At 49.5% G+C, this 141,605-nt stretch overlaps 2 protein-coding genes and 1 pseudogene across 5 annotated transcripts in view; 2 read left to right on the top strand and 1 right to left on the bottom strand.

The window, feature by feature from the left end:
• INMT (indolethylamine N-methyltransferase) overlaps window positions 1–4,223 on the bottom strand; it is a 4,547-nt gene extending 324 nt beyond the window's left edge. Inside the window, exons 1-3 of the mRNA XM_061414217.1 lie at window positions 3,892–4,223; window positions 2,267–2,474; window positions 1–343 (exon numbers count right to left, since the gene is read on the bottom strand). The exon at window positions 1–343 is cut by the window's left edge and continues 324 nt beyond it. Of these exons, the coding sequence (XP_061270201.1) occupies window positions 1–343; window positions 2,267–2,474; window positions 3,892–4,135 (795 nt within the window). The 5' untranslated portion in view covers window positions 4,136–4,223. The remainder of the gene's footprint in view (window positions 344–2,266; window positions 2,475–3,891) is intronic.
• A 17,657-nt stretch (window positions 4,224–21,880) lies between these two features.
• On the top strand, window positions 21,881–140,397 carry MINDY4 (MINDY lysine 48 deubiquitinase 4). 4 transcript variants are annotated; one of them, XM_061414213.1, is made up of 19 exons: window positions 21,882–22,052; window positions 27,082–27,120; window positions 28,112–28,231; window positions 34,221–34,456; window positions 37,900–38,146; window positions 42,331–42,758; window positions 77,220–77,278; window positions 83,394–83,500; window positions 86,579–86,695; window positions 87,863–87,951; window positions 97,780–97,878; window positions 99,486–99,549; window positions 100,623–100,688; window positions 107,079–107,146; window positions 117,798–117,861; window positions 121,231–121,392; window positions 127,671–127,851; window positions 128,447–128,519; window positions 139,998–140,397. In XM_061414213.1, the coding sequence occupies exons 1-19, from the start codon at window positions 21,990–21,992 to the stop codon at window positions 140,044–140,046; spliced, it is 2,331 nt and encodes a 776-aa protein (XP_061270197.1). In that variant the 5' UTR covers window positions 21,882–21,989; the 3' UTR covers window positions 140,047–140,397. The 4 variants fall into 4 exon arrangements, with proteins under 4 accessions (XP_061270200.1, XP_061270197.1, XP_061270198.1 ...); XM_061414214.1 differs by lacking the exon at window positions 27,082–27,120; XM_061414216.1 differs by lacking the exons at window positions 34,221–34,456; window positions 37,900–38,146 and having other exon boundaries at window positions 21,881–22,052.
• On the top strand, window positions 133,249–139,991 carry LOC133246727 (oxysterol-binding protein-related protein 9-like; annotated as a pseudogene).
• Window positions 140,398–141,605: the final 1,208 nt, after the last annotated feature.

The raw sequence follows: 141,605 nt of genomic DNA, 5'->3' as shown, positions 1-141,605 counted from the left end.
GCACTTTAGCATCTGGCAGCCGGCCTCCTGCAAGGCCTTCTCCACTGTCTCCTGCTCTAGCGAGAGGACAAAGAACTTCCTGGAGCCCACCATGTATTCACAGCAGCGCAGGGCCACCAAGGTGACCAGATGCCCGCCTGGCTTCAGCAGGCCAACCAGGTTCTGGATGGCTGCCCGGTAGGCGTCCACGTCACGGCAGGCGCACTCCAGGGCCAGCAGGCTCAGCACGCAGTCCGCTGCGGGCACCTGGGCAGACCCCAGAGGACGGGGCTGGTTCACATCACATGTCAGTAACCGCTTGACTGTCCTTCGGACCCAGGCCTCCTTCTCCTGCCACTTGCTCCTGTGGGGGAGGGTCAATGAGGTGACAACGACAATTAGGACAACATCCCCCATACCCTAGGGAGGGCTTCCTATGGGCCTATGGGGAAGATCATATTTCTCCCATAATATAGATGAGTAAACTGAAGCACACAGAGGTTGAGTGATTTGTTCAAGGCCACACAGCTGATAGGTGGCAGTGCATTTGACATCTGATTCCTCCTTCTCCTCTTCCTCCTCCTCCTCCTCCTTTTTTCTCTCTTTCTTTTGAATAACTCAATTTTAGCATATTGCATTATTAATTTTAAGGTGTAAAAGACATATAACAAACATTTGCCATTTCAGTCACTCTGTGCAATCCAGGGGCATTAACTGCATTCACAATGTGCGCGACTATCACTATTTCCTGCTTCCAAAACTTGTTATCCCCCATGCTGAAACTTTGCCCCCATTATGCAATATCCCCCCATTCCTCCTCCCTGCAACCCCTGACTGTAAATATCCTCCTTTAAACCAGCTCTTTCCCACAGCTGGGCCTTTGCTTTTGCCATCCCCTCTGCCTGGCTCTCTCTTTCTCCAGATCCCCTCATCCTTTTTCCCTCACATCTCCCAGGGAGCTGCTCAAAGTGCTCTTTCTTAGAGGAGAGGCTTTCTCTTGCCGTCTGCTGGGGACTGAATTGTATCCCCATCATATTCATATGCTGAAACCCTAACATGTATGTGGATGTATGTGGAGATGGAGCCTTTGGCAGGTAAATAGAGGTAAATGAGATCATGAGGGGGGCCACTCATGATGGGATTTGTGCCTTTTACAAGAAGACAGACTAGAGAGCTAGCTCACTCTCCCTCTCCTTCTTCAGAGGGCATGGCAAGAATGCATCTACAGGCCAGGAAGAGCACCCTCATCAAGTTCAAGGACTGATCCTGAGCTTCCAGCCTCCAGAATGTGAGAAATGAGCGTTTTTCAAGCCGTTGCATCTATGACATTTCGTATGACGGCTCAAGGTGAGTAAGACACCCTCCCACCTAACACAGCACCCGTACTTCTCTAGGCCCCTGCAGCTGGAGAGTCTTTTCTAGAACACTGGTTTTTCCCTGAATCCCTACCTCCATCAACTTTGGGCACGTTGTGCTTTCTACTAGAATGTGAGGTCCGTGGGGCAGAGGCTTTATTCACTGTGCTATTGCCAGTATCTGGAAGTGACCTGACTCTCAGAATGCTCTCTGTGAATGATGACAAGAATGTATGAAGCCCAGGCTTAGTTGATGCAGAGACCCTGTGCTCAGAGAACCTGAGGCCCTGTTCCATTTCAGGCTGCCCCTGTCTGTAATTGGGTCAGGCCCCCATGGCCCAAAGATGGGACAGGAATTTAAAATCTGTTCTTTGTCCTGCTCTAAGGTGGCCTCAAGGTCACTCTCCACATCTGGGCCTTGGTTTCCTGGACTCTGGTTGATGGATTCCCCCTCTGTGAACTGGGTGGGGAAGGTGCCTGGAGGGGGTGAGTGCTGTTGGTCTCTGGGACTTGGTAGAAGTGCTGAGGAGATAGATGCGGGCAATTCCAAGAAGCCCATGTCTTCCCTTAACAAGTGCCCCTCCAACACTAGGTAAAGTGGAAGCTGAACCACTAGTTTTGAGAGGAAAGAGATCTGCGTGTGCTGGAGCAATCAGGGGAGCTTCCAGGAGGAGGAGGGACTGAAAAAGATCCCACAGGATGGAAGGGATGCAAAACATGGAGGGCAAATCAGGTAACTGAAGATTAGAGCCCAGGCAACTCTGAGGCTGAAGGTGGGACTCACTCAAAGGGAGGGAAGTGCTCTGGGCCAGAGACCCAAGTGGGTTAGGAACAAGCTATAGGGAGCTGGCCAGTGATACAGGGTGGCAGGCTCAGGCTCAGGCCTGTGAGGATGGGAGACCTCTTGTGAGAAGGATGGTGACTGTGGCTACCTGTCTCCCTCGAGTTCACACATGTATTGCACGGCTGGGGACCAGTCATAGGCCCCCGGCTCCTTCTTCAGCCACTTGTCCACCTCCCGGAGGTTGAGCTCCGTGTAGTCTGACATGATGATCTCCCGGAAGACCTCGCAGGCCGAGAGCAGCTGGTAGATGGTGGGGCCTGAGCCGATGTCAATCAGGATGTCGCCTCCCATGCCTCCTGCAGGAGAAAGCGTGTTCCAGGTGTTGGGGGCAGACACCCAACTCCATGCCAGTTGTGGTGGATGGAGATGCCAGGCTGTGCCCTTTCCCCAGGGTGACTCCCAGGAGACCCGACCCTGCCTTGGGCAGTACCTGGACTGTGTGAGGATTCCAGACCCTACGCCTGGGGCTCAGAAGGGTGAGAGGGGGTTGGGGTGCAGGCTGGTACATACTGGGTCCCCCTGCTGCCTCAAGGGTTGCTATTGGAGCCCCGATAGGACAAGTCCTGCCCTTCTGGGCAGCTTTCAGATTGACTTCTTGGTAGAAGCTGTATTATTGGCAAGTCTTCTGACTCTGGGTTTAAAGCAATGGTGAGAGTGACCCCACAGCGCCCCTTCCCACCTCTTTGCTGCAAGGACAGAGCTTCTGATAAAGGATGAGAGCTGAGCCAGTGGGTTCAAAACTGGCTCAACCAATCACAGAAGGCAAGAGGATCTTGTGGTGAGTTGGGGGAAGAGCAATATAAGTACATCACCTTCCTCTCCCTGCTTCCTCCCTCCATCCTCCTCCATTGAAACCAGTCCATTTTCCAAGGCTTAATCCCAGTCCTTCCTCCAGAGTCTCCTCAGATTTCTCTGTGAGCCTTAAGCTTTCATTCATCTGTATTTCTGTGGACCTTGCTTGATCCCTTTCTTGGCATCAAATACATAGAGCAAGGTTTGTTGAATGACTGAGTAACCCCCTAGTTGTTCAGTGCACTCCCTGAGCAACTGTGCAAGGCAGCCCTGCATGAACTGATTTTGAGATTTTCTACCGCCAGTGACAGGTGGTCTGACCTGGGCTGGACACCCTGGTGTCTTGCACCTCAGCCTCCTTGTGTGCATGGAGAACTTGGGTGATAATCTCTGCTGGTCCCCCCAGCCTGACAACTCAGAGCAGAAATTTGTAAAGTGAGCTCTGTGGTTTGGCTTTGGGTATCCATGAACCCTCTTAATTTTGTGTAAAAGATCAAAAGTGTTTCCGTGTTGTGTATATACCAGATCTTTCATCAGGTTTTCAACGGGGCTCTTGAGCCCAGGCTATAAAGCCGCTTTTATGTTACTGAAGGGGAGGCAAGCAATATGTTCATATCTATTGTCTCCTATCCCTTCTAGCATGGGTCTCTGAACCCCACAGTTCAGGAGGTACCTTTCCATTTCACAGGGCAAGAAACTGAGATGGACTTTTAAAGATTCAGGCTTGGTTCCTGGGCTGCAAATGTCAGTGCTTGGGTTCCAGAGTGGCCAACCAGCGACAGTCCTCGTGGGTTCACAGCTGGGCTGGCTTTGCAGCATCCTAGGTGAGCAGTGTCCCAGAGGACGGGTCCCCTGCCACCAAGAGCCCTTCCTGTAAGGCGCAGCCCCATCGTCTCCCTGAGATGGAGACCAGACACTCACCTGGAGAGAAAGTTTCAAAGAGATTATTCAGGTTGAATTTCAAGACTTCGTTTTCCGCTATGGTGCCTGAATCGAAGGCATAGTAGGTCTTTAAGTAGTTCTGGGGTTGGAACTCTGTCTTGTAGTCCTCTCCTTTGTACAGCTCGCCCTCCATTCTGGCTGTGGACCTTTCTGCTTCTCCCCTGCTGTGGTTACCCATTTTATCTACCCTCTCTTCCCAGGCCCTTTCCATGGGGAGTTTCATAATCTCATCGGACAGACCCTCCCTCCCAGGGAGGAGCTGGAATTACACATCACAGAGTCAGGCCATATGTTAGCTTTCTGCCTGGGGTTTATCTGTTTGGTAGTCGTCAAAACACAGAAACACCAACCGGATGGTCAACAAATGCTCCTGGCAGGGGGAGCAGGGGTGGGGGGGTGGGGGGGTGAGTGGTGGGGGGTGGGGGGGTGAGTGGTGGGGGGTGGGGGGGGGTGGGGGGGTGAGTGGTGGGGGGTGGGGGGGGGTCGGTCTCAGTATTTCGCTTCTGAGAGGTGATGTTTTGAATGTAGATGATGCTGGAAGGGGTTAGATTTGGGAGAGAATGAAGCAGAGGGCCTGGGCCACAGAACAAAGAGAGAGACACAAATGGGCAAAGAGAGACAGACAAAAACAAAGGCATAGAGAGGCCCAGCATCTGGAATAGGTCAAGTATCCTCTCTTTGGTTTGCTGGGAAAATGAAACCCAGAAAGGAAAACCCTGTAGCATGGAAAACAGAATGCAGAAATGGCTAAAATTTCACTGACTGAGGTCAGTGAGTTTGCTCTTTAGAACTGTTTGTCCTGAACTTGGTTAAATATTTCCTACTATCTTCAGTCCCGTTAACTCTATTTGCTTAATCAATCCTTTATTTTTCTGGGGATAAAAGTAAACGTAACCAGGGCCACCCAAAAGGTTGAGAAGCCTCTGTTTGCACAATCATTTTAAAAGTGTTGGCATTCATAAACACAACGTGATTAAGTTTTGTGGAATTTGCTTGCATGCACTCTCACACACAAACACACACAGAAACGCACACACACATAACTACTAGTAAACGTGTAAAAGATGAATGAGGGCAGTGGGTTGTATCAAAAGGGTTGCCTGCACTTCTGAGTAGGTTTCAGATTGACTTCCTGGTAGGAGCTGGTCTGTTTCCGACAGTCTCTGGTTGTGACAACTTTCTGGTTCTGATACTGTGTTTTGAAAGATGCTACCATTATCCTATCATTGAAATGTACTCAAATCTTGCTCTATTATTTCCTACACTGCATGTGAATCTACAAAATAAAAAGTTATGTTAAAAAAAAAAAAGTGTTTCCAAAAGGATAAAAAACAGAAAAAAAAAGTGTTTCCAAATCTCTTCCCAAAATTCACCTAAGATCAGAGATTTCAGGTAGCAAACTCTAATAAGTTTTGCAAATGGACAAGTCTGGAGCCCTGGTATGAAAAGTGCTGGGTGTGTCCCTCACACTCATCCTCTGCCTTCTTTGTGACAAACTATAGAGATGTTGAGACCTACTCACTCCTTGGAGATTAGGAAGCTGAAGGTGACGAGCCTTTTCCTAAGAGGGTTCTGGCAGCAAGTGACGGGGTCTAGGAGTAGATTTAAGGCCAGCGTCCAAAGCCAAAATAAAGAATCACTCCGAATTTATTGTCTCCTCATCACACTATCGGAGAAGGCAATGGCACCCCACTCCAGCACTCTTGCCTGGAAAATCCCATGGATGGAGGAGCCTGGTAGGCTGCAGTCCATGGGGTCGTTAAGAGTCGGATGACTGAGCGACTTCACTTTCACTTTTCACTTTCATGCATTGGAGAAGGAAATGGCAACCCACTCCAGTGTTCTTGCCTGGAGAATCCCAGGGACGGGGGAGCCTGGTGGGCTGCCGTCTATGGGGTCGCACGGAGTCGGACACGACTGAAGCGACTTAGCAGCATCACACTATGCAGTCTAGCAGGGTCCCTAGCCTGTGCTGCTCAAACTAGTGTGCCCAAGAATCACCCGGGGATCCCGGTAGATGCAGATTGTGGTTTTTGAGATTCTACAGCCTTAATAATCCCAGGTAATACTGAGGCCCCCGTGATGTGAACAGCACAGCCCTGGGTCCTACTGCCCAGAATCAACATTTATGTTTCAGTATTTGGAGTTCCCACAGAATAGAACCTCTCATTTTATTTATTGCAATTACTAAACCTGTACTCTGTGCTATTTCCACTCAGTGGGAACAGGTTGGATTACGTAATAGATGATGATAGCACAGCTTCCTGTCCCGTTGGAAGAAAATACAGTTAGACTTCTCTCCAATTTGTGAGAAAAGAATTTTATACTCAAATTAAAAAAAAAAAAAAAGAATTTTATACTCAAATTCAGTTAACATAAAATCTGGGAGGATCACAGTGATTGGTGAAACTGAGTGTATCATGTTGTCCCCAGCGGTTCTTATTATCGATGTGCCTGCAGACACGTGAACTGGCAGTGGCTTGGCAGGACTGTCGTGTCACCGTGTGTGACCCCGTGCCTGCTCGGTGGTCCTGGCACGGGGTCAGCATCGCTTCTCCATGTCTCTTTAAACGTGCGAGAAATGTCCATTTTCCGTGCCGCCTAATACACAGTACACAGAAGTTCAAGTTAACTTGAGCTACCTGCTCCTCAAGTGGTTGACAGGTAAGAGGCTTACAGACATTCATCATTATAAATAAACTTGTAATCAATACCCCTATGTAGTCAGTTTTTTCTGTATTTTAGAGTCAGGCTTTGGGTTGGATTCCTAAACGTGTGATGAATGGATCCATGCTTTAAAGCTTCCCTGGTGGCTCAGATGGTAAATTGTCTGCCCGAAATGCGGGAGACCCGGGTTCGATTCCTGGGTCGGGAAGATCCCCTGGAGAAGGAAATGGCAATCCACTCCAGCACTCTTGCCTGGAAAATCCCATGGATGGAGGAGCCTGATAGGCTACAGTCCATGGGGTCGCAAAGAGTCAGACACAACTGAGCGACTTCACTTTCACTTTAAAGCTTTTAGTATAAATAAATTAGGTAAACACTTGCCAAATTATGTTTCTAAGAAAAACAATGCTTCTTACTTTTTAACTGTTTCAGGACAAATATTTATTTTTTCTTTAATAAAATGTGTTAAATTTTATTTTTTCCTTTGGGTTTGTTTCTACCTAAGCTTTGAAAATCCTTCCCTGTTCAGAGTTCTAAAGCTGTCTGATTGTGATAGCTTCTGTGATTGCTTATTTAAAAAAATATTTACCCATTATTTTGGTGTTTGGTGTGAGATGAGGTTCTGTGTGGCTGCTGACAATTCACTAGAGAAAAGTATGTTTACATACGCAAGCTCTGGACTATTTCTTCACCCCACAGGCTCATGTGGGAAAAAAGATAACGGGATGCTGAGATGGTAGCTTTCCTAATATGGAGAATGAGATTGATTTTTTTCTCATCTGGTTGACACTTAAGCAATTTGTTTTCTTGATAGTTACCTTGAAAATGTTCTCCTGTGTTAAATTAAGGGAGAAGTCCCCTTGAATGGAAATTTCTCTGAGTTATTCAGAAGTCACTATATAGAAAGATGTTTAAGATGAGGCAGATATTCTTAAAAGAGTCTGAGACAACCCTGGCATGAACAAAATGCTGTCAAACTGATGAAGGCAAACCTTAGGATAGTGGATCTCTACTGGGGTGGGGGATGGGGGTGTACTTTGCTGCCCTGGGGTCATCTGTCCATATCTGGAGATATTTGATTTTTCACAGTTGGAGATGAATTATCTGGCCTGAAATGTCAGTGTTGCTGACATGGAGACACCTTTTTTTAGAACATATCCATAAAAGATTTGATTTTGAGCAGATCACCCTAGCTCTGTGAAGACCCTTGGCTAGGCCAGAGTCAGAATGTGAGTTGGGATGGAGAGGGCGGGCTGGTGGAGGTCAGAGGGTAGAAGTTTTGCAATGTCGGTGGAGCGGGGGAGGTTGGATCCATCCCACTGGGCAGCAGGAGGCACTGGAGGCCCCGAGTTGGGGTACACCTCGTCTGTCCATCCAGGACATCCATTGTAGCACAGTGAATGGAAGCGTGGTCTCTCTTCACCCAAGCTGGGCAGACCCTGGATGCCGAAGTCCCAATGCTGGGGTTCTGGGTACACAGATGTCCACAGTTCACTTTAGAAATATCAATAGATGCTAAGCCGAGCATCTTCCACGCATCTCTCACTATTCACTCTCCATCCTTCTCCATTCTCTTGTGACCCCAGAAGACTAACTTATGTGGACTATAATAGTGGCTCCCTTGCCCTCTGGAGTTTGCTGGATACTGAAGGGAGGTAGGAAAGGGAGGTCTGGGTGTCTACTCTTCAGCATCTTTTCTTCTGGCAGTTGAGGAGGCCCTGTCTGTACAGCTCAGCCTTAGGTCAAGGGTGGACAATGGCTCCTCCTCGCTATTCCCCCTGGAGCACTTGGATGGTTGCTTTTGTGTGTTAATTTAGCTGGGCCCTGGGGCTCAGATCTGTAGTCAAACACTTTTCTGCATGTTTCTGGGAGAGTGTTTTTTGGATGAGATTAACATTTAAATTGGTGGACTTTGAGTAAAACAGACTGTGTTCCATAATGTAGGTGGGCCCCATCCAACCAGCTGAAGTCCTGAATTGAAGGACTGACCTCCCCTGAGCAAGAGTGAATTTTGCCAGCAGATGGTTCTCAGACTTGAACTGGCTATTGAATTGGCTCTTTCTGGTTCTCCAACCTGCTAGTCTGTCCTGCAGTTTTTGGACTTGTCTGCCTCCATGATACTCCAGAATTGTGTGAGCAAACTCTTTAAATCTTTCTGTATGAATATTTGCATCCATGGTGGCTCAAATGGTAACGAATCTGCCTGCAATGAGGAGACCTGTGTTCAACCCCTGGGTTGGGAAGATCCCCTGGAGAAGGGAGTGGCTACCCACTCCAATATTCTTTCCTGGAGAATTCCATGGACCAAGGAACCTAGTGGGCTACAGTCCACGGGGTCGCAAAGAGCCAACACGACTGAGCAGCTAACACACACACACACACACACACACACACCACAGCCTGTTGATTATGCTTCTCTGGAGGGCCCTGACTAACTAGACTAATTAGGTTATGAAACTGATTCTGAGAAATATTAAACAATTGTCCCAATACCTTTCAGCCAAGAGCATAACCTCTGCCCTCCTGGACAAAGAACAGGAGCCCCAGGCCTAGATCTGGAGAAGGTTCTGGCTGGAGTGTTCAGAGAGCCCATCCTGGGAGCAAAGCCTTTAAGTTCAAGGCTGACTGGGAGCTTGCGCTGCATGTTTGGTTCTGCCTGGATGACTTCCTCTGGGAAGGCAGATGGGGACAAGTGGCTGGGCTGAGAAGGAAAGGACCTGGGAAGATGGCCCAGGGCTGAGTTTAGGGAGGCCTGAAGCCGCAGTGAAGTGTGACTTCCAACAGGTTGTCTGGGGCCAGGCGTGGGGCCATCTGTCAACCTGCAGGGCTAGACTGTTCTCTGATTTCTTCCTCCCTAACCCTCCTGCTCCCCCAGGGCCAGTGGCCTCTTAACCTTCTCCCACTCTCCTCACCAGGATATTCCCCCCACTGTTCCCTGATCAAGTGTGCAGAGTGATGTTATGGCCATGAGAGCCCAGAGGCCACTGCCCAATCACCGTGTCATCGTGATGAGGATACTTATGGTTGAGAGGCAGGCAGATGCCGAGAAACATCTTATAGATGGCTTGACTGAGGCCCTTGGTGGCTGAGGGTCCTGCCAGTGAATCTCTGACAGGACCGAGACCCTACCCAGCACTCCTGACTCCCCATGTAGGGTTTTTCTAGAACCTGGTTACAGCCACACCCCGACTCCGCTACAGTACCTGTATTTGACAGAGAGGATCAGGTAGGGCTGGGCTTGGCAAACTTGGTGGCCTTCCTTGCCTCACCCCAAAGTCTTAGGAGCTGACGGAGAGTATTTGGGAACAGGCGCTGTACCTTCCCCAGAACACTTCCTGCTTTCTTGTCCAGCACTCTGCTCCAGAACCCCCTCTTGCATAAGATCTACTCGAAGAGAGGGGTAGGGCCCCACCAGCCCCCCACTTCAACCCTCACTCCCTGAAACCCCAGAGAAGACCAAGTTTCCACCTCAGCTAGCCACCCAGACACCTTCCCCCATCCTGCATCCCAGTTGGTGGAGAGATGATCAAAGGGCTGCAGAGAAGGGGGAAGGAGGGCTCCCTCTGCTCACTGGCCAGAGGTCTTGTAATGAAACTCCAGGTTAAATTTGAACCTCTCAGCCATGGACAAGAGGTCGCAGTCAAAGCCATAGTAGGGAGGGTAAGGTAGTAGATGGCCAGGTAGTCCCTCTGGGTGGGAAGTGGCTTTGGTACCAGTGGTCCCCGTGAGGCTGCCGTCCATGGGGGCCCTGGGTGTGTGCCTCCCATGCAGCTGTACAGCAGCCAGGGACACGGCTTCAGAGTCTTGACGCTGTGTGTTAAAGACAAGGAAGCCTCTGGACAATGGAATATTGGTAAATGTTTCACGTGTGTGTGTGTGCTAAGTTGCTTCAGTCGTGTCTGACTCTTTGTGACCCTATGGACTATAGTCTGCCAGGCTTCTCTGTCCACGGGATTCTCCAGGCAAGAATACTGGAGTGGGTTGCCATGCCCTGCTCCAGGGGATCTTCTCAACCCAGGGATGGAACCTGTGTCTCTTTGTCTCCAGCATTGTCAGGCAGGTTCTTTACCACTAGCACCACTTGGGAAACCCTCCTAAATGTTTCACAGTCAGCTCTAAAAAAAAGAAAAGTGCTGATATGTGGTGACTGACAGATTCCATACTGTGAATACTCCCACCATGGTTGATTTTAAGCTCCCAGTGGCTGAACAACTGGCTCACAAAATTCCCAGAAAATTAACCATTGGCTCTCATGAGCTGGTACAAGTCAGAATGAGTACACCATGGCTTCCAGACTAGGGCTGGCAGATTGAACAAGTAAAAGTATAGGATGCTTAGTTAGTTAAATTTAAGATAAACAAAATACATTTTAAAAGGATAATTGTGTTCCCCAAATTGCATAGGACATATTATCTAAGTCTTAATTGTCCCTCTGAAATTCAAATATAACTAAGTGTTCTATATTCCATCTGGCATTACTCCAGCCCCTAATGGAAAGAGGCACAACCCAGGAGTCAGGGCTGCTGCTAACACATAAGGGCCTTTGTGCAAATTAAGGAAAGGTGCTCCCATAGAGAGGCAGACAGACAGACAGACAGAAATTGTAGAAAGGTATCATCTGGGCTGATTCATTGGGAAGAAATGTTCCCTCTGTCTCTGGAAGAACTATGAAAAGAAGGTGTCCCTCTGGGCAGACCGATTAGAGAAAGTTGTCCTTTCCTTCGGGCTGACTTGGTTCTCTCCCTGAGTGCCCTTCAGTCTCCTTTTCCCTGGAGACTACACCTCTGTGTGAGGTAAAACCAGCTTAGCTGGACGCAGCAACCCGGACAAGAGTCAGGAGATGCAAATTCGGGTCTTGACTCTGCCATTTGTTGGCTGGGTGAACTTAGGTGAGTCTTTTCCCTTCCCTGGGTCTCATATTTCCTTTCGATGAAGTTGGAGAAATGGGACCTAATCTAATAATCTACAAAGAAGTTCTGGGAGCGGAAAATCATTGATGTGAAAGTGCTTTGAAAAGTAAAATGTTTGGTACAAACTGACTATGGGCTTTATTCCCCCAAATAAGAGTTGGAACATAAAAAAGAAATTAACGCACACACACACAAAAGAAAGTAGGGACATAAGCGGAAAGTTTAAAAAAAATAAAGTGTTGGAACAGCCCTTTGAAATTAGTACGATCTCTTTCTTGTACAGCCAGGGAGGGGGTCCTGAGAGGGTAAGTGGCTTGCCCAGAGACACATGGCAAACTGGTGACAGAGTTGGAGTGAGAATCGGGTTTCCTGACTCCTGGTCCAGTGTATCTTCCACTCCACTAGGGGTTCCCACAGGTTTGGAAGGGCATGGAAACCCCTCTTGGCCTTGGGTCTCTCCCAGTACAGGCTTGGTCAGCAACAGCAGTCCTGGCTCTTTCCGACATGTGTGTCTATTTGAATAGACCCCTCTCTGTACATGCCTCAGCCCCTTTCACATGTTCCTCAGTGGGATCTGCTGGGAATTGGATGAAAGCCTGCTCTTAAAGCTCATCGGCTCTGTCTCTCCCACGCCATTTCTAGATGCTCTGTCCTTAATGTGGCAGCTGCTTCTCAGACACTAACGGGGAAAGCTCAGAGGGGGTGTATACCATATGATGGCTGCAGGTACCCCTGCTCAAGCCCTGAGGAGAAAGGGGCTCCCGACTCTCCTTGGGCTCTCCCTGCTCTGTGAATTCTCTGTCTCACGTTGCACTCACCAGGCTCATCCCGGGTGAGGTTTATCCCTTGCCACCTCTCCTTAGAGGCAGTTTCTGTTTGGAATCTTCCTTGTCTTGTCCTCTAATCCACCTCTATGAGTTGCTCTGCATGAATCGTGCATGTTTAGCCCCTACCCTGCACTTTATGAGGTGCCCATTATACCAAGACCGAACTCCTTCTGTGCCTGCACTGAAGGAGAGAGAGAGAGAACACATATACAGATCTTATGCTAATGTTAATAACTAGTACCCTCATAGCTCTTATTAAGTGTCAGCCACTTTAAAAAATATTTATTTTTTATAATTATGGTAAAATACACATGACATGAAATTTATAACTGTTTCAAGTGCACATTTGAGTTGCATCAGGTATACTCACATTGTACAATCATCACCGGCATCTACATTCATAACATGCTTTTTTCAACTTCACAAACTGAAACTCGGTACTCATTAGAAGACAACTCCCCATGTAACCAAGCAGGACCCTATGGGGCCTTCCGGGCATAGATCACTCTCCCATATCCTCTGCTTAATTTCTTCTTTGAAGTACCCAGATAACAGCATCTGATGAATATCAACTCATTTCGTGAGTTGTTTTGCAGATGCTAAAACCACCACCAAATGGAAGAAATTAGCTACTTGATGACCATGAACATGTAGCCCCCAGACCTGCTGGCCCTAAAGATTGATAATATTAACTCCTGCAACACCGTCCTGTTACCGCACCATCAACCAACCTGAGAATTGTGCACAAGCTGACTTACATATTCTGGGACTCCTTCTTCACCCTCCCTCCCCTGAAACTCTTTAGGGAATTTGAGTGTTTTGAGCACCATCTGCCTTGGACTCATTTGAAAAGACCCTGATGCTGGGAAAGATTGAAGGCAGGAGGAGAAGGGGACGACAAAGGATGACATGGTTGGATGGCATCACCGACTCAATGGACATGAGTTTGGGTAAACTCCAGGAGTTGTGATGGACAGGGAAGCCTGGCAAGCTGCAGTCCATGGGGTTGCAAAGAGTCGGACACGACTGAGCAACTGAACTGAACTGACCCCTTGCTTGGTGCCCTGCAAAAAATGCTGCACTTTTCTTCACCACGTAACCTGGTTTCAGTAGATTGGCTTTACTGCTTGGTTAATGTTGGATCAGTCAACTTTCTTTACTGTAAAGTGACTATTTTCCCCTTGGCAATACAGAAATATCTTACAGACAGATACTTTGAGACTATAAAAAATATCCCATTCCTCACCAAATTTTACCCACTAGTTTTAGCACCCATTAATGATTTTTTTCTTTTTGGCTGTGCTGAGTGGCATGCAGGATCTTAGTTCCGCATGAGGGATTGAACCCATGCCCCCTGGATTGGAAGCTCAGAGTCTTAACCACTGGATGACTAGGGAAGTTCCCATTAATGATTCTTTCTTGCCTGAGTGAATTATTATTATGCTAGTTGCCGAATGGTGATTTGTTAATTCTATCATTTTTCTATTCAATACATTTATTAGTTGACATACAAATGTAAAAGGAGCTTTCCTTCTTTCTTTCTCTGCTTTGTTTCCTACTGTAAATATGGACTCATGGATTCTTCTTTTATTCCATAGGTTATGACCTATATTATTGTTATCACTTCCTTTGATGCACGGATTTGGCCAGTAGGAGTCCCTTTAAGCTGGCTGTGTGTTCTCTGACATGTCCCCATCATTCTTGGAGCACTTTCTTACTGAGTTGCTCTTGTTTGTCCCTCTCGAATTAACCTAGTGCTAACCAATATAATCAGGCACAGGAGTAAACACAAAGAACTGAGGGCTCTTGGCTGCTTCTTTTGCTTTGGTTCCTGAGACCCATCATGAGAAACACTGGGCTGGATGAAGCCCAAGCTGGAATCAAGATTGTGGGGAGAAATATCAATAATCTCAGATACGCAGATGACACCACCCTTATGGCAGAAAGTGAAGAAGAACTAAAGAGCCTCTTGATGCAAGTGAAAGAGGAGAGTGAAAACGTTGGCTTAAAATTCAACATTCAGAAAACTAAGATCATGGCATCTGGTCCCATCACTTCATGGCAAATAGATGGGGAAACAGTGGAAACAGTGACAGACTTTAGTTTTTTGGGCTCCAAAATCACTGCAGATGGTGACTGAAGCCATGAAATTAAAAGATTCTTGCTCCTTGGAAGAAAAGTTATGACCAACCTAGACAGCATAATAAAAAGCAGAGACATTACTTTGCCAACAAAGGTTCATCTAGTCAAAGCTATGGTTTTTCCAGTAGTCATGTATGGATCAGAGAAGGCAATGGCAACCCACTCCAGTACTCTTGCCTGGAAAATCCCATGGATGGAGGAGGCTGGTGGGCTGCTGTCTCTGGGGTCGCACAGAGTCGGACACGACTGAAGCGACTTAGCAGCAGCAGCAGCATGTATGGATGTGAGAGTTGGATTATAAAGAAAGCTGAGGGCCGAAGAGTTGATGCTTTTGAATTGTGGTGTTGGAGGAGACTCTTGAGAGCTCCTTGGACTGCAAGGAGATCCAACCAGTCCATCCTAAGGGAAATCAATCTTGAATATTCATTGGAAGGACTGATGCTGAAGTTGAAACTCCAATACTTTGGCCACCTGATGCAAAGAACTGACTCATTGAAAAAGACCCTGATGCTGGGAAAGATTGAAGGCGGAAGGAGAAGGGGCTGACAGAGGATGAGATAGTTGGATGGCATCACTGACTCAGTGGACATGAGTTTTGAGTAAACTCTGGGAGTTGGTGATGGACAGTGATGCCTGGTATGTTGCAGTCCATAGGGTCGTAAAGAGTCAGACATGATGGAGCCACTGAACTGAATTTACCTGAGACCCATCACGTTGCCTGCCAGCTCACAAGGTGGTCCCTGAAGCAACCACCCTGAGCCTGAGTTGACCTGGGGAGGCATGGAGAGCCACGTGCTCCAAACAGCCTCCTTTGGAGCAGAAGACTTGGGCAGAGAAACCTGGGAGAAAAGAAATCCTCCAACAACCCCCAAGTACCACCTTAAAACTGAGAAGGGATCACCCTGTCTTTAGGGAGACTGGAGTGGAAGGGAAAATCCTGATGACCATCAGCTTAGAAGCACACTGTTGAAATGTTCAGACAGCCAACCTGGAGCAAGGTGCCCAAATCAGGCCACAGGAGCCAGAGACCCAGGCCTTGCTGTGTACTAAGAGGTCAGAAAACCAGGATAGGGGAGAGCAAAGAAGCAGAAGATGGAATATTGTGCAGAGCAGGAGGTGTCCCCTGGGCAGTGTTCAAGTTAGGGCTCATACAAAAATGACCATGTGTATTGGAGTAAGTGGAGAAGGCTGGTCATGGCTATCCAGGCTGTAGTCTCTGGCCAGGTAGGCTTCCAGCTTCCAGGGGGCCTGAGGAGGTGGTGATCTCAGCACACCCATTCCCAGTTTGCAGCAGGTTGGTATGGATGATCCCCCATGGGGATCATTTGTATTATTTAGACAAGATCAGGCATGTTCAGGGTGGTATAGCCTTAATGGTTTTTATTATTTAGGTTGAAAAGATAAGCTGCTGTAACAAGAGACAGGTCCATCCCCACTTTCAAAAATAAAAACAAACAAATAAATAAATAAACAAAGCCCAAATCACACTGAAGTTTAGTTCTCTTATTTGTAAACTTCTGAATTCCAGGCCACCAGGTGACTCTGTTCCACGCAGTCATTCAGGGAAGGCTGGCATCTTATTTCTGCCAGCCCCGAGGGAAGCATGCTCAAATGGAGGTGAGCACCAGAATTACATAGAGATATGGTTTCGTACCAATTACTGGCACCAGCCTCAGAACTTCAGTAGATCCAAAGGTAAGGACTAGAAATCTGCATATCTAGCAAGTTCTCAGGTGATACTGGTGTTTTGGCGACCACAGTTTGAGAATCACTGCCCTAGGGTGCCGACTTGTGTTTATGGTCACAGCACACACCCATAGGTGCAGCTGTGCTCAGGCTTCCTGGAGAGATAAGAGTATGGAAAAGGTAGGGCCTGATCTTAAAGTGCTGGCCCTCTCACTCTCTTTCCTTGGTGAGCACTTAGTTCCATGGCCATGTCCAACCGCAAGAAAAGCTGGGAAATGTAGTCTGAATGGGAAGCCACTTGCCCACCTCCAAATATATTATTGCAAATGAAGGAAAGAATGGATTCTGGGGGCAATCAGTGGATTTTGCCACTGTGCTTTGAGAAAGATTTCCATTGGCTTACCTGGACCAGAATTTTCATGTAGAATGCTTTTTAAGGGGATATTACATTGTGATTTCCAAAGGATGACATCATCTTGTTTCAATCAGGAACTATTCACTAGTTGGCACTGGCAGCTGTGTCTGAGGGTCTGGGATCTGCACTTGATGGTGAAAGCACCAGAATATGGAGTGACTGTGGAAGACTGAGGTTTTCTCTAGAGAAGGCATCTTTTATATCTGGGCAGTGTCTAAGGAGCTTTGCTCAAAAATTTCTCAGGACTATTGCAGAGTGGGTATGCAGCAAGGTGGGTTGAGTGGGGATGCTTAGTGAGAGTTGTCTGGAGAAACAGAACTAGTAGAACATATACAAATGAAAGAAAGAAATAAGAGAGATAAGCCTGCAGGGCAGGCTGGCAGTTTGGAGACCCTGGGAGGAGTCAATGTTACAGCTTGAGACAAAGGCAGTCTGAAGACAGAATGCCATCTTCCCTGGGGGGCCTCTTTCTTTTGCTCTTAAGGCCTTCAGTGGATTCAATGAGTCCAACCCTATTAAGGAGAGTAATATGCTTTGCTGTTGTTCAGTCGCCCAGTCATGTCCGACTCTTTGCAACCCCATGGGTTGCAGCATGCCAGGCTTCCCTGTCCCTCAACATCTCCCAGAGTTTGCCCAAGTTCATGTTCATTGCGTTGGTGACGCCATCCAGCCATTTCATCCTCTGATGCCCTCTTCTGCTTCTGCCCTCAATCTTTCCCAGCACCAGGGACTTTTCCAATGAGTTGTCCGTTAGCATCTCAAAGTCAACTGATTTAAATGGTGATCTTATCTAAAAAAATACCTTCACAGACACATCTAGACTGATGTTTGACCAAATATCTGGGTACCATGGCCTAGCCAAGTCAGCAAGTGAAATTAACCATCACAGATGTGGAAGAGAATTGTACATACTTCTTGGCTAAGGTAGCCACATTCTCAAAATTTCACTGGATGCTTCTGCTTACCCCTCACTCTCCGCCTGGATGGTCCACTACACAGGCCTGCCTGAGTGGCCTTACTGCACATACTTGCACAGCTGGCTGGACCCCATCACTTCTGAGAGTGAGAGGGTCTGGGATGCTGTGAGCATGAAAGCCTGAGAGCCTCATTGGGGCTGTGGCAGCCCCATTTCATCAGGCCAGATATCTGGGGCCCGGTTCTTCCCTCCCTCTGCGGTCTCATGTTGGTAGACTTGTGGATAGAGATTAGGAGGTGGCCAGTGAGACAGGGCCATGTGGAGACTGTGTGGATAAACTTTTCCTTCATGTTGCCAAGGACAGTGGCTTGGGCTAGCTCTGACTTCTGGGAGTGGTGGTCAGGACAGTTAGGAAAGACTGAGGGTTATGTCATTAAAGGACTCTCACAATGTTCTTCCAACCCAGCTGGTTCCAACAAGCTTCACCTGGTCAGATCCTTGCTCCCACCTCCCTGAGCCTGGAAAGCAGGTCTCTGGGGAGGACATGGTCATGGGGACAATGTGTGCTTCCGTTTTCTGGAACCTTCTGATCCAGGGAAATGCCCTGCCCTGCCATGCCTGTTGCTGCTACTGCTGCTGCTAAGTCTCTTCAGTTGTGTCCGACTCTGTGCGATCCCACAGACCGTAGCCCACCAGGCTCCCCCATCCCTGGGATTCTCCAGGCAAGAACACTGGAGTGGGTTGCCATTTCCTTCTCCAATGCATGAGAGTGAAAAGTGAAAGTGAAGTCGCTCAGTCGTGTCCGACTCTTAGCGACCCCATGGACTGCAGCCTACCAGGCTCCTCCGTCCATGGGATTTTCCAGGCAAGAATACTGGAGTGGGGTGCCATTGCCCCTAAGTTGGAAGGGGATCCATTCATCAGCCCCCTCTCTGGAGTATCCTGGAGGAGGCATCACATAACCTTTAATTCTCACAAACCAGTGCAGCAGTCCTGCCTCCCTGTTCCAAGGCCCTCTCCACAGCTGCTGGACTCTGTTGTCAGAGCCCAGCAGGGCACCAGGCAGAGTCAGGGACCCCTTAAACTCCTTTGGTTAGACTCATACAGACACAGGAGCTCATGGACTCTCAGGTGTATAGAACCACCACCGCACATATGTACACATGTGCCTGCAGAACACTTTCTGTGTTATAAGACATCTGACTTGTCCCTCCAATGTAGAGTCCATTGAATTTCCCTCTGCTCCCCTTTCCTCCTCTACTTCCTTCTGCATCTCAGAGGTATAAAATTAATTAGAGGCATATTAATTATTAATATGTCTTGGTTCATGACATCCTCTCATCATTGGTCCCTGCAAGGCCATCTTTTATTAACTAACGAATTAACAGAAGTATCATGGCAAGCGCTTCTGAAACCAATAACCCTATGACTCCCAGAACACTGGCAATTACTTATACTTACCGTCATACTTATACTTAAGTATAACCTTGTGACCTTGCCTCCCACTCCCAAGGCAACTGCTGTTCTGAATAATACAGTCTTTACTCTTTACTTTTATTTTTTAAATGCAATGCTGAAGTCATGTTTCTTACAAATTTTATGATTTTTTGGCTTACTTTGTTTTAAGTTTACACAGAGATCTGTTGTATGTAATCTTTTGAGGGTTCACTTTTTCACTCACTATTCTATTGTTAAGCCCACTGAGTAGTTCACTGAATTTCTGCGTAGGCAAATAATATGACTTCTAATCACTAGTGAGGCAATGCTCGTCTTTGCTATGGCTGGTTTTAGGCTAGCAAGTGGCATGGAGAGATTGTGAGTGCATGCTCTATAGCTCTTGTTTATTTATTGGCTCCAGGAGTGGATCCCCATTTATGGAACTTGGAAAAGCATTAAAAATGATTATTATTGGTATTTATAATGATTTCTCTGGAAGAGGAAATAGCAATCACTCCAGTATTCTTGCTTGGAAAATCCCATGGACAGAGGAGCCTGGTGGGCTGCAGCCCATGGGGTTGCAAAAAGTCAGACATGACTTAGCAACTGAGTATAAATGATTGGGTGTTTATTTTCATGATATTGTTGTCACATCTCTGCATGTTCATTATAAGGAGTCATTTTTGAGGACCTCAAACACCACTCACATTCTGGCAGGAGAGCTAAACTCTCTTACAGTGCTTTGTGGGATTCTCCAACTGACAAGAGCACAATGTGAAAAAGTCAGGATGACTGGCTGGAATCAGTTGTAAGAAATGGGATATATGATGCAATCTACTCCCTCCCCCAGATTGCTGGCAGGGTACCCTTCACCCTTCCCCTACTGATTATCCCCTTTTATGTGGCATCTTAAAGTTATTTCACGAGGCTTGGTGGTAAAGAATCCACCTACCAATGCAGGAGACACAAGTTCAACCCCTTGGTCAGGAAAAGCCCCTGGAGCAGGAAATGGCAACTCACTCCAGTATTCTTGCCTGGAAAATTCCATGGACAGAGGAGCCTGGAGGGCTACAGTCTATGGGGTCACAAAGAGTCAGATAAGACTGAGTGATTGAGTATGACTTGCAAAGTTATCTCAAGGTAATTGTATCCCTAGGATCCAGCTACGTGTCTGGAAAAAGAATGTGTTCCTGGGCTTCTCTTGCTTAACCATTCCATTTCGATGTGTTTAAAGAAAAAAGTACCACAGTCGGGAAAATATAATACACACACACACACCAATATGTCTAGCCTAAAATTTACCTGTATTACTGATTGTTGTAATTGCCTCCTAACTCATCTCTCTGTTTCCCCACTGACCCCTCTACAGTTCATTCTCAACATTAAAGCCAGAGAGATCCTGTTAAAGCCTGCTAAAAACCCAATTTAGGAGTCTTTCCTGCTAGTCCAGAGGTTAGGAATCTGTCTGCCAATGCAGGGCACAGGGGTTTGCTCCCTGGTCCAGGAAGATCCTGCATGTGGCACAGCAACTAAGCCCAGGCACCACAACCATTGAGCCGGCCTGCTGCAACTACCGAAGCAACAAGGGAAGCCACTGCAATGAGAAACTCACGCACCACAAGGAAAAGTAGCCCCTGATTGCCACGATAGAGAAAGCCTGGCACAGCAACCAAGATCCGGTGCAGCCATCAATAAATAAATAATTTAAAAAAAAAAGAAAAGAAACCAAACAAACCCAATTCAGAGTAAAAGCCCAAGTCCTTCTGAAATCACAGGCTTTCATCGTGGATCCTGCTGCCCCATTCCCTCCTGGCCTCCCTGTTTCACAAGCACTCAGGCTCGATGCGGTCTCAGGACATTTACACTTGCTGCTGCTTCTACCTGGAGAGCTCTGCGCTGAGCATCTGTGTGGCTTTTATCCTTTCTTCTGTTTTTTGCTGAAATACTGTTGTTATTATTCAGTTGCTAAGTCATGTCTGTCTCTTTTGGGGACCCCAGGTATTGGAGCCCTCCAGGCTCCTCTGTCCATGGGATTTTCCAGGTGAGAATACTAGAGTGGGTTGCCATTTCTTTTTCCAGGGGATCTTCCCGATCCAGGGATTGACCCGTGTCTCCTGCATTGGCAGGCGGGTTCTTTACCACTGAGCCACCAGGGAAGCCTGTGACCTTTCAGTTCAGTTCAGTTCAGTCGCTCAGTCGTGTCCGACTCTTTGCGACCCCATGAATCGCAGCACGCCAGGCCTCCCTATTCATCACCAACTCCCGGAGTTCACCCAGACTCACGTCCATCGAGTCAGTGATGCCATCCAGCCATCTCATCCTCTGTTGTCCCCTTCTCCTTGCCCCCAATCCCTCCCAGCATCAGAGTCTTTTCCAATGAGTCAACTCTTCGCATAGTCTTAACCTCTCTGAATCTCAGTGTCTTGTTTTTAAAGCATAGGCCAATAGTAACCACCTGGACTGGAGGCTGCAGGATTAAAGATGTGATGATGTATGTAAATTCTTGCTGCTTAGTAACTGGCAGTGTCCTTATGGGAAAGCAGGCACCAAGGAGGCCAGGGACTCATCCTTTAAGTTCAGCACCAAGTCAGCAGAAAGCCCTGGGCCTCCTTTTCCCTGCAGCCCCGGCCAACTGAGGTCAGGCAGCCTGTGGGAACCCAGGAGAAGGCGGAGGTGCTGGGGTTAGATCTCTAGGGGCCACTTCATGTGGGTTTACTCCTTTAGGAATCAGGAGGCAGGCACTCTCCCCCATTCACACCTTGAGAGATGGGGACTCAGACTGATCCAGGAAACCCAGAGGGACAAGGCCAGTGCCAGGACGCACAAGTCGGGAGCCCCTGGCCCGGTCCCTGGGATGCATGGGATTTGTGCCTTCTGGTTTCTGCTTCCCGCTCTCAGAGCAAGTTTGAAGGATGCTCCTCCCCTTTCCTCTCGCCTTCCCAACCCGCTCACTCCCAGTGGAGGGGCGGAGTTCCCGGGCCCTGCTGACACCGTCACCACGGCAACGCGGCCATACTGGCCGCAACGGACCGGGGGTCTGGGTCTGCGGCGCTGCGGCCTCGTGGCTAAAGCGGAGCATGGACACCCTCTTCGTGGAGGAGGTGGCGGCCTCCCTGATCAGGGAGTTCCTCAGCAGGAAGGTACGTGGCGCCACCCTTATAGTTATGGGAAGTTGCTTGATTGTGGGGGTGGGTGAGGGGAGCAGTCTGGAGACTCTCCGGCCCTGAGATCTTTTGGGAGGGAACCCTTCCCCTGCCCGCTGCCTGCCCTAGAGATGACTGATGTGAGAGCCCCTTTCCCCGGACTTTGGGAACTACATTTCCCAGGAGCCCTTTCTGTGTCCGCTCACTTCCCGTAAGCCCGTAAGCAGGGACAGGATAGCGGCCGCCCTTAGAGGTATCTCTCCCTTCCCGGCTCGCGAACCCCGGGCCTGCGCCCCCCTCATTTTCTTACAGTTCCCGAGGCTCTGGGAGCCCAGCAGGCCGGCATGGGTGCCCAACTCTGATGTAATCAGACTTACATCCCACTAGGCAAGAACTTCCTCCCAAAGGGAACCCAGAGGGCTAAAAAAAGTTCTTGCCAGTCAAACCCTTTAGTCCTGTTCATCAGTGGGAAGGTTCAATCGAGGTCGTTTTAAGTTCTCCTGTTATCTTGTACCGGTGGCTGTATCTTCCCTGGTGGCTCAGCTGGTGAAGAATCCACCTGCAATACAGGAGACCCCCGTTCGATTCCGATTCCTGGGTCGGGAAGATACCCTGGAGAAGGGATAGGCTACCCACTCCTGTATTCTTGGGCTTCCTTGATAGCTCAGATGGTAAAGAATCCGCCTGCAATGCGGGAGACCTGGATTCGATCCCTGGGTTGGGAAGATCCCCTGGAGGAGGTCATGGCAACCCATTCCAGTATTCTTGCTTGGAGACTCCCATGGACAGAGGAGCCTGGTGGGCGGCAGTCCATGGGGTGGCAAAGAGTCCAACACGACTGAGCTACTAAACACAGCAGAGCACATTATCTTGTACCAGGAGAGTTTTCGGGGAACTCAGAAGTTGGGGCGGTCCTTGGCTGTCACCTGTCCTGACAGTGGAGGTGAAGGCGGGCTGGGGAAGAGGTTGCTGGGAGTTACACCATGTATAGTAGGAGTGTAGGGAGAGTACCCATTGCTCTTACACAAGATCTCCTGGAGAAGGAAATGGCAACCCACTCCAGGATTCTTGCCTGGGAAATCCCTTGGACAGAGGAGCCTGGCAGGCTACAGTCCATGGGGTCGCAAAGAATCTGACAAAACTTAGCGATTAAACAACAGAAGAAGAATAATAAGACCTGCCCATGGCAGATTTATCAGAGAAGGCGATGGCACCCCACTCCAGTGTTCTTGCCTAGAGAATCCCAGGGACGGGGAGCCTGGTGGGCTGCCGTCTATGGGGTCGCACAGAGTTGGACACGACTGAAGCAACTTAGCAGCAGCATGGCAGATTTATAGTGACGATTAATAATGATCTACAGGCAGGTTCCAGCCACTGTATCTGGCACATAGTAGGCATTCAACATCTCTGATGTGCCCCTGTTTTGAAAGTGTCTTTCTTTGCTTTTCGAAAATATATTTTTATTTAAAATGCAACGTGGCCTCAACTGTATCTGCTCTGTTTTTATGACTAATTGACCCACCATCACCTAGTCCTGGCTACACACAGGGTATCAATGATACACCCTGTGAGGATGACCACTGCCATCATTTAAGTCTGGGCTACCGAGCAGAACTCCCTGAATGTCTTCCCTATGCCTATCCTCTCTTGAGTACAAACGAAATCCAAAATTGTCAGCTGCTGTTCGAGGCTCCCCTGTAGCCTGACCCCAGCTTACCAGCCCAGTTTCATTTCCAGCTTCTCTCACATGCTTTCCCCTGTTCCTTCCCAAGTCCCATCTCCTTCAAGAGGTCTCAGGTACCTGTGGCTGGAATAACTGGCTCATTTGTCTGAGGTCTGCTCATGGGCCCTCATGTTATAGTTTATGCATCTGCCTGTCTCACTCACTAGACAGGTTCACATTGCTGACACTGAACTGGGCAGAGCCTTTGCAGTTATCTGGTTCACCTGGCTTCCTCTCTTTCAACTTTTCGTCGGGAGACACTAAACCCCAAGAGGAGAAAGGAGTCTGTTACCCACAGTCACTCAGAAAGGCATGGAGAGCTGGGACTGCAGCCCAGATCGGCCGCTTTCTGCTCTGGGGTGGAGACTGTGGACTCTCCTTGTGGCTTGGTGCAAAGCAGGTACCTACCTACCTAACCAAGAGAGTTCCCATCCTGATGTGAGGTACCTTCCAGGTGCCTGTTTATTTTCTCAAACCCTCATAACAGTGCTGAAACACATGTATAATTATTCCCTTTCACAAAAGACTATGATCAGACTGGGAGGTGAATAAACTTGCCTGGGGTGAGCGGATCAGATCATGCCACTCCTCTGCCCAAAACCCCCGGTATATTTCTTTTGCAATTAGAATAAATCCCAGGAAAGGCCTTGCCCAGGCCTACCAGGCTCCCTACAACCTGGCTGCCAGCTCCCCCTTGAACCTCACCTTCTACTGCTGCTTCCTTTACCCTCCATCCTACATCATGCCCAGGTATGCTGGCCTCCTCCAAGTGTGATCCCTCCACAGGGAGAATCAGGACAGTCTCCTGGCAATGGCGGCATCCACCAAGCTCGTGCCCCAGCTGCACTCTCCTGCAAGCACGTGTCCTAGCCTGCCTCCACCACCTCTTGCAAGTGGTCATGCCCTAAGCCTGTCGTTTCCATAATCCCAGTTCCAAGCATCCCATCATCCTCACTTCCAGCTCATTCCCATCAGCAGCCCAATATAAACTATTCTTCAGCCTCACTCCCATCTCCATTCCACTGTTCTTGCCAACTTTTCATGGTCCCTCAGCCCTCCTGTGGCCTCTCCCCACGTCTTACCCACACATCACCCCTCAACACCCCGCTCCCTTGTCTGTCTCTCCCTTCTTTATATTTGGCCTACTGCTTGCTTGCACTGCTCAGCTGAATGAGGCTGGGGAAAAACACACGGTTATGTTGACGGTTTCACGATCAATTCATGGTCTCTCACTCCTGTGATGTCTCAGAGATGCCTGCCTACCTGGTTATACTTCTCCAGTCTTGTTCTTAGTCACTCAATTGTTTCTGACTCTTTGCGACCCCATGGACTGTAGCCCGCCAGGCTCCTCTGTCCATGGGATTTCCCAGGCAAGAATACTGGAGTGGGTTGCCATTGCCTTCTCCAGTCTCCAATCTTAGATGGACATTTCACACATCTCTCTCCTCAAACTCCAGAGCCCCTTCCCCCTCTTAATTTCACTGAGAAAATAGAAGCATTCATGAGAAAACTCCATCATGCCGGACCACTACAGTAACTAACCCTCTTGGGCCTGAACCATCTGCCCCATCCTCCCTCCTGCTCTTAGGAATGAGTTCTCCATCCTCTGGGGAAGGCCAAGCCCCCGCTGTGTGCCTGTCCTCTCTGTGTGCTCCAGGACACTGGTGCAGTTACCATCCTCTCTCTCTATCGAATCATACATTTTTGCCTTCTCTACTGGGTTGATCCTATCAACATGTAAACATGCTTCTACACATCCCATCTTGACCCCCAAGCCCTTCCAGCTACTAGTCTATTTTTCTTCTCCCTTTTATAGCAAAACTGTATGAAAGGACTATGTATGCTCTGATTCTAATTCTGCTCCCTGTTTTCTCAAACTTTAATCAGGCTTTTGTCCCCATCAATCCATGGAGACAGCTCTTGTCAGGTTCATCAGTGACTTCTTATTTTTAGTCTTTACATTTACTGATCTAACAATCGTGTTGAACTCAGTTGGTTATGCCCTTCTTGGAAAACTCATTCTCCTTGGCTTCTGGAGGTCACCTCCCTTTTGCTTTTCCTTCTGTACCTCTCTGGTCACTCTTTCTTGGGTTCTTGGCAAGTTCCCTGTGGCTTCCGGAGCTGTGCATGTGAAAGTTGCTCAGTTGTGACCGACTCTTTGCAACCCCATGGATTGTAGCCTGCCAGGCTTCTCTGTCCATGGAACTCTCCAGGCCAGAACACTGGAGTGTGTAGCCTATCCCTTCTCCAGGGGATCTTCCCAACCCAGGGATCAAACCCAGGGCTCCCTCATTGCAGGCAGATTCTTCAGCTGAGCCACAAGGAAAGCCCAAGAATACTGGGGTGGGTAGCCTATCCCTTCTCCAGCAAATCTTCCCAACCCTGGAATTGAACTGGGGTTCCCTCATTGCAGGCAGATTCTTTACTGTCTGAGCCCCCAGGGAAGCCATGTGCGTGCCAGTGGATTTAAAGACCTAGTCTCTGACTCTCTTCTCTTCTCATTTTTTCAGCCACTTCCACCACTGTTGTGGGTTCCATTACTGTTGACATGCTGACAGTTTCCAAATGTCTGTCTCTAGCCAAGACCTCTCCTTGAACTCTTACATTCTTTCCAACTGCCTAGTTTACATTTCCACTTAGATATCCAATAAACATCTCAACTTCACACATTCAAAACTCAATTCCTGATTCTTTCTACCTCCTGCAATTTTCCCCACTTCAGTAAGTAGCATCACTAACTGTATGGTTGGCTGGGCCAAAGCCTTTAGAACTATCCCTGGCTCTTTCCTTCTTGTGCAGCTTGCATGCAGTCCATCTGTACACTTGTGGGCTTTACCATCAGAGCACATAAAGAATGTAACTACTATTTACACTTCTGCTACAACTACCCTGGTCTAAGCCACCTCCATCTTTCGTGTGAATTGTTCTATAGCTTCCTAGTCTTAATGCTTAATCCCCTGTCCCATATAGTCTGTCCTCAACCTAGAAGCCAAGCAGTCCTTTGCAAATAAATATGTTAGTTCAGAATGCTCCTTTTTCCCCAGTCCTCCAGTAGGCTTCCCATTTCACAAAAGCCAACAAGGCCTTTGCTTAGCAAGCTCTGGGCAACCTCTCTGACTTTATTTCCTGTCACTTTCCCCTAGTTTTATGGCTCTAGCTATACTGGCCTCCTTGTAGCTGCCACAGGGCCTTTGTACTTGTCATTTGGGTGAGCTCTATGAGGGTCAGGACTTTGGTCTTTTCACTCCTCTGCCTCTAGCAGACAAACTGGTGGACTAGTGGCTTGTTCCTTTCATTTCACAGATCGGAAACTGGAAAACAGGAGTGAGCACATGGATGATGGTCAGTAAATAGCTGACTAGAAACTTCCTTTTTATTCTCTTTGATTCAAGGTGGCATGCATATGTCATTTCACAAATTCTTCTTGGCCCAGCTCATGGCAGGTAGCAGTTTTTTTCTTGTTTTCCCAGCACTGAGAGCCTCTGCAAAATTCTGAACACAAAGCCTGGGGGAGCCTCTGAAGCCTGGCTCACACTGAGGTCTGGATCCATCAAGAGCAAGGGGCTCCCTTAGCGCCAGGCTGATCTGCGTGTGAGGCATCTCCCATTCTTCTGCCTTTCAGTGATCATCACTGTCTGGGGAGGTGGGCAGGCTGCAGCTGCTGTGGTTGTTTTCAAAAGAGGGAGCCAGACTCTTAAGGGGCCCCAAGGGCTGGGCCTTTTGGGAGTTCAGGGCTGGAGGATGGAAAGCAGCTGCGCTGGGACACAGCAGACATGTCCTTTGAGTCACCACGTGCTTCCTGTGAGTCTGGCTCCTGGTGTCATCTCCTCACAGTCCAGGATGGTCAGATCTCCAGCTATGTGAGTCCACTCTGTTACGCTGGACAAATCAACGCTGGCGCCCCATCTGCAAAAAGAAGGGAATGACTGTTGGCCTTTTGCTTATGTATTTCCTCCTGTTTATTTTTAAAGCTTCATATCCCGTGGCCCCAAATCTAAGCCAAACCCTGCGCTCCTGAGCCAGTGGTGGGCAGCGAGACAGTTACCTCCATTTTGCTTTCTTTTTCTCTAAAATGTGCTGACAGCTTCAGCCTGAGCTCCACCCACAGGGTGGCTGTAGGATTCGGAGTAATAATCATGAAGATGATGTCAAGTGTAAAAGTTACGTAAGAGTAAATTCTTAAGTCAGTTTTCAGTCCTCCCAATATACTGTGAGGAAGGTGGGAGAAGATGACGGTAATGAACATCAGCAGTCTTTTTGTTGATCCTCTGCGTCAGAGCTGGGAAGGTTTAGATTTAAAATGGTAAATAGTGATTTAGAGTACTTCCCTCAGGGCTTAAAGAAGACGTATGTGACCATGGACCAGGAACGCCCACGCTCCGATCTCAGCATAAACAGCAGAAACGATCTCCGAAAGGTTTTGCATCTTGAATTTCTCTACAAGGAGAACAAGGTACATACTTTCAAAGTGTGGTGGGGAGTTTTGGAACGGATTTTGGCAATGTCACAGTACTCACGAGCCCTGCCAGGTCACCAGAGACCAGTGGCTAGAGGCTTGCCGCACCTGCGGTCAGGGAGAAACAGACAAATCCCGACTGTGTGCTGGGTTTCTAGCTTCTGTCTGCCCCACCCCACTGTCAGCACGCATGCACTGTATGGGGCTCATTTTTGCACCCAGGCCTGAGCCTGTTAACAATTATTCCCTGTGCTCCTTCCCTTCCCGAGAGACTATTTTTAGTAAGACTGTACTGAAGAATATAGCATTCAGTTATGCTAAAATTTTCCATTCTTTGCCTCCTGAAAAAGGAATGGTTTTCCTTCTTCAGCTCGGAGTAATAACTTTTTTCTTAAGGCCACTGTGACATTTAATTCAGGCAGATGGGGGGTTTGGGTTCAGCTAACCCAGATGTGTTGAAGTTGAGATAGCAAATGGAACAGATACTTCCTTGGGTGGTGATGGGGGTGCTTACTTGACCCCCCTCCTCGATCCCCCCACCGTCTGTTATAAGCCTTCAGAACGCTGCATAGTTTTCTTCTGTTGTGCTTATTACGCTTATAATAGAATATTTGTGTGGGTGTTTACTTAGGATCTGCCTCCCCCACTACTCTGGACGCTTCAGGATACCGGTTGTATCCCCATACTTCACCATGATGCTTGATGATGTGGTAAATAGTGTGTATTTATGAATGAATGAATGAATGAGCAAGTGAATGAAAATATGAATGAATGAATAAAAATACCGTTCTGAATTAATTGCTCTTTCTATTAGAAGAGAGAATCTTATGATTTGACTTGTTGACCAAAAATGAGGCACCATGTGAGAGTTGTGAGTTAAGTTTTATTTGGGGCAAAGTGATGACTGCAGCCTGGGAGGCAGCGCCTCAGCGCTGAGAGACTGCGCCAAAGAGGTAGTGCCACCGCCACTGCTAAGTCACTTCAGTCGTGTCCGACTCTGTGCGACCTCGTAGACGGCCGCCCACCAGGCTCCCCCGTCCCTGGGATTCTCCAGGCAAGAACACTGGAGTGAGTTGCCATTTCCTTCTCCAATGCATGGAAGTGAAACGTGAAAGTGAAGTCACTCAGTCGTGTCCCCATGGACTGCAGCCTACCAGGCTCCTCCATCCATGGGATTTTCCAGGCAAGAGTGCTGGAGTGGGTTGCCATTGCCTTCTCCGAAAGAGGTCGTGGGGAAAGGGCAATATATAAGATTTTGGTGAAGCAGGAATTCAGTGCAATCAAGCACTTACTTTACAAGAGATTTTCTGCTAGTCACAAGGAGCTGATGTCATCATGAAGGGTTTTAATGCTTTTCTACGTATGAGGTACAAGGATTAGGATCCTGAAATCAGTTCCTAAAAATATTTCAGTATCCTGAAAATATCAGTTCCTGAAAACTGTCTTAAGACTTGTTCTACCAGTTTCCCTGGAGCACAGAGTGCCTCACTCTCCACCCTGAACTCTCTCTGGGTGTGCCAAGAGCTGCAGCAGCACAGGGGTCAATCTCCACAGAGGCAGATGGCAAATGCCCTTAGCAAGCACCAATTTATAGTTGACAGATTCAAGAACAGGCTCTCCAGCAGATGTTGCCTTGTGGGAGGGCGTAGTGTCAGAGGTGGAAAGAACCTCATGGACATGTTGTTCAGCGTTTATCACAAGTGGCAGACAGGTGAAGTCTTTCCAGAAGTCCTGGAAAGACCTTTGTGCTCTGGGTCCTGTGGTGACACGCGGGCCCCTCCATTTCCTGTACGCACTTGGTTGAAGTCCTGTAGACAGAAGACTACTGCCCAGGTAGCAGACACTCATCAGTCATCCACCGGCTCTCTTACAAGGCAGGAGAGTGGATTGTACATTTTACAAAGATTTTTTTTCCAGAGAGAGTGAGACAGTTAAGCAGAAAATTCAATTAACCATTGTGGCACAGTGAGATTTTTGTAAAGATGCACCTTTACCTAACTTCCCAGAAGCATCTTTGTCATTCAAGTTATTTTTATTTCTTCACTGTAGTATGGTCTCCCTAAGGTAGCTATTATCTTAAGATCCTTAAGATATTTTCATTCAGTTCAGTTCAGTTCAGTCACTCAGTCGTGTCCAACTCTTTGAGACCCCATGAACCGCAGCACGCCAGGCCTCCCTGTCCATCACCAACTCCTGGAGTCCACCCAAACCCATGTCCATCTAGTCGGTGATGCCAACCAACCATCTCATCCTCTGTTGTCCCCTTCTCCTCCCGCCCTCAATCTTTCCCAGCATCAGGGTCTTTTCAAATGAGTCAGCTCTTCGCATCAGGTGGCCAAAGTATTGGAGTTTCAGCTTCAACATCAGTCCTTCCAATGAATACCCAGGACTGATCTCCTTTAGAATGGACAGGTTGGATCTCCTTGCAGTCCAGGGAAGAGTCTTCTCCAACACCACAGTTCAAAAATATCAATTCTTCAGCACTCAGCATTCTTTATAGTCCAACTCTCACATCCATACATGACCACTGGAAAAACCATAGCCTTGACTAGACGGACGTTTGTTGACAAAGTGATGTCTCTGCTTCTTAATATGCTGTCTAGGTTAGTCATAACCTTGCTTCCAAGGAGTAAGTGTCTTTTAATTTCATGGTTGCAATCACCGTCTGCAGTGATTTTGGAGCCCAGAAAAATAAAGTCTGTCACTGTTTCCACTGTTTCCCCATCTATCTGCCATGAAGTGATGGGACCAGATGCCATGATCTTAGGTTTCTGGATGTTGAGCTTTAAGCCAACTTTTTCACTCTCCTCTTTCACTTTCATCAAGAGGCCCTTTAGTTCTTCTTCACTTTCTGCCATAAGGGTGGTGTCATCTGCATATCTGAGGTTATTGATATTTCTCCCGGCAATCTTGATTCCAGCTTGTGCTTCCTCCAGCCCAGCGTTTCTCATGATGTACTCTGCATATAAGTTAAATAAGCAGGGTGACAATATACAACCTTGATGTACTCCTTTTCCTATTTGGAACCAGTCTATTGTTCCATGTCCAGTTCTAACTGTTGCTTCCTGACCTGCATACCGGTTTCTCAAGAGGCAGGTCAGGTGGTCTGGTATGCCCATCTCTTTCAGAATTTTCCACAGTTTATTGTGATCCACACAGTCAAAGGCTTTGGCATAGTCAATAACACAGAAATAGATGTTTTTCTGGAACTCTCTTGCTTTTTCGATGATCCAATGGATGTTGGGAATTTGATCTCTGGTTCCTCTGCCTTTTTAAAAACCAGCTTAAACATCTGGAAGTTCACAGTTCACGTATTCCTGAAGCCTGGCTTGGAGAATTCTCAGCATTACTTTACTAGCGTGTGAGATGAGTGCAATTGTGCAGTAGTGTGAGCATTCTTTGGCATTGCCTTTCTTTGGGATTGGAATGAAAACTGACCTTTTCCAGTTCCTGTGGCCACTGCTGAGTTTTCCAAATTTGCTGACATATTGAGTGCAGCACTTTCACAGCATCATCTTTTAGGATTTGAAATAGCTCAACTGGAATTCCATCACCTCCACTAGCTTTGTTCATATTGATGCTTCCTAAGGCCCACTTGACTTCACATTCCAGGATGTCTGGCTCTAGGTGAGTGATCACACCATCGTGATTATCTGGGTCTTGACGATATTTTTGGTACAGTTCTCCTATGTATTCTTGCCACCTCTTCTTAATATCTTCTGTTTCTGTTATGTCCATACCATTTCTGTCATTTATTGAGCCCATCTTTGCATGAAATGTTCCCTTGGTATCTCTGATTTTCTTGAAGAGATCTCTAGTCTTTTCCATTCTTTATTTTCCTCTATTTCTTTGCAGTGATCACTGAGGGAGGCTGTCTTATCTCTACTTGCTCTTCTTTGGAACTCTGCATTCAAATGGATATATCTTTCCTTTTCTCCTTTGCTTTTGGCTTCTCTTCTTTTCATAGCTATTTGTAAGGCCTCCCAGACAGCCATTTTGCTTTTTTGCATTTCTTTTTCTTGGGGATGGTCTTATTTCCTGTCTCCTGTACAATGTTACGAACCTCCATCCATAGTTCATCAGGCACTCTGTCTATCAGATGTAGTCCCTTAAATCTATTTCTCACTTCCACTGTATAGTCATAAGGGACTTGATTTAGGTCATACCTGAATGGTCTAGTAGTTTTCCCCACTTTCTTCAATTTCAGTCTGAATTTGGCAATAAGGAGTTCATGATCTGAGCCACAGTCAGCTCCTGATTATTTGATTTATCCAGTAGTTATTAGCTGTTATACAATAAATTGGAGCTTATATTTTACAGGAAAATATACTCATTAATCTGTCTGTGTCATCACAATTTTCACGTTCACTCAGCTCAAAACTAGAGTGATTCTGGGAAAGCCCTGCGATTTAATGTTAATTCTAGTAATTTGTTTTCCCCCTTTAACTGTACCGTAGATAAAATGCCTATATAAAACTACGGTTTTGAAAAATGGTATCCGTAGATTTGTATAAAGGCTGTATCTTTATGAGCAAAATGATACGAAAAACCACAATGTATAATTCAGGTATTTAGGGCCCCAAATTTCTCATACTGAAAGGAAAATAAGAAGGTTGAAGTAAATTATGTAACGTCCCCAACCCCCCAACTCTCTTCCCTGTAAGTTTCGTTTAGACTTAGACAAAATAATTTGGGTCCTATTCTAAAAAATAAAACTGTCCCCTGATTTTGACTGCCTGATAATTCTGTTGAGTTTGGTCATAACCTGTGGGTCTTGGTCCCAGAGTTCTACTACATAGGTCAGGGAAATTGTAAGGGGGGAAGACTGGATACACCCAAGGGTTCCCTCTGTGCTAGGCTCTTTATCAGGCACTTTATCGCTCTGACGGCAAACTCACCACCTGCCCCATGCCTGGTTGCCTTTCCGAAGGGCCTGAATGTTACCCGGCAGGTGGGGTGCTGACTGCCACATGGTCTAGCTCCTGAGACCAGTTTGAATAGCTCTGTCTGTGTATATTACTTAGGTGAATGTCTAAAAGGAATCAGGGTTCTAATCTTGGCGATTCTAGTTTAGTAAGACTCAGCAAGGCCTGAGAATTTGTGTTTGAAAAAAACCTTCAAAGGTAATATTTAGTGCTGTCAGAGTAGGGGAGTACTGACACCACTTGTTTCCAAAATCTACTACCAAAGAGTTTCATTTTATCTTTTTTAAAGATTGGGACATAAACGGAGTCAATCCTGACTGCCTCTCTGTGCTCTTGCACTAACCTTCTGCTGTTTGTCTCTGTCGTTCCTGTGTCCAGTGTTAGATGTTGAGTACACAAGCTAAGAAGGGGCTTCCCAGGTGGCTCAGTGGTAAAGAACCCGCCTGCGGCGCAGGAGCCACAGTAGACAAGGGTTAGATCCTCCACGGGAAGATCCCCTGGAGGAGGGCATGGCAACCCACTCCAGTATTTTGCCTGGAGAATGCCATGGACAGAGGAGCCTGGCAGGCTGCAGTCCATAGGGTCATAAAGAGTCGGACAAGACTGGTGACTTAGCACACACACACACGTAGCATACACAAAGAAATCATGCAGGGCCCAAATGTTTATAAACTTGTAGAATTAGTGATCATAAAGACTGAATTGTTTTTTTGAATGAAAGGATATATGTTTTATAAATTTATTTCCAGGTGAAAAAAACCAAGAGGAAATTTGATTAGGGGTGCCTCTGTTCATATCACATTTTATTACATTTGTTCACTGAATCTCCTGTCTCATGCATTGGATACTAGTTCTTTGAAGGTATTGATTTTATTTTCATCTCTGTTGCTCCCTAACACAGAACTTGACATATAATAAGTAGTTAGTGAATGTTTGCGGAGACAATGTATGGATGAGTAAGAAGTTGATAAACTATGTCAAAGAATTGCAGTGGCTGCTTTTCCCACCCTTCCTCTAAAACTGTAAATAAATTAAGGATTTTTTTTTTCTTCCAATGATAGGCAAAGGAAAATCCTCTAAAAACAAACCTTGAACTCATTACCAGATACTTTCTGGATCACTTTGGAAATATTGGTAACAATGTTACTCAAGAAACACCGATCCCGGAACTCTCAGTACCAAAGAAAAGTAACAAATTACCATTGAGAAGCTCAGAGACCACTCTGGTAAACATATACCACCTTGCAGATGAAGATGAGAGTTGGAGAACATCATTGTCAGAAATAAGCAAAGCCAGGTATCTCTTCTCATTTATACTGTGGATTAGTTTCTTATTGCTTCTGTAACAAATAATGATAAACTCAGTGGCTGTAAATAGTGGCTGTTTCTCCAGAGAAACACGACCAGCAGGAACCAATAAGATATATAAATGTGTATAGGTATAAATATACATTGGCTCCCCAGGTGGTGCTAGTGGCAGAGAACTCGCCTGCCAATGCAGCAAACATTAAGAAATGTGTTCGATCCGTGAGTTGGGACGATCCCCTGGAGGATGGCATGACAACCATCCTCCAGTTTTCTTGCCTGGAGAATCCTATGGAGCCTGGAGAGCTACAGTCCACAGTCTAAAAGAGTCAGACACTACTGAAGTGACTTAGCACGCATGCATAAATATATGTGTGTATAAATGTTATGTATTTAAATAAAGATTTATTTTAAGTAATTGGTTCATGTGGTCGTAGTGGCTGGCAAGTCTGAAATCTATGTGGCAGACTAGTATGCTGGAAGCTCAGGCAGGTTTTCTGTGTTACAGTCTTGAGGCAGAATTACTTCTTTGGGAAACTTCTGTTTTTGTTCTTAAGGTCATCAACTGATTAAATGAAGCCCACCTATATTATCTAGAGTGATATCCTTTACTTAAGCAGCTGATTGTAGATATTAATCACATCTAAAACATATCTTCATAGCAACATCTAGACTAGTGTTTGACCAAACACTTGGGGAGCATAGCCTAAACAAGTTGACCTACAAAACTGAACCATCCTGATGTCCTAAAGAGACACCAATTTATTACCTTACAGTTGAGGTCAGAAGCTGAAAATTGGTCTCACTGGGCTAATGGCAAGGTGTCAGGAGGGTTGGTTCTTCCTAGAAACTTTGAGGGGAGAATCTGTTTCCTTCCCTTTTTTAAATTCTAAAGGCTGCCTCCATTCCTTGGCTTGTGGCCTTTTCCTCTGTCTTCAGAGCACATCATTACAACCCCTGCTTCCTTTGTCACATCTCCTACTGCGGACTCATCCTCCTGTCTCCCTCTAAGAAGGACCCCTGGGACTGCACTGGGCCCACCCAGTCAATCTATGGTAATATGCCCATCTCAGGACTCTTTTGATTTATTTTTTACTGGATATAATTGCTTTACAACATCGTGTGAGTTTCCTCTGTACAACATTGTGAGTCACTTGTGTGTAACATTTATCCCCTCCCTCTTCATCTCAAGAGTCTTAACATAATCATGTCTGCAGAGTCCCTTTCTTTGCCGTGTAAGGTAACATATTCACAGGTTCCAGGGTTTAGGGTGTGAACATCTTCAGGAGGCCGTCACTCAGCCTCCTGTGGCTGCGTTTTCAGAATCCCTGTCATGGAGCTTTGTTGTTTTTCTCTAGAGGCCATGGGAATGGACCACTTTGTGATGGAGGATACTTATGATTCAAAATGTGTAATTTAATTTCCATGATTCAGGAGGTTCAAGGGCTTCCTTTGTTTGCATTTTCTTAAAGACAGGGGTATAGAATTCTGAGAGGCCACAGAACACTGGAGAGATGAAAAAAATCTGAAAAATAAGGCCTTTTAGAACTCAGAAAAAAAATGAAGTCGCATTCTTTTTTTAAAAAAACTATTTATTTATGTGGTTACACTGTGGAAAATTCTGAGAGAGATGGGAATACCAGACCACCTGTCCTGCCTCTTGAGAAACCTATATGTGGTCAGGAAGCAACAGTTAGAACTGGACATGGAACAACAGACTGGTTCCAAATAGGAAAAGGAGTATGTCAAGGCTGTATATTGTCACCCTGCTTATTTAAGTTATATGCAGAGTACATCATGAGAAACACTGGGCTGGAGGAAGCACAAGCTGGAATCAAGATTGCCGGGAGAAATATCAATAACCTCAGATATGCAGATGACACCACCCTAATGGCAGAAAGTGAAGAAGAACTAAAGGGTCTCTTGATGAAAGTGAAAGAGGAGAGTGAAAAGTTGGCTTAAAGCTCAACATTCAGAAAACTAAGATCATGGCATCTGCCATCTATCTGCCATGACTTCATGGCAGATAGATGGGGAAACAGTGGCTGACTTTATTTTTCTGGGCTCCAAAATGACTGCAGATGGCGATTGCAGCAATGAAATTAAAAGACGCTTACTCCTTGGGAGGAAAGTTATGACCAACCTAGACAGCATATTGAAAATCAGAGACATTACTTTGCCAACAAAGGTCCGTCTAGTCAAGGCTATGGTTTTTCCAGTGGTCATGTATGGATGTGAGAGTTGGACTATAAAGAAAGCTGAGCGCTGAAGAATTGATACTTTTGAACTGTGGTGTTGGAGAAGACTCTTGAGAGTCCCTTGGACTGGAAGGAGGTCCAACCAGTCCATCCTAAAGGAGATCAGTCCTGGGTGTTCATTGGAAGGACTGATGTTGAAGCTGAAACTCCAATACTTTGGCCACCTGATGTGAAGAGCTGACTCATTTGAAAAGACCCTGATGGTGGGAAAGATTGAAGGCAGGAGAAGGGGATGACAGAGGATGAGATGGCTGGATGGCAGTACCGACTCAATGGACATGAGTTTGGGTAAACTCTGGGAGTTGGTGATGGACAGGGAGGCCTGGTGTGCTGCGGTTCATGGGGTCACAAAGAGTCGGACATGACTGAGCGACTGAACTGAACTGAACTGGATCTTATCTGTGGCATGAGAATCTTCGATCTTTGTTGCAGCATGTGGGATCTAGTTCCCCAGCCAGGGATCAAACTTGGGCCCCCTGGATTGGGAGTGCGGAATCTTAGCCACTGGGCCACCAGGGAAGTCCTGCTCTCTTACTCTCTTAAACATACACACACATACACGTGCACCATCTTTTTTTCTTATTCTTTCTCTCTCTCAATGCCAAGCAACCCAGGAAAAGAAGCTGTTTCCATGCCTAACTTTGCTGAACTTTAACTGGGAACACCAAGTTTGCCAAAGGTCTCCATCCACCACCTTCAGTAGTGTGCAGTAAATGGGCTCCACCCCTTTCAAGACTATACCATCCTCCCCCTTTATCCATGGGGGATACATTCCAAGCCCCCCAATAAATGCCCAGTACCCTGGTTAGTACTAAACCCTATATATACTATAGTTGGGGTGGGGTGGGGAACTATGGTATTGAAGGGCGACAGTTTTCCTTAATCACTGGGGTCTGGAAGAAACAAGGATGCTCTTTATGTTGACAGTTCAAAGAATCCTATCATCGGTCATCAACCCGGATTTTGTTTCTTGTTTCTGGCCTCATTTTGTAGGCCAGACCTGCCCAGATACAGAAGTCTTTTCTTTTCCTTACCTTTAATGATAAAGCTGGTTAGAAATCACCACAGATTTGTGAATGGGCTTACTGTGAGTGCCTATGGACTGTGCAATTTATTATTATTGCTAGCAATTTCCTTTGAGGACTCTGTTTTAATGGAAATATCCCTTTTTTTGCAGACACGACAGTCTTGATGGGGATGTACTTGGTCATTTTGTATCATCCAAAAGGTCCTCACACAAAAGTAGGCCCATAAAGACTGTCGCAGGTGAAAGCCCCGCTGTGGCTTCTGCTTGGGAGAAGACGGACAAGCTTCCAATGTCAGAGCCTTCCTTGGACACGAAGAGGATGGGAGAGAAGGTCAGGCCAAAGTCTGGCCTGATTGTCCGAGGCATGATGGCCGGGCCCATTGCCAGCTCCCCACAGGTGGGCCTGATGCTTGAGCTATGAGCATGATGAGCTATGAGCTATGATGCTTGAGCCTGATGCTCTGAGCATGGAAATTGAGGACAGGCATGGCTTAAGGGGTGCCTGGGTTTATTTAGGGTGCCCCACAAGACGGCTCCAGAAGGGAGGATGTATATCATGGGATGGGCAAGAACAAGGGGCCTTTTATCATTCCCTAGCTCTACTGCCAGCTTTCTGTGGGGCCATGGCCTCATCACCTTCCCTGCCCTCAGTTTACCCATCTTATCAACTAGGTGGTTACCATGGTTCTATGTTCCTTTGCCGAGTGAGAACACATCGACCTAGGTTTATCTTTGCAGTTCAGGAGTGGGGGACCCAGCCAAGTCTAGAGAACGTACTTTTTATTTTTAAAAACATGATAGTGAAAAGAGGAAAAAGAAATCCCAATCCTTATAGTTTGGTTTTGCTTTAAAAAAAATTCTAAAAATTTAACACTGATGTTTTATAGACTCCCTTAAAGAGAGGCGATGGTAGGCTCCTGTCAGGTGGGAAACTAAAGCAAAGGAGAGAATGAATGTAAAAAGAGTTTGTAAAACTTTAAAAGAGAAACAGAACAACAAAGGAAAATCAAACACCAAACTCATAGTGTACTGTCAGTCAAATCAGGGAGCCTAAGCAAACCAAAAACAGGTCATCTGTGTCCACGCTGGTCACCCCACTCTCGGGGCAGCATGTGTACATGCAAGTGAGGCTTCAGGGGCAGCGCTGTTCTTCCAGCTCATCTGGAATTAAAGGCAAAAAGCAGTGGACCCTCTCTCCGCCCCTGCCTACATCTCGTGAGATTTTTGGACAAGGTCTTTAAAGGTCTTTTGGACACGGTCTCTTGGCCATGGTCTTGTTTGTTAGACCAGGTGTCCGAGACACCTTTGAGATCTGGAATTTCATGGCTCAGAGATGATCATGCAATTGGAAAAGGGAAAAGTTTCTTCATTGTCTTTTCAGAAAACTAGGGGTATTCTTTACTATTACATCAAAGCTAGACAAGTTGTTTCTTAATGTGGAATCTGAAACCATCCCAATGAACTTTTTGTGTGTTATCAGTTTTCATTGGTTTGTTTTGCACTTTGAATGAATCTTTTACCACCGCATGGCTTAGTAACACGATGCATTGGTCACCTGAAAGTTATTGTTTTATGAAGTTATATAGATTCTCTGAATGTTGACACATTTCATTATACAAGAAACCATAAAAAAAAGTCACATTTGTTAATGTCATCACTCAACTCCTCAGAAAGTTTTTAAGTATCCAGAAGCCCTCAAGTTCATAATGGTAAACATGTTTCTCCAAATTCTGATTTTTAAGGTAACTTGTATTTGATCACTGGCAACAATATATCATTTGTTTCCCTTGAGTTCAATTTATTTTCAAGAAAATGCCTGCCAAAGACCTGTCTGAATTAACCGTAGTTCATCTGTCAGTGGTTCCATGAAACACAGTAGCAAGTTCAGCTCACAGCTCAGATGGCTGCATATAGGGCTTTGCCTAGTCACAGCCGTCATCATCTGTATCCCACACAATGTTTATATATATATCTCCTACTTTGTCACACAGACTATTAAAGAGATGTCTAACACAGGATCAAGATCGGAGGCAATTAACATTTTCTGTGCATCAGCAAGGACATTCTTAAGTGAAATTAGCATGTTTATTGTAAGTGGGGTTGAATACCTCGAGCACTGGTATAGTTGGGTGCCGCTGCCTTGATTCGTGCTGAAGGTCAGCAGGTTTTCCCACCAGTGCTTTTGGATCATCACTGCAAGCATCAACATGGTGAAAAACGCACATCATATCTTATTATTATAATGAAAATAGTTTTGAGCTCTCTGAAAGGGTTTGGGCAGGGACCCCTAAGGTTGATGGGCTATACTTTGAGAACTGGTGGACCAGATGAATGTTAGGGTCCTATCGTACCATGACTTGCTTTTTTATATATGTATTTATTTGTTTGGCAGTGCCGGGTCTTAGTTGCGGCACGAGGGATCTTCGATTTTCATTGTGGCATGAGGGATCTTTAGTTGTGGCATGTGGGATCTAGTTCCCTGACCAAGAATTGAACCTGGGTCCCCTGCATTGGGAGCGCAGAGTCTTAGCCACTGGACCACCAGGCAGGTCCTGCCTACCATGACTTTCGAATCATCAAGTCTGTGCAGTTCAGTCCCCTTCAGTACTGAGGTGTGAGGGCGAGGGCTTGGACCTGCTTTACTACTGAGAGATTGCCACAAACTCCTCCCCAAAGAAGAAGCAGTTCTCCTCTGAGGTGTTTTTTTCCCCTGGGGTATCTGAATCTTGTGAAGGGACACTAAAGTGGCATTTCCCCAGGTTTTCTGGAAGGTGTTCTGTGGGCTTTTGAGTGCTTTGGCCATACAAGAGAAAAGAGCGAGGTTTGCTAGGTATTGCATCATTTTTTACCTCTAGGTCAGCTCTGCACTTTCGAAGGATGAGTAAGAGGCTGGGTTCCCTGCCCTTGGCCGGAAGTTTGGGTCTTCTTGGGAACAATGACTAATGTTTTCTTTGCTCTGTGGCAAGGAATGCCCTGGGTGGCTTTCGGAGGAGGTTTATGGTGCCTAGTAATTTCCACTGGGTGGGAACAGGACAGAATTAGATGTTCTTTTTTTGGCACAGGCTTTACCATTTGGCTCAGGATTATTTCTGGAATTGCTGAGATCCAGAAAAAGCTCAGCAGGTGTATTTTTGTCCCCTCCCTCTACTCCTCCACCTCAGACGGGTAACAACGTGAGTTCCCATTTTACTGGTTAATGATTGATAGAGAGGACACTTCAGTTGACTGCTCTGAAGTTCCTGCATTTTGAAAGTGAGCAAGACTTGATTGCTTACTAGGTATAGGTCACTGAACTGGGAAGCTCTGGGGACACCAGAGAGGAAGGAATAACGGCCTCCATCACTTGGTCTACTGGCAGGAAAGGGTAGGGCCGTGAGTATGCGGGGACAGGGGCAAAGATACTAAGCAGTGGCGTTGTAACATTTGCTGGCTGCTTCAAGAGGTTGGCTCTGTGCTACTGCCGTACATGGGTCTGGGTCTTTCCTTTAGCCCTCACCGTGGTCTTGTGGGAAGTCAGCACTGCAGGTCCCCAATTGTTTATCCAAAACCTCTGGGCCAAATGTGCTTTGTAATTTAGATTTTTTTTTTTTAAACTTCAGAAAGGAAATACAGTGCATAAACCACGTACCACAGAATGCCCGAAGTAGGGTTTGATGTAGCATCCCATAAACAAAACATATCTGCCACAAAGCATATGAATATTCATGCTTGAAAAAAGACCACAAGGGAATTCCTACAATCCAGTGGTTAAGGTTCCTCACTTTCACTGCTGAGGGCCTGGGTTTGATCCCTGGTCAGGAAACTACGATACGCCAAGCCCCATGGTGTGGTGGGGTAAAAAAAAGACTACAAGTAACTTCATAACAACTAAAAAGAATTTGCCATAGGATTCCAACAGAAATGTTCACTTTTTAGAGGTTTTGGGGTTTAGAAATTACAGATAGCAGATTGTAGACAGATTAGATTACAGGAAGGGCAAGTGAGGAACAAAGAAGTTCAATGACTTGTCACAGGGGACATAGCTAGCAGGTGGCGATTCAGGAATTAGAATACATCTGACCCTGGATGGAGAAGGCAACGGCACCCCACTCCAGTACTCTTGCCTGGAAAATCCCATGGATGGAGGAGCCTGGTAGGCTGCAGTCCATGGGGTCGCTGAGGGTTGGAAACGACTGAGCAACTTCACTTTCACGCATTGGAGAAGGAAATGGCAGCCCACTCCAGTGTTCTTGCCTGGAGACTCCCAGGGACGGGGGAGCCTGGTGGGCTGCCGTCTATGGGGTTGCACAGAGTCGGACACGACTGAAGTGACTTAGTAGTAGTAGTAGCTGACCCTGGAGCTCTCTCTAAGGGGTGTGGGATGGGGCTGAGGCATGCTCCTGGGGTTTATGCTCGTGGGGTGCTGAGAAAGCATGAGAGAAGTGGGGCCCCTGAGAGTCTCCTCAGAGGGTAGGTAGAATTTTAAGAGAAGGACTTGAGGATGGAAAAAGTGGGAAGGGAACATCATAGTCTTGAAGTAGGTTATTTCCCACCTCCCTCCAAGGGGATCCTCACCTCTGCTTTTGTCTTTTTCCCTTTCAGGATTCCCTCCGCAAACGCTCGCTGAGGCGGTCCCAGGCCTTGAGCAGTGCTACCCAGCCTCACAAGGAAGGGAGCCCACAAGAGCCCGAGCTCTCTACTCACACCTCCACCTGTCCCACCCCTCTGGAGGGACCAGCTTCCAGCACCACCTCCACCTCTAGGAGCCCTCAGGGCCTGCTCAGCGAGCTAACCTGGGAAAAGCAGAGAACCTCGCCTGGCAGCCCGCCTCACCTACCAGGCAAAGGGCTGCTCCCCAGGGGGAGTGGTAGGTGGAGAGACCTTTCTGAAGACAGTCCAGCTGTGGACAGTGGCTCAGAGGCCATCAGAACCCCCCCGAAGTTCTCCCTGTCCAGTGGGAATGTCCCGAAGACGCAGGAGAAGCCGGAGAGAGCGTTCGAACGGCAGGGGAGCCAGCCCCCATCCCTCAGGTGAGTGTGCTATGCTCAGGTGATGGTTTTTCAGAGAACAGTCCAGTCCTGAGTGGCTCCTTGGGCTCTGAGTGCGGCTGGTGAAGTGGGGGAAGTGATGCTAGTCATTCCACCAGGGAGAAAATAGCCCAGAGCCCACACACTAGGAAGCTTTGGGGAGATTTCTTTGGCTCTTACTTCTTCTCAAGGGTCAGGCTGATATGGTACAAGAGAGGTTGGAAGCCGGAGGTATGATGGTGAATCAGCTCCCATGAGGCTCCTTAAGGGGCAGTTTTTTAAAACCCTATCCCGAGTCCTTCTCTTTTATTCTTTCACAATGAACCTTGAGGATTCCTACACTGATTGATTTTTGAATGTTAAACCAACCTTATATTTCTGGAATAAAACACACTTGGCTATCATATATTAATTTTATATATTGTTTGATTTAATTTATTAGTATTTTGTATAGGGTTTTTGTATATAAATTCATGAAGGAGACTGGCTGGCAAATTTTCTTTCTTGGAACAACAGCCTTGTCAGATTTTTTTATCTAGGGTATGCTAGAAGTAGTTCTTCTTTTTTTTTTTTTTTAATAGTCTTGAATAGTTAGTGTAAGATTGGTGTTATTTCTTCCTTAAATATTTGAGAGAATTTTCTGAGCATTGACTTAAAAGGTTTTAAATTATGAATTCAAATAAAAATTTTTAAATTAAAATTATCTTTTTTTAATGTTTTTAAAATAACATTTATTTCTTAAAAGTTAGCATGTGCATAATAGGAAACCAAAAAACACAAGAAGCAAAAAACAAAGTAATTCATAATCACAAGCAGTTTAGCATTTGTTTGTCTTTCTAGGTATCATTTGTGTATTTTCACAACTAAGCATCCGTTTTTATGTGTAATTAAACTTTTCTATTTCATTTTGTGTCAGTTTTGGCAAGTTGTATTTTTCCAAGGAATTTAACCATTTAATGTATATTTTAACTTCATGTATATAAAATTGTAATTATAAGATCATGGCATCTGGTCCCATCACTTCATGGGAAACAGATGGTGAAACAGTGGAAACAGTGTCAGACTTTATTTTTTTTGGACTCCAAAATCACTGCAGATGGTGATTGCGGCCATGAAATTAAAAGACGCTTACTCCTTGGAAGGACAGTTATGACCAACCTAGATAGCATATTCAAAAGCAAAGACATTACTTTGCCAACAAAGGTCCGTCTAGTCAAGGCTATGGTTTTTCCAATAGTCATGTATGGATGTGAGAGTTGGGCTGTGAAGAAAGCTGAGTGCCGAAGAATTGATGCTTTTGAACTGTGGTGTTGGAGAAGACTCTTGAGAGTCCCTTGGACTGCAAAGAGATCTAACCAGTCCATTCTAAAGGAAATCAGCCCTGGGATTTCTTTGGAAGGAATGATGCTCAAGCTGAAACTCCAGTACTTTGGCCACCTCATGCGAAGAGTTGACTCATTGGAAAAGACTCTGATGCTGGGAGGGATTGGGGGCAGGAGGAGAAGGGGACGACAGAGGATGAGATGGCTGAATGGCATCACTGACTTGATGGACATGAGTTTGAGTGAATTCCGGGAGTTGGTGATGGACAGGGAGGCCTGGCGTGCTGCAATTCATGGGGTCGCAAAGAGTCGGACACGACTGAGCGACTGAACTAAACTGAACTGAACTGATAATGTCTTCTTATTGTCTTCAGTCTTCAAGATTGTCTCTGTTTCCATTCCTGATACTGGTAATTTGTGTTCTGTTTCTCAGCTAGTTTTAGTAGGGGGTTGTGAATTATATGCTTTTTCTTTTAAAGAGGTAACTTTTGGCTTTGTAGGTTTCTGTTCAGTTCAGTCGCTCAGTCGTGTCTGACTCTTTGCGACCCCATGAACCACAGCACACCAGGCTTCCCTGTCCATCATCAACTCCCGGAGTCCACCCAAACCCATGTCCATTGAGTTGATGATGCCATCCAACCATCTCATCCTCAGTGTTGTAGGTTTGGTTTCTAATTTATTGATTTTCACTCTTTCATTCTGCTTTCTTTGAGTTTAGTTTGCTATTATTTTCTATTTTATTGATATGTATCTTGAATTATTGATTCTCAGCCACTTTTTCTTCTTTATCCCTTCTTCCTCCTCCTCTTCTTTTTGGCATTTCTGATTTTAATTTCTAGGGGGTTTGTTGACTGCTATTCCAGAATTATTTTCAATATTTCTTACGTATATTAACTGCTCCCATTGAGTGTTTACTTAGTGCCTGACACTATACCACTTTTCATATATTATTATATAATTCTTAAACCAGCAAGAAGGTATTCCTCAATTTACAGATGAATCCAAAACCCATCATGCCTGTAAACACCATCTTATACTCTTCAGATTATTGTGTTTTTGTTTGTATGTGTTGTATATGTTTCAAGAAAGTGCATGTGTGCTCAGTCATATCTGACTCTTTACAACCCCATGGACTGTAGCCTGCCAGGCCTCTCTGTCCATGGAATTTTTCAGGCAAGAATACTGGAGCAGGTTGCCATTTCCTACTCCAGGGGATCTTTCTAATTCAGGGATCAAACCTGTGTCTTCTGAATCTCCTGCATTGGCAGGTGAATTCTTTACCATTGAATCACATAGGAAGCCCCTGTGTATGTTTTAAGCACTAGTAATTTACTTGCAGTGTTTTAAGCACTAGTAATTTCTGCAGGACTGGTATAAGATAGGCATCCTGGTTTGTAGTACTGCTGTTTTAATCATTTGCTGTGCATCTAATATGTGCCAGACATTGGTAGTACAAGGGAAGCTAAACCGATGTAGTCTATTAAGTCCCCTTGTGACCATGGATAAGCTGGGCCTACTTTGCTTAGACATTTTTTTGGCTAGTTTATTTGATACATATACATATAGAATTATTATAACTTTCTGTTGGAGAGACTTCTATTATTATGAAATTTCTCTTCATTTCTAGTAATGCTTATTGCCTTAATGTCTATCTAGGTATAGCTACCTCAGCTTTCCTTCGATTAGTGTTTTTATGGTATATCTTTTCCATATAGTCCATAAATATATATTTTTTCATATTTAAGGGTGCCAACTAAAAGCCTTTGGGGTTTACCAGGCTTTCCCCCTTTAAAAGCTAATTATTTAAACTGAACTAAAACAAAGCAGAACAAAAACAGGTGACCCATTTTTCCCACCTTCTACCCACCTCAGCCTTCTTCTTTTGTAATATCTTTTAAAGCTACAAATTTCCAAGTAATGCTTTGTCTGTATCCCACACGTTAATACATTATATAATTATATAATTTAGTTAAATATTTTCTCATTCCTGTTGTGATTTATTCTTTTGACCCATGGGTTATTTAGACATGTATTGACTAATTAAAAGCCTTTGGGCTATTTTTCTGGTTATCTTTTTGTTGTTGATTTTTAGCTTATTTCTACATTGTTCATAATATATTCTCTATGATTTCAGTCCTTTTGATATTTGTTGAGATTTCTTTATGGTCTAGTGTATATTTAAAGTTTATCTCCTATGGGCAGCATGTATTTGGATTTTTAAATCTAGTCTGAAAATTTTTTGCTTTAGTTGAAATAATTATTGCATTTGCATTTTCCTTTTGCTTGAAGAACTTAACTTTCTTTAGTATTTCTTTAACAGGTATGTTACATTTTTTTTCAATTTTTGTTTAGTGATGTCTTTATTTTGCCTTTATTTTTGAAGGATATTTCAATGGGTATAGAATTCTAGATTGGTGGTTTATTTTTTCAGGACTTTAAATATTTCATTCCATCGTCTTACCTTTGTATTACTCTTTTGAAGGTAGTGTGTCTTGTTTTTTAACCTCTGGCTGCTTTTTCCCCCCCCTCTTTTAAGATTTTCTCATTCTTTGATTTCAACAGAGTTACTATAATGTGCCTCAGCATGGTTTTCTTTGATGATTCTGCTTGGGATATGTAGTGAAGTGAAGTGAAAGCTGCTCAGTCGTGTGTGACTCTTTGTGACTCTATGGACTACACAGTCCATAGAATTCTCCAGGCCAGGATACTGGAGTGGGTTGCCATTCCCTTCTACAGGGGATCTCCCCATCCCAGGAATCGAACCCAGGTCTCCTTCATTGCAGGTGGGTTCTTTACCAGCTGAGCCACAATGGGATATGTAGAGCTTCCTGCAACTTGGGATTGATATCTTTCATGAGTTTTGGAAATTATTATCTATTATCTTTTCAAATATTACTTTTATCCCATTTTCTCTTTTCTCTCCTGGCCCTCCAGTTACACATAGACTAGATGGGAAAGAATGTTTTCCTATATTTTCCATCTTTTTTTTTCCTTCTCTCTCTACTTTAATCTAGATATTTTCTTTTGCTCTACCTTCTGGTTCATGTTTCTTCTCTTTTGCCATGCTATTAAATACATATAATAAATTCTTTAATTATTTGTCAGTTTTATAATTTCTATTTCTTTTTAAAAAATAGCAGTCTTTTGTGAGATTCTCCATCTTTTATTTTCTTGAGCATATTATTCACAGTGATATTAAAGTCCTGTTTGGTCACTTCCATATCTGGATCACCTATAGGTTTATTGATACTGTCTGTTTTTCTTTCAGGTTTTGATCGTTTTGTCCTTTTCTTTGCATTGATGAACTGATTGAATTCCAGACATTGCATAGAAATAATTGTAGTGATTAATGTTGTCTGATTAATGTTATCTTCCTCCAAGAGAATTTAACTTTCTTTTGGTAGATATTAATCTCTCATTAGTTTTAGATTTTGTAAAATAACTTCTGTCATTTTTATTTGTCCCATAACTTTGTCCATTATCTTCTTTGTTGAACAGAAATTCTTAATTTTGACATAATTAAGAAATTTCTTGTTTGGCCTATGATTTGCATTTTTCTTTATTAAGTTCATTCTTTAGATTTCGCTGGTATTCTCTTATGTTTTTCCATTAACTTTATAATTTTAGCTTTCACATTTAGGTATTTAATCTTGTGTATTTGTTAGGCTGAAAGACTCACTTTTATTTTTCTCCATATATTCAATAGTAAGACAGTTTTCCTAGCATCACCTACTCTACAATTTGTTCTTTACCCCATAGATTTATGGAGCTGTCTTGATTCTTTTCTAAGTTCCCATAAAGATGTTGTTGTTGTTGCTAAGTTGTGTGCAACTCTTCTGTGACTCCGTGGACCGTAGCCCGCCCAGCCCCTCTGTCCATGAGATTTCCTAGGCAAGAATACTGGAGTGGGTTGCCATTTCCTTCTCCATCCATGTAGACATGGATCTGTCTTTGATCTCTCTGAGTTTCATTTTTTTTTAAAATAAAAAACACATGATCATAGCTTTTAGTACTATGGCATTGTAGTTATAGCCTATTATCTTAGTAGGGTCAGTTCCCTACTTCTCCATTCTTTTAGGATTGACAATACAGATCTTTATTCTCTGTTCACCCAACATGTCTAGCTTCTTTCTACATGAGGAAGAACTGGGTCATCCCCTTGCTGTAAAGGTCCTGCTGTCAACCCATCTCATGACTGTCTCTTTCTTGTCAATCAGATGTTCTGAACTCATAGTGGTTTTCTTTGACCAACTTCACCTCCACCCCATCACCTCTAGCCTATTTTATTGTTATTACAGCATCTGGCATTGCCTGAAATGGACTCTGGAGTCTGATGACCTGGACTGGCAAACCACCTCTGCCCTTTATAATAACTGTGGCCTTTGACGAGTTATCGGACCTTTGAAAGATAGTATGAACTTTGTCTTATAGGAAGAGGGAGGTGGCAGGTCAGCATGCTGCCACTGCCCCTCCCTCAGTACCAGGTGAAGCACAACTGCTGCTGCTACTGCTAAGTCACTTCAGTCGTGTCCGACTCTGTGCGACCCCATAGACGGAAGCCCACCAGGCTCCCCATCCCTGGGATTCTCCAGGCAAGAACACTGGAGTGGGTTGCCATTTCCTTCTCCAATGCATGAAAGTGAAAAGTGAAAGTGAAAGTGAAGTCGTGTCCGACGCTCAGCGACTCCATGGACTGCAGCCTACCAGGCTCCTCCGTCCATGGGATTTTCCAGGCAAGAGTACTGGAGTGGGGTGCCATTGCCTTCTCCGGAAGCACAACTAGGAGTGTTGAACATGTGATGTGATCACAGCGTTGATCTTTATATCAGTAAACATTTTGGGAGCTTTGTTGTTTACCTTCTACTTACTCCCTGTATGTTGAGCACCATGCTAAACACATGTGTATATTATCTCATTTGCTCTTTAGGATAATCCATTGAGGTGGATATTATTAGTTTTTTTTTCTGGTGGAGAGGGGAGTTTGTCATTAAATAGTATTCTCCTGAGTTTGGAACAAATTGCCCAATAAAACAAAGGGTATTAACTAGATTGGGGTAAAATGCATATCATCTCTGAGATTGATAATGGAAAGATAGAAGACACAGCAGACTACGAGTCATGGTGTGCCCAGCGTGGGACAGACTTCCTCACCTCATCTCAGGCCCAAGCCACGTGGTGGGAGGCGTGGCCCTGGAAGAGCAACTCCCTCCCAGAGGAGACAGGGTGCAGCTGATGCTCCTCTTTCCTTTCTTTCCCCAATTAGCCAATCAGACAAGACACACCTCCTTCCTCAGGATGGAGTGAATACACAAAGGAGGAGAGGAAAGGTCCATGGGGTAGACCAGTAGAACTTCCTCCAAACACCCAGGACACTGTGGGAGCTGAGAACAAGCATCTTCCTTCCCCAGCAATTATTATTCCATTTTCGGTGAGAAAGCCGAGGCACAGAGAATTAAAGGAGCCTGTCAAGTTTCTGGGGAGATGCAAGTCACCTCCGTTAGGCGGCTTTGTGCTATTGGCAGCTACACTGCTCAAAGCTGTAGCACGCTTGGTTTGAAACCAGGGCCAAAGTAATCCCACTTGATAAATCCCAGAGGACACTGTCTCCTGTCCTTCCCAACCCCTCTCCAGCAGTTCTGTCTGCCCATCACTTGTTTTTTTTTTATTCAATTCAGTAAACATAGGTCTAAGTTCTAGTGTGTATAAGATCCTGTGAACTCTTCAGGTAGAGAGTTGTATGCATATGTAGTTCTTGTAAAACTGACAAGGGGCAGTGAGAGGACAGCAGACCTGGCTCATAGGCATGGCACATGCTCCATCACTGAGGCCTAATGAAGCTGGAGGGAAGGTGGCTACTGGGGGCCTTTGCTGGGCCTTGCAACATCAGGTTCAGGGATGGCCATGGATGTTATACCTGGGGGCGGGGGAGTTAGCATGTGTCCTGGGAGAGGGGACAGGTGGAGGACAGGACCTGCTGAGATGTCAGGGAACATGCATATCTGTGCAGTCAGGCCCCTTCTGACCCTGGTTCCTGAGATCTGACTCAGTTGCTGAAGGAACTATTTTCTGCTTTGATTTTGTTTCTTTCCGGTGTCCTTTGACTTTAGAAGATACTTTAAAAATGTGTAAATCGTCTGGGCTCTCACAGTGGGGGTTGTGGCTGTTTGGGGCCACCTGTCATTTGTTGCTGGCTTATCAGGACTGCCTTGGTGTGTTTCTCTCACCATCAGTCAGATCTGCTGGGACTCTGGCCCTGACTGAGGTGATCCTGTAACCCTTGCCTTACTCTGCCTTTTCTACACGTTTGCGTGTCTTGCTATCACCTACACGCCTGGCCCAGAGTAGGCCCTCTATAAACCTCACGTGCAGTACTAAGAACATATCTTCCAATTCTTTATTTACAAGTCCCAGAGCTCACTGTTTGAAGCCTGCAGTTCCCCAAGTGGCACTTGGGGAAGGTTGATAGTCTGGTTGGGAGCAGCCTCACGCGTGGTGCTCACAGCACTCTCTCGGGGTACGGTGGCCGGTCATTTGTCTGAGTCTGTCAGAGTGAACCCCTGGGCCTTCTCATGGCCACTTGTACCATGCTGTGGTTGATTTTCTGCACATTAGTTCAAAGCACAACATGCCGGATGTTTGAAAATAGGAATTGTCTTCCACTTACGTTTTCCAGATGTGTGTGGGCTGTGGAAGCTGCAGCCATGTACTTTTGCCCAGTCTCCTTTGGAACCATGGGTGTAATCAGGGTCAGAAGTTAAAAAGCACTGTTGGCCTCCCTTGGGAGTTCAACCCATGGCAGTGGCCGCAGCAGCAGTATCTAGGTTCTGAAAGATAGAGATCAGAATCGAGTCTCATTGGGCTAAAGTCAAGGTGATGGCAGGGCTGTGTTCTTTTTGGAGCCTCTAGGGGAAAAGAGGGTGACAGAGATTGGATGGCATGACTGACTCAATGGACACGAGTTTGAGCAAACTCTGGGAGATAGTGAAGGAACAGGGAAGCCAGGCATGCTATGGTCCATGGGGTTGCAAAGAGTGGACTCGACTGAGTGATTGAACAAAAGGTGAGAATCTGTTTCCTTGTTTTTTCCAGATTCAGAAGGTCACCCACCTCCCTTGCTCTGTGGCCCGTTTCTCCATCTTCCCAGCCATCAGTGTTGGCTGTGTCCTTCTCAGGCTCCCATTTCTCTGGTTCTCCCTTTTCTGCCTCCTCCTTCCCCTTTGAAGGATCCCTCTGGTTCCATTGGGTTCCATCAGGAATATCCAGAATAGTCTGATCTCAAGGTCAGAGGACCAGCAACCTTATCTCCATCTGGAACCTAATTCCCTTGCCACGTAACCCAACATACCACAGGTTCCAGAACTTAAGAAATGAGCATTATTAGGGGTGGGCATTAACCTGCCTGCTACAGAGGGCAACTGTTTTTTTCTTGCAGTGTTTAAAATCTTTTTTGGTCTCCTTATGATTTTTAAAGTGCTTACTTTTAATCTCTCAGGTATCCCTTTCTACCACTCCCAGAAGAAATTGTGTTGTTTTCACCTTTTCCAGGCATTCTCCCCTGTTTGACTGTCATAAATGTCTCTCTTTTTCATGTGGGTCACCTGTGGGAAGGGAACCAGGAAAGCCCAGTCAGTCCCTGGGAGCTCCGGGATTAGGCGTGGAGAAGATGTCTGGCTCTGGGGCTGCCGTGGTGTGTCCAGTGAGCTCAGGGCAGTTGTGAATTTCCTGAACGCTGATGGATGTCACCTTGGGGACAGTGAATGTTTTCCCAGAAGGCAAGCTTAAAGAATGATGGGAATCCATGAAATTCAAGTTTAATTTCATTGAATTTTTTTTTAAAAAGATATTTTCAATTGGGTGTTTTAAAAGCAGAGGGGAATAGATGCTGCTTTAGGATCTGTCTCAATTCTTAACCTTATAGTTTGTCAGGGGTAGAAAGGTCCTTAGGATCCTAGCCCTTCATCTGGCAGTTGGGGAGCAGGGCTCAGGGAGCAGAGGGGAGATGACTCACTTGAGCTCTTGCAAGGGTCCTACAGTCTTTCTATAAGCTCTACTCTCACTGGCTATGTTTAGAGCTTTTGCTCAAAATGTGTATGACCCTTCCTGTTCTCAGTATAAGCCGCCCACACAATTGTCACCAGTCAACACATGACATTCCTATTCCTTATGCAGCGATTCCCTTGGTTTCAGAGAGACTTGACTTTAGACCCTAGTTCATGGAGTTAGTCCTCAAAAAATCCACATCAATTCACAGAAATATTCATTTATTCAGTTAACTTATTAATAACTCTTTAATGAATGCCATAGTGTGTTAGAGCCAGCTTGTCCTGGCTCACAGAGCCCATTGTTGCCATGTCTGATGTCAAGCTAGTAGCTTGAACTTGGTCATGGTAGGAGTAGTTGAACCATGTTTAGCTATGCGTGCATGCTTAGTCATGTCTGACTCTTTGTGATCCCATGGACTGTAGCCCACCAGGCTCCTCTGTCCATGGAATTTTCCCAGGCAAGAATGCTGGAGTGGGTTGCCATTTTCTTACTCCAGGGGATCTTCCCGACCCAGGGATTGAACCTGTGTCTCCTGTGTCTCCTGCATTGGCACGCAGATTCTTTACCACTGCACCACCTGAGAAGCCCCAGAAAATTGGCAAATGCTGCAAATTAGCATCCCCCTCACTCACCCTGGAGAGCTGATTAACTTCTGCCAGCACTCCACCTGTGATAGGCTCCTGTGTGCCAGACACAGTTCTATCCACTGGTGATTCCATGTGGATGAAACAGACCAAGTCTCTGCTCTTGTGAAGTGTATACTTCTGGTGGGGAGAGGCAGCCAGCATATCCACCCAACAGGCAAATATACAATGTACCTGTGTGCTGCAAGGAAAAGTATTAATAAATCAAGGAAGTGTGATGGAGAGCCCTGGCTTTGGGGCTGCTATTTTACAAGGGGTAGCTGGGGAAACCTTTTTTGAGAAAATGCATGAGAGGAGACCAGAAGGAAGACAGGGAACCAACGTTTGATCCCTGAAAGCAAATGTAAAGAGAGAGCAGCCATGCATAGGTCCTGGGGTTGCTTGTTCAGGCTGAGCAGAAGAGGCAGAGAGGAGGAGAGGGAGGGGGTGAGGGAGCAGGGGGATCTGGAGGCCTCTGAAGGTGCTGGCTTTACCTCTAGGTGATGACGGAGCCTTTGGAGGTTAGGCAGAGGCAGGGCATGTGGTGACTTGTGTTAAGTAGGATCCCTCTGGTTGCTGGTTGGGGTTGAGAATAGATTCAGGAGACAAGGCTGAAAACAGGCAGGGGCGATGCAACCGTCTTCAGGAGAGCTGATGGTGGCTTGAATCGGGTAGTGGCAGTGAAGGTGATGAGACATGAGCTAGAGGAAACACACACACACACACACACATGGATCTTCTGCTTTTTGAATTTAGTTTTATTCCAGTTCACTTTTACTAAAGACCTATATTAGTTAAGCAAAATAAATCCAAAGAGGATTTTCACTTTTAAGGCAAAGACAAAAAGTGAAAATAGTGATCAGCGCTTTGCACTGAGTCGTTGCAAAGGCAGCTTTCCCCGGGAACAGCCGCCAGAGCGGCACTACCAAGCCCGTTCCCCCGGAACCACCCTCTGCTCTGTGCCCGTGAGCCTCTGGGCTTGATCTCAGTTTGTTCTGTGCCCCTGTTAACAAGATGTGTCCTAAGGTCATTGCTTCTTGGCTTTGCCCCACTTCAGCCTAGGAAAGCTTTCATGGGAAGGCTTTACTTTTGAGTGGAAGGGGAACCTGTAAGTGGTTGAGTCAACAGGATTTGCCCATGGATTAGATGTGTGCATTAGAGAAAAAGAGAGGCAAGGATGACGCCAAAGTTTTTGGCTGAACAACCGGGAGATGGGGTTGCTGTTCCCTGAAATGAGGAAGACGGTGGAAGGAGCAGGGTTAGGTCATGGACGTTGGGGCACAGTCCATTGCCCACCTGTCGGGATATATTTTATCAAGCCAATTGTGTTTCTTTGTTAACTGGCCTCCCTGTGGCCTGTGAGTCAGGGACCTTGTGTCTGGAATCTGCAGATGTGAGCAGTCAGCTGTCCTGTGGTTCTTATTTCAGGCCCTGTTGATGCTGTTGTGATGCAACTGTGCATCAATTCTCTTCTCTTCTGGCCTCGGGGTCTAAGTGAAGCCGTGAAGAGGTTGTTTCTCACACCAGGACTGTTACTAGAGCCCAGGTAATAGGATTGCTCACGGCTATTCTCTGAGGACAGTAAAAGCAGTTGTCTTGCCTTTAAATCGAGCGCTTATTTTTCCTGTGTTTGCAGGTAGAATGTCTGCTTTGGTCAGATCTCCAGCCCTTTCTGGTCCTCTGTGCTCCTGTCTGTAAGGGAAGGGATTGGATGGACTGCTCTTTATGGTTGTCTCCATCTCTGAGGACTTCCCTGGTGGCTCAGTGGTAAAGAATCCGCTTGCCAATGCAGGAGACATGGGTTTGATCCCTGGGTTGGGAAGATCACCTGGAAAAGGAACTGGCAACCCACGCCAGTATTCTTGGACAGAGGAGCCTGGTGGGCTCTCCGTCCTGGGGTTGCAAAGAATCAGACACAACTTAGGGACAAAAACAACCACCACAGTCTCTGTCAGCCCCTCATCCTCCATTTACACATGGCCTTGGATGTGTCCAGATCAAACTTTCACTTTATCTGAGATCCAGCAATCAGTCTTTTTGGCTGACCCCTGATGTTCATCTTGTGTAGAGAATGAGCATTCAAACTGGGTTCCTGTGCCATGGGAGTCCCTCCTGGACTGTGGGCTCCTCTGAGCTCTTGTAGTAAAATGATACAGGCAGGGCTCAGCAACCCAGATTCTCCTCCAGCCCTGAGCACGGGGATCTGTTGCTGGAGGCATGATGATCTCCTGTTCCAGCTGCAGGGTTTTGACTGGGAGGCAGGCTGGGTGCTACATGGCTTAATCCTGACACCTCTGGCCCCTTTGCCTGTTACTTGTGAATGATTTCTATCTTAGGTCAAAGTCCCAAGAACAGCTATTCTCAGACTCTGCTCCCTGGACCAGGAGCACGTGCATTGCCTGGGAATGTGTTAGGAACACAGCTTGCCTGACCTGCGGAATTGGAACTTTGGGGGTGACACCCGGCAGCGTATTTTAACAAGCCTTCCAGGTGATGGGCTGCAGGCCGAGTTTGGAGAAGCAGTGTCCTGGAAGCTCAGCCTGAGATGGAGGGTCAGGCACATGTAATCTGTCGGGGGTGTGCTCTCAGGAGAAAGGCAGTGAGGGACACATGCAAGGGCAGGGGAGGATGTGGGGGGCAGGCAGGCTCCTCCCGCAGGGAGATGAGAGTATGGACTGACCCAGAGCTGCTTCCACCTTTAAGCCAGGAGAGGGCCTATTTTTCTTGTGTCAGCCATGGGCTATGGGGGGCCCATACTGGGGGGCAGTGTGCCACCTCCTGGCTGACTTTTATGGATAGGTCTCTGGCAATGGGTGCAGCTGTGAGCCGTTAGCAGCCAACGCAGACGGCAGCTGGGATGGGGGTGACCAGGCAAGGGACTCCTTGCATCTTCCGTGTCAGTCCTCATGATTCCTTCTACACTCCCCCGGCTCCCAGTGGGATAATGGAAATAGACATTTCCAAAGCTTGCTCATGGCTCTCACCTCTGGTGCATAGGATCCCCTGGTGAGGCAGGCCAAACAGGGATCATTTACAGGTGAGGAGACAGACTCCAGAGGGGCAGGCTGGAGTGAAATCTGATATAGGCCTGCAGACAGCCCCTCCCATTGAGACCCCTCAGCTCTCATTGTGAGAACACCGTGACCCATCACTGGCATCATAGCTGAACAATGCTCTGCTGTCTCAGACAGGACGTAGCTTTGAGCTTTCTTGATGTCCAGATCCGGCACTGGGGATATGAAACGATGAGATGGCTCCCTGCTCTGAAGCCCATGCTCTATGTAATCGGGTGCTAAACTGTGGTCCTTGCAGAAGAGTGGAAGATCCAGGAGCAGATGGGGGCTCTGTTGACAGGGCAGGGCAGCCTTGGGTTGAAGAGGCTGCATTTAATGCAAAAACCTCATGGTGAGCTAGTAACACTGGGTGAGGAATAGCTGTGATTAGCCTGCCTTGTTCTGCATGGGTCTCTGCAGCCTGGGCACAGCCACTGCCTGACCACAGCATCAATGTCCCTGTCTCTGTCAAAGCCAGTAGTCAGTTCCAGGCATTCAATGACTGACATTGGGTGTGCCCCGTCCGATTTTTGGGTTTTGCAGGAGAATGGACAGTAGGTGGCAGCAGACCCGCGTCAGTCTTCAGGACCCCCAGAGACTTTGGGTGGCCCTGTTGTGAGACCCTCCTCAGGCCCCTGCCGACGAGGATGACAGCGCACTTGGGTGGGAGACAGATGAATTCGATCCAGTCCCTCCGGTTCTCACCCTGCCCGGCCTCCAGATCAGGCCTGAGCCCAGGCCTGTTTGCGTCGTGAGAGGGAACAAATGTTTCCATCTGGGGCCTGGCAGAGGCTGAGCAGAGGATGTGGCATTTGCGGTTTATTGACTGTTCCCTCTATCCGAGCATCCCGAGTCTGACAACATCTGTACTGCCTGGGACGAGAATGGAGAGAATCCCATTTTCATTTGTCTCTGCACATTCTTTGGACTTTATGTGGGACTAAGGTTTGAAATTAGCTGACTCTTGAAACATACAACACACACAGTTGCTTTCCTGTGGGCCAGAAGCCCCGTGTAGACAGGCGGCCTGCCTGGGGCTCCTGTGCTGTGCAGCTTCCCCTACATGCTGACCCCGGGGACCAGTCTTCTGGGGTGGCACGGCTGCCTTTCACACCGCCATTGGTCCCTGTGCCCAGCTGGTTGTCCTTCCCACTTCTTGCCCACATTTACACTACACGTGCATTCCCCATCCACAGTGGAATGCCACTTCTGTCTCCTCCGAATGCTGGCCTCTCCCTAGTATTGCCCAGGAGAGTAAACATGAGAACTGACTCTGGCACACATTAAGGGCCACTTGGAGCCCTCCATGAGCGGGATTGACGCTCTCTCCCCTGTGCAGTAATTAAAGCTGCCACATACCTTCAGTTCTGGGGTTTCTGAGTTTCTTTGATCCAAAGCATCCCCCAGGGCAAAGAGACTTCTCCTGACTCAAATTTCCTTTGAGATCAAGAAAGTGTGGCTAAAGAGGGAAGAGAGGTTCCACCCCCCTCCTTGGAAGGAGGAATGGTCTCATTTTGTCCATCTCGACATCAGAATGGCAGCTCTGAGAGCCTCCCCTGCCCACGCCCGAGCCTTGCCAGCTCTGCTCCAGGCCCAGGTCCATGGCACATAGACGGAAAGATATTCCATGCAGGGGAAGCTGCTGCTGCTAGATGGAAAGAGGCCATTAATGCTCAGGGATAATTTGGGGGAGATGAGTGTCAGCAGAGGAGGTGTATGGAAACTCTTTATTTCCTGGATGCTTTTCCTTCCTCATTCCAAGATGCTTATCAGCTGGGCTATGAGCTAGCTTCCAGCAGACCTTGGCTACCAGACCAGAGAGAGGTCCATATAGAGATCAGCAACAGAGTCAGGATGAGAGTGAAACAAGGGAGGTATCTGAGGTGCGAAATTTAAGGAGGCACCTACTCTTAAGGTGTTTCACCTGTGGTGTAGTCACCTCCATCGACTTGAGACTGAGTGCCTCCTTAAATTTTGCATCCTAGGTACCTAATTCCAGCCTGTCCCATAGTGTGGCTGCTTCTCTTCTGCTCCTTAGTATCACAGATAATCCTCGATAGAGCACAATGATTGATCACTCATTTTTACTTCCATGAACTCTTTGAGGGTTGGAGTGGGCTGTATTTCTTTGTTGTCATTGTTTTCCTAGCTATATCCCTGGGCCTGGAAATCTATATTGAGCAAAAGAGAGCATGTGCATCATAAGGAGAATGAAAGGGAAAATCATGCTGATATTTTTGGGACAGTGTCGTGAAACTTAAACTGATCATCTTTAATAGAATTGGAACAATCCAAACTTTATCTTCAAGTTCACTTGGTGGCTTTCATTCACTCCTTTATTTCTTATTCATATATTCATGTAACTAACCATCCATCCAACCAACCAACCAACCAACTATCCAACTCACCAACACATCAACCTACCAACCTACCAGCACAGCCCATCACAACTGTGATGTCCCGTATGGAAGTCATCTTGAATGTTGCCTTCTTTAGGAAGCCTTTCTGATCTCTTCCCTTCTCCTATACCTGGATGTGAGCCCCTTCTCGTACCTTTCACAGCACATGTCACACTGGAGAGAGCTGACAGGCTCCATGTTTCTCCTGCTGGGTTGTCAGCCATCTGAATATGGAGGTGAGTTGTCTGTGCCTCCCTCAATTTTGTTCCGAATTGTTCCAAATGTATCGGATGGAGCTAAATGATAGGCTTTGCCTTGGGGAGAGGGGGAAGTGAGTGAGATCTTCCCTTCACTGAAGGGACACATAGGAGAGTGGGACTAGTGGTTTAGCAAGCAGGGAGGTCTCCTAAAAATAGGAGGCAGTATCTGTCCTGGAGCTGGATGAATGATGCCCCTTGAGGTGCTATAGGATCTTAGAGGAGGGGGCTGTACTGGGCCAGGCCTTAGAGGCAGGGCAGGGCTGGGATAGACCAGTTGGGGGCCAGCCAAGGGCCTCACTACTGTGCCTGACATACTCATCTCTTTTCCGTACCTTCCTCCAAGCCTAAGATTTTAGAGGGAGAAGTTTGCTCATGTCCTTGGGATCTCATTCCCAAAGACTAAAGTGGCTCCCTGGATCTTCCTCAGCCCCTCCTTTTTTTCCCTGGGGCCTGCATTGGATTCTACTGTATTCACGATATTTTTAGATGATGTGCATGTATGGTGGCTCATGGAGAAAGAGCCTAAACTTGGAACTTTCCAAAGGACTGGGAAAGGGCATTGATTTAGGACAAAAATAGGCATCTTTGTTCCCACCCTGAGTATAACTCTGATAGGGTTGGCTGGTACCTGGGGGCCTGGGGAAAAGAGCTGAAGTCTTTCACCTACCAAAGTCCACTCCGTCCTGCTGGAGGGGACCTTCCGTGAGCCCTCAGCTGCTTTTCCTAAATGGTGGCCGTGATTCACCTGGGCTGCTGCTTCCACCTTGAAAAGATGGTCTCTGAGGCTGAATTCTATCGGGGGCATTCGAGGCAGAGTTCTTCAAATCACAGAGATGACTCGTCGGGGTGGTTTCCTGTATAGCTGGATTCCGTGTGTGTGCCTCATTCCAGAAAGTTCTATTTTGTTTTCTCTGCTCATTCCACAAGAAGTTACTAAAGCCATGGGATTCCTTCCATTTCCTGTTGAGGCCAGTTTCGCGGCCATGGGTCCCTCAGAAGTAGGGCCGCTTCCTGATAGAGTAAACAGTCCTTGATCTCTGTCGAAATACCTGTTATTTAATTTTATTCAGTTCAACAAAGTGTTTATGGAGCACCTCTTGCTTGTTCGAATAGTGTTGGGGAGAGAGATGCTGAAGATGTGGTTCTTGCTCCAAAGAGACTGAGACATCCAAACACATAACTGTTCCACAGAATTGAAAAAAAAAGAAAGAACGTGAGAAGGGTCTGGAGCTGGAGTGTGGATTGTTTCAGGGATAATTAAGCTGTTGATATCTATCGAATACTCATTCTGTTGTAAGATTGTAAGAGCGTTCGATGTATTACCGCATTTAATTCTGACAGTACTAGGAGGGTTATCAGTCCCATTTTACCGGTGGGAATACTGAGGCACAGAATGGCTAACCAGCCTGAGTACTTGCAGGCGGTCTGGCTCTAGGCACCTCAGTCAACCTCTATCCTGAGGCTGCTGTCTGAGGAAGGGCTGACGGGGAGCCGACCTGGGCAAGGACTGAGAGGGTTGGTCTGGCAATTCAGGGAGTGGATGCATGCCAAGCTGAGAGGCCAGTGTGAGCGAGTGTGAAGAGGTGGGCGAGGTGGTATAGCTGGAACCCAGGGCATGTGTGGGGACCAGGATGAGAGGAGACTGAAAGACTGGATGGTGCTTGAGGGCCAAGCTAAAGAGCAGTAGAGAGAAACAGAAAGTCCTCTGGCGTTTTTAGTTAGGTGGTGGTGGTTTTGTCTTTTTTTTAACTAGTTAGAGCTATACTTCAGGAAGATTAGCCTGGGGGCGCTGCAGGACTGAGAAGGGTGACCGGGAGCAGAAGCCTGACATAGAAGGTGTGGTGGGCACTGACCCAACTGTACAGAGGGGCGAGGAGCAGGGGATCTGGGAGGAGAGTCCTTGGGACTTGGCATGCAGGGAGGTTGTAGGCCTGGAGGGCCCGGAAGGCCGGGCATGCAGACGGCAGGGAGAGGGGACTCGACGGGGGAGCACTGGGTCAGGAAGCGGAGGAGGAGGCTGTTCCTGGAGTGTCCAGTGGGGCTGTTGTTTCCACAGTCAGGAGTGAGGCAGAAACACAGTTCTGAGAGGTTGAGAGAAGGGTGTCTGGGACGGGCTGAGAGCTGAAGTCCTTAGAGGGGGTGGTCATGTCCAAGGGTCTAGGATAAAGGTGCCAGGGTCAGAGCCCTGCAGTGGGAGAGGCACATGTTTGGTGTGGTAAGCAAGAGGAGCGGCCAGAGTGGAGAAGGATTCCAGAGGTGAGGGAGGAGAGGGTCTGCAGGAAGCAGGAGGTGTGGGCAGCTTCGAGCCCTTGGCTGGGAATTTGGGAAGGTCACTGGGACTGGTGATGGAGTGGCTTTGGAGAGAGCACTTTCAGTAGGGACTGGGGACAGGACGTCTCCTGCAACGGGGTGAGGACACACAGGGGGACACGGGGCTTTTTCAAAGAAGTTAGAGGGGATGGGAAGGTAGGGACAGGATGGCCGTTCAAAAGGGGAGAGGGTTAGGGAGCAGAGTCTTTGTCTCCAGGACGGGAGAGATGTGAGCGCGTCTGTAAGCCAAGGGCTGGGTGCCAGCAGCAGAGGGGAGAGGCTGATGGTTCACAGAGACCCCAAAGAGGCAGGAAGCGCGTGCTGGGGCAGGCTGGGAGTGGGCAGCGGCCACAAGAGTCAGATTAATTTTCTGCCACGCTCCACGATGATAATTGATGTCCATAATGACGGGCCCGGGGCATTACAAGTTCCCAGAGTACCTTTGAAATCCTCAGTGAAAGAGCCAATTCTGCTCAGCAGTTTTTGGGTTCTTTGAAATGTATCCCAATTAAGCAAAGCTTTGTTAAGTTACTGAGGACTGCTGTTTGGGAAACATAGCATTTTATTGTATTCTGAGACTGTGCAATGGGGCTCTCCATCTGTGATATATTTGGCAACTCAGCATGGTGGATTGAAAGGGCCCAAGATTTAGAACTGGACAGACCTACCTCTTACTAACAGGGTGACCTCGAGCACAGTGTGTGTGTGTGTGTGTGTGTGTGTGTGTGTGTGTTTAAAAAAAATCGTTACAACTTCATTTCTTCATCTAAAAAATGGGATGAGGTACCTACTTTTATGTTTATGTTATTTTTATATTGTGAAGAGTCAGCGAAATAACGTATGTAAAATGTTGGGCTTACAATAATTAATAAATACCTATGTTCTTGCCTACTGTTTAGTTATCCCAAATGCCCTGTGTCTCAAATGGATGGACACATTCCTGAATAAATGGGCATTTTGTAAGAAAGGGATGGGAAGTGAGAGATTAGAGGCAGATTATGCACGATGGTGATGGTCAAAGAGGAATGTTTAGCCCTGTTGTGTGGGTCGCAGTAGAGGACGCTGCGGCTCAGAGTGTGGGCTGGGGTCCCAGACCTGGGCTTAGGGCAGTCCCTGCTCTATAGGGGGTGGCCACCCCGTGCACTGAGGGCCCAGGGGAGGTGCGTATACACCATTCTGTTTTCCAGAAGCTCTCCCGAGGCCAGGCCTGGACAGTGGGCTGGCACAGTGAACTGCCCTTGCTTGGCCCACACAGCTGTGGTCCCTGCTCTCAAGGCTGCTGCTCAGGGCCCTAGGCTTCATTAGATTCTGTAAGGGAGTGAACAGCAATAGGAAGTCCATGATGGAGGTTGGAGCTCCTGTAAGTGATGACAATGTTTCCTTTGGTCCCAGTTCACTTTGGCCTTCTCCCTTCTTATTTTGAATAAGGAGGAAAAATGGAGCAAACTCAAAAAGTCACTGATGGAAACCAAACCAAAAAGGACTCTGATGCTGGGAAAGATTAAGGGCGGGAGGAGAAGGGGGCCACAGAGGATGAGATGGTTGGATAGCATCACTGACTTGATGGGCATGAGTTTGAGCAACTCCAGGAGATAGGGAAGGACAGGGAAGCCTGGCATGCTGCAGTCCATGGGGTTGCAAAGAGTCAGATATGACTTAGCAACTGAACAACAGCAACAGCTCATCTGAGGACTGGAGGCTCTTTTGCAAGGCGGCCTCATTTTTTTACTCACCTCCTCATGGAGCAATGACACATTGAGTGTTCCTGTTCCAGAAGCTACTATGCAGAGGGCAGATGAACTTATAAGGACATTTCAACAAGTGTCTAGGAACCAGTGCCAGAAGCTGCCAAGGAAATCCATCCACACCACTCTACAACCCAGAGCCTCACCTCCCACAGTGTATTAAAAGAAAAAAAGAGAAGTTGAAAGTATCCATGTTAGACAAAACCCCAAAACAGATCTGGCCTATTAAAGACGTCATGACTAATTTATGATTCTTTTTAAAGAAAATAACTCCAAAAGGATAGACTTATCAGATGCAGGAATCTGGGAGAGCTTAAACAAAGATCCTGGTTTTAAAAAGTGTTGTCATACAAATAAACCCCATGTGGATTTTGCAGGAGACTGTTCTTGTTCTTACAAATTAAGGCTATAGTAACATCTGCAACTTGCTTTCAGACAGTCCAGCAAAAAAAAAAAAAAAAATGTGTGCGTATGCGTGTGTGTTTGGAGAGAGAGAGGGAGATGTAGAGAGGGAAAGCAAATACCGCAAAATATCAACAATTTGTCACTGTTAGTGAAGCGTATACTGATGTTATTGTATTCATTCTTTCAATTTTCCCGTAGGTTTAACATTTTTCAAAATAAAAAGGGAAAATATATAAGGAACAAATAGGAAAAATGAATGGTCAGTAGGATCTATTTTTTATCTCTCAGTAAAGATCACGAAGAATGTAATAGGGTCATTAAATGCTGGAATCTGGGTGAGGTGATAGTATAGACCCCAAGGCGAGCCCAGTTGCCACTGAGGGAACACCCTAACTCAGCCTCTTCTTGTTTTATGTGGGCACCCTCAAGTCCTTTGATCTCCAAGGAACCAGTGACTGTGACAGAAGCAAGAACTTGAATGTGTTTTGCGGATGCACAAAAAGCAGCCTTCATTGGTGTTGTCCTGGGGGGCACTGGGAAGCCCACTCTTACCTCCCTTCTCACATCCATCTTCCCCCACCCACGCTGCTGGGCCTGGATCTGCACGCCCACAGTACAAGCTGGCCGCATCTTCCCTGTCCGGACATTCTGGATGTTTTCTCGAAACTCACAATCCTTTGATTACACCCACACCATGAGGCTCAACGTGACATTTCCAACAGGAGACTGCCCGACGTGGGTCCAGCTGCTTCATCTGGTTTTTCTATTTGTCCTGGAAAAGGCTCCAGATACATTTGGTCAACGCTCTTCCTGTTGGCCGTGCTCTGGGACCATTTCTCACCCACGCAGTCCAGCAGAGGCTGCAGTCTGTAAGTCCCTGCACGTCCACCCTGCTGGGGGCCAGGTCACCCCTGCAGAAGGGTGTGGCTGCCTGGAGAAGCAGGACTCCGGAGGGTTTTGCAGGGCGTGTGTTTTCAGTCTCCTGCGTGGTATGTTATTCACGTTTAGATCCCTAGAAACCAAGGGAGCCAGAACCTTGCCAAAGGGCTTCTTCATTCCACTTCTGCAGAAGTTTCATTATCAAGGAGAAAAGAGAATGTGCTGCTTTGATTTTTTTTTCCTTCTTGCAAACTCTCACAGAATATTGTTACTGCATAAGGATCTGAGAAGGAATACTTGCTCTGTGCTAAAATCCAAAGCCTGTACTTCCTGACTTCTGTGTGAGGAGGGTCCTTTGCACCCCCTACTTTGGGGCTCATGGAAAGTTCCAGCACACATTCCCCACCTTTGAGCAGCTGTGTTTATCAGCGTCCCAGCTCCCACTGAATGCCCATACCTCCCAGGTTCTCCACCTGTGAGCCCCCCATGATGAGTTCCTGGGAATCCTCCTGGGAGGCAGGGGTGGGAACCCCAAGAGGGGTTAGCAAGGGCTGTCACACTCTTGTTGGTACCTGAGGACCCTCACCCCCCCATGTCAAGTTAAGACACTGCCTGGAGAGGCACAGGGAGGCGGCCAAGCTGGCTGAGGGACATGGCTAATTTTAGTCCAAGGTGTGCATGTCCTGATGGGGACTGGCTCACCTAGGGAAATTCCACAGCTCTCCAGTTTTGTGTGTTTGAGTGGTGTAATGCTCTAAGTTTGCAAAGCTCCCTTGGATCTAAAGCAACGTCCCTTTCTCCTTTTTCTAAGAAAGACCCATGAAACAATAAGTCTTCTGTGTTTTTGGAGTAGGTCAAAATTTCCTGGAGATTCCTTTTGTGTGTGTGTGTGATGGGACAGCGTGCGGTGGAAGAAAGAGGGGCTCCAGGAGCCAGTCTTGGCTGGGTACAGAACTCTCTGTATGAACTTGGACAAGACAAGCACAGGGTGCCTGGGGTGGAGGAGACGCTGGGCATCTATTGGTAGGATGGGTCATCTCTGGGTGGGAATTCATGGATGAGCAAAATACAAACAAAAATGCCAAAACAAACTGCCTGGAATCAGGTTCAGATCCAGACGTTGTGGGCCTGAAACTTACACAGTTTGGGTGTCTCTTGAAGATAAAGAACTTACACCTACCACATGTTTGCAAATCTGACAAAAATAGAAGACTGTGCCAACACTAGGGCCTCGTGACAGGGCCTGTGCAAGAGGATCCCTGAAGCTTAAGTCCCATTAACTTCATGGTAAATCAGACACATTACTTTGCCAACAAACGTCTGTCTAGTCAAAGCTATGGTTTTTCCAATAGTCATGTATGGATGTGAGAGTTGGACTTTAAAGAAACCTGAGCACCGAAAAACTGATGCTTTTGAACTCTGGTGTTGGAGAAGAATCTTGAAAGTCCCTTGAGAGACTCTTGCAGACTCTTGAGAGACTGCGAGGAGATCAAACCAGTCCATGCTAAAGGAAATCAGCCCTGAATATTCATTGGAAGGACTGATGCTGAAGCTGAAACTCCAATACTTTGGCCACCTGGTGCGAAGAACTGACTCATTGGAAAAGACGCTGATGCTGGGAAAGATTGAAAGCAGGAGGAGAAGGGGATGACAGAAGATGAGATGGTTGGATGGCATCACGGACTCAATGGACATGAGTTTGAGCAAGCTCCAGGAGTTGGTGACGGACAGGGAAGCCTGGTGAGCTGCAATCCATGGGGTCGCAAAGAGTCGGACATGAGTGAGCAACTGAACTGAACTGAAATCAGATACTCTTCAGGTTGTTATTATTATTTAGTTTTCTTGCTAAGTAAGAACATTAGAACAATTCTGTAAAATTTAAATATATATCCAATCTTGAAAGAAAAGTCCCAGCTTTGAAATGAACAAATTAAGCCTAAGGAAAGATTCACTGTATTGTTACCTATGGCCCCCATTTGGTCATAGACTTGTGTGCCAAGGACTGGTCTGTGTTGGAATATTTCTGACTTTCCAAAGCTCAGTGTCCTCATTTTTGAAAATAGGGCCAAAACGTCCCTTTGCTGCTTCGCTGCAGCAAAGCTGCTTGTGAGAAATAAATAAAAAACTGGATGCTTGGGGCTGGTGCACTGGGACGACCCAGAGGGATGGTATGGGGAGGGAGGAGGGAGGAGGGTTCAGGACGGGGAACACATGTATACCTGTGGCGGATTCATTTCAATATTTGGCAAAACTAATACAATATTGTAAAGTTTAAAAATAAAATTAAAAAAAATAATAAAATAAAAGTAAAAAAAAACCCAAAAAACAAAAAACTGTGCTTTCAAAGTGCTTGGTAAAGTAGAAATAAGCACCCAAATAAACACTTCTTATTGTAAGGACAAAAATTAGAACCCTTAGATTGTCACAGAAAGGACAGTGGAAGCTCAGGGCATGGGAGGATTCATCCACATCTGCTTGGAGAATGACAAGAGCTTCAGAAAAAAGGTGTTATTCAAGTGTACACCTCCTCGCCTTTTCAAAAAGTAAGTGAACCCCAGTTTCTTTATTTTCAAATTGATATGAAGTTAACCTTGGACCCAGACAGTGTTGTTTCAAACTTGCTGCTTTAGGCGCTTTTATTAATGCTTAATGCAGGGAAACGTTTTCTGAGTTCAAAATGAAAATATTTCACCCCAGAAGTTTTTTTAAGCCACCCTTTGGCTTATTTTATCAAACAGAGCTCAAGTGGGTTTAACATTTAATGGGACTCGGAAAAAGTCCCATTTTCATTGGGACAGCTCCTTCCCGGGGTGTGTTGTCCTTTATTTGGACAGTAAAGAGCAATCGTGGTTCCAAAAAGCAGCTTCTCCTAGCAGCTAAGTAAACATCTCGGCACAGCTTTCCAATCCACGATGGAGACCAGCGGCAACTCTTATGTAATGCCTTTCAGACACACTTTGGAACCTTCCCTTTTATAACTCCAAGTGTGACTTTGGACTTCCTGGGACAGGGCCAAGGCTGTAGAGGCCATCCTTTCCATCCTGGGCTGTCACGGGAGACTTGGGGAGGACGGGGCTGGGGGAATCTTTGTCTCTGACAGAATCATCCCCTTAGGTCTTCACTCCACTGTCGGGAGCCCTAATCAGACAGCCTTAGTGATCCCACCTGCTGGGTGTGCAGGCTGGGGCTCCTGGTGGGAGGGGGCGAGGCTCCTGTTGTGGGCCAGGTACTACCTCATGCCTCTCGCTCCAGCCCTGGTGATTGGGCTCTTCCAGCATCCCACAGGGTCTTCCCAGGTGGCTCAGAGGTAAAGAACCTGCCTGCCAATGCAGGAAACACGGATTTGCTCTCTGGGTTGGGAAGATCCCCTGGAGAAGGAAATGGCAATCCACTCTGGTATTCTTGCCTGGAGAATCAATCCCATGAACAAAGGAGCCTGGAGGGCTGTAGTCTATGGGGTCGCAAAAATTAAACAACAACAACAAGCGTTCCACAATGGCTGGGCTTGGCTGAGCCACATAGCCACGTGCTGGTGGACGGAGGGGAGGAGGTGAGACGAAGGGGAAGGAGGATCGTGGGCTGGCAGCATTCTGCCTGGTGAGCTGCACAGTGCGGGTGGTGAATGAGTGATTACTCAGTGATCTGGCCGCATCCCAGAGCTGTACTCCAGGGAGACCACTTGTCCTTCAAGAGGATATTTTTCTTCCCCTGGAGCCACCTCCTCTCTACCCACGTTTTCATTGCCTGTTGAGCAATGCCTGCCGCTCGGCACCAGTCACCTTGTGGAGCTGAGTTCAGCCACACCCAGGAAAGTGCAGCCTGCGAGAAGGGCAGAAAGATAGGAGTTGGGAGAGCCACAAATCCTGCTAGTGTGCATTCATTAAGGGGAGAGCGACCACCCTGACCCAGTGCATTTTGGGTCTTTAGAAAACACAGTTGGTGCCTCCAACATCCAACATGGGATAGATGAAAATGAACTGTGGTGAGAGTCTGGAACCTAAAGTTCTGTTTTTGGCTTTGCCCCCTACACAGGGGTTCTAGGTATTAGTAAAAGCTCTCCCTCCCCTTCCCACCCCTGACAGAGTGGCAGGATTAGATTAGATGGTCTGAGTTAGCGTTTCCAACCCTTACAGAGGCATGAGCCTTATCTGGGTGAGGCTTCCCTGGTAAAGAATTCAAACGATAGAGAATCTGCCTGTAATGCGGGAGACCTCGGTTCAATCCCTGGGTCTGGAATATCCCCTGGACAAGGCACTGGCTACTCCGGACACCCCCTCAGCTTCCAGAGGGAGCATCCGTTGAATACTAGCTGTATGCCAAGGCCTTGTGCCAAATTGGGAGAATAACATGAAGGAAGGTCACAGCTAGTACAGTTTTGTTTTGCGAATTGTGTGCCCTTGAGGAACCCTCCTAGTCTGATGCTTTGGTGACCCGGGGTAAATTTCTTCTCTGTTCCTGGAATGTGCCAGAATCCAGCCCAGCTCAGGGAGGGAGAATTGTCAGACTTGGTTTTGGATCTTGCTCTGGCTCTGCACGCTTCTGGCCAAGGATGTGTGTGCCAGAGCCTGTGGGGAGGGGCGCACACAGAAAGATAGTTGAACTGAGAGATCTTCACCCCCAAAGAACAATGGTTCAGGAGGTGAGAGTACGTGTGTTCTCTCCAGCTCAATGGGCCAAGCCGATGGCTTTTCCAGGAGGATGCAGGGTCATTGGGGACCCCCCTCCCAGTCCGTTCTCACCAGGCGATCCCTATCTTTGTCCCACCTTTGTCCAGCCCGGATGAGAGAGTCTTGGGTATGCAGCCCAATTCCCAATTAAAGTCATTCACTCGTTTCAGGAAGATAATTTATTTGGGCTGAATTGTTAAGGCAGATTGCTTTCACAGTATCCAAGCAGAGTGCTTTCTCACAGGAAATGTCAGACCAGGCAGTTCTAGTCAGGTTTTCCACATCCGTAAGAGAAAAGAGAGGGGAAAAAAAAAAAAGATTCCTTTCATATGTTGAAGGTCAACAGTTGGAGAACTGACAACTGCCGGGTATAAAACTGAGATGTGTACACATGATGACTTCTTGATAACCCAGCCCTTGATGAGACCTCCTGTTCTTTGATGGCTTAATTTTAAAAACGCCTGTGGATGTGGCGGCCCAGGAAGGTGGAGCTCTTCCCGAGGCTGGGACGTGGATCCCCCGGGCTGAGCACCCGGAAGGTGGAGACACTGGCGGAGCCCTCTTTCTTACTCCAGAGCACGGTTTCCTCATCTGTAAGCACAAAGGTTATGCCAGGTGACTATCCAAATGCCTTCCAAGTCTAACTCACCGTGATTCTGCACCTTGGGCCTTCTTCTGGGGGAACTTGGCTGAGCCTCTCTGGGAAGCCAGAGAGAAACGGAGAACAGGAAAATCGAAAGAAGAAATCTTTTCTTCTCCATAGAAGAAATTTTTTTTAAAGTTCTTTTTTTATATTAGCTTGCCCTCAGGGATCCCTCTCACTTAAGGCTAACCCCTTCTGAAGTTCAGTCTTTAATAAAAGCCTTTAAGGCCAGGGCTGTGCAGAGTCACTGTTGGGAGGACCGGAATACCGGAGTGGGTAGCCTTTCCCTTCTCCAGGGGATCTTCCCAGCCCAGGGATCAAAACCAGGTCTCCTGCATTGCAGGCGGATTCTTAACAAGAGGTGGTGGTTACACAGATTTGTGAATGCGTTATATGCCACTGGATTGTTCTCTTTAAAATGGCTATTTTTTTTTTTAAAGAAGAAAACAAAGAAAGTAAAAGTATGGCAAAAGCAAAGTGTAAAATATAAAAGGACAAATAACTTCAAGTATATCAATAATTATATTAAAGATGAACAAATTAAACTCGCCAGTTAAAAGACAAAGACACTCAAATCAATTTTTAAAATTAGCACCATGGTATTTCATACAATACATGTGGAGAGAAGGAGAACAACTAAGCACAGGGAAACGGGGAAATAATATATCACTTGCATGCCAACCATGTAAAAGCTAATGTAGCTAAACGCTATTGGATAAAAATCAAAATAGGATAAAAAACATTATGAGTGATAAACCTACTTGTTACAGAATAACAAAAGGAGGAATTCGACATGAAAATTTAGCCCAACATGAACCTCTGTGAAATGGTTAATAATTGTCCTGCCTCAAACATTTGTGGTGAGAACTCAAGTTAATACATCAAGTGCTGAGAATAGTATCTGGCGAAGTAATTGCTATGTGTTAGCTGCAGTCCACTAAGAGTCAGACATGACTGAATGACTTCACTTTCACTTTTCACTTTCATGCACTGGGGAAGGAAATGGCAGCCCACTCCAGTGTTCTTGCCTGGAGAATCCCAGGGACGGGGGAGCCTGGTGGGCTTCCATCTATGGGGTCGCACAGAGTCAGACACGACTGAAGCGACTTAGCAGCAGCAGCAGCAGCAGCTGAGATGACTTAAAAGTTTTCAGTTTAATTAGTATCTCCACTCCCTCAAAAAAATGCAAGGATTTTAGAAAGCTATAATTTGGATCATTTCCCCCTCCCAGTTTCCCTGTTTCTTACTGTCTAGTATTATCCCTTTGTTTTCAAAAACTTTCTCTAGATTAGTTGTTGTTGCCAGCTCTCATTTAGGTTTATCCAAATGTTCACAGATTTCTGTTCTGCCATTGCTTGCATCCTGCTCTTTCCCTCTGGGTTCAATTTTCTTCTTCTGCAGTTAGTCTCTTAGTGGTTCATTCAGTGAAGGTCTGTGATGGTTCACATTTTTAGTCTTTGTCTGAAAATGTTTTCATTTTGTCCTTACCTTTAATATTTTTAATACTAAAGATATTTTTTTGTTAAAGTAACTGCTGTGTCTAGATAATCTACCTTTCTCTAAGGTTTTTCTCATTGTCTTTAGTGTTCTGGTCGTTTCAAGATGACGTGTCTAGGTGTGCATTTTCTTACACGTGTACTGTTTGAAATTTATTATGTTTCTCTGAGGATTCATGTCTGGTATATTCTTAGCAATTATCTTTTTAATAATTTCCCCTCTCATATTCTCTTTGTCCTTTCTTTCTGGAACTCCTTTTATTTTTTTTAGCTAATTTGTTTTTTGGCTGCACCACGCAGCAAGTGGGATCTTAGGTCCCCAACCAGGGACTGAACTTGTGCCCCTGCAGTGGAGGTATAGAGTCTTAACCACTGTACCACCAGGGAAGTCCTTGGATCTGCTTTTAGATGTATATTAGGCTTAAATTTTTTCCCTGCATGTCTCTTATTTGTTCTTTCATATATTTGATCTCTGAGCTGCATTCTGAATAAATGTCATCTCATTGTTCCTAGTGAATTTATTATCTCTTCACTGTATTTAATCTCCTTTATTAAGTTTTCCAACAGTTTTCCCCCAACTTTAAAAATGTTCTAACCCATAAAAAAGTTGAAAGAATAGTACATGCAACCTACCTTCTGTAATTCTAAGATTTTTTTGGATTTGTTTTCTCTCTCCTCTACTTCCGTCGTCCACAAATACTTTTTATGGTTGATTTGAAACTAAAATTCAGATATTAAGGCTCAGTTTGCACCTCCTAAGGACAAGAATATAACCATAGCACCAGTATCACAACCAAGAAATTTCAGTAACATCCACTAATGTAAAGCCCATGATCAAATTTCTCTCAAATGGCTTCAAAATGTTCTTTGGGCTTTAGTTTTTCAACCCAGGATCCATTTAAGGTTCACTTGTATTTGGTTCCACTGTATAATCATAAGGGATTTGATTTAGGTCATACCTGAATGGTCTAGTGGTTTTCCCTACTTTCTTCAATTTAAGTCTGAATTTGGCAATAAGGAGTTCATGGTCTGAGCCACAGTCAGCTCCTGGTCTTGTTTTTGCTGACTGTATAGAGCTTCTCCATCTTTGGCTGCAAAGAATATAATCAATCTGCTTTCGGTGTTGACCATCTGGTGATGTCCAAGTCTTCTCTTGTGTTGTTGGAAGAGGGTGTTTGTTATGACCAGTGCATTTTCTTGGCAAAACTCTATTAGTCTTTGCCCTGCTTCATTCCATATTGAGGCCTGGCGTGCTGCGATTCATGGGGTCACAAAGAGTCAGACACGACTGAGCGACTGATCTGATCTGATCTGTATTTGGTTACCATGTCTCTCTGATCTCTTTCAGTCTCAAATAATTTCGCTCTCGTCTCATAGAATGACCACATTCTAGACATGTCTGTTTCATTATTGGGTTTATGTTAGACAGTTTTGGTTAAGGACAATACTTACGTGATGCTGTGTACCTCCCATTGCTTCATGTCAGGAGCACGTGATGTAAGTATTTTTGGTGATGCGATGCTAAGTTGTGTCAGCCCTCTAGGGTTTCTGCCAATCTCTCTGTTACCATAAAGGCAACCTTCCCCTTTGGAATTAATAAGGACTCTGTAACTTTTAGACCATGTGAATATTCTGTGCCTCAAAAACCTCTTAACCTGTGGTTTGAATATCCATTGATATTAGAAATGTAAAAAATGGCGATTTCCTAATTTTTGTCATTTTATCATTCATTTACTAGGTGGCATGTTTCATAGAGAAGAGCCTTCTGTTACCTGCCCCTGCCCCTCCTTCCTCCTCTATTAGCAGACTCATGGATTTAAAACAAAATATGTGTTTATATGGTATTATCCATCACCATCATTGTATGCCCCAAGTTTTTTCATTTTTCATGACTATATTTGCTTGTCAGAGCAGTGCATCCTTTTCTCATAGTGTCTGTTTCTTTTTGTACAATTTCCATTCCTTTGTAAAATGTTCTCTCTAATTACAGCCTCTAATCCCTATTCTCTCTAATTGCAGCCTCTTTTAGATTGCTGTTCTGTTATCTCAAGTCCTTGAGAGTCCTACTTGTTGTGTCCGTTGACTTTCACTTATGGTGGATCATCTCATATATTTAACAGGGTTTTTGTTTGTTTGTTTGTTTTAAGCATATTTTTAGTTGGGACTTAAAAAAAAAAATCTCTCCGTCCTGGGGAAGCTAGATTGTAGAGCTCCTACTTGCTTTGTAGAAATGTCTCTCCAGATAATTTTACATTGCTTCAGTGAGGTGTGCTGGGAAATTTTATGTAAATTTCTTATATCCTGGATTCTTGTGCAACATGTTGTGTTAGTCGCTTGTCCAACTCTTTGCAATCCCACGTTCTATCCATGGAATTCTCTAGGCAAGAACACTGGAGTGGGTTGCCATTGCCTTCACCAGGGGATCTTCCTGACCCAGGGATTGAACCAAGGTCTCCTGCATTGCAGGCAGATTCTTTACCATCTGAGCTACCAGGGAAGCAACATGAGTGGGATCAATTCACACTGGGTTCAGGGTTTTCATCAAATAGACTATATAGTAAGTGATCAATGTCTTTCCTCTCATGGGACAGCTTTCCTTTGTAATCATAACTAGTTTAGTCAAGTATCCAGTACTAAACACAGGGGAAAGAACAGCTCCTCGTCTGTTTTTATGCCAAGAGCTGGTGAACTATTCTGAGTGTTCGGTGCAAAAGCAGTTGAACATCTTAAAGAATAGCACAAGCCGGGTATATCAGTCCTCTCAGAGCCCGCCCACCTGGTCATGTTCCACAGCTGTGCTCAGGCTTTCTCCAAGGTATAGCTGAGGCATCTGATGCCCGCAGAGGTGGGTGTCTTGCCTAGGCGCACTCAGAGTTGGGGGATCAAGGGCAAAAACTCTGGTCTCTGAGTGGCTCTTTCTACCCACCCAAGACCCAGTTATCCAGGGACTGAGTCCTGGCTCTGTGTAACCCTGAATACCTGCAGGGCCCTAGCCTTTGCCCCTCCTAGGGGTGGGGTGTAGAGCCCACAGAGGGTCTTGGCTGGAAAACGGAGGCCTTGGTCCCAGCAGGCAAGTGGGTGTTTCCAGCCTGGCTCCCCTAGATTTATTAGATGCACACTTTGACACATGACTCTAGGTTATCTGTACAATCGCATTTTGAAAAAGTGTTTTGAATCCTTGATTTATCTTTTTGTCGTTGTTGCTCATAATAGTTTTCACTCAAAGGCAAGAACATGCTTTTAAACTGACCTTTTCAACTGTGTAATGCTTGGGCCACAAAGGGACACATGAAAGGAACAATAGCACATTCCCTAAGTGTGAGCATGACTGAAGTCTCCTCTGGTGAAGAGATTTATGGGAAGCGGCGCACAGCATCTGAGCCGGACTCTCGTGGCTGATGAATAGCCTCAGGGTGGAAGTCTCATGACCGGGAAGAGGCCCAGCTGTACCCTGCACAGCGGGAACATCATCCCTGCCCTCTCCCCGCGGCTCCTGCCAGTCTGCGTGCTCCTGCGGCTTCGCCCTGGGGAGCCAAGGGGACCACTTGGGAGGTGTAGGTTTTGTCTTCTGGTCCACAGGCAGCCATGGAAAGTTCTGGGCAGGGAAAGGAAGCATCAAATACAAGAAAGAGCAGAACAGCATTTGGAGCCAGTGGCCTGGGTTTGAGCCCTGGTCTGGCACCTCTAAGTTGAGTGACCTATGTGAGCCGCCTAGCTTGTGTGAGGGTCATTCTGGTATTTGGCACCCATTTTTGGAGCAGCGACTAGGTGCTGCTCAAAAATGGACACAGGACACAGGACACAGAGGCCATCGAGAGAATCCTGTAGTCCAGTGCTCCTCCTTGGTGTTTCTCTCTCTGTACGTATTAGTTTCCCATGGCTGCTCCAGCAAATCACCCAGTAATTTAGTGGCTTAAAGCAACATGAATTTATTGTCTTGCTGTTCTGGAAGACTGAAGTCTGAAATCAGTTCCACTGTGCTAAAGCCAAGGTGTTGGCAGGGCTAGCTGTTTAACAGCTAGAATCTGTTTCCTTGCCTTTTACCGCTCCTCATGGCCACCCTCATTTCTTGGCTTGTGGCCCCTTCCTCTATCTTGAAAGTGCATCATTTCAACCTCTGTTTCCATTATCATCCTACCTGTTCTCTGCTGTGTCCGATCTCTTTTTCCCTCCCTCTTATAAGGACACTTGTGAGTAGGTTGGCCCCATCTGGATAATCCAGGATGCTTTCTTCCATTTCAAGATCTTTAATCTCTTTGGCAAGTTTTTTTTTGCCATATCAGTTACCATTTTCTGTTTCCAGGGATTAGGATGTGAACATCTTTGGGGGCATTATTATATCATTATTCAGCCTACCATGCCATGTCATATTGTAATTTGTGTCTATTTATTGTACACAGCTGGGTCTCAGTGGGGCAGGGAGACAGACCTACTGGATAACTGCCACACGCTGGCTAGATGACTGAGTGAAGAAACGAATAAACGCACGCTTTGGAGTTGAGAAGAAGGTAGCATTCCAACTGGGCTGAAAAGGACGAGTGTGAGTTTGCCAAAAGATATTTGAATGGGAACGAACAGCTTGTGAAAAGGTGTAGAGGCGTGGGCTGAGAAGTTAGCATGGAGGACATGCAGGTGGAGCGGGAGGGTGCAGAGGGAGGTGGTGCTGGGGTGGTAGGTGGCCAGGTCACGGGCAGCCCCGCGCACACACTAATGGGCTTGGGTTTTGTTTTATGAGGAAACAGTATATGTCGTGTTTGCTGCCATTATCTTTGGCATTGTCAACCATGAATTGGAACTTAGCGTGGGTGCTTGGCATCTAATTCTACAAGGATTAAATCGTGTGCTGCTGCAGCTGCTGACTTATAACACCTCCCCTAAAGGAGTTCAGGAGAAAGGGTGAGGCACTCTGTGCTCTGAGAAACTGGCAGGACAGGTCTTTAGATAGTTAGATATTCTCAGGGTGGAGTTTATGAACCCAATTCTTGTCAGACTTTCTTTATAGAAAGATGCCTTTGACACTTGTGAAGAGGTAGGGCCAGCACCAAGTAGGGCATCACCCTGGGGTCAGGAAACCAGTTAGAGGGCTGTGAGAATGATCTGGGTGACAGACGAAGAGGCAGAGAGCAGAGATCGGTACCAGAGAGATGTTGGCAGTGGGATGTGCCAGAGGCATCTTTACTCCTGATATTTCCGGCTCAAAATGGTTCAGGGTGGCTCTTACAGGCCATCTAGCCCCTGCACCCAAGTCCTTGCTTTTCAGACTGGGACGCAGGCGCAGCAAGGAGAGGGCCCTTTGCCTTAGTATCCAGGTGAAATAGTGACAGAGGGGATAGAAGAAGTGGGACTTCGGTCCTTGTCTCCCCTTGCAGCGTGGGTGGTGGGGGAGAGGTGGGGTCGGCGGAGGTGTCTGAGAAAGCACAGTTCTCCATTGCTGGGGACTGTCGGGGGCCACAGCCTCTCTTTTAACCACCCACCCCCACCTCCTTCTGCTGCCCCTCCATGCCTTAGATCTTCTTTCCAAGTTAACTTGTTCTTTCACCATTCCCAAGAAGGCTTGCAGAACCCTGGTAGCATAGGAATTTTGTGGTTTCGAATTGAGGAAAGTGGGCTTGGCTGAGTGGAGGAGGACACGGAAGGCTTAGGGCTGCCTGGGAGGAAGGGGGAGGCGCTCTGTATTCCAGCACCAGAGACAGGAACCCTGGGGTCCGAAGCGATACATGCGGGGGAATTCAGTACTGTGCGTCCTCCGTGGTCTTCCACTCACGCCCCTTCATACGTCTTCAGGAGGAAGCCAATTCAATAGAACCTACTGTGGCAAGATTACAATTGTTACTTCAATCATATCTTATCCTGCAAGGATGTTGGAGGAAAATACATTTCAATGCTACGTTCAAAAGAGCTGTCATTTTTAACATAGTAAATGGAGTTTTCAAGAGGGTGATGTAATGTTGTTATTTTTTAATACATTTAAAAAAAATGATGTTACTTTAGTTCAGATGAAGCATGCTGAAGGAAAAGAAAATCTAAAGAGAGCTGAAGTACAGGTGGGCTGTTTAAAGAAAGCTCTGTGTGCACATCCGTAAATCTACTAGTCAGAATCACAGAAGGTATTCTGTCCGGTGCATTCTAGAGATTTCTGAGAAACGGCTGCTGATAGCTTCACAAGAAAGCTGGGAGAAAGGAAACCAACAAAAAAATGAGATAAGAAAATCTGTGCAGTGATCGCAGGAACCTGATTCGCGTGTGTGCGTGTGTGCCTGTGCACGTGCAAGCGTTTCCCAGCAGTGCTACAGTGGCATCAGCAAAAGAGCCTGCGTTCAGTTCTTGGCAAGTGTCAAACTACAGGGTCTCTAATCCTGCGCTGGCTGGGGTGTGCTTGTGTGTGTACACAATGGAAAAGCGCCCCAGAAGTGATCTGATCCCATCTGACATGGAACCTGTGGCTCAGCGAGGGAGAGTGCTGGTACACGGCACACACAGAGCGGCAGGGCCGGGTCTGGAGAGGAGCTCCCTCCTGGAGGCCCAGCCAGTGCTCTTCCCATTCTTCTCTGTTGTTTGCATTTCTCTGGTATTCTCCTATGGTACATTGACATTTCCCTTTATTTTTTTTTTCCTCTAGGAAAAATCAGTTGTCAGTGTCCAACAAGCTCGAGGGTGATCTGGATGTGCTGCAGCTTGGTAGGTACCCTGGGGCCTCTGTGCTTGCCCCACAGGGTCCAGCGGTCTTCATTTGGTCTGTCTGGGAGGTAGTGGGTGGTGGGGCTTTCTGCTGGCTGGGACAGGGCTCCTTTTCTCCCACCTGGCCTTGGGAAGGAGGGTCTGGCCCAGAGAGTAGAGCAGGTTTCTCTCTTTTTTGGTTGATGTCCAAATCCATCTTCCACTGCCTGTCTCACCTGGAGAAATATAGAAATCTACACTTCTAGATCTACACTGGGGGAGAGGGGGCAGAGTAGCATTTTCTGCATTTAGGGGTTCTTTTAGGGTTTCTCAGAACCTATAGAAGTCTCTAGAAGACAGTGCTTATCAAAATATTAGTATGTCTCTGCTTGAAGAAGCCCATCCTTTAAAAATTTTTACCCACATATCCTTGGGGCTTCCCTGGTGGCTCAGATGGTAAAGAATCTTCCTGCAATGCAGGAGACCTGGGTTCAATCCCTGGGTTTGGGAGATCCCCTGGAGAAGGGAAAGGCTACCCACTCCAATATTCTGGCCTGGAGAATTCCATGGGCAGAGGAGCCCGGGGAGCCATAGTCCATTGGGTCGCAAAGAGTTGTACACGACTTTGTGACTAACACACACCACCTCAGTTCAGTTCAGTTGCTCAGTCATGTCCGACTCTTTGCGACCCAATGAATTGCAGCATGCCAGGCCTCCCTGTCCATCACCAACTCCCGGAGTTCACCCAAACCCACATCCATCGAGTTGGTGACGCCATCCAGCCATCTCATCCTCCGTCGTCCCCTTTTCCTCCTGCCCCCAGTCCCTCGCAGCATCAGAGTCTTTTCCAATGAGTCAGCTCTTCTCATGAGGTGGCCAAAGTACTGAGTTTCAGCTTTAGCATCAGTCCTTCCAAAGAACACCCAGGACTGATCTCCTTTAGAATGGACTGGTTGGATCTCTTTGCAGTCCAAGGGACTCTCAAGAGTCTTCTCCAACACCACAGTTCAAAAGCATCAGTTCTTCGGCACTCAGCCTTCTTAACAGTCCAACTCTCACATCCATACATGACCTCAGGAAAAACCATAGCCTTGACTAGACGGACCTTTGTTGGCAAAGTAATGTCTCTGCTTTTGAATATGCTATCTAGGTTGGTCATAACTTTCCTTCCAAGGAGTAAGTGTCTTTTAATTGCATGGCTGCAATCACCATCTGCAGTGATTTTGGAGCCCCAAAAAATAAAGTCTGACACTGTTTCCACTGTTTCCCCATCTATTTCCCATGAAGTGATGGGACCAGATGCCATGATCTTAGGTTTCTGAATGTTGAGCTTTAAGCCAACTTTTCCACTCTCCTCTTTCACTTTCATCAAGAGCCTTTTTAGTTCCTCTTCTCTTTCTGCCATAAGGGTGGTGTCATCTGCATATCTGAGGTTATTGATATTTCTCCCGGCAATCTTGATTCCAGCTTGTGCTTCCTCCAGCCCAGCGTTTCTCATGATGTACTCTGCCTATAAGTTAAATAAGCAGGGTGACAATATACAGCCTTGACGTACTCCTTTTCCTATTTGGAACCAGTCTGTTGTTCCATGTCCAGTTCTAACTGTTGTTTCCTGACCTGCATACCGGTTTCTCAAGAGGCAGGTCAGGTGGTCTGGTATTCCCATCTCTTTCAGAATTTTCCACAGTTTATAGTGATCCAGACAGTCAAAGGCTTTGACATAGTCAACGCAGAAATAGATGTTTTTCTGGAACTCTCTTGCTTTTTCGATGATCCAGCGGATGTTGGTAACTTGATCTCTGGTTCCTCTGCCTTTTCTAAAACCAGCTTGAACATCTGGAAGTTCACGGTTCACCACCTCACTGAGGTGTAAAACACAAATCGTGAGGTGCGTCAGCTCATGCCCTTCCACCTGCGTGTGCATCTGTGTACCTCCTCTGTAGGATCTAGCCAGGAACTTGTCCATCCACTCTTTCTCTTTGAAGCCACCTTTTTCCCTCTTTCTGGAATTCTGTATCCCTCCAAGACTAATATGTTTGCAGGCCTTGGCAAAAGCCAGGAATAGAATAAAGGATGACAACCAAGGACCAGACATGAAAGGACGAGGCTTGAGTGCCATTGACCTTTGCTGTTCTCCTGGAAGCCGGCAATGTATTGATACCTTTTGGACCATTTTGGCATGCAAGAGCTGGGAGCTACTCACATCCTTTTCCTCTCCTTTTAAGCACTCCCTTTTACATGAAGGAAGAAAGCAGCTTGCCCTTTAGAAGTGACTGGCGTGAGACAGGCTGTCTGACGGTTTGCTTTGATGAAGTTGAAAGGCAGGGACTGAGCTCCGAGTGATGGAAGCAGGGGTTTGTTTATTCTACTTTGTTTTCTTCAGAGGTGACCATTCCTCACAGGGATGGCCGGTGGGATCATTGGCCCACCCAGGAAGGGGCAGATTTCACTGGGCACACGGCTCTGCAGAGTGAAGCATGGAGCCAGAAAACGCTGGCATCTGAAACCTTTCTGTAAAGCGTTCTAAGGTTTTCTAATGAAAGCCACTCCTGTCTGGATGTAAAGTGAAGCGGTTCCCGGCCCTCAGAACCCAGAGGGCTTCTGCTGGGAGGAAGGCTTTTAGCAATTCTCTCAGAACCCAGCTCTTTGAAGTGTGTGTACTTTTCCAGAGGGAGGCCAGCCTCTCTTTGCTGGTGGCTCAGCTAACGATTTAGAGAAGGACACTGAGATAAAAGATCAGAGGTCCAGAGTCCTCTCATGGAACCCAGTTACCCTGAGAGAGTGGAGGAGAAGTTTGGGGTGGGAGAATCAGAAACAAGGAATGCAGTTTGTTTAGAGGGATAGCATTCCCTTCCTCACCCCAGTTCATCTTTCTTGGGTTCACTTCTGCCCACTTTGGTTAGCTCTTACATGCCCCGGCACAAACAGGACTGTTGAACGTGGACGGAGGTGATGAAAAGTGGTCTTGCTTTCCTGGAGGGTGGGGTTGGGTAGGATGAAGGAAGAGAGGTGTTTTCTGAAAACCACACCAAAGTAAATGACCTTCAGCTCTTCACTGCTTCAGGAGGCGATTTAGCCAAGTCTGTGGTGGGTTCCACAGTGGAGTATCATTTAGACTGGGCTTTGAAGGATGGACAAGATCTTATCAAGTAGAGATGTGAAACAAATGATGTTTGAGGCCGTCTCTGGATGTGGGTGGAGGATGAGTTTTAGGGGTAAGAGCCTGGATTTTGGGAGACTGGTGGGGGGGCTCTTGGAATAGTCTAGAAAAGAGGTGACTGGGCCCCTATCCTATCTGGGGAAATCCTCTGGGTATTTCAAGACCCTGCTCAAATATTTACCATTTATGTGAAGCTTTTCTGACCCTGTAGGCAGGATTACTTGCCTCTTCCTCTCTGCTCTTAGAACCTTTGCCCTAATCTCCATTTTAGCACTGACCTCATGTTGTATGTTTAGGGCTCTGTCTCCGTCTTTAGTTAGTGAGCTCCTTGAAGGCAAGGATGATGTTTTCATCATCTCTGGACCTCTTCTGTCCCACATACCCAGTCGCACATCACGGGTCTTCAGTAAAGTGCTTGATGAGCAAATAGAAAAATAATGACACATTGCTATAAAAGTGGAGAGGGAAAATGTGGGAGGTGGGCAGCGTTATGAGGCATTCTGGGGGCAGGATAACCTGGAGGGTAGAGCAGCATGCTGTGTGGGAGAGGGTTGAGGTTTTGGCCTGGGTCCCTGGTGGAGGGCTGGGGAGATGGATTCTATAATCAAAATAGAAGCCTGGAGGGGTTCAGTGCTGAGATTCCTGAGTCTGGGGCATTGGGGCACTTCCAGCAGAAGACATCTTATAGTCAATGGGAACTACTGAGTGGGGACCTGGAAAAAGAGATAGACAGGCCTCTATTAAGTATTTCCAAGGTTATGTATATGTTTTCTTCCTCCAAAGGGTAAGTTAAATGGTATAGGATATAAAATCCCTGGCTTTTTTTCAACCAGACATTTGCACTGGGCCTTAAAAATAGCAACTGAAAACCATCAGCATTTGCAGCTGGGTTTGTCTGCTTGGCCAACATGTCACGCCAGAGTGCTTTGTTTTCCCCTGCGTGGCGATCCCGCCACATCTGCGCCTGCCTAACTGTCCTGAACCAGTTCTCTGTGCAGGCGCCAACCGCCTCCTGGCAGAGGCCGAGAGAGGCTGCCTTCTCCTGGGGGCTCCACCCAGTCAGCTTCCCATGGGTCCCAGCCTCCATCCTTAGACTTAGTTCATGGGCTTGAGCAGAGCACGTTTCAGCCCCGGTTCCCTTCGGGACATCCCAGATTAAACAGCAGCCTCCAAATAGGCTTAAATCCTGCCCTCTCTGGGCCTCCCAGAAGCAGTCTGGGCTGAGGCATTGCTGAGGCTTGGTGGAATCGCTCAGTTCCTCTCCCGCTCTGTTTCTGGGCCTCAGATGCCTAGGGTTGAATTAATCACACATCTCCATACCTTAATGAACATTCTCAGTTTTGATCTTTGCAAAGCTTCCCATTGTCTGCCCTCTTACTTTTCCTTCCTGATTTCATTTGAGCCCCACCCCACACTCCCATGACCCTCCTCACTATCAACCACTCCACCCTCTTGTATTTAGTGATTTCTTTTCGCTTGTGTGTGTTCTTGCAAAAATGTTTAGAGTTGCGTGCATGTGTTTATACTGGATGTAAATTGTGTTGTGTTATAAATTGCATTTTTTTTCTTACTTTTTCTATCCAGTGGCATGCTTTCAAGACCTGTGTATGTTACTGTGTGAACATCTGGTCTTTATTTCAGGTGTTTTTGTAAGACCATGGTCACAGGGTGGCTTTTCTCTAAGACCCTCACTAAAAAAGTTTCTCATTTAAATTCCAGACTTACTGGAAACTTTTGTTTCAGCCTAAAGGTAGAATCTGTCTCATTTTCAGTGGACTGAGCCTCTAGGAGTGGGCCTCATGCTGTGCCTGGTCCTCCTCCAGGGAAGAAAAGGAGGCTGTAGAGTAAGATGTAAGGCACGTGTCCTGGGGATGTTGACCTTTGAACAGTATCTCAGAAGATGCGCGGCAGGGACCGTGACATTTCTATGGTCCTACGCACACAGGCTTATGGCAGATAATGTTGAGGTCTATACAGTGTGGTGTGCTTTTTAAGTAATCATTTAGTCTTGGGAAAAGGGTGGGAGGAAGTCTCCAGAGGCTCTCTGGAGACCAGCCTGCTGAGCTCTGCCAGCATCACTGCCTTGGGCTGTTTTCATGTGGGTCCCGCATCTGAGGGTTCTGGTAAGTGGTGCCACAGCAGGCGTAATGGCGAGAGGGAGCCTCGCCTGCCAGGAAAGGCACAGGCTGGTGTTGCCAGCACTCACTCTGGGATCTTCTCTGGGCCTCCATCACTCCAGCTGTGAGGTTGTATTTGGAATGTGACTTGGTGTCCCTTTTGGCTGGAGATCCGTGGAGGTCTGATTGGCAGGATGGCAGAGCTGTTGGGAGCTGGCCCGGGTTTATATTCTATCTCTGTAACTTTCCACCTGGGTGACTTTAGGTCAGTGACGTAACTTGTCTCAATCTCAGTTTCCTTATCTGTAAATGGGTGTGATGATAATTACTCTCTTGAGGAGAGAGTGGTGCTTGGATGATAAACATAGGTAGTGAAAACCACAATAGTGATAATCTATTATAACTGTCATTATTCTCTCAGGAAGGGCAGCACTCTCTTTCCTACTTTTGCCCTTTTCATGTTTATCCTCGGGGGGACAGATCTGTGGGTCATGTCCGCCTCTTGGAGGAATCACATCTGGGCCAGGCTTTTCCGGGACTGAGTCAACAGCTTAGGCCTAGGCCTTTGTTTCTGAATGTCCACAAGTAGAGCCTTCTAGTGGACTGAGAGCCATGTCCCAGCTGCCAGTATCCTTGGACCAGCATGGGGTGACAAGGAGCAAGGGCTCTTGGTTTGCCTTCTCCTTTCTGATGGGGGCTTGGGAGCCCCAGAGGGTCCACAGGTGGGTGGATGGTAGAGGACCCCTCCTCTCATCCCAATCCTCTCAGCACTCATCAGTGTCCTGGGTGTTAAATGGCCTCCTAATCTGTTCTCTGTGCATCATAACAAAGAGCTCACATGGCCATGGTTTTCTTTCAGAGGATGTGGAAGATGAATTGGTAAGGGAAGAAATCATCCTGTCTCCAGTCTCATCAGTGCTCAAGCTGCAAGTAGTATCCAAGCCCATCGACCTCTCGGTGGCGAAGGTAGGTGTCAACTGCAGAGTGTGAGGTGATGTGTTTCTTGATTTGAACTGGTGTGAATTGGTGTGGTGTGACTTGAAGGCGTCTTGATTTGAGTTGGTGGGAGGAGATGATCTTCCTCTCTCTGCCTTCATTCATCTCGTTATAATCTCCCAGTCATTGTTGAAATGGAAATTTGCATGTGATGTGGAAATAAACATGAGCGGAGAGTCAGGGAAATGGGGACCTAGTGCTGGCAGCTCCCACTCCCTCTCCGAGAGTAAAGGTGAGGATACAACATCTCTTCACTGAAACATTCCAGGATCCAGCTTTTCTTTTGGCCCAGAGCTGCTTCACCATGTCTGCACCCGCTAACTCCAGAGTTGAGCTGGGAACAGAATAATCATCCTCATTGGCACGACTCTGCTCCTGCACTGGTCCCCTGAGCGTTGCTCAGGCTGGGCAGCGGTGAGGGGAGGACAGGGGAGTGTGGCTAATGTCTCAGTGCCATCTAGGGTCATGCTAGTGGGCTCCTGGAGTCGATTCCAGGAGCTGGTCCCTGGCCTTAGCAGCCTCCTCTGCGGGGATGTCCTGAGGCTCACAGGACTTGGGAAGCCGGTCCCTGGTCTTAGCAGCCTCCTCTGCGGGGATGTCCTGAGAGTCACAGGACTTGGGGAGTTGGTTCCTGGCCTTAGCAGCCCCCTCTGTAGGGATGTCCTGAAAGTCACAGGACTCTGGGTTTCTGGCCTTAGAAGCCTCCTCTGCGGGGATGTCCTGAGGCTCACAGGACTTGGGGAGCCAGTCCCTGGCCTTAGCAGCCTCCTCTGCAGGGATGTCCTGAGAGTCACAGGACTTAGGGAGTCGGTTCCTGGCCTTAGCAGCCCCCTCTGCAGGGATGTCCTGAGAGTCACAGGACTCTGGGAGCAGGTTTCTGGCCTTAGCAGCCTCCTCTGCGGGGATGTCCTGGCCTCCTCTCCATCTCCACTGCCAGAAGGCCTCACCCTTCCCTGTGGCCAGCAGTTCCTGCAAGATGGAATGAGGCTCCTGCTGTCCTCCACTGGCTTTTCAGCCAGGATTCAGGAAGAGAAAATAAAACTCCTGGGGACACAGCTGACCCTCTTCTCTTCCTACTTAGCAAGTATTTGCTGAGCACACAGGTGAAAAGTCAAAGGTTTTTCTAGAGGTTTTGTCCCTCTTCATCCCTCCCCTCTCTTTCCCTTCCTTCTTTTGAGACCACAGGGAGGGGGTCAGGCAAGGGGTCTTAAGTACTCCCACGCCTGGGAGTAAGTGCTCTGGCTGTCCTTAGCCACAGACATAGCCACAGGCTATGATTCTTTGTAGTGGGTACTATCATTTTGGGAGGGGCCCTCAGAGGCCCCTAAAGACCACCCAGTAGTAGCATCTCAAAAAACAGCAGAAAGAACTGAGACCCCCATAGAGAAAGGACAACCCAGGACACACGGCACCCACAGCAAGTGGAACCCAGGTTTCCAGGCTCGTAGCCCTGTGACCTGGCAACTGTACTATGCCTAGATGAGAGCTGTCATCCTGTGGATGAGAGAACAGACATAGGCTTCAGCCAGAAAACTCAAGTTCCTATAGTTTCTAGGCTCCCGGGAAACTCAGTCCAAATACATGGATGACTGTAGTTGGTGCAAGAAGGGGACCCAAGCCCTGATTTAGCCACCCCTCTCTCCTATGTGGTGTCAGCCCACATTTGATGACGTGGGGGAAAGTGCTCGGTCACAGAGTTTTCCCCTGTACTTAACGAAAACAAGGGCTTCCCAAGTGGCACAGCTGGTAAAGGATCTGCCTGCCAATGCAGAAGTTGTAAGAGACGTGGGTTTGATCCCTGGGTTAGGAAGATCCCTTGGAGAAGGAAATGGCAACCCACTCCAGTACTCTTGCCTGGGAAGTCCCATGGACAGAGGAATCTGGCAGGCTACGGTGTGTGGGGTCGATAAAAGTTGGACACCGTTGAGCATGCATGCACGAGAAGAAAGAACTGACCTTAGAGGGGAAAATGAGTCTGTAGGAAAGATATGACCTGGAAAGGGGCTCTGAGCATGTAGTGACAGAATCCACACGTTGGCCCCTCAGATCCTCTGGAGTGTAAAATCACGACAGAGAGAGGAGAGGCAGCCAGCATAGGGAGGGACGTCTGGGGAGAGGCTCCGCTTTGCCGTCCGAGGGCTGGTCAGTGGGGAAGTGTTGGCGCTTTCTGGGGCTCTGGAGGGTGGGGCTTGGTTTGATGGGAGAGCAATGTCAGCCAGAAGTCTGAAGAAGATAGAGCTGCGAAAAAATGGAGGGGCTGCCTTGAGAGATAGTGGGAACCCCTTCACTTGGTGGTTGGGGTGTTCAAGTTTTGGGGGGCACCGGCAGCACTCTCTGGCGATGTTGAGATTCTTACATATAGGAAGGGGTTGTACCGGTGTTGGGTTGGCAAACTTTTTCCATAGAGGGCTAGATCCTGTATTTTTGGCTCTCGATCGCAACCACACAACTCTGCCATTGTAATCTAAAAGTAAACACAGATAATATGTAAACACACGGGTATTGCTGTGTTTCAGTAAAACACTATTTACAAAGGAAGTAGAGGGTTGGATTTGGCCTGTGGGTCATAGTTTGCTAGAGGTTCTCAAACTTGGCTGTGCACTGGACTCATTTGCAACTACAGATCACAGCCTCTGACGCCCAGGTTGCACTTCAGTTGGTCCAGCATGGGGTCTGAGCATCAGGATTGTTCGGAGATCTGTAGGTAGTTATAATGTGCAGTCAAAAATCCCCAAGGTCCCATGTAAGACTAAAATTTTGTGTATCGAGGAACGTCTGAGGAACCTAAAAGGATTTTGGTTTGGATCAGCACAGGCTGGTTGGGTTTACAGATGTTCCAGAGGTAAGACCCTCAGGGTCAATTTTCTCTTTCCTCAAATATGATAAAAATGGGTTTGTAAGACAAAAAGGGAGTAGATGACCCTGCTGGAAAACAGACTACCCTGCTAGATAGAATTCAAGACCAGCTCCTGTGGGAATGCAAACACCCAGCCGTGTGTTGTTGTTTGCTTTTAAAACAACCAATAAAATTCTTTCTTCTTTTGACAGGACATAAAGACCATTCTGTTTGGTTCCAGCTTTTGCTGTTTCAGCGATGAGTGGAAACTTCAGAGTTTTTCCTTTAATGACTCAGTATCCTTAAAATATGGCATTGTGCAGAACAAGGCAGGTTGTTTTTAAGGGCCCCCCCGGGACCCTTCTCTGGGCCCAGCAGGGACATTGTCACCCAGGACAGAAACTTCACTGTGGCTGGCAAAGCAGGCCTGGGGAACATGACCCCTAATATAAGTGATGCGTGATGTGGGAATCCTCACTGCGAGGGAATGGGGTAGGGGCCCCTGTGTCTACTTGGGGTTACCAGAGAGGGTCCTTTAGCTGAGTACCTCGAGTGGTGATTTTACTGGAGAGCTGGAGAAAGGATGCTGAAAACAGGTGGCAGCTTGAACAAAGGGAGGCTTGTGAATACCTAGGAACTGCAGAAGGGGGCAGAAGTATCTGGTGTGAGAACCAGGAGAAGTGAGGAGGAGAGGACACAGGCAGGGAAACGTAAGTAGCTTGTGGCAGGATCTGAATGTGGCTTAAATACATTTCCCAAAAGGTGTATCTTCAGGGCCAGAAGATACTATAAAATCCAGCATCTCATCCAGATTCCATTTCTCAAGCCCCAAGAGCCTCCCCCTGCCCCACACTGCCCCAAGGAAGTGCTTCTGTCCCTACCTTGGGCAAGTTGGCACATTTTCTCGCACCCTGAGTTCAAGAGCACCTGTGGGCCCTGCTCTGACAGTCCTTGTACTTGTTGATAGCTGCAGGGCTGAGCTCCTCAAGGAGCCCCCTCTCTCTGAGGCACACCTACTGGGTGCCGAGGCAGGCTACGGGCCAGGGACAATGTTGCTCACACAAGTGGAGGTGGCCCAAGGGGATCGCGTTTAGCTGAGGTGGTCAGGGAAGCCTTCCTGGAGGAGGAGGGCTTTAGGATGGGTAGATAATTGACACCCTCAGCCTGTGGACATGGAAACGTGTCTCTGGATGACTGGACATCTGTGACGATGGCCTCTGGTGGGTTGTGAAGAGTTGCTTTCCTCCCATCACACACCTCACATTCACACATCACACATACATTCCTCTAGCAATGGGTGCCAGGGTCTTTGCCATCTTCTCCCTGTGACTGAGAGTTGGCACTTCACGGAAGTAGACACCATGACAGAGACCCCTGTTTGAGGGGCCTGGGCTCCCCGTGTTCTATAACCTGTGGGCGGAGGTTGGTTCTGGAGGAACAGAAGGCTGAGCCCTGGGTCAGTTCTCACAGGCACTCAAGCGTGTCCTTCCTTGCAGGGTGGTCCCTGTGGGGTCCTGGCGGCTGTCCAGGGCTGTGTCCTGCAGAAACTCCTGTTTGAAGGAGATAGCAGTGCTGACTGTGCTCGGTAAGTCAGTGCTCATTCCGGCAATATCTTCTTTTCCCAAGGCTTCTCCTCACTGTCCAGAACAAATAAGCAAGGAAACGTGTGTTTGTTCCCTGATATTTCCCGTCTTCTGGAAAGGGAAATGGAGGCTGGCTAGCAGGGCCAGCATGGGCCTGTTTAAATGACCTGCATGTGTTTGTGTCTTGTGAGCGGGCAGGCTATTTAAGTCCTGTTCCACATGAGAATCAGCAGCTGGAACAGCAGTGAAACTCAGGCCACCCTCACTGCACCCCCCCGTCACCCCCCAGCACCCCCCACCCCCCGCCAACCCAGGAATGGAGCAGCAGCTGCCTGAATCCTGTCCACACCCAGGTCACTGACCCCTGCGCTGAGCCCAGGCCTCCCCTCCCTCCCCTTGTTAGCCCATCTCTGCCAGCAGCCATCTCCCCACACATGGTCCAGCCAGCCCCACAGGACATGGCTTCCACCCTCGGCCATTCATTCTCCACCTCACACGCTGAGTTTCTGCACACAGCTCATTCTCACGCTCACTCTCTCAACAGATGTTTCTGGAACATTCTGTGCAGGCACAAGTGATATAGAGAGGAATAGATGCATTCTCTGTTTTCCAGGGTGCTCTGTGAGGTTGAGGGACAGAGAGAAAACCTTGATCCTACCCTGTGGTCGGTGCTCAGTTAGAAGGATTATTGAGGGGCTGGCCAGGGGCAGACCAGCTTGGCCAATTTGAAGAGGCAGCTCTCTTAACCTATAACTGCATTCCCAATTGTTTTGAGTAACCCTCAGAGTTACAGAACTTCTGGCACTTGTTCTTTTTTTTTTTTTTTTTTTCCAGTTGAAATCTAGCATATATACTGGAGAAGGAAGTGGCAACCCATTCCAGTATTCTTGCCTGGGAAATCCCATGGTCAGAGAAGCCTGGCAGGCTATCGTCCATGGGGTCACAAGAATTGGACATGACTTAACAACTAAACCACCACCACAACATACATACAGAAGAGTACACAACTCAAGAAAGTGCACAACTCCTGTATGTTCTGTTTAATGAATTATTGCAAAATCACACACCCATGAACACATCCCCAGATGACGAAAGAAAATATTCCCAGCATCGTGGACGCATCCTACCCAGTAGACACTTCCATTCTCTTCTCCAAAGTTGTAATTAACCAGATTTGAAAATCACAGTTTAGTTCTGCCAGTTCCTGAACGCTAATTAAAGGGACTCGCTCTCGACCTAGGCATTTTGGTAGCTTTTTTTTTTTCAAAGACAACAAGGCCCATACCCCTCATTTATTCATGTTCGGTTTACTGGGAAAGATACTAGTTCTCCAGGTACCCTGTCAAGCTTGGTACAAATGAAACATGTTTTGCCAGCCTAAAGGATGTGGCCTTAGACAGGGTCCAAGTGAAGGTATCTTTTCATGCTTGGAATTTTATAATTTGTCCAATAAGATGATTTGTCTAATTACTTTACGAAGTAATAATCAAGGTGTTTGATTTCAAGCTGAAAGATGCCATCCAGAGGCATAGCGTATCTGTCAGCAGAAGCCCAGTGACATAGCATTTCCACAGCAAGGTTGGACTTTGTCCTGTTCTTCTCCCCTCTGCCTGCTCTGGGGTCCAGTCCAGTGAAGTGGTACCCATGCTGTGGTCGGGAGAGGCCCATGTAGTGCGTGATGGTCCCGGATGATCCCGACTGGCTGGGTGGGACTGGCTGAGTGAGGGGCCTCTGGCTGCCCGCTCTCAAAGGGTACAGGGACCTTCTCCGAGCACATATGCACCCCTTGTCCCCTTTCCCTCCTTGCACAGGAGAGAAACACACAGAGAGGACTTAGTAGGCATTTGGAGGGGGTGCGGGGCCAGCATGGTAACTGTGGACTTGCCCTCATGGGACCTACACCTGAATACAAGAGCCAAGACGAGTGGGAGGTCGCGGGACAGGCCAGGTGCTCAGGGCCCACCTGGGCGTGAAGAGGGTTGGGGGGTGGTGCTTGCTGGAGACGCATGGCACTTTAATCTTACTGAGATCTGGATTGTGAGCAGGACTCCCAATGGGCTTCACACACGTCCTTGCATGAACTTGTTCCTCGCTTGGTTTCTCCTTTCCCAGCAAATCCCTCAGACTCCTCCCCGGCTCCTCACTGTGCAGAAGTTGTGACTCAGGGTGGCCTTCCCCGAGCTCCCCAGATGCTGCCTGCAGGCCCCCTACCACGAGATGCCCTTTTTATCCAAGTCATCACCTGCCCATCGCCTGCACCCCGGAACTCAAGACCCCTGAGAACAGGAGTCTTCTTGGACTTCCTGATCCATAGCTCGTTCCTGGCATCCAGCCCCAGACCTAGTCCACAGAAGAGGCCCTCAGAATTTTTACTGAATGAAGGCATGGACAAATGCATTAATTATCCAGGCTGATTGGGAGGGGAGGGGATGGTATTCCAGTAAAGAGAACAGCATGTGCAGAGGCCCCAGGGCAGGGAGAGGAGCTGAGAGTTGCCTGGGGTGACCAGGGCAGAGTTGCAGAGGGGCAGGGTGAGGCCCCGGGCTGGTGGGTGGGTAAAGGCCGGGCTGCCAGAGGGCCCTCAGGGCCCAGCAGCCTGCTCAGGTCAAACCTTGGCTTTGGCCATTGTGGGAGATGTTTTATAATTCATTTCAGCCCCATCCCCTTCAGAGCTGCTTTTGAACTTGGACTTTGGGCTTCTCAGGGGAAGTTGTGGATCATTTCCCAACAGTTAGGAAGTTGGTTCCCCGAAGGGCTGTGTGTGCGCATGGCAGACTTGGTTTCTCGTCTCCCACATTACAGCCCCACTGAGGGGCTGTGACAGCCTCTGGATCCCCAGGCATGTCCTTGGGGAGAAGTTCTGCTTTCCTTCCACACCCGAGAGGGAAGCCAGGGTTTGGGAGGCAGAAAGCCATTCCGGCTAGAGGCCCAAGACAGGCTCTGGGTGGAAAGAAACACGTACCAGCTGAGAGAGGAGTTGGGGCCAGCCTTGACTGAAGGCCCTTCAGGGCCAGCTGGTGGTGCATAGCGGGAGGAGGTCGGAAGGAGCTGCTGGCTGCTGGGGTTTATGTATGGGGTGTGCCTAGTGGGAGGGAACCCCGCTCTGGGGGATGGAGGCCTGGCCAGGCTGAAGGAGGCCTGTGCAGATTGGCCAGGAGAGCTCGGCCGGCTGGCCAGACAGGGTCCCCTCCCCCAGGAGGCATGGAGGGATTCACGCTACAGAAGAGTGATTCACCTTTTTTTGGAGCCCCACAACTGAGGTGCTCCTGGTAAGTCCCTTCCCTGTTGCCTGGGGCCCTGTACTGAGAGCTGCTCTCCCCGCAGGCCTAGCAGAGTGGGCTCCCTTCCTGCTCGCCTTGATGGCCAAGTAGACCCAAGAGTGGGTGTTCTTCATGACCAGCCTAGAGGGAGGGACAGAGACCTTGGCCTAGTGACCCAGGCTCCCTTGTCTAACCAGAGCCGCTGCAAGTGCCTGAAGGGACTCAGGAAAATGTGGCTCTATGGGGCACCAGCTCGGGGAGGTCCCAGTGGTGACAGGTTGTGGGCAAGGGACACCAGCTGCCTCTACATCTTCCTCCCGTGTCTCCTCCTCCTACTGCCATGCAGTGGGCCTGACTTTGCTGAGGCATGAACCTGCCTTGGGGCTGGAAGGCGATTGAGGATCAGAGGAGAGTCCTCCTGGGTTCAGGCTAGGACTTAGGTCAGGCAAAGGCCAGGGGAGTGCAGGGCTGGGGGCTGAGGCTGGCAGCAGAGGGATGGAAGGGTGAAAGTCAGGGTTTGCTTGCAGAAGTGAGGCCTTCCAGATCAGAGGCCATAGAAAGTTGTCCGTGCCAAGTGGGTGTCGGTGCACCCGGTCGGTGCCTGTGCTGAGGCTGGGGCAGTGCTCAGCTCTGGGCACTGAAACAGGTTAGCCTGTTTCAGGATGGGGGCTGCTAAAGAGAGTACTAGACTGGCCAGAGACCTGGATCACAGCCCGTGGGCCAGCAAGGTTTCACTTTCTCCATTTGGGAATCTCTGTCCTGCCCAAGTCTGACTTAGTAAGGAAATGCAACCTAGTCCTTCATAAATGAAGGGCTGTGCAAGTGGGTGGGACCTGGGAATCACCTACTAAGGTATATACAGGGAAACTGAGGCTCAGAGACAGAAAGATGCTGGCCCAGGTTCACACCTGGCCTCCAAGGTAGAGCCAAGCTTGGGACGTGACACCCTGTGTCACACCATGCTGTGCCCCGCAGGAGACACAGAGTACCAGGACAGCCAGAGAGGCCAGGAAGGGGCTGGCGCCAGGAGGCCAAGTGTCATGGGCTTAAAACACCCGAGGGCTGGGCCCCAGACAGACTCAGTGATGAAGGTATGGCTCTGTAGGTGCTGTAGTTCACAAAGGGCTTCTGGGCAGAACCTCCCCTTTTTTCCTAATTTGGAAAAAAAAATGCAGAAGAGTCCAGTGAACTCCTAGGGATCTGCTGCCTCATGTGAGGAAAGCGTGACATTAGACGTCCTGCAGGAACCTCTCGCAGCCCCAGCCCCTCTGGCTGCATGGATTCATTTGTATGATCTCGACATTGATTGGGTTATTGATGTTGCTGCATGAGCTGTGTGCACTGAGCTGGGTTTGAAACTTCAGTCCTCCCTTTTGACTCTGAAATCCGAGATTTCAGAAATGATCCGGCTTAAAAAAAAAAAAAAAAAAGCAGGCAAGCTCCTCTGTTCCCTCTAGGAACACCGCAGAGGCCCTCATGACACACAGGGACAGGGACAGCATCCGCAGCTGCCACGCCGGGCCCTTGGGGGTCTCTTGGACCGAGGTTGGTGGGCCTTCCTGCACTGGGTCTGCAGGTCTGGTGGGGATGCCCCCCTGCTCGCTGCCTCCCCAGCAAATGATGGGGAAACGGTTCTCTGAAAGCCGCACAAGGATGTGACTGCACCCTCCAGGGAAATCATGCTGAAGTAAAGGCTTCTTGGCAGCGGTCATGTTTTTTCTGCGGGACTGTCTGCCTTCATTAAGACTCATTCCATCAGGCCGGCAGCCGGCCTCTGCTCAATCGGGGAGGATGGAGCCGGACGGCAGGACTTGGTGTTTTTCCACTCCAGGAGGGGCCGTGCCGGCCGGCTCAGCTCGTGGGAAGCAATGGTGAGCCTCGTTCCCCTGAAGGCCTGGGACACACCATGGGCTAGGGAGCTGTCCTTCTGCCTCCACTTTCCTTCTCAACTGGGGAAGTTGAGGCCCAGAGAAGGAGGGGCGCTTGTCCAAGGCCCCTCCAGACAGTCAGTGGAGCCAGGCTCAGATTCCAGTGGAGCCAGGCTCAGATTCCAGATCCAGTGGTCCCCAGGCCTGCGCTGGCAGCATGTAACCCTGAAAGGGGGAAGAAAGACCCGCAGTTGCTTGCCAGCTTTCCTCTGATTCTTCTGTAGGCTCAGACTGGCGGGCATGTCAGAGTGGACAAGCGAGCCTGCTTTGAGTTAATGAGGGTGGGAGAACCATCTTTTTAATCTGAAAGACCTGGATAATTAAGCCAAACTGAGGACGTATTCCTCCCTGACCCCCATTGCCATCCCTAGACAAATCCTGCCCTTCTCCTGCGAGGAATTAGACTCTTTTAAAGAAACTTCCCTGGTGGCTTAGCAGTAAAGAATCTGCCTGCAATGCAAGAAACCCTGGGTTCAATCCCTGGGTTGGGAAGATCCCCTGGAGGAGGGCATGGCAACCCACTCTAGTACTCTTGCCTAGAAAATCCCATGGACAGAGAAGCCTGGTGGGCTACAGTCCATAGGGTCGCACAAGAGTCGGACAGGACTGAGTGACTGAGCAGCAGCAAAGAAACTTCTTTTGGTTTAGGAGCCCAGCCAGGTGCTGGGTTCGTGGTCGGGGTTGGAAGAAGGCAGTTCAGCCCCAGCCTTGCCAACAAGGTGAAGGCAGAGACTGAGTTCCCCCGGGGAAGGCGGAGGCCCAGTGATTCACCACAGCACCTCCCCACTTCCTCTGGTCATCTGCACCCACCACAGCCCTGGACACCCTGCGGCTGGTTACATGGCACAGGGCAAGGCTGGGAGGATGCTCGGGACATCTGGTCCGGTGTCTGCGTTTCTGGGTGGGGAGGTGAAGGCCAGCGATGGCAGGGGGCTTCCCCAAGTGAGCCAGGAATGGAACGCAGTCCCCACCACTGCACTTGCCCCCATGCTGCCATCTTTTGGAAAGCTTGTCTCAAAAGAAAGAGCCAGAGGAGGCCCAGGGAAGGATGGAGAGGCTAAATGGAAGCCAATGGAAAGAACCAAGACTTTGTGCAGAAACATGGACATTCAGGGGGTCTGTAACTAAAGCCTGTGAGACCAGGAAGATAGGCCCCTCCCAGGAGCCAGGTCTCTTGATGGCAATGCAGGCACAGGAGAGACAGGCTCAGAGGCAGAGGGATGCTGTGCCTGATGCCGGGGGCTCCAAACGGCGGATTCCACCTCCCATCCTCTCCTGCTTCCCTCACTGTCGTTTCACTTTGTCCAGTTTTTACTAACTGTGTGACCTTCAGTTCAATTCAGTTCAGTCGCTCAGTCGTGTCCGACTCTTTGCGACCCCATGAATTGCAGCACGCCAGGCCTTCCTGTCCATCACCAACTCCCGGAGTTCACCCAAACTCATGTCCATTGAGTCCGTGATGCCATCCAGCCATCTCATCCTCTGTCGTCCCCTTCTCCTCCTGCCCCCAATCCCTCCAAGCATCAGAGTCTTTTCCAATGAGTCAGCTCTTCGCATGAGGTGGCCAAAGTACTGGAGTTTCAGCTTTAGCATCATTCCTTCCAAAGAACACCCAGGACTGATCTCCTTTAGAATGGACTGGTTGGATCTCCTTGCAGTCCAAGGGACTCTGAAGAGGCTTCTCCAACACCACAGTTCAAAAGCATCAATTTTTCGGCGCTCAGCTTTCTTCACAGTCCAACCCTCACATCCATACATGATTACTGGAAAAACCAAGGCCTTGACTAGACCGACCTTTGTAGGCAATGTAATGTCTCTGCTTTTCAATATGCTATCTAGGTTGGTCATAACTTTTCTTCCAAGGAGTAACCTTAGGTAAATCATTTAGGCTCTGTGCCTCAGTTTCCCCATTGTAAAAGGGGACAATAATAGTATCTCCTTCATAGGGTGGCTTTGATGATTCATGCAGTAATACGTGTGAAGTGCTCCTAACAGCTTCTAACATGATGAGTACTTATAATATATGCTGGTTTTTAAAGTCTTACTTGTGGCCACCCTGAGAAGCTCTCAATGAAGGGTTACCTGCTTCAGCGTTAGTGTGAGTGAATGTTTGGAAGCTGACCCAGTAGCTCCGTTTGGGGGTTTTCCAGCATAGACGCTCTGGGCTGAGTATACAATCGGGGCATAACTTTGCAGCACTCTTGCCCATGTTGCAGGATTTAGGTGTGTGTGTGGTGTGTGTGTGGGATGGCCGGGGGTCCCCTGGTCACACCTGTGCTGCAGGAGGAACCTGCAGTGAGTGTGTTCAGTGAGGGTTGGAGGGAGGGCAAGGCAGAGCAGCAGTGCGGGCCAGCTCGGCTGAGGAGCAGGGGCAGGAAGGGGTGAGCGTGGGTGCTCAGGAGCTGGGACTGCTGGGACTGACTGTCACCTGGATGGGGGCAGGGCCAGAAACAGGAGCTGTGGGGATGATGGAGGCCACATCCATGGGCTCTGATTCCAAAGAGATGAACGTCCAGCCCTTTCCCCTTTGTCTGACAAGCCTGGTGTTCCCGGCCCTCCGCGGTCCTTGGCGGTCGCTCCTGAGTCCCAGAGCGATGTTTCCTCACCTTTGTTTCCATAGTTGACAGTGGCCCGCAGCCAGTGCTTCCCAAGTGTCGGGTGCTGATGGCGGGGTAACTGTTTCCAGAGGAGCAGGCAGGCTTCCTGAGGCTGCAGACACCCCAGGCACTCTGAGTCTCATTTCCCAAGTGGTTGAGCGCTCGCTTGTCTCGTTGAAAGATTGCCTGGTGTCGGTGGCTTGTCGTCACTTTCACACCAGATGTCGGGGGCTCTCCGTCCTGTCAACTCTTTGGCCACAGCCAAATGTCAAGTGGGGACACTTCCATAAAGACAACAATCAAAAGGTACTGTTTAACGAAGCATCCTCCACACTCCAGGCACTGGCCGTGGACCTGACGCACATCATCTCATGTAAATCGCCCAACACGATGCAGGAGGTACGACTGCCACGGCCAGTTTAGGAAGTGGGACATGGAGGAACCCTATGTCACGTTGCCTCCCACTTTAAAGACACGGCACCACAACAGCCTAGGTGCAGACGGCCGGCTCCATGTGCCAGGTTCTAGGTTGCGAACATGTGCTGCCCCCCATGGTGACCTGCGTCCTGGTCTCCAGGTTCTCCTTTCCTACCCTGGGGAGGAAGTACAAACAGCAGTTTCCTCCCAACAGCTCAGCCTGGAGCTTAGGGTACTTGGTAACTGAACACATGGGAACTCCCTCCGTACTCCTGGGAGCCCCGGCATCAAGCCCCTTTTGTTCCTTCAGTAGCGGAACGCTCAGACACTCAGCCTGCCTCTGTAGGAATTTAGCCCAGGATCCAGGGCTGGGCAAGAAGCACAGTTCTGTGGAGCCCTGGAGACAGAAAGAGCGTCTGTATTTGACTGCTGCTCCTTCTCCGTTATTGACTTCATGCACTAGGGGCCTCTTGTGTGTGTGTAAGTGACTTCAGTCACGTACAACTCTTTACGACGCTATAGACGGTAGCCCACCAGGCTTCTATGTCTATGGGATTCTCCAGGCAAGAATACTGGAGTGGGTTGCCATTTCCTTCTCCAAGGGATCTTCCCAACGCAGGGATCGAACCCACATCTCTCATGTCTCCTGCATTGGCAGGTGGGTTCTTTACCACCAGCACCACCAGAGATCTCTCTGCCATTGTTGACACCACTGAGTACCTGTCCTTCTTAAACCCTTTTGGTCCTAAGATAGTACTGGCCCCTCTCCGAGATCTGCCCTTCCTGCCTCCCTCCCTGCCTCTCTCATATACTGGAGTTCCACCAGGCTCCAGCCTTAGCCCCACCTCTGCCTGGTTCATCCTCTCTCTGGGAAATCATAGCCACTCAGAGTGCCCAGGACACCTCATAGGCTGGTGGTCCATAAACCTCTACTCAGCCCAAGCTGCTCTCCTGGGCTTTAGAGCGACAGCTTCACCTGGATGGGGGGGTGGGCATGGGGGTCCCTCGGGGGGAGGTCCCGCATGCATCTCCTGTCACCCCACTCCCCGCCCTGTGCCCACATTTCAGCTCCACCATACACTCACCCCAAACCCTGCAGTCATCATGAATCCTCCCTTTCCCACGTCTCCACACCCCGTGTCTAAGTAATTAGCAAGTCAGGCCACTTCCTGTCCACACTTTGGGTCTCATCCCCTATCAGCTGGAGGAGCACAGGGCACCTCTTTGCTTGCATGAGCCGCTGTCTCCGGGGCCCGGGTGTCAGGACTGGCCCAGCTGGGGTGGTCAGGGCGTGCCTCTGTGTGGGGTGGCAGCAGTTCTGGGCCCAGTCTCCCAGGCTCTGTCAGAACTCGCAGGCTTTTCTTGCACGCACCTCTGGGCCCTGCCAAGTCTCCAGAAGCCCCTTTGCTCCCGTGGGTGATTTTCTCAGCCTGCTCCTCCTCCAGCCCTGCTGGGGCCCCCTTCCTCTCGGCTCTTTTCTTGGTCCTCATCTGCGGAGGCCCCAGTCCCAGGTTCTGTCTGAGTCCTCTGGGTGGCAGAGGAAAAAGGACAGGCCCTCTGCCTCACGGCTGTGTTGTCTCTAATTTCTGCCACTACAGGCCTAAGCTCGTTTCCCTTTCTGTCCTCAGGCTGCAGCCTTCAAACGCTCGCAGGACCCATTGCCTGGCCTTGGCCATTGCAGACATTGTGTGGAGGGCTGGCGGCTGCGAGAGAGCCGTGGTCACACTGTAAGTGCTTCCCAGGGCTGTGTTGCTACTGTTCTACCTCGGGCGGGCTGGGCTGCAGGCGAGCTGGCTGTGTGCCTTCTCGTCATTGGGGAAATCGTCTTCTCATGCAGGCGGTCTGGGTTGAAGGACTGTGTCTGTGTCCTCCTAGACCCCTGCCCTGTGCTCCAGGTCAGGGGGAGCCCAGAGAGTTGCCCTGATGTGCTGGGCAGCCCTGCCCTGGGAGAGGGCCAGCCCTCCGCATGGCCCCAGTTGAGAAGGTGTCAGATTCAGGGATCCCGACCCTAGGGAGCGCTGGGGTTAGCCTGGGCCTAGACCCCTGGGCCCTGGCAGCCTGTTCCCCTCTGTATTTCTCTGATCTGAAGACCCTGGAAAACAGACTCTAGGCCTAGCCAGTCCCCAAAGTACGCTCCCATTTGCCGTGTCTCTCGGGCCTGTGTTCAGATGAGGAGACTCAGAGAAGTGAGAAGGCGGTGGTGGAGCCAGCGCAGTCTTCTCCCTGCCTGTCCTGCTAATGGAGGACCCCACCCCCATAATCCACAGAGATGGTCTGCCGGTTCCTCAGCCTGACCCTTGAGAGTGGAAGCCTCACTTCATTCCAGCTGTGTGGCTAAGCTTTAGACAAGGGGGTCAGCCCGCTAGGGCGCAGTGGTCAGGAGAGCACAGCGCTTAAGAGACTCTAAAGGCTGACTCCCAGTGCTGTTGCTTATGGGCTGTGTGACCTTGATGAATTGACTTGACTTCTCTGTGCCTAACTTGTTTACTCATCTGGGAAATAGAGGCGATAGCAATGATTGCTTAATGGAGTGATTGTGAGAATTGAATTGAGTCAGTATAAATGATATATAATAAATTGTAGTATCATTGATCAGTTTAATCATTTGTTCATATAAATCAGTGGTAAAGAGTCAGATGAAGTGCCCAGGATAAGTTCTGGCACATACTAAGCATCAGGTCAGTGTTAGGGATTATCGTCGTCACCACTGTTGTTCTCATCGAGGGCTTGTCCTTGGTACCCATGTTCCAGTTAACCTACAAACCCTGGCCCTTAGGATATGCATGGAGAAAAATTCAATTTCTCCTCACTTTACAGATTAAGAAACAAGCCCAGAGAGGGGCAGTCCAAGGCTGCCCAGCAGGCTCGTGTCATAGTGGCTCCAAACCCAAATGCCACTCCTGGTCCATGCCGCTTTTGGCTCCACGTACAGAGGCTGTGTAAACAGATGACCTCCAAAAGAGGCTGGACTTCCTCAGGTCCCTAAAAACCACGGGCAAGTGAGCATTCCTGTCTGGAAATATGCTCGTCAGTGGGTGAGAGGCAGACTTTTGGCTGCCAGGATCTGGGTTTGGTTATCCCAGGCTCTCTCCTTCAGCTGTCCTTTTTTTCCACTCTATATCAACCCCCTCGCCCCCCACTCCCGCCTGTCAGTGGAGTTCTCTGGACCAGCTTCGTGGGTGACTTCAAAGCGGCGAAAGCGGCACTTGGCTCCCTTCTTTCCTCTGGGCCACCTTTCTGTTTGTCCTCCCTGAGTGGCTGTGTGGTTTCACCCTGGCTCTAGGGCATGTCTTCTCTGCGAGCAGAGACTCACGCATCTTCTTTTCCTTTTTAGGGCTTCGGGAACACAGCACTTCAGTCCAACAGGGAAATACAAAGCAGATGGAGTCTTAGAAACAGTACGGCTTTCTGGAAAATTATCACGCGAACTTTGGCTTTGTTTGGGGACAGTCTCCTTTCATATAAGTAAATCGCTTGGGGCTGGGCAAGCCCTCCCTGTGCCCAGGCCAGCAGAATCCTCCACCTGGGGTTGAGGTGGGGGGCTTTCCAGTGGACTCCAGCCAGAACTGGCTTGATGGCTAAAAGGCTGACAGGAGCTCTGTCACACAGGTTGTACAGAATCTGAAGTCCCTACAGCACTCTTTTGGCTCAACCCAGCCTTCCCTGTGCCCTCTTATGTCATAGAATCCTCTCTGGGATTGCAGTGAGAGGATGCTGGGGGTGGGAGGGAGGGGAAGTGGAGAGCAGAGAAGAGCTTTGATGGACAAAGCCAGACTCGAGAAGACAAGGATGGGAAACTGTGCGACGTGTGGACGTGCAGAAACTGTGACACTTTCCCACACGTTAACTGCTTCACTGAGAGTTTCTCGTTTACTTTGTTTATTTCCTTTTGGACATATGTGTCCTGGGATCCTATCTGAGGATCTCACTTTGTCGAATGTTTTCTAGAAAAGTGTTTTTTTCTGACCTGCCTGAGAAAGCCCAGGAGACTCATGATCATTGCTTTGCACTGAACTCAGGACACTGCCTGCTGGGCTTAGAACTGGCTGGCGGTGGTCATCTGGTACAGGGTCACTCACCCTGTACCCACCTGGACACCCTGCCCTCAAGGTGCTTCTCAGAAATCTGAGACTAGCCCTCAGGGTTCAGCCCTACCCATCAGCCTCACATGATATGAGGACTCCTGGGCTTTTGTCCCACGGTGTCTTGAATCCTCAGATCTCTAAAGGCAGGTCCAGTGTTGCAGCAAGGTGGCAGCCCCAGAGACCCCAAATGGACCCTGCAGCCCTTAAGTCACACATAGCTGCGGGAGCCCCTCTGCACTCCTGCTCCTGAGGTCACCGCTCTCTGATTGTAGAGTCATTCCCCGTGGGGTCTGCTAGCTACGGGAGTCAGGGCCACAGAAGCTCATCCAGCATGGGGTCCATCCACCGGGCCTGGCTAGTTCACCCTGTGTGTTTGTGTTTCTCAGCTCATCCTCCACAGTTTGACCTGCTATGAGGAGCTGGTGACTTTTCTTCAGCAGAGCATCCATCAGGTACGAACCATGGTTTAGTGTGTGGGATGTGCATTGCTCAGCTTCTGCTTTCTTTGCGGAAGAGATGCTGGTGAGCTGGGGTTGTTCCCCATTCATCCCCAGCCTGGGGCGGTGGGGTGATGCCAGCTGGGAGGCCAAGGATCTGACCTCTGTCACTGAGTCCTAGAAGTCGGGCCACAGCTACAGATAAAGGGAGCTGCCACAGCGAGGGCTGCAGAAGCAGAGCAAGGATGGAGTGGGATCAGACTAAGGGAAGCTGTGATCAGACTGTGATTATGAGAGCCTTCCCTTTGAGGGCGAGCAGCTACCTCTGCAGGTAAAAACCCCTTTGTCAGTGGGTGGGGCCCCGTATCAGCTGGGGAGGTGCCTAGGACGTGGATCCCTGGGCTGGGTTGGAGGTATGAGCACTCTTGTTGGAGACCCTAATAGTAGAGGACCTTGTGTGGTGTCTTGGGAGGCAGGGCTGGGCTGGCCAGGGCCACTAGAACATCCGTCTACTGGAGGAGAGCCATACGTCTGCTCCTAACTATGAGATGGGGCAGAACCCAGCCAGCGTTCAGAGAGCCGAGGGAACTGAGAGTGTGGCTATAGCCATGGGGCTCCAGTAGTGAAGAACATTGTCTCTGGAGCCATCTCCCTGTGTTTGCATCTAGGTTACACCCCTTGGTAGCTCTGTGACTTTGGGCACCCTAATGCACCCACTGTGCCTCAGTTTCCTCCTATGGAGCGTGAGGACGGTGACGGAGCCAGCCCCAGAGCTCCGTGCGCAGAGCGCCTGGAGCACTGTGTCCTGTGCCGTATTTCCAGTGGTCGTTAGCTTTCACTGTGGGTGTTTATCACCCTGGTTGTGATCTCTTAAGGCAACCTTGAGACAGGTTAGTTATAGTCAGGTAGAAATGGGAGGGAAGCATGGCTGAGAGGAAGCAGCCTGAGGCAAGGCTAGGGATGGACGCCCTGTGAGATTCCCAACCACCAGGCCACACAGTTCTAATGTCTATGTGCTGGGGCTGCAGGAGAGAAAGGCAACGAGGCCACGCTCTTCTGGGGCACAGGCCAATCTCCTGCCATCCCCTCTGCCCTCGCTTCAGCTGTCCAGGCTGTGGGATCGGCCCTTTCAGGCTCCAGAGAAGGCATGAGAGCATTTGGTGGTGAGCGCAGAGGGCGGGAGGACTCATTGGTTATGGGACCAGGCTGAACACGCCTGCTGTCAGAACACCCTCCTCTGGCACAATTCCTGGAAGACGCTGAGGGTCCGGGCATAGCCCGGGGAGTGTTCTGGCCCTGACAGCACAGATGCCCCTTGGGTAGAAAAAGGGGGCCTGTACTGAGACCTGCACAGGGAGGGTGCCGTCCCTGAGGTGCCGAGCCACCTGCAGTCCACTCCCCCAGAGCTGATGCCTTGGGCATGACTTTCCCTGAGGAGAGGCCCAGAGCCTGGCCTGACCCGGAGTTAGGTGGGAGGGGCTCTGATGTAGGAGGGGTCCTGGCCTTGGCGTTGGGAGTCCTGGGTAGGCTGTCACTTGCTGCCTGTCCCTGGCTTTTTCTGTTTCTTCATGGGCATCACCCAGTGGGCAGTCTGTCAACACAGCGCGCTCACCTCCGGCCTGGAGCAGGGGCCCTGGGACCTTCTCTGTTTTATTCCTTGGTCACGTGTGGCCTCAGGAACGTCACCAGGTTTCAGTGGCCTCATCTGGAAAATAGAAGATGGAGCAGTTGGGGGGTAACTTTCGGCTCTTTGTTGTCCAACTGTGATTCTTAAAGAAGAACCTTAAATGCATGGGAAGGAATGTCTTCCAAATTACATACGAGGCAAGCTAAACAGGCAGAAAGGACGCCTTGTATTAAACACACCAGAGCAGTGTGAGCTTATAGCAATGCATCTGAGAGACGAGCAACTCCGGACAGCATCATGTGCCTTTAGGAAAGCCAGGACCGAGGCCACCTATATCCACACTGTCAGGTGAAGCAGAGCTGGAAGAGGGGAGCTCTGTGGAGCTACTGTGGGTCATAGTAGGGCGTGACTGCTCACATTGTCCAAAGATCTGAGGCCCTGTCATTGCCCTGATGGCCCTGGGGTGATCCTTCAGCACGAAGATCGTCTACATCCTTGTCTATAAATGGGGTCTCCCTCCTCCCTTGGCCTGTACCCCCAGGAGTTTTGATGAAGCCCAAGCCAGACAGTGAATGTGAAAGAGGTTCTGCAAGTGGGGTCCTCACAGCAGTGGGAGCTGCCTTCTTCCTGCCACACGTCTGGGCTCAGAGCAATTCTCCGTCCTCTCCTGGCATTGATCTCTGGGTGCGAGCAGTCAATATTTGGCCCTTGCTCTGGAAGGCGGTGTTTCCCGCCTGCAGTTGAATTTGTGTTTTTGCTGGAAACTGTTGAGCCATCTCAGCACTCCCCTCACCAAATTCATTTTTCATGGCCTGGGCCTAAGAGGGATTCCTCGTGCCAGGCCTGGAAATTAACACGGAGCCACGTCTGCCCAAAATAAATAGCCTCCTTACTGTGTTTTCATTACAGCTCACCCTCCTGGTGAGATGTCTGGCCACCGCCCCCTGCGAGCTGGGGGATGGTCCCGCCCCTGCCTCCTACTGGGGTTCTCAGTGGACTCAGGTCTCTCCAGAGCCCCAACAGCTCAGGGGAATGGCCCCTTCTTCCCAAGCAGTACCAGACATTTTTCCAGACCCTGCTGGTGCGTTCCAGCCCATTTGCCTGCCTGGGCTCTCCTTTCAATGCAGGCACTTTGCCCTGTGGCCGTCCATGGCTTGGCAGCTAGAATTCGATGAGATAATTTTAATAAATGTTTTTTAAAACCAAATGGGATATTTGGTGTCATTCAGTCGTGTTCCAGCAAAGGCCAGATGCTCCGGGTGGGGGTCATGTCCAGTCTCACCTAACCTGTCCACACAGACAGGCATATCCTTGGCTCGGTGAGTGCTGCTTGGAGATGTCCCCAGGACAGTGGAAAAGGCTGGCCTGAGGATAATAATAGTTCTCTACATTTGCAGAGAGAGTTAGGCTTACAACGGACATCTGTGTTCATTACTTCATTGCAGTCCTGCAAGTAGGGGGAAATAGGCCCTGGGAGTGCCGTGGCCTCCCCAGACAATTGGCAGAAGTATGTAGGCATTTCAGAAGGGGAAGCTGAGATCCAGAGAGCTTTGTCACTCCCTAAGGCAACAGGCAAGCCTGTAGTAGAGCCATGACAAGGGTAATCGTGGCCTGAATCCTCCCGGACCTCTGTCCCCCCCGCCCCACCCCCGTCCCCATGCAAGGATATTAGCATTACTCTTTGCAATTGTCAGAACATTTCCACCGACCTGGCCTCATAGGATGTGCCCTGTAACCCAAGGAAACATGCGACAGAGATACTCGTTATCCCCATTTTGCAAATGGGAAACTGAAGACGACAGAAGTGAAGTGACTAGCCTGAGGTCACAGAATTAGATGACACTGATTTAAGATTGTTGTCAATTCATTCACTCCATTTCTCCACACCCCCCCAAAACAAACAAACAAACAAACAAACTTAAAGTTACTTAGGAGATGCAGGAGACGCAAGTTTGAGCCTTGGGTCGGGAAGATCCCCTAGAACTGGAAATGGCAACCCACTCCAATATTCTTGCCTGGAAAATCTCATGGACACAGGATCCTGGTGGGCTTCAGTTCATGGGGTCGCAAAGAGTCAGACGCTACTGAGCTCACACAGAGATAAAAAGTGATGTCCTTGGTTTTTTGTTTGTTTGTTTTTTCGGTACTTCAACTGTAATAAACCTGCCCTGTCTTGCCTCTGAGTCTTTGCATATGCTTTTCCTCTCACCTGGAACAAAGTTCCCTTCTCTTCTGATTCCTCCGTGTCCCTTGGGTTTCTGTCCAGACATTGCTTCCTAAAGAAAGCTTTCCTTGACACTCCCTCCTTCCCAAAGCCTCAGGTCTGTATTGACAGCCCTTCCTATGAGTTTCCAGAGAACCTTGTATTTCCCATCAGCATAGAGCCCCTTCCCCACCCCCCTTTTTTCAAGTTGCTCGTGATTCTTTGTTTCCTGAGTTACTTCTTGTGAGGGCAGGCCTATGTCCACCTTGTTCCCAACTTCCCAAGTAGAGCTTTAGCAGGCACATCCTCTTGGCACAAAAAGTTCATCCAGTAATTGTTTTTTTTTGGAATGACTGACGAATTAAATAGGTGAAAATAAAGATTTTATGTGTATGTAATATTTAGAAAATGCTATGCTATGCTAAGTCACTTCAGTCGTGTCCGACTCCATGCGACCCCATAGACGGCAGCCCACCAGGCTCCCCGTCCCTGGGATTCTCCAGGCAAGAACACTGGAGTGGGTTGCCATTTCCTCCTCCAATGCATGAAAGTGAAAAGTGAAAGTGAAGTCACTCAGTCGTGTCTGACTCTTAGCGACCCCGTGGACTGCAGCCCGCCAGGCTCCTCCATCCAATTGAACTATAGTTGATTTACAAGGTAGTTCAAGTATATGACATAGCAATTGAATATTTTTATAGATTATACTCTATTTAAAGGTATAAAATAGTGACTGTATTTCCCTGTGTTGTACAATATATTTGTGTGATATACATGATGGTTTGTGGGCTTCCCTGGTGGCTCAGATGGAAAAGAATGTGCCTGTAATGCGGGAGACCCAGGTTTGATCCCTGGATCGGGAAGATCCCCTGAAGAAGGGCATGACTACTCCGTATTCTTGCCTGGAGAATTCCATGGACAGAGGAGCCTGGCAGGCTGCAGTCCACATGGGATTGCAGAGTCAGACCCGACCGAGTGACTAACACTTTCGCTTTCACAAGATAGTTTGTACCTCTTAATCTCCGACCCCTTTCTTGCCCTTCCCCCTTTCCCTCTCCTCACTGATATATATCTGTGAGTCTGTTTCTGTTTTATTATTTAATTCATTTATTTTTAGATCCCACATAAAAGTGATAACATATAGTATTTGTCTTCCCCTGATAAACTCTATATTTTGACGAAAAGAAAATATTATCAGAAGTCTGAACTAAAATAGTTTGAGTAGTTGAATATCATATTTGGCTCTGAGCTACCTAGCAGCCAAGGCAAAACCAAAATGGAAATACAGTAAGTTATATAATTCTCATTCTTCCAGGAAAGTAAACTTTTTTTTCAGTTTTAAGTTCAAAAAGAAACTGATCACCCATTAATAACAATGACTATTATTACAGGCAGCATCTCCAACCATAACTCACAGAAGTGGTATTGTCCCCATAGGAGGATGAGTAAGGCCTTCACACCCATTTGCAGCTGGGAGAGCGTTCCTCTAGGAAGCAAAAGTGACATAGTCCATCCTAGTCATTCATGGCCTCTGGGCCTGCCGGGCTCACTGGAGAGGTGGGCCTTGAGGACCCGCACCAGACTGACTGTTAACGCAGGTGTCAGGCCCTGTTTGAAGTACTTAATCTTAAGTACTCAGGCGATCTCACTTAATCTTCACAACAACCTCATAAGGATGGCTCCTGTTTGTATGATCCTTGTTTTACAGATGAGAAGACTGGAGACGAAAAATTAAATGTCCCTGTGGTCACATAGCTAGGAGTTGGGGTTCAGAGCCGGAATGTAAACCCAGGCAGCAGACCTCCGGCTCCAGACCAGGGTTTGAGACTAGGGGAAGGCAAGTGGGGCACTCCTGAAATTCAAAGGGGTCCCCTCAAACCTCAGTAATCAGCATAAATGACATTTTAGTGCAATAGTTAAAAACTCTTAAAATTAATCTGAAAAAAATTCATGATGAACAGCAAAAAATTTTGAAAAGACAGGCTCTGCCCTTGCACTTGCCAGGCTCACCTCACTGGCACCTCCCCACCTGACCCTCCTCCATCCTGCTCCCTGCCCAGTGCAGTTCTTAGGACCCCGTAGGAATAAGGGATTTGGAATCGGAGGGAGCCCCCTGGATTCCCAGTGGGCTGCCTGCAAGTTGTGTGACCTTGGGCCAGTTGCTCAATTTTTGAGCCCAAGTTTCCTTGCACAGCAGAGGGCAGTGAATATGGTGTTTATCATATAGGCCTGGGGTAGTTTTAGTTGTTATAATGAGCAGAAGACACTTGCATGGTAGTAGAGGCCAGCACTGTCCACGAGCTTCCAAGACTCTGAGGCCATGGGTGTTTACTCCCTTCGGGGGCACTGCGTCTGCTCCATTGTCACTCAGGCTTGTGTGTTCCTCATCCCTTTGGGAATCTGGTTTGGGAGACCTGCATGGAGTCTGCTGTGGGGCCATCTGGCAACCTCTGGGACCCAGCTTGAAGCAGCTGGCTGGCTTGGAATCAGCCTGCTCCCGGGGGTATGGTCCCCAAGGAACCCAAAGGAGGGAGGTGCAGACACTTGATGGGTTCTCACTGCTTTCTCCTCTTTCCAGTTTGAAGCAGGCCCTTACGGATGTGTCCTGCTCACCTTGTCGGCCATCCTGTCCAGATCCACAGAGCTGTGAGTATCTTCCCCACTTAGTTCCCAGAGCTGGGCTTATCTGTCTGGTCACTGCAGAGCACACAGTGGGTGCTCAGTGAACCTGGTGGAAAGGATAAATGGGGCAGTGAACTGGGGGATCAGTAGGCTAGTCGGGGAGAGAGCAGTTTCATCCTCTGTACACGTGGGCAGCACTACCTTCTCCTCCATCTCCCCACATGTACTGGGGGGTGCAGGGGACTCAGATCCAAAAGACTCCCCCTACACCCCCTCAAGAGCTCATAGCACCCCTGGGGTCCTAGCAGCACTGCAGTGGGTGAGTACTTGAGGGTGCACGAGGACTCCCCTGGATGTGTGCAGGGCTGGACAGTTGAGGCTGGGAGCTGGGAGATGACCAAGGGCACTGTGGACATGCTGTAGGCCAAAGCAGTCCCAAAGGCTTCCAGGTTCGTGTCTAGAGCCAACTCTGAGGGGTACACCAGGGCCTTAGAGGCTGGGGGAGCAGGGAGGTTGGGTCCCCGACTGGTACTCTGGGCATCTCTGTCAAACTCAGGCTCCCAGGCTGCCTGAGAGCTGGAGCTCTGCCATCACCCCCATTCCCTGGGTGCTTTCTAGGCCTCTTTTCCATAGTTGTCACCTGAGCGTTGTGTCACCAGGGAGGGTACCAGATTAACAGCACATTAATAGGTTTGTAAAGTAGAATCGATTACCCCATCTACTTTCAAGCAGAGCGCAGACCCCAGAGGACATGGAGAGCTAGGGGGATAAATTTTCACTTGACGGGGTAGCAGGGTGTGTATGTTGTTGGGGAAGATTTGAAAACAGCTCTGAGTAGGAGAGGTGGTAAGAGTAGCTATGGGGTGCCCAGACTGGCGGGGGGCCCGGCAGAAGGAGATGCTTGCTCCCTGATCCTGGGCCTGGGTGGGTCTTGTCCACCTTCCCCAGGCCTTGGGTGCTGGTGGGAGAACAGGGAGGCCAGAGCTCTGTAGCCTCGTGCTGCGGGCTGGCCTGCTGCTCACTGCTACTGACCTTATTAAATGCGTGTGTGTGCACTTTCTAATGGCATTTTTCTTCTAATCCTGCCATAATGATATGATTCATTCCTGGCTGGGCTCACGTGCACGGAGACCGTAAGCCGCTGCTCTGCGTTCTCCCCAGGCCTGGGTTTGCTAATCCCTGGGCTGACCGGTGTGTGGGGGACAATCTTGAGCTTCCTGACGGGAGGACCAGACCTTTCTGCAGTCCTCTGGGCCCGTTTCCCCCTCTGCATGGGGGTCCCCTGACTCTGAGGGTTGAGGTCTCTGTGCTTAGAGTGTCTCTGCTGTTGGTTCCACTTGCCAGCCTGGAAGCTGGGCCCCCTGTTCAAGCGCATGCTCCTTAGGGAGCTGCTCGTGCAGCCATGTCCATCTGAGGGGCTTTCGGGGCCCCCCCATCCAGACTCTGCTTCATGTTCTCCAGAGCTCCACCAGTGGGATGGCTTCTGCCACCTCCCCGCCCCATCCAACCAAGTCAGACCCCTAGGTGCCTGCCTCAGCTGTGGTACCTGTGGGGCATCTGTTTTGGGGTCGGCTGCCCCACTGCACCAGCCCAACCTCATGCCCATGGGAAGGGACTGCCAGGCCCCTCCGCCTCCACCATGCACAGACACAGAAAGGGACATACACATACTCAGACACACACATACACATGCAGACACACAGCACTGTAGGGTCCTCTTGGCCCCAGAGAGAGTATGTAAAGATGGTCTCTCCTGCTCACGGCCCCTGAGGACCTTCCGTGTGAACCGGAGGCCTGTGGTTCTGAAACCTTCCTGGGCAACTACAGCCATCCTGGCCCCTGCCTGCCAGGAGGACCTCACAGAGACCCGCTCAAGCATTGGCCCCGGCAGTGCATTGGCGGGGTTTGTCTTACTCCTGTGGCTCCCCTTTCCCTTCTCCTAAGTAAACAGCACAGAGAGCATTCTCATCAGAAGTAAGAAGGACAGCAGCCAGCATCTAGGAAGCTTCCTACCTGCCGGGTCCTTGGCTGTAACGTTTTACACGAGACGCGTTTAATCCGCACAGCAGTCCTGTTGGGTGGCAGTTGCCACCTCTGTCAGCATCTCTTTCAGATGAGAAAACGAGGCTCTGAGAGGCGAGTCGAGTGATTTGCCCGAGAGTTACACAGCTCACCTCGGGCAGCTGGGTCCCAGACAGGACTCTCTGGGTTTGTTGTTTAAGGACTTGAACTTGGGAGTAAAACAGACTTGGTTTCATGCCTGCCTCCATACAGCTTTGAGCCCGAGCTTCTTAACTCTGTAAAATGGGGCTGATAATTCCTACCTCACGGGGTTAAATGAAGAAGTGCCTGTCGTGTGCCTGGCAGGTCTCCAGAGGGTGGAAGGTCTTGGATGGCGGCTGTGATTAGTCCCGTCCCATCCTAGCTGTGCTCAGAGCCTCTCTTGTCCTGTGCTGTCCTGTCTTGCCCTCAGCCTTGGCTGGGTGCCTCGTGGTGTAGATCAGGCCATGGGGATGTCCTGCAAACGGGGGATGGGTCCTCCTTGCTGCCTGGAGACTCCTCTCTACAGAAATCCCGGTTCTGCAAACACTGCTTAAAAACCACAGGACCAGGCAAACCCAAGGGCCTCCCTGCTCTGGGGTTCAGATTTAGCTTTGCTGAATCCTTTGATACCATTTCAGGGTGATCTGGGGCATAAAGTGGGTAACCCAAAAGAGAGCGCAAGTCTCTCAAATCATATACATGGGGCATGACGCGGTAACCCAAAAGAGAGCACAAGTCTCTCAAATCATATGCTCTTCAGCCAGGAGAAGCGGAGCAGGGATGGCTGGGAAACACACCAAGTTCTTCACAAACATAGTGTGAGTCTGTGTGCGTGTGTGGCCGGATGTGTGTGGATGAGAGATGAGTGAGTCTGGAGGCCCGGGTGTGAGATGATGTGGGTGTGGGTGATTGTATCTGAGACTGGGAAGGGTAACTTGATTGTGTGTGTGAGGAAGTGTGAGTGTGACCGAGGGCACGGCCAACCCTCCTCCTAGCAAGGCTCTGAGATGCATGTCTGGGTCCCAGGGGAGGCTGTCACCCCAGAGTCATTTCCTCGTGTCCGTGGGCTGTCCCCAGTGCTGGGTGGAGCCAGGGTGAAGGTACCATGGACAGACAGATGCAGCAGGGTGCAGCCTGCCCCCTTCACCCCCAGAGGCTGAAAGAACCGCAGCAAAGCTGGCCTTTGAGTTTTGTTTACTCCAGGCTGAGTGCAAAGCCTTCAGAAGGCTTTATTATTTTTCTGCTTGATTTCAAGCCATCTATTTTCTTTCCTAAGATCTCGAGTTGCTTACAGTAAATCTCATGCAGGCTTTCATGTTCGCCTAGCCCCCCTGCTTTCCAAACTGCCCGGCCCAGAACTTTCCCCAGCACATTCTCAGAAACCCCAAAGATGCTCAGGGTTGTGGGGTCAAGGTCAGCTCCATGCCAGGCCTACAGAGCACAGCGCAGGGGTGTGCCAGCCCCTCGGCACAGGGAGGGCTCGGGCAACGCCCCTTGGGTGACTTAGGCCCAGGGGGTGGGGGGAGATGGCTTGTGAAGAAAACCTTTTCATTCAGTAGACCTTTGGCATTCATTACAGTGGCAACTTTGGATGCCCAAGGGCAGTCTTGAAAGTTCAGAAGAGGCAGTACTTTGTCATTTGCTGAAGTAATTTTTGGGCAGCACAAGCCAGGCACTGAGGGTGTGGAGCAGCCCCCACGCCATGTGGCTCTGTGTTCTTTGTAACCGTCTCCAACACAGTGAAAACAGCAATGCCGTGAAACAGCCTGGAACTGAAGGCCAGCCATGAGTGCCGGTTAGGCAAAGGCAAGTGACAGAAAGGCAGTTCTTACCATAAGCAGAACACTATTAATTGATTCATGTCACACCCAGGGCTTTGGGAGTGGCTGGATCTAGAAACCCAAACAGTGTCTTTGGGACTGCGTGCCCTCCCTTCTGTCTCTTCACTCTTCCTCCCTGTGTCTCTGCCATGTTCCCAGGGGAGCCTCCTGCATGGTGGGCTCCAGGGAGCCTTTTCACTGGCACCCCTCAGCCTACAGGGAGCTGTGTCATGTCCCCACTTCTGATACCTAATAGTGGCCAGGCCTGGGCTGCACCTATTGTGGGGCACGTGAACTCAGGGAGCTGCCCCCGAAGGTGGTCAACCCCTCCTCCCCCTGCCCAGACCCACCACACTGGCTGGGGAAGGGATCAGGAAGGTTTGGGCTGTATGGCGAGGAACTTGAGGTGTGGGACATATCCAGGAGCTGGAGGGGGCTTGAGCTTGGGGGTGGGTTATGTCTGGGCCCGGCAGGACACCCTCAGAGATGGAGAGAAGCAGCAGCGAAGCTTCCGGTCTGGCTCAGGGGGGCTGGGCTGGCTGGTGGCTGGTGACATAGGGATTTGAACAGAGGGCTGTTCTGGTTGAGAATCACAGGATCTTGGTGGCCCCGGATGTGCTGTCCTGGTGGGAAGGGATAGACAAGATTCTCATCAGCGTTCTCCTCCACCCTCCTGTTGCACCCCCTAAACCCGAGCCCAGGAAGGGAGGTGCACACAGAACCACCCAGACTGCGTGCCCTGACTCCACCCTGAATGGAGCCTCGCCTCTCTCCCCTGTCTCTTCCAGGTGGGACACGGAGACCAAGCAAAATGGTTAATGGCCCTCCTTCCTAACATGGCAAGTTCTTTTGACTATAGGTGGGAGACTGGATGAGAGGAACTTTCTCAATGAACAGGTCACCTTTAACCTGGATTTGAATTCCAGTGGAGGCCATATTTGAAGGCAAAAGGAAAAGAGGATGGCAGAGGACGAGATGGTTAGATGGCATCACCAACTCAGTGGACATGAGTTTGAGCAAGCTCCGGGAGATAGTGAAGGACAGTGAAGTCTGGCATGCTGTTGTCCATGGGGTCACAGAGTTGGACAAGACCTAGCGACTGCTAACAACAGCAAAGGAGGAGGGGTAGTGAGTGCTTTCAGCGGTTGCATCTGAAGACAGACAGAGCCCGGGGGCTGGATGCAGAGAAGAGTGACCAAGCCCAGACCACCCCAGGGTTAGTGGCAGAGCTGGGAGGGTCTCTTGATGTCCGGTGCACCCAGCAGCCCTCCCCACTGACCCTAGGGCTACACCTGCTTGTTCCACGAAGGGCTTGCTCAGATGCCTGGGTAGAGAGGACTGGCCTCAGGAGGAGAAAGAGACCATTTACCTTTGGAAGGAATCTCCTGTTCCAGTATAGCTTCAGCTGCTTGGGTGGGAAGCATGTTTCCGCCTGCCTCTGACCACGGCCTAGGACCCCACTTCCAGAGGCTGTTCCATAAGATGGATATGGGCAGGCTCACATCATTTAGGGTCCATCTGCTGTGCACCTGCAGGGTTAGGGCCCAGTTCTGGGTGCTGTGGGGCTGGACGGACAGTGTCACCCTGACCCTCCAAGTCCTTGCTGCTTGGAGGAGCAAGGCTGGCACCCAGAAAGCAGTGGGTATGGGGGTGGCCCTCTTTGGAAGGGGGTATCCACAGAGAGATGGGGCATCTCTCTCTTGGATCATGGGAGGTGTCTCTTTATGGAGGAGATGACATATAGCAGAGCTTGAGGGCTTCATTGGAAGGGTCGTGGCAGGCAGCAAGGATAAAGCGGTGACGGCCAGCTGAGAGGTCTTCAGGGAATGGTTCCTCCAGGTGTGGTTGGAAGGAAGGTGTGGGCACGTGGGGGGCAGACCAGGAGCGGTGAGGGGGGAAAGGGATGGGGAGGGAAGGGCTTGGACATCTCTGTTTTCTCTTTCTTCATTTAGGTCCGTCCCTCTCTCTCCATCCCCGTACCTTGCCCTGTTCCTGGGTCCCTGTCTAGCCCGTTCCTCTTTAGGGCCCCTGCCGGCAGAATGGACATAGCACCTGTTCCCTCCCATCTGGGGAGCTGTCTGGGGTTTGCAAGTCTTTTTTATGGGCTCATCCCTTATCGCAACAACGCTTTGAGGTGGTTATTGTTATCCCTGTCAGAGGATGCCATACTGAAGGCTCAGAGGTAGAAAACAATTTACCAAAGGTCACATCACAGGTGGCAGAGGGGACCTGGCACCCAGATGTTCTGACTCATTGTCAATTCCCTGTCAACCTTCCTGAGAAAACAGCCAGTATCCACCACATCCAGATCCTTTTTAGATGTCCATGGCCACAGTTCAGTCACTGGGAGTGGAGCCTCCATCTATTCTGGGTTCTTGGCCGTGATACGAATAGTCGAAGTTCCAGGAATCGTGGCCGCTCAGTCATTGTTATTTTTTTTGTTGTTGTTGTTATGGCTGTTATCATAGGAAAAAGGAAGTGACATTTCCCAAATGTCAAGTGCTTTATATAGTTCATCTCATCCAGTTCTCACAGCAATTCTGTAATAGAAAAAGGTGTCTTCATACCCATTTTGCAGGTGGGGAAACTGAGGCTCAGAGAGGGGAGTAATCCCAGCGTCCCTGAGTTGAGAGCCCAGGTTCTCTTAGTTGTTCCACAACTGTCCTTTCACTGTTGATGTTGCCCTCAGGAGTCAATAGACGTCCCCGCAATAGGTGATGGTTTCTGGAGGCCACTGCAGGTGGCTGGGAGTGCAGTGGACGGTGCCTTATCTGGGGGAAGTTCTCCTGGGAGGGATAGGCAGGAGCTGGCCCAGTGGGGTCTGGGGGTGCCCTGGGCCTGGCGCCCCAGAGGTCAGGTGGAGGGAAGGAGGCTGGTGAGGTCCTCCTGCTAAAAATAGTTGGTTAATTACCAACTATTTTTAGGCATGATGTTTTAAATATCAGAGTCGTGGATCAGACACACTTGTTCACATCCTGGAAGGTCCCCGGAGACCTTTCTGCTCCAGGCCTCTGGTTTTATAAATGAAGACACAGGCTGAGAGCGAGGCAGTGACTTGCCTGAGGTCACCCAGCCAGGCCGGGACCCCACTGACCCCGCCTCTCGTGGATTCTGATTTTAGGTGAATTTTGGCTGTAGACCAGAACCCTATTTCTCGGCCACTTGGGCGTATCCTTCTTATTCAGAAACTTCTGCACAAAATGCCCAGATTCACACATTCACTCGTGTGTTGGGTAGGCTTTAGAGTGAAGGGATAAGCTGTGTCTCAGCCAGGGAGGGTGGCGACCAGCCGTGGGGTTGCAGGGCTCCCGTGCCTGCCTGGAGCTGGCCGACTGGGCTGACTGCTCTCATGGGTTTCAGGCTGCACTGTGTGATGTTGGTTTTAGGTCAGGGACACAGTCCTGGCCTGCTGACTCTGTATGACCCCAAGTCTCTTCACTTTCTGTATCTCAGTTACCCCATCATCACGGAAATGGTGGTTCTTGCCTGCTGGCCTCCAAGGCTTTAGGGAGGACTTTCAGGTGTTCCTGAAAGTGTCGGAGACCTCAGACCCTGCAGGTCCGAGGCTTGTGCACTGGAAGCTGCTCAGAGATAGAACCTTTGTCCCTCCAGGCCCTGTGCTGGAGGGAGGATTGGACAGAGCCAGTGGAGCTCTCAGACCAGCTTCAGCCTGAGAGTGAGCTGGCACCTGTCACTATCTCTGGGCCAGCTGCATCCTTTCTCTGGCCATTCATTCTCCCATCTGCACAATGCTGGGCCCTGGGGAATGTGCCAGCCCTGATGCCCTCTTCGTTCTGTTTCTTGGTGCAGAGCAGCATCTCAGGACCTCCCGACATAGGCAGAGCTGGGAGAAACTGTCTTTGCTGACACCCTGGGCAGAGCCCCCTCCTCTGTCAGCAGGTGGCCTGGACACCCCCAGGGTTGGGCCATTACCCCAGACCATTGATCCAGGTTCTGGCCCTTGGCTTCCAGAATGCTGAGGAGGTTGGTGGCAGGGCAATTAGGGCCAAGCCCCTCCTCGTAAGTTTCCATGCCTTCGGCAGGTCCGCTCAGGCTCCCACCACTTTGTGCTTCCTGCAATCTAAAATCCAGGCAAGTTCGTGTTCCTTGAGGGGGTCCCCAGTACAGGACAGTCTCAGGAGACAGACTTCATAGGCCCTGACTCCTCCTGGCTCCTGTCACCCAGTCTGGTGCCTGGGTCCTTGGGCTCTGCAGAACTCCCCTGGGTCCAGTGTTGTCTAGCCCCCAGGAGGACCATGGAAGTAATAAGCTGCTCATTAGACTGGAATGGTGGTCAGTCCTAGGGGAGGGCCCATTGCAACTCGAAGCTCAGAAGCTCAGAAGGTAGGGACCCTAGAGCCCTGCAGAAACCACCCCCCCCCAACTGATTCAGCCCCTACTCCTGGGACACTGCCTGGCCTTGAGCAAAGCCCCTCATCTTACCAAAGGGGAGACTGAGACCCGGAGAGGGGAGGTCTGTGGCCCACAGTGAACGGGGGTAGAACTCAGGCCTGGTGCTGGCCCTGCCATGTGAATTGCCTCATCTCTGGGCAGAGCAGAAGCTGCTGTTTCTTTGCTCCGAGACTCCTCACATTCAGCTCTCCAGGGATTTCCCCTTGAGGGAGGTCTGGGCATCTAGATTTGCCAAAGTTGTAAATCTCTTAAGCCATAAGCTGCTCCTTGGCGTCTCCCAAACGCCCCGATATGAAATACAGATGTTCCTCCCTTTTAATATCTGAGTCTACTTCTAAATTTCCCATCATGTTTGCACCTAAGGATGCAATTACCATTTCCTCCCATTGTCCTCGCTGCCCGTCCCTCTGCTCTCAGCTGACGCAGGCGCTCAGCCCTGCTGGGTGAACAGGAGACTGTGAGACTATGAAGATCAGACTGCTTCTGAAAGCTTCGGGGCGGCTCGGGGCCAGCGATGCTTATCAGTCTACCCAGGGCCCCTCTGAGCTTATTTTCTTCCCTTCAGAAGATGCCTGTGTATGCCACGAGGAGTATTTCCATCAGTTCTTCTGCCTGAGCCAGCACCAGCTGCACGCCACCCTCGGCCATTTGTCCCCCCGTCCTCCCAGCTGGCTCCTTCCAGGCCTGCTGGGCCACGTCTGGTGGGCCAGCCTCCAGGCCCCTTCCGACGGACCCCCACCTCAGCGGTTTTTGGCTGGGCCCTGCAGTGCTAACCCAGGGCCGTGTGGACCACGGACCATCCCCGTTTGACCACAGTTAGTAAAAACCACAAGAAGGGGTTCCTCTCATGGAGTCATGGAGCTGGGGCGTCTAAGGTGGAACCAGGGTGTATGTTTTAGGTTTATGGACTTATGACAGGTCTTAGATTTAAAGCATGAAACCGAGGCCAGGTTTTTCTTCTCTTCCACCGTAAGGAAAAACAAACGTCATGGTTACTTGGCTCTTCCTACCTCTGGGCTACCTCTTGGCACTCTCTTTGGGGTGGGGATGTAGGGGGCAGGCCAGGCCATGGCCCGTGCTGGGTGGGCAGCTATAGGGGGAGCCAGCTCCCTGGCCTCACATAACATCCCTACCCCCGGTGTTAACCTCTGAGCTTCTTTCCAGGTCTATAAAAGCTCAGTCATGTCTGACTCTTTACAGCCCCATGGACTGTAGCCTGCCAGGCTCCTCTGTCTATGGAATTTTCCAGGCAAGAATACTAGAGCAGGTTGGCATTTCCTACTCCAGGGGATCTTCCTGACCCAGGGATCAAACCTACATCTCTCACGTGTCCTGCATGGGCAGGTGGATTCTTTACCACTACCGCCACCTGGGAAGCCCTTCCATTCTATAAAATATAGTAATTGCCATTTCCCCCAGTGGCTGGAGGTTTGAAAGGCTGTCCTCTATAAGTGCAGTCTGTGGCGGGGAGCTCCTTTCTTACTACCCATCCCGCAGCTCTGTTGAGCAACAGTGCTTTGTGTCCTGAGGGATTTACTTTGGGGTAAAAGGAGTACTGTCTTCATGGTGAGCTTTGCATACATTACGATGGTTTTGAGATTTAGGGGCAAGGGGCTCGCCTCCTAGTGCCGACCTCACATGTGACAAGGCCACTGCTGCCATGACTCTGCGTTGTTCTGGTCCCCAGTAGCATACAGTCCCGGAAACCTCTTCCTTTCAGTTTGATGGGTTTCTTTTGGCAAAGCTGCTTTTCACCTTGTGCCTTTGCGGGCGCACCCATTCTGAAGGTGGAGCCACAGGGGTGACGTGGGCTAGGGGAATACAGGCCACTGAGACTGGCAGCTAGATCCCCCTCCAGCGCCGTCACGCATAAGCTGAGTGTCCTGGGCAAGTCAGTTCTTGGAACCTTGGTTTTCTTTCAGGATTTAGGAAACAATGATTATACTCGGCCTGATACAGAGTTTGTGCCCAGGTGGCGGTAGCTGTTGTTTTTGGACTCAAGAAGGCATTCGGGGCCATTCCTCCTATTTAACTGACTTGTAGACTGAGGACAGGGCTGGGGATGTCCAGCCCCCACTATCAGTAACTGACAGAGTGTGAATGCAGGGCGTGGATTCCGAACCCAGGGCCCTTTCTGCTGTGGCATGCATCTATCACCAACCTCTGGTTGTCCACAAAGGGCCCGATGAAGCCAGAGTGGAGGCCGTTGCCCAGAGCAGAGTGAGTCCCAGGCTCTGGCCCCGGGGTGGGCACAGAGCTCAGAAACTTGGGCTCCCGACAAAGCCAGAGTCCTGGGCCTCAGCCTGGAACCCAAGGGGAGCCCCAGCCATCCTTGAGGTTTGCCCGGTAGCCCGAGTCAGGCAGACACGTGCTAACAGCCCTTTCTTCTTGCTCTCCAGTGTCCGCCAGGACTTCGACGTCCCCACCAGCCACCTGATTGGAGCACACGGATACTGCACGCAGGTCAGTGGGGAGGGTGGTGGGGTGTGGGACAGCCTAGCACGTCTTTCCTTTCCTCTTCCTTTCTGTCTTTGCTCCTGCTAGCTCTCCCCGAGCAGCTTTCAGGTTCTGCTGGGCTTCCTCATCACAGAGACCTAGAAAGGGAATTCAGGTTAGCTTCTGGTTCTGGGCTTTGCTGTGCCCAATATGTGTGCCTGGAGCTGCAGAAGGTGCCAAAGAGACAGACCCAAGCACTGCCCAGCCAAGAACCCTGGTATGGACGAGGGGCCCAGGTCCAGCTGTGGCGACGACGGCCCTGGCCCCCTGCATTTGTACAGGATATTGTCTTTAGGACCACCCTCCCCTCTGCATCTTCACAGAGGGGCCCTCCAGGGGCCTTGTGGAGAGCAGGGCTCCCTTAGCACAACTGCTTGTCTTCAATCCTCCCGGTCTCCCGATGATGCAAGGAAAAGGATCTGTTTAAGATCCTATCATGGCAAGCACTTCCCTGGAAGTCCAGCGGTTGAGAATCCACGCTTCCATTGCAAGAGTCACAGGTTCTAATCCCTGGTTGAGGAACTAAGATTCCACGTGCAGCAAGGTGCGGCCAAAAAATAAATAAAAATAAATTTAAGATCCTGTCATCAGGCGTCAGGACTGGGAGCCAAATGCTACACCTGACTTCTGCCTGAGCTTTTCTCTGCAAGGCAAGGCCTCCCTGAGTGGCCGCCTGGCCATGGTTAAATCTGACCCTCAGTTCTCCTCTGGGGGCAGCGTGTGTAGCACAGACTGGGCTAGGTGGAGCTTCTCTGCCTGCTGGGCCCACAAAGGACCCAGCGGTCCTAGGGGTCCTGGCTCACACATGCCAGTCCTGAAAACATACCTAGGCACTACGCAAGGGCTAGTTCAGGGCCTGTGGTTTGTCTCAGGCACCCAAGGAGATGTGAGGTTGGCTGTTGCCCAGCCCCCAGAGAAAAGGTTTCAGGCTGAGCGACCACCAGGAGTGGTCTAGCCCACTCTGGGTGCCTGTCCTCCCTGTGGGAGCTTCCCCACGCAGGCAGAGAGCAATGTGACCCAGGGGAGGTCACTTAAGCAGCATACAGAGGATATAGAACAGAGCCTGGGCTGAATTCTGAGCCGTGTTGGCAGTTTCACTTGTGGCATGGGCTGGGACAATTTTCTTTCCCTCGCTGAACCTTGGTCTCCTCATTTGTAGAGTGAAACACTGGGACTAGATCAGTCTTCTTCTTCTTCTTCTTTTAAGTATTTATTTGGCTGCATCAGATCTCATTTGTGGCACACAGGCTCTTTAGTTAAGGTGCATAAGCTTAGGTGCCCTGTGGCATGTGGGATCTTAGTTCCCCAACCAGGGGTTGAACCTAAGCCTCCGACATTGGAAGGTGGATTCTTAGCCACTGGACCACCAGGGAAATCCCTAGGTTAGTGCTTTTTGAACTTGGATGTGCACATGAATCCTGCAAAATCTTGTTGAAGAGTCAGCTCAGATTCGGCGGGCCTGGCCTGGGGTCCGAGGTTTTGAATTTGTCACAGGCTTCCAGGAAAGGCGACGCTGCTGGCCCACGGATGACACTGAGCTGTGAGGAGCCAGGTGATCACTAGGCTTTGCCACTGTGTGATTTTTGAGACTAGGATCAGGGAGCAGCCTGTCACTGCTTCTCATTTTGAAAAGGCTTCCTGCTCTGAGGAAGGTTTTGGGATACCCCTCACATGGGGGTCAGGACCTGTTCTTCCCCTTGAAAACCATTTGGGAACACTTGAATGTGTCTGGAGAAGGCTGTGCCTTTCTTCGGCAGCCACTGCCCCCAAGGTGCAGTATCTCAGAGCAGACATTTCCTCCAAATTCCTTCTCGCTTCCTCTGCAAGAACACAATGAGGCCCCCTCGGCATCTCCCTTCAATAATGGCCCCTCTGCGGCCATCAGAGGGGCCTCTTTTACTACCTCTGGGCCAGGGAAACGTGTTGACGGAGAGATTTATTAAGCTGCGCATCGCTCTCACAATTCAGGGGAAAACACTTCTGTGAACTCTGCCCTCCAGAGTTGATGATGGGCAAGGGCTCTTGCAGCTGTTCCCACGCACCACTGGGGAGATTCCTGCGGGCTGGCCTCAGACATGCAGCAGCCCTGGCAGGAGGTAGGTCAGACAGAAGGTCCTGCCCCAGCACTGAGGCTGGGCTCATGCAACCTTCCTTAGTGGTGCAGCAGATACTTAAATGTTCCCTTCATCTTGTGTCGCTGGATGGCCAGATGGTCCCCTGAGGGTAACGAGTGAGGGGAAGAGGGAAGGGACGCCAGAAAGGGAGCTGGAAAGTGAGGGCGGGAGTCTGGCTCTGTCGCTAAGCGGCTGTGTGGCCTGGGCAAATCCTCTCCCAGTGCTGAGCCTGATTCCCCATTCCTAACAGGAGGCTGGAGCCCTGGATGCTCTGCTCAGGGAAGGCCCTTGCAGCCACCCTGGCACAGGAGGCGCTGGCTGAGGGAGATGGTCAGGGAGTCACTGCTCCACGACTCTGGTGGTTCTGGGGTTGGCAGGTGCGCTGGGTTGTCAGGTGTGCAGCAGCTGAGTCCCAAGGCCATGCTGCTGACAGGGCCAGAGACAGAGCAGGAGCCCAGGCCGGGGCCCGCCTGCCCCCACCTCCCCGCCTCTACTGGCCTCTCCTCGCCCTCCTCCCTGGAAGACCCTGCCCTCACTGATGAAATCCTACTACAGCCTGAATCTGAGTTTCTGGTGTCTCCCCATTGTCAGCTTCCTGACGTTGAGAACATGCTCTGGTTACGTAAGATGTTATCTGTGGGGGAAGCTGGGCGAAGGGTACACAGGAACCCTCTGTGCTATTTTTACAACTTCTTTTGACTCTCTAAAATTATTTCAAAATTAAAAAGCTTATTAAGAAAAGAAAGTCCAACACTTTAGGACCCACCCAAATGTCGCTTCTCCACAAAGCGTCTCTGACTCAGTCATGTGGTCCCGCGTCCGTGTGGCCATGAGTGCTCTGTGCACACATTTTTTACAGCTCTGGTCACTTCCTACATTGTTCTTCAGGCATGCAGGCCCATACCTGATCCTCCCTACTCTAGACCCGGACGCTGGAGGTCAGGAGCCACTCTTTCCCTCCATCAGGAACACTGCCCCCTGCCCCTCAACGGGGTCCTGGGTGCAGCTGATGCTCAGTGACTGTGGAGTACAGACGGATGAGTTCCCAGAGTCGCTTTGATGAGCAGAGCTGGCAACTTCCCAGAGGGCTCGGGGGAGTGCTGGGTGCGGCCCCTCTGATGTCAGGCTCTCGCTCTCCTTGCTTTCTTCCTTCCTTCTCTTCCCTTTTTCTCTTGTTCCCCGCTGCACCTTGACAAACCTTTCCCCTTTCTCTCACCAACAGGAACTTGTCAATCTGCTCCTGACCGGGAAGGCTGTGTCCAATGTTTTCAACGACGTGGTGGAGCTGGATTCTGGGGACGGGGACGTCACGCTCCTCAAAGGCATCTCCACACGCAGCGACATAGGCTTCCTGTCCCTCTTTGAGCACTACAATGTGTGCCAGGTACCCTCAGAGAGCTCGGGGCCCGGAGACCCAGGAGCCCAGCTCCTGGGACCCTCAGGAAGGAGGGAGAAGGAGAGCTCAACTCCAGGTCCTGGGACCGGGGTCCAGTCTCAATCACAGAGGCTCCAGGAAAAGTGCAGCTTCCCTGCCATCCAAGGTTCACACCCACAGCCAGCAGACACCCGGAAAGGGACTTCAGGGGATTTGTAGCGTGACTGTGTGTCAGAACGGCCGCAGTTGTCATGTGTGTCTGTGTGGGCCAGGGGGTCTTCTCCAGTGATCCGGACCTAAGGTCTTGGGCCCCATGTTAGATTCCTAGAGCTGTCTCAACAAAGCGTCACAAGCCGGGTGGCTTAAAACCTCAGAATGTGGTGTTTCATGGCTCTGGAGGACAAGTTCTCCTAATACAAGTCCAGAATCAAGGTGTTGACAGGGCCATGCTCCTCCTGAAATCCACAAGGAGAATCCTTCCTCGTCCCTTATAGTGTTTGATGTTTTCCAGCGATCCCTGGTGATCCTTGGCTTGTAGAGGTGTCACTACAGTCTCTGCCTCAGTGTCACACGGCCATCTCCTCCCTCAGCTTCTCCTTCTAAGGAGACAGTCATGTGGATTGCAGGCCCACTGTACTCCACTAACCTCATCCTAGCTAAGTAACCTATAGCAGTCCTGTTTCCCAATAAAGCCACATGCTGAGGTACAGGGGGCTAGAACTTCAGCAGATCTTTTTTTGAGGGGACACAGTTCAATCGCAACAGGTCTCAGTCTGTTTGCAAGCGTTTTGGTCCCTCTACCTCCCCTCTCACTATAGCTGGAGTCTTAGAAAGGATGTGACCCCCAGGTGAAGCTGGGCAGAGGGTAGGGTGACAGTTATCTCTGGCAGCATGGGCAGAGGACCGCTGGGCCCTGTGTTCTTGTCCCTGCCTGCTGCCAAGCCTTCTCTGAGTCTCGGTCTTCCTGTTTTCAGGGAAGAATTGTTCTGTGGTCGATTTCGTGAAAGAGTTGCCCTGAGGGAATAGCAGGAGGTCTTTCTTCAATGACCAGACCCGCAGAGGTTCTTGGAGGGTCAGGATGAGGCCTCATAGATCTTATATCCCCAGAACCAGGGATGCAGAGACTGAGCCAAAGGGATGCTCAGAGCATGCCAGGTGGATGGGTATGTGGGGTAGCTCAATTTCATCATGGCCTTCCTGCATGACCACATGTTCAAGTGTGCTGTCTCCATTGAACACCACTGTTTGGGTGGTCCCATCCCCAGATCCCCTCTCAGGGTGACCCCCCCACCTGCACAGACAGGAAGCAACCCCGTGGGTTCCAAAGACTTGGGGAGTAAAGAATGAGTGACTCACTCTCAGATGTGCTGATGTCAGGAAAGCACCCAGGAGTGCAGCCACGTGGTCCATGAGACGCACCAGGTACCCTGAGCCTTGGACCCTGTGTGGGCTCTGCAGGCATTCAGCCGAAATTCCACGGGCTGAGAGGTAATCTTGACCAGGCTCACAGAATCCCAAGGCTTACTAGGAGCCCTGATCTCACTTTTGTGTGGAGGGTGTTGGTCAAAATGTAAACTATTTTCCTTTGGTCTGTTGGGGGTAATTGACAGGGACAGCAGTTGGGCGTCATCCTTTCCTTGGAGTAAAATGCTGATTGCAGAAAGTCAGATCCTACAATGATCCGAATCCTCAAATCTACATGGCACCCCCACCCCAGCCCCCACTGTTTGTTTGATTGGAGATGGGTGCTCTCTCTCTCTGAAACAAGGGGTGGTTTGCTCCTCTGCCTCGGGACAGCGGCCTTGCTAAAGAAGGAACCCTGGGCCTCTCTCCTTCTCCCCAGAGCTCTCTGAGGACCAGGCGTCTGAAGGAGAAGGTGGAGGCCTGGCAGTTGACCAGAGTGCTTTCATCTCCTGTAACTCCACCCTCCATCTTTTGGTTCTGAGTTCCCCAGAGAACTCATGATTAGCCACATCAAACAGAAGGAATCCAAGGAGGTTTAGCATGCAGGCCCAGACCTGGAACCAGAGCCAGGGCCCCCACTCAGCCTGGCCTGGTCTTTTCCAACAGGCAGCCCAGATGTTGTTATGGGGAAGATCTGGTATTTGGAGCAACCTAGAAATGATGTCCACAGCAGAGCTGTTCTGATAAGGCTGAAGCCTTTCTTTCATGTAGCTGGCAGAGCCAGGCATGCCTTCACTCACAGCCCATCCCCAGGCTTCTCGGGGCAGCCTCTGGCTGGGAGCCAGAGTTCTGGGCCCTCACGAGTCTGTGGGGGGTGATAGGTCCTGTCAGGTGACCCACACTCCTCCCGTGCCCTGGGAGAAGCAGAGGCAACTCTGGGCCAAAAAATGTGCCCCTGCCATAAGTAACGAGCCCGTACCCTTCCCACTCCAGTCTGGCTGTGTCCTATGGAACCTAATTTGTTCTCCATGACAACTGGACTGGCCTGGCCCATCTGACTTCCCCTTACTCCCTCCATCCCCAGGCTCAATGTGAAGGGTAGGCTGCACTGGGAAGACCAGCTCCTCCTGGCTCCCAGTGGCCGTGGCGATGGGGGACTGACAGGCCAGGGAGGAAAGTACGGCACAGGGAATTTCACTTAAGGGCTTCCCCACGACCTGTAAGTCACGTTCATTGCTTGCCTTCATGGAGGGACCCGGGCAAAGACTGAGCTTGGCAGGGAGAGATCTGCCACCCTCCTCCCCTTTGTCCAGCGCCACAAACAGCACCATTTGCCCAGTTACTTGAGCCAAGAGTGCATCCAGTCCATCAAGAAGTCACGGGGCTCCCACCCTAAGTTGTTTCTCAAGTCCTCTTTCACCCCATCTGAGCCACCAGCCTTGCTGGTCTGAACACCTGTGTCAGCCCAGCTGGGCTCTGGCTCCTGTCCCCACCTCCTTCCAATCAGGCTCCTTCTCTGAAGCCAGTGTGATCTTTAGAAGAGTAGATTGATCACATTATTCCATTGCTTAATAACCTTCCATGGATTCCCAGTCCTCTGAAACTGTTATGGGCTGAATCGTGTCTTCTCCCCGATCCTCAACACAGCATTGATTTGTTGAAGTCCTGGCTGGCAGTACCTTGGAATGTGACTATGCTTGGAGATAGGGCCATCAAAGAGGTAGCAAAGGGGAAAGAAGTCCGATGGTTGGGCCCAAATCCAGCTGACCAGTGTCCTTATAAGAAGAGGTTGGGACACAGGCACACGCTGAGGGCAGACCACTTGAAGACATGGGGAGAAGCTGTCCATCTTCATGCCAAGGAGAGGGGCCTCAGAAGAGACCACCCCATTGACATCTTGACCTGGGACCGCCAGCCTTCAGAATTGTGAGAAAATTAATTTCTGTTGTTTGAGCTGCTCAGTCTGTGGAACTTTGTTACGCAACTCTAGCAAACTAATACAGAGACTGTGTAGTCCAGACCTTGATCGATAAGGCCCTACATCCTGTCCCTGCTTTTCCCACCCTTCTGTTTTGACGTCACTGTCACTTCTAAGAGGAAGCCTTCCCTAACCTCATCACTCTTATCTCAGTAGAGGTCTCCTCTTGTGGTCCCCTGCCCACCTTGTCATTCTCCATCACAAGAATCTTAATTCTTTGCTTCACAGGCCTCCTCTTGCTTTTACATATCCCATTTCATTGCTTTTGAGATGCAGACTTGCCCCACGCTTGAACACTTCTGAGATTTTGATGTATAGTGGCGGTTGATGATGCGTCCGGCTTTAACCGCCAGCCTGCGTTCTTTCTTAGTGACACACAACTAACGGTGACTCTGACGGCGTCTTAGATTCAGTGACACGTGGTGTGAATGTGTCTGTGTGGTTATTTGTTTACTGTCTCCACCTCATTCATGGGTAGCCCCGCAAGGGAAGGCTGTTCTGAGATCCTTCACCACTGATGCCTGGGACTGAAGTATAAGTCCCGTTGAAAGAATGCGATCCTTGGAGATGGCGGACTGTCACTTTGCCTGAAGTCAAATGTTGGTCCTTTTGAATTAGGGCTTTAAAGCTGGCAGTCCGTGAATGGGTTGGAGGCATTCACACACCTCTGTCCTGCAAAAGATGCAAGAATCCATTTAAAACTACAAGTTGACCCTTGAGCCACTCAGGGGTTAATCTGCGTATAATTCGTCATAGGGCCTCCATATCCGCCATTCTTCTGCATCCAGAGTCAACCGGCCATGTAACACTGTAGTAGTTACTATTGAAAAATACCCATGTATGAGTGGACCCACATGGTTCAAGCCCACGTTGTTCAAGGGTCAACTGTAATCCCTGAAGATTGTGCTGCACGTTGACCCACTGGGGCCGTGCCGGGGGTCGGGAAATGTGCCCCCACCCTCCTTCCTTGCCCCAGGCCTTTGGTCAGCTACCCTAGAATCCACAGGAAGCGAATTTCATCTTTGGAAAAAAGTCACCCAATTGGAAGGGGCTCCTGAATGAGAAAACTCATTTATAAATTCCCCGGGCAGCTTTTTTTGCCCTTAATCTTTTGACCATTGCTTAGATGGCAAGCTGCCCTTTTGTCCCTCTGCTGGAAAATTCAAGGTGGCTGATTCTGCAGACGCCGGTTCCTGGCAGGCTGCACGGCACTTTTTCCTGCAGTGAGCGAGCACTGGCTTCCCAGTCTGCAGGGCTCCCTGTTCGAGGTGATGCCCTCACCAGAAAAGCCTCTTTTAACTGGAACGGAAGCCAGGTTTGCAGTGGACTTTAGGCACGTCCAGCCACGTCCCTTAAGACAACGAATTCCCCGCCCCCCTCACCAAGGAGGGAGCTCTGTAGTCACACTTTACTGTTCCCAGGGGGCTGGGGTGAGGGCCAAATAGGGGGCAGGGTGCTTGGATAATGAGAAAGTGAAGACTTCGTGCAGTTCACCCTGCTACCCTCTGTCGAAGGTTCACAAGCAGGCATTTCCCCAGAGCACAGCCTCTCTGGCTGAGACATGCCAGCTCCAGGTGGGCTTTGGGAGGCCCAGTCTTCTGGGACGGGCCCCGGAGAAAGTATGCCCATCTCCCCACTGGAAAAATAATTCCCATTCTTTCCTTAATCCACAGGCTGCGGCTGTAAATACCTGAGCGTGCAAACATCTCCCCGGGGCTGGTGGGGATTAGGCCGAATCAAGCCTGGCCCACTGCACGTACAGAATTGAAGCAGCCAGGGCCCAGGGTTGGGAATCACAGGTGACAGGGAGAGAGCATGTCCAAGTCTGGCCACCAAGGGGCGGGCCAGCCACGCATCTGAGTGGGGTGGGGGCCGGGCCCCGCCTCTCCCCTTTGCAGATCCAACAACAGGAGGGCCCTGACGTTGGTCCCGGGCATCTGCCTTGCCCGCAGCATTCCTCTACCATGAAGGTCCTCTGCTGGGGACTTTCCAAAGGACTTCCTCCTTGGGAACTTCCACCATCATTCTCCCCTTCCCTTCTTTTCCCTGATGCCTGCCACTCCCTCAAGGTCTCTGGACATTTGTCCTGGCATCACCCACTGATGCTCACCCAGAGGCCCTCCTTCCCTTCTCCCCCTGGCTCCAGCCCCACCTCTCTTCAAGCTGAATTCTTAGCTCACGTTCCGTTTCAATCACCAGGACCTTCGGTCATCAAACGTTTGCTTGTGTCGACTGATACTCCCTGCACTGCTGCTAAGGGTGTATAGTCCGTGCAAGAGGCAGGCAGACACGCTGTCATAGGGCAGAGGGATGCGCTGTGGCAGAGGAGGGTGGGTACTTGGTACCTAGTTCCCACCCTCACCCCGGGAGCCAGAAGCAGGACGTGATGCGTGCTCTCTGACTGGGTTGTCCGGATGATGCAGGACCTGAAGGAGAAGGGAGGTGTACTCGTGGACAGGATGCAGGCATGAGGCTTGCCCTGCTGGATTAGTTTGAGGACTGGTGAGAGGCCCTGTGTGGCTGCGGCTGGGCAGGGGAGGGTATAGGAAGAACCGGTTAGGAGGTTGCTGATGGGGGCAGAGGGGCTGGACATGTGGGGGCCTTCGGTGGCAGGATGGGCAGCACCACATGCCAGCTTGCTACCAGAGATGAGGTGAGGGTGACACCTGCCTTTCAGGCTGGGGTATCTCCTTATGACTGTCTGTGGGGCAAAGGCCCTGGGAGGGATGGGCTCAGTGGGCAGGGACAGCCCTGTGTCAGTGAGCAGCATACACATGCCGGGATCCCCCACAGGGCCTTGCTGAGGTCAGCCCAGGCCTGGGCTTGGACAGAAGATGCGCCAACCTGCTTCCCTGGGTGGCACATTGCATCGGGTATCCCCATCTGCTCCCTCTCCCTTGTCCAGGTGGGCTGCTTCCTGAAGACCCCGAGGTTCCCCATCTGGGTGGTGTGCAGCGAGAGCCACTTCAGCGTCCTCTTCAGCCAGCAGCTTGAGCTGCTGCGAGATTGGAGGGCTGAGCGGCTCTTCGACCTGTACTACTATGACGGCCTGGCCAACCAGCAGGAGCAGATCCGGCTGACCGTCGGTGCGCCACCTCCCCACCCATCCTGTGCGACCGGGGAGCCTCCAGACTGGTCGGGGACGCCGGCCTTAGCACGCCCACTCAGGGCAGGCAGAGAACAATGCAGACTCGACTGCTGGGACTGGGGGGTCAGAGGGCGAGTAAGAGCAGTGCCTCCTGCAGGAGGGGGCCAGCACTGGGCCTTGAGAAATGGTGGGCTTAAAGGGTGGGAGGTGAGGGGGAGACTACATAGGAAAGAGCATCATGCCAGCAAGTTTGGGTTTTTATTCTCCAGGCAAAGGGGAGCTATGGAAGGTTTTGGAGCAAGGGGAGTGATGGGATGAGATATGTTTTTGGAAAAAACTATTCTGGTAGCTGAAGTGGAGCAGGAGGGTGGGGTAGAGACTGGAGATGGGAAGCCAGTGAGTAGGTTCTGTGGTATCTGGGTCAGAGCTGACGGGCAGGAACCAGGGAGGGTCCAAATGAGAGAAGAGCGGTAGCTGCCCGAGGACTCAGGTCCGAGGAGTCCGGTCCGAGGAGTAGGGTTGTTGATGCTGACCTCAGGTGAGCCCGGGCCTGGCTGATGACCGTGTGCCTCTCTCTCTCCCTCCCTCCCCAGACACCACCCAGACCGTCCCTGAGGACAGAGACAACGGCCTCGTCCCTCCCCTTGAGCTCTGCATCAGAACCAAGTGAGTCAGGCGCATTTCTGACTTCGGAGCCTTGCCTGAGTGGTGGTGGAGGGGTGGGGGGTGGGGTGCAGCAGTGGTGGGGGGTGGCCTATAGGAAGGAGAATGGGTTCTGGATTGTCCCCCCCTAGGAGGGGTGTGTGTGCTGGGGAATGGAGGACCCCTACAGACCGGAAAGACTCAATGCTTGGTGCTGGTTCATATGTGACATTTTGTGGTCACTGGAGCCCAGGGAGAAGCGTGTGATTTGTGAGATGACATGTCTTCAGACAGCTTGTTAAATGCCCTGCGTCAGGTGGTGGGGGTGGTGAGTTGGTGCCTCTTGAGACCCCTCCTCATTCAAGGCAGCAGCTGCCAAATTTGGTGAGTACTGTTAGGCCCGAAGGAAGAGGAACAGGTGGGGTTACCTGGTGGTGTCAGGGGTGGGGCGGCGGGGCGCTTGACTAGGATCGGAAGCGAGGAAGACCTGGCCTGGCCAGGGCGTGCTCAGACACGGCCTGCTGGAGCAGCAACGCCTTTGCGCTGGCGAGGGGCGGCCCTGGGCCTTCTGCTGGTGCAGGTGGGGCCCTCTGAACACCCAGTGGAGGCACCCTGGAGCCGCCAAGGCAGTGGGTGTCCTCCAGTCCTCTCACCCCACCCTCGGTCTTAGGGAGCCTGGGGATCAGGCCAGGGGGCTCCCTTGGCTCAGGAGTTCTCTGGCCAGGCCCAGAGCTGGGGTGGCTCTGCGGCAGGGAGGCAGGGGGAATTGCCAGCGCTCAGGCTGACCCTTTGCAGAGCCTCTGGGCTGTGACTCAGAGGCCTCAGGGTGCCATGGGAGGGGCAGGCCGGGAGGGAGGAGACCCGGATCCCAGCAGGGGAGCTGGAGAACTTGCCAGCGTGGGTCCCAGAGTTTGGATCCCGACCTTGCCGCTTTCTGTCAGTGAGCCATTGGACTTCTGTCTGTGCCTCACTTTGTTGTCTGTAAAGTGGGGTTGCTGGCCAGGCCTGGCTCACACGGCTGTCATGAAGAGTACCCAGGACATCACCAAGCGCCTTGCACAGCCCTGGTTATTATTGTCTCAGCCGCTCACGACTCCCAGTGACCTTGGGCGGAACCTCTGTTTTCCTGTTTGTGAAGTGGTGGCGGTTGGGGTGGAGGACATGGGCCATGTCTGGGGTCCCGTGTCTCTGACCGCCTGAGATCCAGGGGGCTCACCTAGGGCTGCTGCCCAGCCACCCAAAAGCCAGTGAGCCCTTAATGGAGCTGAGGAGAGAAAGTAGGCTCCACAGACACAGGAAGGGACATAGAGGAGGTGTGGGGACATCTGCCTTGTCCCCCACTCATGCGTCCATCTGCTCATCTGTCCACCTGCCTGCCCGCCGGGCTGGGGTGGAGCATTCCTGTGGGGTCATGCGCCGGCGTTTCTTTCGTCGGGAGGATTAAAGGCACACGCAGCCCGCTTTCCTTTCATGTACAAAGGGCCACTCATTCGGGGTGATGAGAGATGGGCAGCAGCGGGGGAAGGAGGTGACACAGACCTTGGCGCCTCCTGCAGGACTGGGTGGGGGGCCACCGGTTATCCTTCCTGCAGGAGAGTCTGCCCAGCGGGGCTCCGGACTGCGCCCTGGACACAGGCTCTGCCCACCTCCAAACCCCTGGGCCCTTTCTCTGAAGGCCTCTTCAGGAGAGTCTGTCTCTGCAGCCCCCCTGGTGGCCCACTTCCCGAGCCTCTCCGCTGACCCTCTCTGGAGTAACTCTTCCTTTCCTGAGAATGCTTCTGCTGTAGAACTCAGCTTACCAGGTGCCTCCCAGGGGTCCAGGGATTGGGCTTTGTAGGCTCAGCCCTGATTGACAAGTGCTTGAGAATGACTTGGGGCTCTGGTCAGTCCAGAGATATCCAAGTGTGAACGTGGGCCTGAGTCTACTCTCCCTCTTCTGTTAGCTGTCTCCTCCCAGGACCTACCCCTGCTCTGGGGTGGGGCCACGAGCCCTGGAATGAACCAGTGAAATGACGGCATGTGAAATGATCTGGAGAGGCTGCCCTGAGCCCTTGGCCTGGGGCAGGCGGTCCAGGCTGAGTCCCTGCCCCGCCCTCGTCCGTCCCTGCTCACTCTCACGGGAGCAGCCTGGGCCAGACTGAGTCCTGGCATCTCGTCCAGCAGAGCTCCTTAGTGCTTGTCACAGATAGAAAATCATCATATGTGGGCACCACACAGGGTTTGGGACAGCTGGCCTGGGGCTCCTGGTTGGCCCAGACTCCACACAGCTCCCTGATGGCTGAGGGCATCAGTGGTCCAGCATGTCTGTGTTTGTTCCCTCACAGAGAAGGTTTGCTCTAGAGCGTGGTCCCCAGGCTTCAGTGGGCCTCCCCTGGAGGGGTGTGGTTAAACACAAATCCCGCACCCCCCCACCCCTACCCCCGAGTTTCTGATTCAGTCTGCCTGGGATGTGGTCTGAGAATCTGCATTTCTCGAGTTCCCAGAGGCTGTAGGTGCCGCTGTTCTAGGGCAGCCCTTTGAGAACTGATGCTCTGGTGGCTGGTGGGAGTGGTGTCCACCTCCCCCTCACCCTCCCTGGCTGCCTGGTGAAGGTCAGACGTCAAGGGAGATGCTGAGCCTCCAGCATCTAGCCTGCTATGACACACTGGCCCTGAGGTACTTCCTTCCTGGCTCCACTGGCTGCCCCCCGCCCCCCCCCAGGTCTGAGTGCTGCACCCCTGTATGGACTTTGCTGAGACCAGTTCAACATCTCCCATCACTTGCTCTACCGTAACGGGTCCTTCTGGGTAGTTAACATGGCACGACTTTTCCCAGCATCATTCCCGGAAAGCTGAGTGGGTGAGTGAGTAGAGGGAATGCGGGATTTTTCCCCCTGTGTACCCATCAGATAACATACCACTGTAATGGGAAACAGCAGGCCCAGCCTCCTGGAATCCTGTTCCAAGGGGTTGGATTACAAAGGCTTTGCATCTTGTTTTCATCCCAGATTCTCAAACAGCTCAAAGGGAGAAACTTGGGAAAGTGGCCTTCAAGGTCAGCGAGACCCGCTAGAGCTGGGGCCCGGCCTCTTGGGGGATAGATCCTGCTGCCTTGACAGAAAGCAGGTATGGCCCGAGCTCAGGTCCTTTCCAAGGCCAGTTAGAGTCCAAGCACCTGCTGAAAGACAGTGAGCTCTCATGGCAGCATAGACCAACTTGAGGGCAGGTGGGATTTCTCCATCATCACTCCAACCTCATGAAACTTCTGGAGTTGACTCTATGCAAGAAACATCTGGATGAGACTTGTGTCTTGCTCTCAGAGTTCACAAATGGACAGAAGTCAAGTTCAGAATCAACTCTGTTGTAATCCAGGAAGAGACGCACTGCCTACCCTCAGACTCAGGTCTTGTTGCCCCGTAAGAGCCTCTGACACTCACACTAACCCGCACGAGGCACGCCACATGCCTAGCCATCTGGCAGCTTGCTTGGATCCACAGAAAGGCCCTTGGACAACATCTGACATGGCCCTTCCTTCTACGGACAGGGTTCTCTAGGGTTGGGGTCTGGCCCCAGGCCACACCCCGAGTCAAGAGTGGTGCAGGGCCTGGATCTTAGGCCCATGCTGTCCCAGCCCAGTGGAAGGTCACTGAACGGGCAGGGTGACTTCCCGCCACCTGGCTTTGTTGCCATGGTGACACTGCACAAGACTAGACTGCCAGACTTTGGAGAAGAGCATCCTAATTGGAATCCACCCCAGGTCCCGGACCATCTCCACTCTCTAGTGTAACGCATACCTCGGCCTCAGAGAATCTCCTGTTACCTTTGCTTGTGTCTGTCCCCTACCCTTCTCCCTCCTCTGTTCTCTAACCATCTCAGCCAAAAAAAAAAAAAAAAAGCCTGATTTATGGTCATTTCCAAACAAGGCGCACACAGTAACTTCTCTCAAGCTTCCAGCCTCAGTAGAATGGGGAAGAGAAAATGAAACGGTTGTCAACAGGCCAGAGAAAAGAGGAAAGAACTCATAACTGGGGCCTGGGGCTGGGTCACAGATGTTTCTGTTTGGAGGATCAGACGAAAAATGGAAAATGTAATTTCAGCTGGGACGGTGCCTTTGAGGGGCTGTAGCTGAGCACTCACCTCCCTCTGCTGCTCCCCGCTACGGCCTGAGGAATCTCTGCAAACACCCTTCTTGCCTCGGTGCGGTCTTCACAGTGCCTCTCACCTGCTGAGGGAGGGTTCCCTGGGTGCTCCTGCCACCCAGCCCCGCTCTTCTGAGTCCCCTCTCTGCAGCCCACAGGCACAACTGCCCATGGTGTTCCTTGTTCATGGGATATGTGACACCATGATGCACAGCATTGAACGGGAGTCTGGAGGCCCCAACTGAGTCCTGGCTCTGCCACTGCCACGTGGCATGACTTCCAGGTCTGGCTCCGTCTGGACCTCCATTTCCCATCCATCGATTGGGTATAATGGTGCCTTCCCTGAGCTGTTGTGAGGTTGAGAGAAAGCATTCCCTTTCCTTTGGAGACCTTGGGGGACTCACATGTGAGGTTGGCCGAGGATGGGTGGGAGGAGGCAGAAGGGAAGGGAGGGGGGAGGTGGGCCTTGGGCAGGTCTCAGTGCCCACTGGGGTCAAAGGGGAGGGGGAGTGCAGTGTGAAGACTCAGGTTTTCCTGCTGGTGCCCGGGCCTGAGCAGGGGTAGCAGGGGTAGTTGGTGTGCAGGGGGCGTGGTCACTCAGCAGCACCCCTGGGAGCCAGCCCTGAGCCAGCGGTCATGGAGGGGATGGAGGCAAGTGAGACCAGAGCTGCGCGTTAGGGGCTCACAGTCTAGTAGGAGAGGGAGATGCCACGACAGTATGGTGGGGGGAGCCTGACAGCAGTTCTGAGGAAGGATACTTCTGGAAGAAGGGGTCCTAGACCTGGCCCTGAAGGATGCGGAGTGTACAGGGAAGATGGTCATTGCAGGTGGAGGTGTTGCGTGAACAGGGACCCCATCTGGGGCCCGACAGTGGGCTCTTGTCTAACACTTGGAAATGAATTGTCCGAGGAGACACACGTGCTGACAGCACAAGAGACTTTATTGGGAAGGGGCGCCCGGGCGGAGAGCAGTAGGGTAAGGGAACCCAGGAGAACTTCTCTGCCACGAGGCTCACAGTCTCGGGTCTTATGGGGGTGGGATTAGTTTCTGGGTTGTCTCTGGTAGGGTAAGGGAACCCAGGAGGACTGCTCTGCCACGAGGCTCGCAGTCTCGGGTCTTATGGGGGTGGGAATCGTTTCTGGGCTGTCTCTGGTAGGGTGAGGGAACCCAGGGGAACTTCTCTGCCACGAGGCTTGCAGTCTCGGGTCTTATGGGGGTGGGATTAGTTTCTGGGCTGTCTCTGGTAGGGTGAGGGAACCCAGGGGAACTTCTCTGCCACGAGGCTTGCAGTCTCGGGTCTTATGGGGTGGGATTAGTTTCTGGGCTGTCTCTGGTAGGGCGAGGGAACCCAGGAGAACTGCTCTGCCACGAGGCTTGCAGTCTCGGGTCTTATGGGGGTGGGATTAGTTTCTGGGTTGTCTCTGGTAGGGTAAGGGAACCCAGGAGAACTGCTCCGCCACGAGGCTCACAGTCTCGGGTCTTATGGGGTGGGATTAGTTTCTGGGCTGTCTCTAGCAGGGTGAGGGAACCCAGGAGGACTGCTCTGCCACGAGACTCTCAGTCTCGGGTCTTGTGGGGGTGGGATTAGTTTCTGGGCTGTCTCTGGCCAGTCATTCTGACCCAGGGTTCTTGCTGCTGAAGCAAACATTGCTCAGCCAAGATGGATGCCAGCGAAAAGGATTCTGGGAGGCAGTCGGACATGTGGCGTCTCCTTTTGACCTTTTCCCGAACTCTTCAGTTTGATGGTGGCTTGTTCCGTGTTCCTTACCAGGACCTCCTGTCGTAAAGTAACTCACGCGATTGGTTCCTATGGTTCCTGGCCAGGATGGGTGGTTTCAGTCTGTGTGATTCCCCTAACAGAGGGCACAGCTCTGGCCAGGCTCTCAGGTGAGAGGCAGCCCATGGAGCTCATCGGGTAGCTGCTCTGGCTGCCAGCGGCTGGCACCTAGGATGGCATGCTGGTACACTGGATACTTGTCTGGAAATCCAAAGTGAGTGAGAGGAATTCTGGGGTATATCTCTACAGGTCAGTTCTGGTGGCTTTAAAAGCAGGCCTGCTCTCTTCTCGCTGGTACAGCAAGTCACCTTTTTTTCCTCTGAAATACACTAGTTCTGTCAGTGTTCAGAATCTGTGGAGGCAGGTTACTACTCAGTGATGGCTGCTGGAGAGGAAGGGGATTCAGTCGTGATCATGAGATGGGCCTGCCCATGACGCTGAGTGGACCTGAGCTTGGGACCACCGCATCTTCACTGAGCTCAACCCCTGAGCCAATGGTCCTTGACTGGGGGCAATTTTGTTCCGCAGGAGATATTTGGCAACATCTGGGGACATTTTGGGTTGTCCTTGGTTGCGGGGAGGGTGTCAGATGTCCTATAGTACACAAGACAGCCATCACAACAGAACTATCCAGCCCCAAATACCCACTGTGCCCACGCTGAGGAGCCCTGCTCTAAACTCACACCTTCAGCCTCCTTCTTCATAGTTGAGTGAGCTTTGATGCTGCCTGCCCACACAGACGGAGAAGGCAATGGCACCCCACTCCAGTACTCTTGCCCGGGAAATCCCATGGACGGAGGAGCCTGGTAGGCTGCAGTCCATGGGGTCGCGAAGAGTCAGACATGACTGATCGACTTCACTTTCACTTTTCACTTTCATGCACTGGAGAAGGAAATGGCAACCCACTCCAGTGTTCTTGCCTGGAGAATCCCAGGGACGGGAGCCTGGTGGGCTGCCGTCTATGGGGTCTCACAGAGTCGGACACGACTGAAGCAACTTAGCAGCAGCAGCCCATTCAGAAGCCACTCCATTTCACCCTTCCCTTTCTCTATCAGCCCCTGATTGCATGTTTAGAGTTCTTATTCATCCTTGTAATTGGCCTGTAGACTTTCAGAACCATCCCCCCTGGGGAACCATTCATCCCCTTCATAAACACAGCATTCCAGTGTTTCAGCTCTTTGAATTTTAAAACATTTCTGCTTTCCTGTTGTAGTTGTAAACTGCTTTCTTTCTGTGTTTCTACTACTCTCCCTGCCTCAGCACCTGTTGGCCAGGGTGCGGTAGGTTGGTTACCTCTATGGAAAGCCTGAAAGCCAACATCAACCCCACAGCCAGACCTTAGGACTCAGTGCCTGGTTGGTGTGACATGGGCGACTAGCAGCAGATGAGAGTGACTCACCCCTGCACTGAAGCCAAACTCTTTAGTCAAATTGGGAGCTCAGAGGAGAAGCTTCCGTCTGCCTGTTGGTATGGGGAGGGTGAAGCTGTGAGGGATGGAGAAGGATGAGGGAAGGGCGTTGGGGACCAGGCTGAGGGTGGATCTTATAGGGATACAGGAAGTCTGCTCTATTTCTGACTCTTCCCTCATTCTCTCCATGACTGGAGGCAAAAATCCAGACTGGCCTTGGCAGTAGTTGCTCGTTTGCAAATCTGGGTCCCTGGTGCCTGGAGACAGGCCGTGGGCAGGAATGTCACTCTTTTCTCTGCCTTTCATCTGGGCATCTGGATTCAGGATGTGCTCCTAGTGTCTAAGATTTTGATAGGAACTTGACAGAAGCTGATGCTTCTCTACATTCCCTGGAAGCCACCTGCTTCCCTGTTGGCTCAGTTGGCAATGAACCTGCCTGCAATGCAGGAGATCCGGGTTTGATCCCTGAGTCAGTAAGATTCCCTGGAGTAGGGAATGGAAACCCACTCCAATATTCTTGCCTGGGAAATTCCATGGACAGAGGAGCCTGGTGGACTACAGTCCATGGGGTGGCAAAGAGACACAACTGAGTAACTAACACACACACTCCTTTACAAATCTTAACAGAACAGTACAAGGTTTTTAATGATATGTTTCAAAACTGCAAAGATGATGAACAGAGAAAGCGAATTGAAAACCTCAAGTCACATGGTGGAATCGGGGTGGCAAAGAGGCAGACATGACTGAGTGACTAACACACAAACACACACGCTCCTCTACAAATCTTAACAGAACAGTACAAGGTTTTTATTGATGTGTTTCAAAACTGCAAAGATGATGAACAGAGAAAGTGAATTGAAAACATCAAAGTCGAGTGGTGGAATCAGCGAGGCTCTGCCTTGTGTGGCTGAAGGTTGCTCAAGTGCTGTTAACCCAGTAGGTCCACATGTTCCCTTCGAACCTGTGGTCATCACAACCCTTCTCAGCTCATCTTACCTCTAGAGCCTGCTCGGTTGTGGAAGTCAGAGCTCTATCCATCTTCCCCACCAGCTGGACCTCTATTAGCTACCCTGAGATGTCATCAGGGTCCTGCGCCAGTAGGGCAGGCAGTGGGCACTCAGGCAGTGGGCACTCTTCACCAAGGAGCAGCCTGACTCCTTCCGGGGCTGCTAAGTTGTCTCCAGACACCGTCCCAGTATCTCTCCTTTAAGCAGTGATGGATGCTCTGATGCTGATGGTTCCATCAAATTAGCTCAACCCCAAAGCGTCTAATAGGTTCCTCTAGATCTGTCTCAGTGCCAACAACACAGCACCTCAGGACACCGTCTACAGCACTCGGGTACCAAAGAATCACTTAATCCACATTCCAGTGGAACAGGTGATGCTGACCTTGTTGATGCACAAGGCATGACTGATGATGAAGCAGAGGTTGGGTCCGTGGAGGAGCATGAGAGGTTATCCTGCATTTCTTATCACAGGTGAGGCTTGGAATGGATCTTGTTAAGGTAGTTCTTCCAACAATTACCCTTGGGAGAAACTCTCTTCTAGAAATGTATGCAAACTTTTTGCACATCCAGACCTGCCTCTGAGTATCTGAGACTGGAAGGATTCCAGGGACCAAATGGTTTGGGTGATGAAATGGTACCTCTCAGCCTTTTATGCAGGAAGAAAAGAACCAATTTGCCAGAAAACCATACAACCCCATTTTGGGTACAATCGTGCAGCATCTCAGGACGCTACCAAATGACATTGAAGGGAATGCAGAGCTAGTTTTGGAGGGTTTCTTAAAATAGTTTAACATTCGTGGCTGAGCCTTTTATGCCGAGTATTTTAACAAGAAGATGCATTCCAGTGTTCATATTTGGACCAGATTAAAATTTCCTGAACTGTCACTTGACGAGCGTGACACAGGGCGGGGCTGTGCCTGGTGTCTAAGACTATGACAGCCATTACATTCTTACATTCCCTGGAGAGTTACAGAAGCCCTGCACAGGGTGGAGGCCTTGGCGGAGCTAGGAGAATGCCATATTAATTGTTCCAAAATGAGCTAGATGCAAATATTGCCACCCACACCACACCTTTATATGGGAGCAAGAAGCACAAAATTACACTAAGATTTTTGTTTTCCTCTCCAAATGACAAGAAATCTTTTTGCTCATTTGAAGGGAAATGGAATGATGTAAAGTGTGAAAAATACTCCATGGGGGTCGTACAGTCTTTACAGAGACCAAGAAGTTTCTGGTCATCAGGAGGAAAGTAGGTTGGAAGAACAGAATGAGTATGAATCTCCCTGCCTCTGCAAGGCTGTCCCTCTCAACTGGAAACTCAGAGACATAGATGGGGTCCCGAAAGGCAGGCACAGGCATGAAGAAAGGCAAAGAGCAGAAGCCTGAGGAAGGAAGGAGAGAAATTCAGTGGGGTTCTAGGTTATTCATGAAGATGGAAAGTGCTGGCTTTATGCTGAACCGTGACTGAAAATTCATGGTACTTCTAAGCACTCGGTTGGAAAATGCAACAGTCTTATTTTGAGAGAACCTGTTCACTCCCTTCTTGCTGCAGGTGCAATCTCAGGGATACAGACAGACCTCAGACATGTTGTGGGTTCATTCCAGACCCATGCAGTAAAGCGAGTCATATGAGTTGTTGGTTTCCCAGTGCATATGAAGGTTAGGTTTACACTATCCTGTAGTCTGTCATGTGTGCAATAGCATTATGTTTAAAAAACAATGTGCATATCTTAATTAGGAAATACTTTATTGCCACAAATGCTAAACATCATGATCTTCAATGAATTGTAATCTTTTGTAATAATGTCAGAGATCACTGATCATGGATGACCATAACAAAGATAGTAATAATGAAACAGCTTGAACTGCAGAGTAAGCCAATGCTGTTGGAAAAATGGTGCTGATAACTTGTTCGATGCAGGGTCGCCATAAACCTTCAATTTGTAAACAAACAAACCCCCTCCCCATAGTATCTGCAAAGTGCAATAAAGAAAAGCTCAATAAAATGAGGTCTGCCTGTATTGGGCTTTCCAATGCAGATGTACAAGTAAAGTAAGAAAAGTGCCCATTCTTCCCTCTCTGTGACAATTTCAGTATTGACTTGTAAAACTTTAGGTTTTGAAAATGTCTACTCCCCAAACCCCACACCCTGGGAAACATTTCAAAACTCCAGCCTCAGACTCCATGTTCTAGCACTGCTATTGAGGTATGCAACATCTGTTTCCTGGTTTGTATAATGTTAGGATGTACGTTTGTGTATAATGCACCCAGTGCCAGATTTTTCCGAAATATCCCACCTGCTATAAATGTGATTCCTCTCAGTCCTTTATAGAAAACTAATTCCATGTATTAATATTAAAATTAAGTGCTGGTCTCTCCTATAATAACTTTAATTTGGGGACTGAACTATTATTAAATTATATCTAACTCTGCTGAAGTGTTAGTTGCTCAGTTGTGTCCGACTCATCGCAATCGCATGGACTGTAGCCCACCAGGTTCCTCTGTCCATGGGATTCTCCAGGCAAGAATACTGGAGTGGGTTGCCATTTCCTTCTCCAGGGGATCTTCCCAATCCAGGGATCAAACCCGAGTCTCATGCATTGTGGGCAGATTCTTTACATTTGATCCACCAGGGAAGCCCCATCTAACTCGGGACTCCTATAATTATATTCACTGCTTCTTAAGGCTTCCTAAAGTAATTTTTTGAAAAAGCAAACCTGTGTTTTACTGAACTGCTCACAGCGCTTTATTAACTTCTCATGGTTTTTAGAGCAAAGGCCAGAATCCGTGCGAGGCCTCCTAGGTCCTGTGTGGTGCCAGCTCTGCGGGCTCCCTATGCCCCCTGCCTACCTTTCTGGCCTCCAGCGACTGGACCCCCTTCTGTGCCTTGAAACCTCTAGGATTTCTCCATATCTGGGTCTTCCTATGTGCCTTTAAAGTGCCACCATCTAGCCCCCCTGAAGAGTGGCTGGATTCAGATGTGTGTAGATCACTCGGCTTATCGAGGGATTTTGGGTGCGTTTGTCTTATAGGGGCCCGGTGTGTAGGTTTGTCTGTGGGTGTGGAATGGTGGTGTGGACATGATGAAACTTGAAATCCTCGAAGCCCTGGAGATGGGAGATCAGGTGAGTGAGGACAAGAGATGGTTCCCCTGTGGCCCAGAAGCCCTAACTCTCTGTCCCTCTGTTCTTAGGTGGAAGGGGGCATCAGTGAACTGGAACGGCTCGGAACCCATCCTGTGACCCTCTGGGGATGAGCCTCATGGCTCCAGTGCTCATTACTGGGGGTGATGGCGGAGCTCCCAGGCCTCAGGGACAAGTCTGGGCCAGCACCTGAACCAGCACTGCTGCAGAAGCATCCGAAACCTCCCTGCCTCTTCTGTGAAGGGCCTGCCAGGGAGTGATTCGGACCCAGCGCGCTGCTGTGCGGCCCCTCCCAGCAGAGTTGTGACTGCCAGGGGAGGCTGGTGGGGCCCCTGCTGCCTTTTCTCTGCATCCCGCCCTTGCTCCCAGCCTCTGATGTGGGCAGCCGAGGGATCCTGGGCACTCGTTATTTCTGAGAGTTGGCTTCTATAAACCAGGAGTCAGATCTGTGCTGAGGGCCAGTCTCATTTGTTCTGTTGCTACAAAGGAAGCATGAGGTTTGCGAGGTTCATAGCTGGGGGGGATGGTGACGGGTGGAGGGGGCCAGAGCCCTGGAGACCTGTGGGCTCGGTCATCACCTAACAAGAGTCTCTATGCGAGCCATACCCTGTGGCCCAGAGGTGTCCCTGGCTGGGCTTATGGTCTGGCCTGCCTTCTTTTGATCAGCCCCATGTCTGAGGCACCAAGCTCCATAAGCTGTGCTGACCAGGAGTAACTCAGGCCCCCTGGCATCCCATCTCAGGGCTGACCTCGATGCCTGTGAGGTCCCATGAGGACGGGCATGTGCACCTGGAGGGTAGGCTACACCTGGCAAACAGGTATGGGGAAGAGAACCTTCTAGGGAGGGCCTTTTGGCAACGAAGGACAGTAAGATGATGATGAGAAGAGGGACTAGGTGTGGTCCCCTGTGTGACTGCAGTGGGGCATGTGTGGAGAAAACCGGCTGAAATGTGGGTGGGCAGAGCTCATGGAGACCCTCACACTCCAGACTGAGGGTAGAGTAGGTGGGAAGGGTAGAGCACATGGGAACGGGGAAGACTCCATAGTCACCCGTGAAGAGAAAATTGTACTTGGAGTCTCCTTCATTCCAATAATTTATATCCTACGGATTCCAAAGAGGAGCACAAACAAGCATAGAAATGCAATGGGAGTCTGGTGAAGAAGGAGACCAGAGAGAGTTTTGTCAAAAACGGACGCTACGGACCCCTCTGCAGTGGCTATCAACGGTGGACTGAGCGAGAAGTAGAGCACGGTCTCCAGGAAACTCTGTCACCTGGCTGTCCACGGGGGAGTCAGCAGCTGCATCATGGAAGAGGCCCCCCCACCCCCACCCCACCGCATGCCCGGCTGTGCCCCTCGAGTGCTTGGCTGGGATTCTGAGTGGGGCCTGCAGAGGAGAGTGTTCACACGAAGGACCAGGCACGTGCTCCTCCCACATCTGCCCTGACCCAGGGAGAACTGTAGACACTGGACTGCAGCCAGTCCCCAGCTTCCATGTCCCTCCTTAAGGCTCAGGACACAAACAGCTCGGGGGTTCTGCTCCCCCTGCAGTGCTGGGTGAAAGGAGACCCCCTTCTCTTTAAGAGCCAAGCATACAGCAGGCAAAGCTGGCGTTTGGTGGTGATAAAGAGCCTGTTTAGTGCTTTCGCGGGCTGGGT

Source organism: Bos javanicus, chromosome 4, assembly GCF_032452875.1.
Source record: "Bos javanicus breed banteng chromosome 4, ARS-OSU_banteng_1.0, whole genome shotgun sequence".
Classification (NCBI taxonomy): domain Eukaryota; kingdom Metazoa; phylum Chordata; class Mammalia; order Artiodactyla; family Bovidae; genus Bos; species Bos javanicus.
This window is presented reverse-complemented; position numbering and strand designations above follow the sequence as displayed.

Excerpts from the sequence above, each read along its gene's own strand:
- MINDY4 (XM_061414213.1), top strand. The coding sequence starts at position 21,990 with ATGGACACCCTCTTCGTGGAGGAGGTGGCGGCCTCCCTGATCAGGGAG. Across the intron at positions 28,232-34,220 it reads TTCTCTACAAGGAGAACAAG|GCAAAGGAAAATCCTCTAAA; the intron begins GTACATACTTTC and ends TTCCAATGATAG. Across the intron at positions 97,879-99,485 it reads GAGAGAGCCGTGGTCACACT|GGCTTCGGGAACACAGCACT; the intron begins GTAAGTGCTTCC and ends TTTCCTTTTTAG.